The sequence below is a fragment of the Adiantum capillus-veneris genome, chromosome 8 (genome assembly GCF_014529385.1).
Source record: "Adiantum capillus-veneris isolate H3 chromosome 8, ASM1452938v2, whole genome shotgun sequence".
Taxonomy (NCBI): domain Eukaryota; kingdom Viridiplantae; phylum Streptophyta; class Polypodiopsida; order Polypodiales; family Pteridaceae; genus Adiantum; species Adiantum capillus-veneris.
Genome location: NC_140938.1, coordinates 137,490,097 through 137,634,275, shown reverse-complemented (window position 1 = coordinate 137,634,275; position 144,179 = coordinate 137,490,097).

The following is a 144,179-nucleotide window of genomic DNA, read 5'->3' as shown; positions in this document are numbered from 1 at the left end:
AAAAAAGAGGGATGGTGGGTCCAGGTGTTCCAAGTGGTGAATCAATGCTCTAGGATGTAGTGTTGAAGGTTCTCTAAAAGCTAGTCTAGATGGCTCATCCAATGGAGCTATAGTTTGCAAGTTATGGTTGTCTAAATATGAAGTACATTGCAGATATAAGATGGACATGTAGGTGATGAAAGGTATCTGATGCAAAAGCTATTGTGGAGCTTGTTGCAAAGAAATTGAATTTGCAAAGAAACCTACCATCATTTCAGAGATACCATCGCAGAGCATATATATGTGGACTTTGTGTTGGGGATCACCCAACAAATTCATACACAACATATCTTTTGTGGGGTTACTAAGCCCAACAAGGCCAACGTAAGTGGTGTGGAATAGAAAACTGTTAACCCTCACGGCTCACGGACACCCCATCACCTACGATGGACGTGTATTATGTATTCGATAGAGTCAGGTACCGGGCTTGTCGGTCCAATAGGGAAAGGTAGAGTGATCGCCGATGAGAGGCGCACTTTAACTTGGACATTCAAGGGATTAGTTGGTTAAGCATGGGCGCCCAAGTGTGAATGGGGTGAGCTCCTATAAAAGCCAACTAAACCTAATTTTTACTCATTCTCTCATTTGTGCAATTGAAGAGTGCTCTTGCTCCATCTCCATCTTCTTCTTCTTCACCTCCTTGTGTGTGTGTGTGAGAGAGAGAGAGAGAGAGGGAGAGTGTGTGTGCGATCGAGCATTACGAAGGCACGACGGCGGCGAAGCGGTTGAGCGCGGCACGACTGCAGCTTCTTCTTCATCGCGGCGAGGAATCCACCACGAAGGCGAGCGTAGAGCGATGAGTGACACACCCTTTGTTTTCTTGAGCTTGCTAGTTTAGGCTTGTTGTGTGCTTGGAGCCGTTTGTGGCTCGGACACGGTGTATTGGCAAGTCCCTTGCTTCGACAGTGCGGCAAGGAGCGCACATTTTTGGGGCCGCTGCCGGGGATATGCGCTACACTAAGCTCGGTTAGCACTTTACGCTTCCTTGTGGTGCAATTTGTATCATAGGAAAGGCAGGGAAGGAGTGTGTGGAGATTTCTGTTTTTTGCGTTTTCTGCATTTGCTGTCAAGTTTCAATTTCTGTTATTGTCTGCGTTTTTTCAATTTCTGCAATTTCTGCGTTTTCAATTTCTGCAATTTTCTGCATTTCTGTCAATTTGCTGCAATTTCTGCGTTTTTTCTGCATTTTCTGCAATTTCTGCGTTTTTCTACATTTTTGTCAATTTCTGTATTTTCTGCGTTTGTCAAAATAATAAAAAAAAAAATTTGGAAAAAAAAAAAAGTTTTCTGGAAAAAAAAAAAATAAATTGAAAAAAAAAATTATCAAGAGGAAAAAAAATCGAAAATTAAAAATGCGAGCGAGCGGGCGGCTAAATTTTTCGAAAATAAAAAACGTGACTCTTAAAACGGACGGGTTGGTTTGTATAAAAGATAGATCGGGATCATTTTCCCAAGCCCAAGCCCAAGCCCAAGCCCAAGCCCAGGCCCAGGCCTCAGTCCTCAGTTTTATGATATATACTAGACTCACTCTTATATATATACCCTACTCCCTCAAGAGAGAATGAGAGCATGTGGGACAAGTCCTCCACTCTCCTCCTTTCTCTTCCCACTTGCACCCTTAGACTTTCTAGTTTGGGCCTAGTTCCCTACTGGAAATTGACAGTTTTAGGGATTCCGAGGGCATAGAGTGACCAAACGGAGGGCTGTAAAGCACGGCACGACCCTCTGACCGATACGCTCGTTTCGAGCTATCACACGGCCCATTCCATGACACGCTCTAAAAAATCTAGCAAAAAAACAAACAAAAAACACGCTAAAAACTAGTCACAAGGCCTCCTAGAGCAGCTTTTTGACACCTTAGGGTATCAAAAGCACATGCACTTACGCTCTGGGCGGGTGCTAGAACACTAGCATATTGAGAGTGCCTCTGTTCATACGGACACCCATTACCCATCCACGATAAGCTCTAGACCCTCAGCGGGGACACAAGGTAGCACCACCCAAGACCCTAAACTAGCCGCTAGTGATTCCTCCTCCGACTCAGAAATCATGGAAGCATACCCTACCCAAAACACTGAGAGAGAAGGCCATGCACCTCCCGAAGCTCCACAGCCTAGTACTAGTATGTTTAGCCGTTTCATGGAAACATTAGGTAGAGCTACTCGCTCGGAACCTGAGGCAAATGATGCACACGAAGGGGGTGGGGAAGTGGACTCTCCTTTCACATCACACGTGGACCCCACACCCCCAACGAGTGTCCATGTGGATATCCTACCAACTTCTTACCAAGAAGGCCCTGTTGAGCTGCCTCCTTTAGAAGTTCCCTCTAGAGTACCGTTGGTGACAAGTAAAACCACGGGGAGCAACATTGCTTCTACCTCAAAAGAAACCGTTAACACGTCGACTCTAGAAGGATGGTTCATTAATGATCATTGGACATACGACCTCCACACTGAGGTGTTGACGGATCTACACTCTGGCCACGCCTACCATGTAGGATGGATAGAGATTGTACAATCCACCTCTAGTGCCACGAGCATCGAAGATCAACAGAAAATGATCTGTAATGTTATCCATGGCATTATTCAATCAGAAAGGCAAAACCGAGGGGTAAATATACTCTCAACTGGCCCCATGAGATTTCTGGATACGAGCAAGGCTCAACAGCCTACTCTATCTCAAATGGAGACTCCTCTAATGAGCCCCATGGACCCATCTTACGTCATGTCACCTGGGGTCTCTATGCAATCTGAGCCTCCGAGCGAAAACTTTAGCTTCCCTAACTTGGCTCAACCCTCTATCAAGGAAAACACAGTGCTCACTCCAGGGATAAGCCTGACAGAGAATGTACCGATGACATCTACGGTTAGCGCAGTGCCACTACCTAGTGTCGTAGTACCTAATATGGGGCCTCGACCATATGTGCTTCTAGCCCCTTATGCACACATGGCCCCCACACCTCCAATTGTACCACTTGCTTATGCTCCTCGAGTGCCGCTCCCTAGCTCTTATCCGAGCGGACCTATGCCCGGTTATGTTCCATATCCTGCATCATCCACACATATGCCAAGACCGGTACCCGTCCCTCAACCACGATGATTCCAAGAGTACCTCCACCGGCCCTGCCTCCTCACATAGGTGACTTGGCAGCGTTTGCTCAAACCATAGGTCGATCTATCGCGGAAAATATGCGTCACGCATCTGATAGAGAGCCTAGAAGTAAGGCAGTACAAATTGCCAAACTCACGCAAAAATTCAATGGGGACGAAGATGCTAGGAAACACATTGAAGTGTTTGAACAAGTATGTGATTCCTTAGGGGAACGCAACGAACTACATAAGTGCAATGCCTTAAGCTTGACATTAAGTGGGAAGGCTGGAGATTGGTATAGGACCCTAAGGGTGGACGAGAAAACAATCTACCCTACCCTTCGAAGGTTGTTTCTAAAGGAGTACATACGAGAAGGTGTGCTTTGGGGTGTAGCATCTCAGCTACAGAAGGCCGAACGTAAGGAAGGAGAGTCAGTAAGGGACTTCATTAGTCGTCTAAAGCACTTAAACTCTCGCTGCCCTGTAAATGAGCGCTTCAACAATAACCAACTGCTTGATCGATTCATTCGAGGGTTGAGGAATGAAGGAATCTATAATGGACTAGTGATTAGAGGTATCACAACCTGGGAAGATGTCACTGCCAATGCAATCCAATTAGAGGACAACTTGATGATAGCAGGCATGAGGGTGTCTACTGACACGAGATCCACTAGCTCACAAGCCATTGAGTATGAACCCATGACTGCAAAGCCCATTGCCAATGAGCCAAAGGTATTTGAGACATTCTTGACAGACCTCACCAAGGCAATCCAAGAGTCTCTTAAGGATAATCGACCCCCTCAAAATAGTCACATGTATCCAAGAAGGGAGCAACAATGGTGTTCCATTTGCTTAGGTCCACATAGCACTAGTGAGTGCCCTACGTTTAGAGTAAAATTTAATGGAACTTGCAACGCATGTGGTAGGTATGGTCACCAAGCTAAGGATTGTTTAATGATCAAACGTATGATGGCAAATAGACCACCTGTAGCCTGGACAGATGCTCCTCGAGCTCCTGTATTGATGCCTGCTCCACCTGTTGAGCAACTACCGCAACACATGGTCCCTAGATCTCAAAATGTTGTACAAGCTACACCGTTACCACCTCCTGTGCTGGGACCGCAGCCCCCGCATCCAAGAGTCGCCCCTATGAACCAAGTGGGTTGCGAGCCATCTAATGCTTATGCAGATGGTTGTGAGGAGGAAATAGACACTAGTATTGCCTACGGACTTGATACATTGGAAGAATGTCCTATATACTACATGGAAGATTGTTGGGGACAAGTCAAGCCGGTTTATCAAGCTGCTGCTCTCGCATCCAGAGGTCAAAATATCAACACCCAGGCTAGGAGGCCACCTCTTCAATGCTACGAGTGTGGTGGACCACATCGAGTAGCGGAGTGCCCTATTAGGCTGCAAAAGAATGCTGCACAGATGCAAGTGAATCAAGGGAGCACGTCTGCAATGCCAATACTCACATGTAATCGTTGTGGCATAGATCACTTGATTGCCCAATGCCCCTATAACCCAAATGTGCCTAAAATCACACCCCTGAATTTGGTCGAAATTGCTAGTGTGACATCGCCAATACCACCCGTCGCATCTGCTTATGCGATTACACGGTCCATGCTTCAAGGGCCAGGACATATCCTCGAAGAGAGAGATACCGCGTCAGTTATCCAAGCAAAGAAAAAGAAGACACGAAGGAAGAAGTCGCAGAATACGGAAAATTCAAAGCCAAGTTCCAAAACAAACATAGGAACAGGAGATGACCCCGTGTATATGAATGACCTCGAGGATGATTCAGATTCAGTCGAGACAATGGAGACTAGAACAAATACCACAAAGGGAAAGACCGACAAAGAAAACCGTAACATGGAACCAAATGAAAACCGAATGAGAGAAAACCATAAAGAGCCTCTGAAAACACCACAAGTGTTTCCAAATCCAATCCAAGACCCCCAAGATAAACCGCAGGGGCAAAAAGGGAAGAATCGTAAAAAGAAGATTGGGACGTACCCAAACCCTGTAGACGAGATTAAGCAGGTGAAACATCTAAGAGGTTTACTGGAGGAGACTCAAAGGAAACTAGAACCAGAACCCATGCAGGTCAAAATTCATGACACAGTGTTTCCCACGCAAGTTCATCCACCCCACATGAGCCATAGACCGTTAGCCATATCTAGTATCATCCAAGAAGGGAGTGAGGACAGGACATCAGAAAGTGAGCATACACCCTTCTTGTTGGAAAGGATGTTTAACGAAGGAATACCTGATCCCATTGAGGAATATGAGATTCCATCCTCACCAGTTCCTAGTCAAGGACCTACACCCTGCAAAACGCCAATGAATGTTGCCAAACTAGTGGACTTCATGTCTTCTGAGGTCCGAACCACGATCATAGCAAAGTTGTATGGAGATCCTGAGTTATTCCTTGCACTTCGAGCATTCCTTAACGGAGAGCTACGAACGGGATTACCGCAGTTTGCGCAACCAAATAGGCCTGACTCGATTATGATTGATGAGGAAAATCATGTGCAATCACTTGACTTAGATGGACACGAGTCTGTGATCGAGGTACCCATTAACGAATTAGGCCAGTATTTTGAAGGCGACGAGTCTAATGCGACCCTACCCATCACTACCAAGGGATTAACTATAAAGGGAATTCTTGATGGTGGTGCGGGAGTTAGCATCGTTACAAAAGATTGTTGGGAATCCATGGGAAAACCCCGCCTCAGTGTTACTAACATTGTGGTAAAGATGGCAAATGGTACCATAGCCAAACCTATGGGGATGCTCAAGGATCTTAAGATCAAAGTTCTAGGACACAAGGTACGACATACGTTCATTGTAATGGATTTCTCTAAACACCTTATGTCATATGAAATGATTTTAGGACGACCATTCATGAGGGAAGCACAAATGGTTCACGATTGGTCTAAAAATCATGTCTATTTGCAATTCCAAGACTCTGTCCTTAGAGTGGATTTGGTGACTGGTAAGGTACACCCCTTAGGGAGTAAAACCATTATTGATCATCGTTCTGACACCACAGTTCACTCGGCCCCACTACAATATTGTTACACTTGTAAGAAGGATACAGACATTGGCCAAGATTCTCCTTACATGGATGTGTTACCGGGTATGACGGAATCAGACAATGTAGACTGGGTCCACCTAGCATCAACCATAGACACTTGGGGAAATAGAGGGACGACCTGGGTAACACCTGAGGGGGATGAAATTCCTGTACCCTTAAATATGCTACAAGCAATGCATATCGCTTCCGACAAGACTCATCCTAAGGTAACGAAGAAAACATACAAGTGGGTCCCTAAAGCTTCTTTAGTGACCATAGCTAGTGCTAAAAAACAGAAGCCTTGTAAGAAACGTACCACTCACTCCAAGAAAAGTAAGAAAATGTTGCGATGGATCCCTAAACGACTATTGGAAGCTCAAGGCTACTATCAAGGAAATGATCAAATCTGGGTGCCAAAACGTAGATTGTGCTCTTACCTATCACCTGACCCAAGTGAGCCCAATCCCGTAGTTCCAAAACGAATCAATGATCGTGGAAAGAAAAAAATCACAGAATGCTACACACCTAGTCCAGAGCTAGTTTGGGTACCAAAGAAAGAACGATTTGTTCCACCTAGCTCAGGAAGGGGGGAGTCCCATGAAGATTCTAGCTCATCATGTAATACATCCATAGAGGTAAAAGCTTCTGCACAACCATCTATAGTAGTGGACCTCCATGAAGCTACAAAAGAATCCACACCTCCCAGTGTTCAAGAATCACCTAATGAACCACTTCAAGTTCGATCCTGGGAGAGTACCTTACCACCCTTGCAACTTGACGAGGCACCTAGGGTAATAGCAAACTACTGGCAAAAATCCTCACCTATTACCAACTGGAACAATTGGTTTCAAAGGGTGACAAGCTCATTTCAAACGGTATGATCTACCCAAGGAAGGGGGGAGTGTTTGCTGACATCCATTATTCATTTGTTTCCCTCTCAACCTTTTTCCCTGACCTCTCAATTCCAATCTTAGGGAATGTACATATAGCTTTATACTCACAAAAAAAAAAAAAAGAGCAAGAGCAATTAGCAAACGAGTATGCACATTAAAAGTCAAAACATTGACTCAGACCTACACATGTCACATCTGGTACAGTGAAACAGAAACCTACGCCATAAAACACCTTCGATCCTCATCACTTGAGTGATGGAGGGTAGGTAAGATTAATACGATAGGAGTGTTTCTGTTTTAAAGTTGAGTGATTAGCGAAGTTCTCTTTTTCCACTAATGTGCCTCCTGGAGTATTCCTTTTGTTTCCTAGTGTGTACAGGAGCGTGTTGCTATTGATAGGATTTGGACCTTCATGGAACCTTCAAATCAAGTGCGACCATCAACACAAACAGGTGTTTCTTATCCATTAGCATTGCCCTTATCTTTTTTGCATCCATGTTTGTCTGCTTTGATTGTGATTGGTAGCATAATATTCAGCGCATTGGCTTAGTATCAAACATTTAATTCAATGTAATGTTTTGTCGTAATCACTTGTTTAGGTGTAAAAATCAAGCAGTCCGACTAAGCTAGTTTGACCAAGCTAGGTATTAGAAATCTTCTCTTAATACCATGGGGAATGCCTTCCTAATAAGCAATGGTTACTTAGGTTCTTAATCCGATTTAGGCAGCATTGTATGAAATGTACTAGGGATTTCTAGTGGGCTTAAACCTATTGACCTTTAGCTTAAGTATTATAAAGGGAGTTTACTAATGTGATGAGCCTGGGGAATGTAACAGTGTTATATGACCCCCCAAAGTTACAAAATTAAAATGCTGAAAATGAACAAACAAAAAATCAAAGTGCCACAATGTAAAATTTTAAGCTGGAAGAGAAATCTCAGCTTGATTTGGTACTTCACTCACATGTATCGCCTATGGTACTAGAGCCCTAGAGGTTCCCAGCGTGGGCGCTTTTCCTTGAAAAGCAAAAAACCCAAGGCATACAAAATAAGCACACACATCATAATTGAATCAATGTGAAAAGACCTTGGGGGGTCAAAGAAAAAGTAATCAGTCAGGCGATGATTTCATGAGAAATTCCTTTTATGGTAGCTTAACTACAAGGTTTTCTAGATATAGCCTCTAGTCAGCCCTTGAACATGAATACTTGGCTCTCGCGATTAAACAACTTAATTGACCACAGAAAATTAAGAAGCTTACCCATGGTATTAATATTCGATCTCTAGTGCTTTTCGACCGTCAAATTAGCGACCCCAGACTTGTTTAATTTTTTGCCTTTACATCTGTTTATGCATTTGATTACATTGCAATTTAATGTTCATTGCTATCAACTTGTTTGAAATTCTTTGACCAATCAATTTTTCTATCTAAAACTGCATATGCTTTTTAAGAGAATGCAATTACTGTGCCAATGTTGTTTGATTTTGCAGTGACTAAAGAAGGCTAAGGACATTCATCTCAAATGCTCTTCCACCTCGACGATCCAGCTTCAACTCAATAGCTTCCGAGGACGGAATCTACATCAGGAAGGGGGGCATGTTAACCCTCACGGCTCACGGACACCCCATCACCTACGATGGATGTGTATTATGTATTCGATAGAGTCAGGTATCGGGCTTGTCGGTCCAATAGGGAAAGGTAGAGTGATCGTCGATGAGAGGCGCACTTTTGTTGGAATTAGGGTTGCAGAGAAACACACACAGCTTGGAGAAGACGAAGGAAGCTCAAGGCACACAATAGAGAGTGTGTTACTTCGTGTGCAATGGAAAGATAGATAGCCCTAGAGTGATGGGCGTATATACAATGCACGGGGGAAAAAAACCTCCTAAAGAGGGAAAAAATGCCCCGGCGGTCCTAGTGTGTTCACACACATCACTACCACATGTATATGGTAACAAATCCCCCCTGGAGTGATGCGGTGAACGAGAGCTGGCACATGAGTAAAGGAAAGTGCCATGCCCTGAGGACAGGATCAGTCCACAAAGGGGAGTAAGCCCAAAGCTTTGCGGAAAGCTTCAAGCTTCTCACGAGACAATGCCTTTGTGAAAAGATCTGCAAGGTTGTCCTGTGTTGGCACATAAGCCAAGCTGATCTCTCCTGCTGAGAGCCTCTCCCTGACATAGTGGTAATGCACCTCAATGTGCTTTGTGCGAGCATGAAAAACTGGGTTCCTCGCAACTGCCAATGCGCTCTGACTGTCAGTGTAGATAGTGTTGGCAGTGTCCTGTCCAACACCCAAGTCAGCCATAAGGCGTCTGAGCCATACACACTCAACCGTAGCTGTGAAGACTGCCCTGTACTCAGCCTCACAACTCGAAGTGGCCACAGTAGGTTGCTTCTTGCTCAACCATGATATACATGAACTGCCAAGCATGAAACAAAAACCACTTGTGGACACTCTCGTGTCAAAACAACCAGCCCAATCTGAGTCCGAAAAAGCATGTAAGTCTGGCGGCAATGATCCCCCCTTGGGATAAAACAAACCAAGATGTAAAGTGCCACTAAGGTAGCGGAAAATCCTCTTGACAGCCTGCCAATGCTTAGACCCTGGGCTATGCATAAATCTGCTGACCTGCGAGACTGCAAACTGAATATCTGGCCTCGTGTTGCATACATAAATGAGGCAGCCAACAGCAGTTTGGTAAAGAGTGACATCAGCAGGATCGCCAGCATCATGTAGACTCAACTTCAAACCTGTTTCCATGGGAGTGGCAATAGGTTTGCAATCCTCAAGTCCAAACTTACATAGCAATGTCTCTATGTAACTTTTCTGACACAAGGCAATACCACCATCACACTGCTTAAACTGTATACCCAAGTAATGATGCAACAGCCCCAAATCTTTCATCTTGAAAGTAGCATTCAAATCAGCCTTAAATTCAGCAATATGTCTCTCATTTGGTCTAGTGATCAGCAAATCATCAACATAAAGAACCACAATGAGAAATACATCATCCTCACGCTTTACATACAATGTGCTTTCTGTTGGACTGTTACGAAAGCCTCGTTTAACCAAATGAGTGTCAGCTTTCTCATACCAAGCACGAGGAGATTGCTTCAACCCATACAAAGCCTTCTTACATTTGCACACTTTGTCCTCTTGTCCTTTTATGACAAAACCGCGAGGCTGCGTTACATAAACTTCCTCAAATATGTCACCATTCAAGAAAGCAGTAACAATGTCTGATTGATGTACATCCCAACCAAAATGAGCTGCCAATGCACATAGAAAACGCACAGTAGTCATACGACAAGTGGGAGCAAAAGTCTCTTCATAATCTATGCCTTTTTGTTGTGCATAACCCTTTGCAACAAGTCGAGCCTTATGGCGATCGATCTCACCATCCGGCTTGCGTTTCAACTTGTAAACCCACTTCGTACCAATGGCCTTTTTGCCAGGAGGCAAATCACATAAAGTCCATGTGTCATTCTCTATAAGTGCATCATATTCTGATTTCATGGCAGCAATCCAATTTTCTGAATTCTGTGCTTCATCAAAAGACAGAGGCTCCTCAACATCATGTAAACTAGACACAGCCAAAGCATAACAATCTGATGCATAAGATGCATGGCGAGAGCCTGAACGAGTACGACTAGATAAAGGTGCATCCAATTTACTGTCACGCAAAGTGTGCACCAGCCATTTTGGCATACCTCTAGCCTGCTCATTTTCAGCCCTTTCTTCATCAAGTACATCATGTACATCTGCATCAGTAATAGGGTGTTCTAAAACATTTTCAGAAACCCCCATAGGCTGTACATTTGCCTCATTGGAACTTACATTCGTATTTCCACCACTGAAAAGAGGCAACAAAGTGTCATAAATGTCCTGTGAGCTTACATTACTGTCTCTAGTACATGACAGCAAGGGTTGAACAGAATCTTCCACAAACACTACATCCCGTGAAACCAAAATATGTTTTGTTTGCGGATGATACAACCTGTAACCTTTGCTTTCAGCACTATAACCAACAAAAATACATTTGACAGCCTTATCATCCAATTTTCTGCGCTGCACTTGTGGCACCAAAGCATATGCCAAACAGCCAAAAACACGCATGTGCTCAATAGAAGGTTTTCTATCATGCCATGCTTCATATGGAGTAATAGACTGCAAAGCTTTCGTAGGACACCTGTTAAGTACATAAGTGGCACACATGATGGCCTCAAGCCAAAAAGAATGCGGCAAAGCTTGACTTTTGACCATACATCGTGCCATTTCCGTTAGTGACCTGTTTTTCCTCTCAGCAATACCATTTTGCTGAGGTGTATAAGGCACTGTACATTGGTGTTTTATCCCACGACTAGCCAGAAATGCATTAAATTCATGAGACATATACTCCCCCCCTCGATCGGAACGGAGGGTGCCCATAGTACATTTTGAGACATTTTCAGCCATAGCCAAAAATTGTTTGAAGCACATAAAAACTTCGGACTTCGCTTTAAGCGGAAATACCCACGCATGCCTGGAGTAATCATCAATGAAAGTCACGAAGTACAGGTAATTGCCCAAGGACGGAGTTTGCATGGGCCCACAAACGCCACTATGCACAAGCTGCAACCTGCATGTGGCCCTAACTGAACCATCCTTTGGAAACTTAGAACGCTGCATTTTACCCAGAATACAGCCTTCACAAACATGTTTGATAGGTGCTTCAAGAGGCGGCAAAGAAGCAACCATATCAGATTTCTGCAAACGCAGCAGACTGGCAAAATTCAGATGACCAAAACGTGCATGCCAAAGTTTTGCATCTGAAATAGCCCTTGAATCTGCAACAACATTTGCAAAATTTTGTCCACACTTGTCATACAAAGTGAGCTTATACAGCCCACGGCACAAAAGCCCAGATGCAACAATTTCATCACCAAAACTGAGATCATGAACTGTACATCTGTCATCCACAAATTTGACTACAAGTCCAAGTCTAGCAAGTGCGGATACAGACAAGAGATTCTTCTTGATCCCAGGTACATAAAGTGCATCAACAAGTGTGAAGGAACTGCCATTAGCAGCAGTGAGCACAATCTTTCCAACTCCCTGAACTGGATAAGAGGCGTTGTTGGCACAAGTGACTGAATTCCCATGAGGGACAGACTCGAGAGAGGTAAACAATTCACGATGTGAGGTAATGTGCTTTGTAGCACCACTGTCAAAATACCACACATGTGAATCTGCAGCAACTGACAAGCATGCATCATGGACAGCAGGATTGTAAGTGCACTCTGCGCTAAAAGCCCATTCTGCATCAACATCAGCATCACAATCTCCTTTCACAGAAGACTCAACAATGGCTGCATTTGTAGTGGAACCAGCATTTGCAGTGGAACCACCCTCTTTCTTCTTAGCCTCTTTGGCCTTCAACTTAGGACACGACTTGATCAAGTGATCATTGGCTTTACAATAATGGCAACGCATCTTCTTTTTGCCCTTATCACCAGAATTGCCAGACGAAGTGCTGCCAGCAGAAGCATTAGGAACAGAAATTTTGCCACTCGCAGCAGAACCATAAGAAGTGGCTGCATTACTGTTACCACCCTTTCTTTGAGAAGCAATAAAAGCCTGTTCAACTGCACGCTGCCTAGTCCTGTTTTTTCTAGAAAGTGACTCTTGCAACAGCAATGTGCATAATGCATCAAACTTGACAACTTCAGGATTTCCTTGGGTCATCAGTCTCCAAGTACTAGCAAAAGTCTGGTAGGAATCTGGTAAGGCATCAAGAACAGTCTGCACAAGGGAACTGTCAGAAATGACTTCACCTGCAGAAATGAGTTGCTCATTGATATCCTTGACACTAGCAAGGAAAGTGTCCATATCATCTTCCTCATGCATAATCTTCGACTCTAGCTCTTTACGCAGCAAAGCAATTTTAGCCTCATTGCGGCTTGCATAAAGACCTGCTAGAATATCCCAAGCCTGTTTTGCAGATTTTGCTGAACGGATGTGAGGAATAATGGTGCGCTTCACAGACAATGCAATCAATGCATGAGCCTGCGCATCCTTAACATCCCAACGAGCTTGTTCTGCTGTAGGCAAAACAACTCTAACAGCTGTAATCCTTGCAGCAAGACCTGCAACATCCTCAATATCGCCTACATCTTCAGAACCAGGACGTACATCAATGCCCTGCACAATGTTCCAGACACCTTTTGACACAAGAACGTGTTGCATCATATAAGCCCACATAGGGTAGTTGTCCCCATCCAACCTGTCCTCAACAGCAAACATCTTGAACACATCTGTGTTGTTGTTGTCAGCCATGGTAAATGCTGCACCTGATGTGAAAACTGCCCGAAAATAGGAGAAATGGAGCGGGAACAACTTGTGCTATATAGCACAAACCGTAGAAGACTATAAGGCACCTGTTATGCAGAAAACGGCACAGACAGAAAATCTGCACAAAATGACGAAATAGCCTGTGCAGTACTGCCCGTAGTGGAAACGGAGGCCGAAATGAGCCCAAATCAAAATTCTGAGCAGACCTAGCTTTTCGACCTGCGAACGCTTGCCAAAGCTCACTAAAATCGGAGAGAGTGAGCAGGCGTGTGCTGGAGCAGCTGGCGACTAAGCCCGGGAGGACGTGACCTGCTCTGATACCAATTGTTGGAATTAGGGTTGCAGAGAAACACACACAGCTTGGAGAAGACGAAGGAAGCTCAAGGCACACAATAGAGAGTGTGTTACTTAGTGTGCAATGGAAAGATAGATAGCCCTAGAGTGATGGGCGTATATACAATGCACGGGGGAAAAAAACCTCCTAAAGAGGGAAAAAATGCCCCGGCGGTCCTAGTGTGTTCACACACATCACTACCACATGTATATGGTAACAACTTTAACTTGGACATTCAAGGGATTAGTTGGTTAAGCATGGGCGCCCAAGTGTGAATGGGGTGAGCTCCTATAAAAGCCAACTAAACCTAATTTTTACTCATTCTCTCATTTGTGCAATTGAAGAGTGCTCTTGCTCCATCTCCATCTTCTTCTTCTTCACCTCCTTGTGTGTGTGTGTGTGTGTGAGAGAGAGGGAGAGTGTGTGTGCGATCGAGCATTACGAAGGCACGACGGCGGCGAAGCGGTTGAGCGCGGCACGACTGCAGCTTCTTCTTCATCGCGGCGAGGAATCCACCACGAAGGCGAGCGTAGAGCGGTGAGTGACACACCCTTTGTTTTCTTGAGCTTGCTAGTTTAGGCTTGTTGTGTGCTTGGAGCCGTTTGTGGCTCGGACACGGTGTATTGGCAAGTCCCTTGCTTCGACAGTGCGGCAAGGAGCGCACAAAAACAAACCGAAAAAATATGAAACTACAAAATGTTACTATAACCATTAGGAAGGGAATGGGGTATAGGAGGGCCTCTTTCTTTGGCTGTTTAAAGAAATGCTTAAAGATTAAGCGAAGTTTGACCAAGCCTAAAAGAGAGGGCAAAAAGACCTATGCTGAGATTTTTAAAAATACCATTTATATATTTTGTATTTGAAAATAGGCTATTTTAACCCAAAAGAGAGGTGGGTAACTAAATTTTAAAATGTCTTTTTCCCATCCTCTCCTCTCTTTCTCTAACATATAAAACACTCTCCCTCACTTAGTTCTCATTAAAAGAAGCACTTTTTCCATGCAAAAAGAAAAGATTATGCATATTCTCTCACTGTATTCTCTCTCTAAAATGTGAGCCAACTCTTTTTCTTCCCCCTTTTCTCTCTTGTCACTTCCACCTCCCAATCATTAAGAGGGAATTCTATGCTACCTACATCTGACAGAAAGTGCAAATCCTCCAAGGTTGCAGAACTAATCTCTCTGCCACTCTTTTCCTTTAATGTCTTTTTCTCTCTCTCCAACTCCCACTCTCTCTCTCTCTCTCTCTCTCTCTCTCTCTCTCTCTCTCTCTCTCACTCACACACACACACACACACACACATGCTTCTCCCACTCCAGCTCTAGGTGAGAGTAATGGAAAACTCCATTACCTCTGTGTGAAATAGCATTTCTCTCTCTAAAGCTCTCATCATCAACATTTTGATTTCAAAGGAGATTGAGATACACTCCCTCTCTTTCTTCTATCCACAACATAATCCTTTTCTACTATCTCTGAGTACTCTCCACTTTTCCCTCCATAGCCAACTTTCCTTGCTTGTAGAAGACACCATTACACATTCTCTCTCTAATTTTCTTGATTAGCCAACAAACATGTCATTCAATCTCCCTCCACTATAAGACATATCTAATAAGTCAAAACGATATCGATTAAATGTTGATTTGGAGCAGGAGTATGCTATTGTGTGACTTGGCACATCAAATCCCAATGCTACAAATCAACTACAAAGCATTGGGTGCAAGGCAATCAACTTATGGGTTGATGGCAACATTTACCGTGGTGATCCAATAGATCACCAAGAACTCTTGTACCATGTCAACAAACCATGCAATATAGGGTCAAATTGTAAGATGTTTTCTCATCTTATTGGAGATTGACCTCACTATTGTAGTGAAGAAAGGAACAATACACCAAAGGGATGATGACTTCTTTCGTTTGGTTCATGGTGAAGATCCTATTGGTGTGGATGATGATTCACTAGATGCCTATCTTTCAACATTGAATGAAATCCTAGATGGTCTTCAGATATAGTTGCTCTTCTTACCAACGGAGAAAGAAATTCCAAAATTTCCCTAGCAAAGTGCTAGAATTGGATGACAAAATTTCAATAAGATTTACAAAGATATAGCAGCAATAACATAGTTTCATCCATGCCCCAATTTTCTTGGACCTTCATTTTGTCTTCCATTCTCTTTCCAATCTGCACACATTCTTAACAATTAGACAATGATCATCAAACTTTGATGAAGTGAAAGTTTGGTGGAAGGATTCTCACCTTGTGACCTTGTAGATGCATTTGTGCTCGTTGAAGGTCCTCAAAACCCATAATATCCAAAGGTTCTCGCACATTACTGGGACTCCAATGCTTGTTCACTTGGATAGCCTCCAAAGCATCATTGAGCAGCCTCATTGCAATGTCAAAGATTGCAATAACACCATCTACACTCTATAAGGAAGTACACACTCCAAGATTTCACATCCAACAATTGTAGTGGAATTGTATGTGCAAGGAGGCGTGGGATTTTAAATAGCACATCCCAATACCTGATGCTACAACCTTACAATGGTACCTATCCCCATTGTGCATGCCCTCCGCAAAACTCCAGTTCTCTTCTAAAAGCCTCCCTAAATCCTCATAATGCACATCTTTACATACAAGCATTGTGGATGTCTCCACAAATCCAAACTCTTTGAAGATATGCATGAAACAATGAATAAACAAACACCAATTCAAGCCCACAAACCTAGAATCTTTGGAATATTTCAAGGATTTTTGGACATCTATTATCATTTTTTACTCGAAAGATGCTACCGACCACAAATCTAGTTGTGACCACTCCATACTTAATAAGGAAGATACTTTGATGGGTTCAAGTTTTCCATACCCTTGTGTATAAGTAGGCACAATGTAGGAGTGAGAATAGAAGAAAATTCTTCATTGAACCAGTTTGGTTGGGCAAAGATGTGCAAAAATTGTTGCTACAATATCCGCATGTATAGCATTAAATGTGTCAGAGAGGCTATGTAGTGGCTGCTCCTCCACCAACGTGGATGGAAATATTACTGTAAAATTATGGCAAATCATAATTATAAATCCATAAGAACATTTCACTTTGATCTCACACCATCTTTGTATTCTCAAAACATGTAATTACAATGTGTTGGAAATCGAGCTTGTTGTTGCAATCGCATGCTTGACATTGAGAAACATGTTTCATAATGGATACAGTCCCCTTATCTTTTTTATTCTTGAAGCCAAGGAGATTTCCTTTCCAATGATGATCCAAGTTTGCACAATTTTGCACACGATGAGGACCAATAGCAGATGGCTGCATGTATACCCAAGCAAGTTTGGTGAGCTCTTGTGGCACCCACTCACCATCTATACCTCGCATGTTGTGGCATGAAGGTGTTGTGACCTCATTCTTTGGCCGCCTTTGCGGAGTAGAGCTATCCATGGGTGAACAAAGAAAATCAGGAGGAGGAGGAGGAGGAGGACCTTGCTTGTTGCTACAATCTAGGTGCGAGAAAGTGAATGAGTTTGCTTCGTGTGCCAATGAGAGGTGGTAGTGGCAGAGGGGGGGAGGAGTGTGGTGTCAATGGAGATAGGAGAAGGTTGTAAGGTTTCTAGTTTCTGAAACCTTAAAGATTGTATAAATCTTAATCAAACTGATATGATTATGGAAAAAGAAATGTAGAATTGTCCGACCATGGAAAATATTGGGCTAGAATTTTTCAGAACCGAATTTCGATAAAATCTGGAAAAGTTACGGGCTTTGAAAGATTACACTATGAATTTAATTAGTTAAGTAAAATTAGATGGTATGAGTAATTATTATTAACAAAGACTTTTTTATCCTAAGGTTCTAGAAATTACTGATATTTCCAATTTTCATCATTAAAAATCAGTGAAAATAGTAAAAATCGATTCTAGAAGCTGAGACGGGGTGTATGGGGTAATGATGAACTCTCCCAAACTAGATTTAGCAGTAGGGGGCATTTTTTGACCTGTAGGGCTGCTTGGGATGCAAGTTATTGCCACTTTTTAGCTCGTGAGTGCCCAGAAACCTATAAATATCACCCTTGCTTCACATTTTGGACAGACTCGGAGCCTTGACACACTCTCTTTCATCTAGAGAGGCCGCTATGCAGAAATCACTAGAGATTAAGCTCTAGTTGATTAACTTAAATGGTAATTAGCCTAATCCTTCTTAATTAGCAAGGCTAGATTAATCGATTTTCTTAATAAATTAAAGATTAGGTCTATGTATACTCATAAATCCTCTCTTAATTAAATATTCTCTATTGATTGTTGTAATTAAAGCTTGGGATAATAAGATAATTAATTATCCTATCATATTAGGACTGAAATTATCCAAATTAATCATAAATTAATGGGAAATATATTAATTAAGATTAGATTAGGTTGAGGTAACTATCAGAGCTGCATTAGATAGTAATTAAGCTAGGAAAATTATCTTATAATTTTCTGTATAATTTTCATAATTAATTAGGCAATATTACACTATTGTTTAGAGAAACTTAAAGGGAAAAAAAATAAAATTGATTCAAAAGGATTTGAGTTATTTATCAGAGATTAATTATATGTTAGGGAACCCATGATAATTATGTTAAGCTCAGATAATTAATTCACCTAATTACTTTAGCAAAATACTCTGTTTTTAGGACAAATTGAATAGAAGAGAGTAGTAAATTGATTCCAACTGCTTTGAGTTATTTATAAGAGGTTAATTATATGTTGGGGAACCAATGATAATTTTTTCAAACTCAAATAATTACTTTAGAAAAAATACTCTGTTTTTAGGACAAATTAAAAGTAGGAAAGTAATAAATTGATTCCAATTGCTTTGAGTTATTTATCAGAGATTAATAGGAAACCCATGATAATTATGTCAAGCTCAGATAATTAATTTACCTAATTACTTTAGCAGAAATACTTTGTTTTTATGATGAATTAAAAGTGGAAAATTAGTAAATTGATTCAAATTGCCTTGAGTTATTTATCAAAGGTTAGTTACACCTTAGAAAAATCGTGATAATTATGTTATCCGTAGATAATTAGTTTACCTAATTATCTCAATAAAATTACACATTTTTTTGGGAAAAATAAAAGGGGGAATATAGTAAATTAATCCAAAATATTTTGGTATAAATACCAGAGGTAGAACACACCTTGAGTAATCCATAGTAAGTACGCCAACCTTAGATAAATAGTTTACGTACTTATCTTCAATAAAAGTAACCAATTTTGTGAATAGAATAATGAAAAGAAATTAGTATATGAATTGATTTAACTACCAAATAAATATCTAAGGTCCAAAATCACTATTAAAGGGTGGAAAAATTACCTCAGCATAAATGGTTAGTGTAACAAATTACTATCAGTAAAATGTTTCTTAAATTAGACCATAAGTATAGGAGGGAAAGGTTACAAATAAAATTTATGAAAATTCCTAAAGATAGAACATATCCAATTACAATTTAGGGTGAGTAATCCATTAGCCGATAAAAATTTATAATTTACTAAGGATAAAATGGAATATAGACTAAGGATAAACCTAGTTAAAGGGCTTCCCAAATTAAATGGTAATTATAGGAAATTACTTATAGCATAAATAAGTTACAGGAGGATATCTCATCAACTTGACTATTAAAGATACCTACTTACTCCAAAAATCCTTATTTTTGGATTTAAAAAAAGGAAAAAGAAGATTAACCTTCTAATGGATTAAGTCTTTTTATAAGACGGCCGACATGGCTCCAAAGAGAACTAGGGAAAATCCTCTTATCGAGGAAGAGGATGTTAGCAACAAAAGAAACAAGGCCACTAATGACCATGAGGTTGGGCCTAGCCATAGGGCAACGGAGAAAAGTCTACGGGCTCTCGCCCCACAGCACATGGACGAGCAGTCCCAGGTGGATTTCTATTTTGTTCATATAAAATCTTTTAGAGTTCATTTTTAAGTTAGCATTGCATACGTAAGGTTCGGAAGGATAAACTAGCTGAAAATGGAAGGTAACTTCCAACGTGCATTTGTTTATAATGTAGGAAAGAATTGTTTGGGTTAAAACTGGTTGAAATAGGAAAGATATGATTGATAATCCTTAAGATAGCTTGTCTCAAGACACCTCCGACTCCTTATTATTTTGATGATAATGATTGGCTTTCTAGCCATGGATAAGTCGGTTACCCCCATGAACAATGTTTCTACATAAGTTAGGATACCATTTTTATCCTACGGTAGCCGCCTGGTTGTATGGGCAACTGGTTTGCTGTATGGGCACCCGGAACCTTGGGTGGGGGTTTATCCACTCCGGAATATGAATAAGGAATGGGTGTCGTTTTTTCACCCTTAGGTGGTCTTGAGACAAGAAGAGTACTGGTCATGGTTATTATGGACAATGTTTTGATTGACAGTACCTTGTCTTAAGTTTAAAGATGTCTATTTGCTAAAAAAATGTTTTCAATACTGTTTTTAAGGGCTATTTTAATAAAATACTGCTATGAAGGATAAAAGGAATCGTTATTTTAATTGTGATAAGAACGTGGTAGTGATTAAATAATAAAAGAATCATGTGTGAGTGCGGGGTGGTAAGTGGGGATTGACTAAGGTTGTCAATCATGGATGGGTGGACCTAATTAGTTAGGTAACTATCCATCCCTATGCACTAAAACGCTTAGAAAACTTCTTCACTTGGAAGAGGAGTCCACCAACGGCTGTGCCATCACATTTGTTAGGGGGAAAAAAGCGTTGGTTGAGGAGACCTTAGCCCAATTGTGGCAGTTATAGGGCCGAAATAGTTTTTTGGACTTTTAATACGTTGTCTCATTTTCGCTGCGAGAAAGGACTAGGTCTTCTTCTAAAGCTATAGACCCAAACCGTTGTCAATGATAAAGGTCTATTCCTTGGATTTTTCTTGTTTAGAGACTCTGATTTTTATCAGACCTAGAGACCTGTCAAGGATCCCATCCCGATCTTGGTATTGGCGGGATGGGGACCTTACAAGTGGTATCAGAGCCTGTGTTAACTAAGGTCTTGGACCTAGCGAAAAGTTAAGGTGTTAGGTTGAAATAAGAGATCTTTGACAAATTCAATTAAAGGGGTAATTAATTGAAAAGAGAGAGAGAAAGAAAGAGAGAGAATTATCCCCAGCTTTGCAGGTAGAATTCCATCAGGCCTACCGCAAATCTATAGATTTCAACATTAGGTTTATGAGAGCTTGCCTATCCCGACACTATTCACTGCGAAAAAGCAGGATGAAATGGCTAGACAATAGATTTTCTCCTTCCACTTGGAGAATCAAGTGGTCAGGATCTTGCGGATTTTTCTTCATTGATGCGGGAGAGTTAGAAGGTTTAGAACTAAATATGAAGAGACTCAAATGGGCCGAAGATATTCAAGTGATTGAAGTATACTTTTTCATTGGGACGGAGAATCCAGAAGAAACTCTTGTAATAGATGATGTCCAAGTATCACAAAATCAGTCGGTATCACAAAATGATGTCCAAGTATCACAAAATCAGTCGGTATCACAAAATGATGTCCAAGTATCACAAAATCAGTCGGTATTTGATCAGGTGTCTAAAGTAATCTACCGAGGTAGAATTAGGCCCATAGGAGTTGGCTTTAGTTTTAATGGACCAAAAGATGCTGTATATTTTGATCCTATATCCGATCCACCCAAAGTCCGCAAGATTCTAGTATAAAATTGTCGTCACCCTTGTCCATAGTAGGACCTTCATGGATGGTATTAACTCTTGTACATATTATGGTTCTCACGGGTATGCTATAATCAGTTTTGTTTATGGCTTGGTGATTGTCTTCATTTTGTGTGCAAAATTTTTGAGTATGAGATAGGTTAAAAGAATAAGTAAGAGAGACTTCATTTGGTAGTAAATTCCACTAATTCAATCTCAGAGAAATACTCGTGTAAATAGCCTTTACATTGTTGCTCAAGAGAAAAAATTACTACTAAAGCAAGTTCAACTCCCTACTTTCAAAGGAGAGGGACCCAATTTAGAGCGAGATGTCGAAGCATGGTTAGATGCTATGGACGACTATTTTTAAAACTGCAGGAACTGCTTAGGAAAACCAAACAATGTTAGGTATGTTCTGTCTCACAGCGGAAATGCCAAACTTTGGTGGAAGCAACACTACAGAGATAATCCCACGAGTAGTCCATCTTGGGAGAATCAACCTTAATGAACGAGGAAGATGAAAGGGCCACTTGCTTGGCTACAGTTAGTAATCCTAGAGCTCAACAACAATAGGCAGTTTTGTAAACCATTATAAGTCGATAATGTAAAACTTTGAGTTACTTATATAAGAGCATACATTATTTTCTTTCCCAAATTACTTAAGGAATCTAAAGTTAAGTTAGTATTCAATCAAGAAATCAAGGGTTGATCTAGCAAATGAGATAGAGGTTCTCGATGGTATGAAAAGAATTTGAATTTTGAGAATGAGATAGTTATCAAGAAACCAACTCACATTCTTTGTGCACACGATAGCCTTCCTTGGAAAATGACCTAGATATGAAAGTATTAAGGTACGAAACTAATAGGAAGCCGAAAAGAACTCTTGGTATGATACTTCTAAAAACCCTTTACATATTGTTGGTCAACCAGGTTAGAGCACAGAGGGGGTACCTCTGGTGCAATGGTGGAAGCTTGTGCCGAACGCAGACGGCTCAGAATGGCAAGAACACGCTGAGCGCGTTCAGATTGGCAAAGCTGAAATACATGATACTTGTCGAATGCGGATTGCTTTGAACGGTCAGTTAGACCGAGCGCGTTCATGACGACAAGGTGGATACATGGATCTTTTATGGAATTGATTTAACCTAGTTTTTGAGATGATACAAACGGCTTGTAAAGGTTTTTAAGATGGGATCAACACTAAGAGTTTCTTGAGGAAAAATTGACTAGGAAGTAACTCCAACCAAAAACCAGAAAGAACTCTTAGAGTAATCAATATCATTTGGTAAAGTGGAAAGGTTATTCCTTCGAAGATGCCACTTGGGAGGATGAATTTATCTTCTCAAAATTTTTCCCAATTTCGGTTGAGATGAGGACATCTCAAATTCTTAAGTTGGGGTCATTGTAAGGTTTCCAGTTTTTGAAACCTTAAAGATTGTATAAAGCTTAATCAAACTGATATGATTATGGAAAAAGCAATGTAGAATCGTCCGACCATGGCAAATATTGGTATTTTTGGAATCTTAAGCACAACAAATCCCGGGCTAGAATTTTTCAGAACCGAATTCTGATAAAATCTGAAAAAGTTACGGGCTTTGAAAGATTACACTATGAATTTAATTAGTTAAGTAAAATTGGATGGTTTCAGTAATTATTATTAACACTAGGTTGGTAATGGGACACTTTTATGTCCTGGGACACTTTTATGTCCTATTAAGTGACCATTTTCCTTGAATTATGTCAAGAGTTTCAAAATGGATTTCGAGGTGCTATCTATCTAGAAAGTTGTCTCATGAGCTGAAAAAAACTCGACATTTTTTTGGAATATCAATTACATCTTTAACCTTGTCCTTGCACAATATTTCACAACCTAAACTGTGTGAAAAAACGGGTCCTATTTTTGTTTTTTTTCAACTTTTTGCAACTATACCACTCTAGAATTCATGTTTGTGAGGTCTATAATGCTAGAGAACTATCTTTAGTAGTCCTCAACATGTCTTGATGCTTCTAGGGAGAAATAAATGTTAAAGTTGTAAGTTATGACCAAATTACAAAAATTGTCAAATCCTGTTTTTAAACCAATTTTAGCTCTTCTATGATTTTTTTGGTGGCTTTCATGATATCCAAATGCAGTTCTGATTTTCTATGTTTCATATTGTAACATAAAGCTAATATTCCTTGAGTTTTGGGACACCTAATACCCTATTTTGCATAGTAGACAACGATGGTTGATTTTTTCAATTATAGAAGAAAACGAAACATTCTAGTATATCAAGTATAGCTTTTTCAATATTGTTAGTTTCTTGTGACAACTACATGCATTTTGTAGATAGTAACCATATCTAGTCATAAGGATCAAATTTGGCTAGATATTGAATAGTTTCTATGGGATTCTACAACTCATAATGTTGAGCCCAGTTTTTTCATGTTTGCTATATTTAGCACTTCATCTTTGTCCCCAAGATTCCCCTTGGTAAGAGATGTATTATTATTTTGACATGCTCCATGGCTCCTTATGAACCTAAAGGACAATAGGGAACTAAGAAAACATGCATATATTATTTGTATTGAGCATGGCTATAGAAACTTTGATGATAGGTTTGCAGAATGGTAAAAATTCAACCTTTTTTGTAACTATTTCTTTTGGCAAAACAAAAAATAGTGAGTGAGAAGCAATCATATGTTCTGATCACCAACCCATTGAAGTTAACTAGGGAATTTATCTCAAATCCTACAAAAATCCCTAATCTTATTTTTATGTAGAAAAACGTAAGAAATGATTGTTTTGATGAAAATGTACTAGTCCATCAACTTTGGAGGCTTGGTGTGACCAAAAGATGAGAAATTTTACAAGTTTCTTATTTTTTCCATGTGTAGTAGACCTTGAACTATAACCTCATGAAAGGATTTTACAAAATGAGTGGATCTACTATGGTTTTGGAGGTTTTTTTCAAAACCATGAAAGGACACTTTTATGTCCCGTTAGGTTACCAACCTAGTGTTAACAAAGACTTTTTTATCCTAAGGTTCTAGAAATGACTGATATTTTCAATTTTCATCATTAAAAATCAGTGAAAATGGTAAAAATCGATTTTTGGAAGCTGAAGAGACTGTGTGTGGTAATGATGAACTCTCTCAGACTAGATTTAGCAGTAGGGGGCGGTTTTTGACTTGTAGGGATGCTTGGGATGCAAGTTATTGCCATTTTCCAGCCCGTGAGTGCCCAGAAACCTATAAAGATGACCCTTGCTTCACATTTTGGACAGACTCGGAGCCTAAACATACTCTCTCTCATCTAGAGAGACCGTTATGCAGAAATCACTAGAGATTAAGCTCTAGTTGATTAACTTAAACGGTAATTAGCCTAATCCTTCTTAATTAGCAAGGCTAGATTAATCTATTTTCTTAATAAATTAAAGATTAGGCCTATGTATACTCATAAATCCTCTCTTAAATAAATATTCTATGTTGATTGTTGTAGTTAAAGCCTGGGAATACTAAGCTAATAATTATCATATCATATTAGGACTGAAATTATCCAAATTAACCATAAATTAATGGGAAATATATTAATTAAGATTATATTAGGTTGAGGTAACTATTAGAGCTGCATTAGACAGTCATTAAGCTAGGAAAATTATCTTAGAGTTTTTTGAGTAATTTTCATACTTAATTAGACAGAATTATACTATTTTTTAGAGAAACTTAAAGCAGAAAATAATCAAATTGATTCAAAATGATTTGAGTTATTTATCAGAGGTTAATTATATGTTAAGAAACCCATGATAATTATGTCAAGCTTAGATAATTAATTTACCTAATTACTTTAGAAAAAATACTCTATTTTTATGACACATTAAATAGGAGAAATTAGTAAATTGATTCCAAATGCTTTGAGTTATTTATCAAAGACTAATTATATATTAAGAAACCAATAATAAATTTTTCAAACTCAGATAATTAATTTACCTAATTACTTTAGCAAAAATACTCTATTTTTGGGACAAATTAAAAGGGGGAAATTAGTAAATTGATTCCAATTGTGTTGAGTTATTTATTAGAGGATAATTACATGTTATGAAACTTGTGATAATTATGTCAAGCTCAGATAATTAATTTACCTAATTACTTTAGCAAAAATACTCTCTTTTTATGGCAAATGAAAAGAGAAAAATTAGTAAATTAATTCAAATTTCTTTGAGTAATTTATCAGAGATTAGTTACACCTTAGGGAAAAAGTGATAATTATGTTATCCTCAGATAATTAGTTTATCTAATTATCCCAGTAAAATTATTTTATTTTTTGGGAAAAATAAAGGGGGAATATAGTAAATTAATGAAAAACATTTCTGGTATAAATACCAGAGATAGAATACACTTTGAGGAGCCCATAGTAAATACTCCAACCTCAGATAAATAGTTTAGGTATTTATCTTAAATAAAAGTAATCAATTTTTTGAATAGAATAATGAAAGGAAATAAGTAAATGAATTTATTTAATTACCAAATAAATATCTAAGGTCCAAAATCACTATTAAAGGGTGGGAAAATTACCTCAGCATAAATGGTTAGTATAACAAATTACTATCAGTAAAATTTTGCATAAATTAGACCGTAAGTCTAGGAGGGAAAGTTTATAAATCAAATTTATGAAAATTCCTAAAGATAGAACATATTCAATTACAATTTAGGGTGAGTAATCCATTAGCCGATAGAAATTTATAATTTAGTAAGGCTAAAATGGAATATAGACTAAGGATAAACCTAGTTAAAGGGCTTCCCAAATTAAATGGTAATTATGGGAAATTACTTATAGCATAAATAAGTTACAGGAGGAATATCTCATAACATTGACTATTAAAGATACCTACTTACTCCAAAAATCCTTATTTATGGGTTTAAAAAAAAGGAAAAAAAAGATTATTCAATTAAACTTCTAATAGATTAAGTCTTTTTATAAGGCGTCCGACATGGCTCCAAAGAGAACCAAGGGAAATCCTCTTATCGAGGAAGAGGATGCTAGCAACAAAAGAAACAAGCCCACTAATTACAATGATGTTGGGCCTAGCCATAGGCCAACGGAGGAAACTCTACGAGCTCCCGCCCCACTGCACATGGACGAGTAGTCTTTGGTGGATTTCTATTTTGTTCATTTAAAATCTTTTAAAGTTCATTTTTAAGTTAGCATTGCATACGTAAAGTTAGAAAGGATAAACTAGCTGAAAACGAAAGGTAACTTCCAACGTGCATTTGTTTATAATGTAGGAAAGAATTGTTTGGATTAAAACTGGTTGAAATAGGAAAGATATGATTGATCATCCTTAAGACAGCTTGTCTCAAGACACCTCCGACTCCTTAGTATTTTGATGATAATGATTGGCTTTCTAGCCACGGATAAGTCGGTTACCTCCATGAACGATGATTTTCTACTCCGTGTCATGTCTTGATGTTTCTACATAAGTTAGGATACCGTTTTTTATCGTAGGGGAGCCGTCCGGTTGTATGGGCAACTGGTTTGGTGTATGGGCACCCGGAACCTTGGGTGGGGGTTTATCCACTCTGGATTATGAATAAGGAATGGATTATGAATAAGGAATGGGTGCCGTTTTTTCACCCTTAGGTGGTCTTGAGATAAGAAGAGTACTGTTCATGGTTATTATGGACAATGTTTTGATTGACAATACCCTGTCTTAAGTTTAAAGATGTCTGTTTGCTAAAAGAATGTTCTTCAAGGACTGTTTTAATAAAATACTGTTATGAAGGATAAAAGGAATCATTATTTTAGTTATGATAAGAACGTGGTAGTAATTAAATTGTGATAAGAACATGGTAGTAATTAAATAATAAAAGAATCATGTGTGAGTGCGGGGTGGTAAGTGGGATTGACTAAGGTTGTCAATCATGGACGGGTGGACCTGATTAGTCGGGTAACTATCCATCCCTGTGCAGTAAAACATTTAGAAAACTTCTTCACTTGGAAGAGGAGTCCACCAGCGGCTGTGCCCTCACATGTGTTAGGGGAAAAAATCGTTGGTTGAGGATACCTTAGCCCAATTGTGGCATTTATAGGGCCGAAATAGTTTTTTGGACTTTTGATACGTTATCCCGTTTCTGCTACGAGATAGGACGAGGTCTTCTTCTAAGACTATAGACCCAAACCATTGTCAATGGTAAAGGTCTATTCCTTGGATTTTTCTTGTTTAGAGACTCTGATTTTTATCAGACCTAGAGACCTGTCAAGGATCCCATCCCGATCTTGGTATTGGCGAGATGGGGACCTTACAAAGGTGGATGACCCTTGCTTGGTGTGGGAGGTGGAGGGGAGAAGAGAGGAGCTTTCTTGTTGCATCAATTGAGATGGTGTAGAGAGAGAGTGTTAGAGTAGAGGGTGAGTGTGATGGTTGCACAAGGAGGTGTTGAAAAAGGAGTTCTAGAGAGAGAAAGTCACTTTTTAATTGAGGAATAGTTTTGGGGGAGCCTTGGATAGTAAAAAATGATGTCTCAAAATTTTTTGAAAAAAATTGAATTTTAGGGGGGTGTGGTGCATGTTTTGACTGTTGGAGTTCAAAATATGTTTTTTTGATCATAAAATAGGTTTAGGGGGGGTTTAAGAAGATAAGATTTGATTTAATTTTCAAAATTTTGGGGTTTTTTCAAAACTGGGTCAAAAAGAAGGGAAACTTGGAGGTTATAGGTGCCCCCCCCCCCCCCCCCCCCCCCCCCCCCCCCCACCCCAACACCCGACCCCCCACCTTCTCACTAGGTAAAAGTCCATTAAAAAGTGTAAGACTACTTTGTCCCCCTATTTTTTTGAGGGCATAGAGTGTGTCCACCACCCTCTTCTCATTGGCCGGCCTCTAACTAACCTGAATCCCAAAGGGCCCCTAGAGGGTTCATATTTTTTTAATGAGCTCTGGCAGTAGAAACCAAAACCTGCAATATCCTTAGCATTGCCCACATCCTCAGAACTAGGACGTACATCAATGCCCTACACAATGTTCCAAATGCCCTTTGACACAAGGACATGTTGCATCATGTAAGCCCATATAGGGTAATTGTCCCTATCCAACCTATCCTCACAGCAGCAAACATCTTGAACACATCTATGTTGTTGTCAGCCATGGTGAATGTTGCACTTGATGTGAAAATTGCCCAAAAAGAGGAGAAACAGAGTGGGAACAACACATGCTATATAACACAAACTGTAGAAGACTGTATGGGACATGTTATGCAAAAAACAATACTAACAGAAATTCTACACAAAATGACAAAATAGCCTACGTAGTACTGCCTATAGTGGAAACATAGGCCAAAATGAGCCAAAATAAAAAAGCTTAGCAAACTGAGCTCTATCAGCCATGCCATAAGATTTGTTGACCTGTACAAATGCTAGCCAAAGCTCACAAAAATCAAAGAAAGTGAGCAAGCATGTGCTAGAGATGTTTGCGACTAAGGGAGGATGCAACTTGCTCTGATACCAATTGTTGGAATGTAATGGAATTAGCCTTTTTACTTGAGTTGGAGCGGAAAGTAAATAACATATTGAGCATTTCCTTGAGTATTCTTTAGTGTGTAGATGTATAGTGAGAAAGAAAGTGCTTGGATAGAGAGAGCAACACTTAACACATTACTTCATTAACATGGCATGATCAATACTTGTAAAAGAGAGTGAGAGTTTAGAGAAATTGACACCAATAGAGGACCAAATTAGTTGGAGCCGGTCCCCCCTCCAATAGGCATTTGTATTATAGATTCTTCCATGACGGAAGACTTGTTTACAATACAACTGTTTGTGTTCCTTGAGACCTTCTTGATGAGATGAAGATGGAAAGCTTCACTCACCAAGCATTAGCATAACTACAACAATAAACATGATTAGCATGAACTTGAAAAATGCCCAGCCTCAATCCCAAGACCCCAAACACCATGAAAGGTGAGGAGAGCTAGCAGGGAGTGAGGAAGAAGAGAGAAGTAGAAGTAGCTCTACTAGAAAGAAATAACCCCTTGCACATAATCACTCATAGCTCTTGTAGCATAACTTAGCATAGAGTTAATGGAGATTAGAGAGATTGATAAGCAAGCATAAGCATTCTCTTGTGTGGATTTGCATCCATAGCCATGAGCTTGTGGTAGTAGGCACTTCAACTTCTCAAGCTTGGAGAAGGAGATGGCACCCTTGATTCACAAGAGTGTGTGAAGGGAAGAATGAATGAGAGAGAGCTCGTGGGAGGCTAAAATGAGAGAGAGAGAGAGAGAGCGCTAGCTAGGTCGACCCCCTTTCCTAGGGTTCCTTTAAAGCTGATTGGGCCATGTAGCCCTCTAGCCAATGAGAGCTGGGCTCCCTTTGGGGCAAGGTGTGTAGCCTCTTGACAAGTGTCCTTCTTTCCCTTTGTGAGGCTAAGCTAGCACCCCCCTTGCTTAAGCACAGCCTCTGCTTAAGCACAACCCCTACTTTCTTGAGTAGTGTGTCTCTACACTTGACAAGTGGCCCCTTTCCTTTCATAAGGGTATGGGTCCTTGGTGAGGTGCTCACTTACTATCTACCCCCCCCCTTTGTAGGGCTCACCCCCTCTTTAGTAGCAAGTATTTTGAACTTGGTAAGCAGGCAGCCCCCCTGTTTAAGCACAGCCCTAGCTTATGTTGGGGTATAGGCGTCTGTGCCTTGCCCGGCCGCCCAGAGTCTGGGCGCCCACTGACTTCTATACCTTATACATAGCATAAGTGTATAGGGGGCTGCTCACTCTTTGGAGTCTCCCCACCCATATCTGTGTGTCGTGTGTCTCCTTGTCTCTCTCACTCTCCGTCTGTGGTGCTCCCCGATCCCCTTCAATTCGTATCAGAGCTAGGGACGACGGTGTGTGCGTGGTTACGCGCGCGGTCTTAACGGGAGCGATACGAGTGTGCTTGCAGTGTGCGAGCATGCGGATCTTGGCTATGGTAGCCTCGACCTCGTAGAGAGGTGAGCTTGCTTTGGGGCTTGGTGAGTCGGGCATGAGATATTCTGCATATAGCAAATTGAAAGCTTGAGAGTGGAGCTCGTTAGAGAAGTGTTCGGCGGAGGAGAGCTTGACATTCGAGTGCTTGGATGCTATTGTGGCAGAGCTCTTGTGTTGGAGCTTGCATTGAGAGGACATTGCATCACGCAGAGTGGAGCAGGAGCAGGTTCAAGACTGTGTGCAACTCGTTTTTGTCATTTTCGGGCTCTAAAACGCAGTTTTTTGCGTAGCTCCGTCATACAGAGTCAGATCTACATGATCCAAAAGTCTAGGTCAGGGTTTTGGCACGCTCCGGATGCAATGGTGATGTCTATTTGCTGAAATTATGCTTTGAATTACAGCAGGTACAGCAGCAGGTTTATTTGTGCACTTTCGGGTCCCAAAAACACTGTTTTTGGTATATCTCACACACACGGAGTATTTTCTGCAGCAATCAGCAAATTCATAGGTGTACACAGGTTTTTGGATATGCATTTGTCCACAGAGCCACTCATGCGAGAGTGAGCTATGTTTCCATGGTCTTGGCGGTTTATGTATGCCATATATGGATTTGTGTATTGTTTGTGGCTGAGATTATTTGAGATTTGGCTCAATTTGTAGAAGAAATCTGTTGGATTTTATCCAAGTTCTTGCCATAGATTCTACGTATCCGTAGGTTGCTCTTTGACAGTTTAGTGGTTGAGTTTAGTCTCACTTTGACAGGTGATTTTCAGTCATCATTTGGTTGGAGTTTGGAGTCACTTGTGTATGCCCTTGTGTGCCGTATTTCGTATTGCGCATAGCGACAGATCTTGCAAGGTTTTGCGAAATGTTGCTATAGTTATCTGGCAGACATTTGGTCATCGATTGAAAGGTATTTTGGCAACAATCATCACTCACATGTATGTCATTTGAGGTGCCGTTGAGTGGTACTCCGGCAAGAGCGGGTATGCTCATATGTATGACTTTGTGAGGTGATTCCGGTCGAGTTTATTCCCGGATTGGCCATTGTGGCATATATTATTGTCTCTTTGAGGTTTACTGTTGAGATTTTGCTCCAGTTACAAAGGAGACTCTGCCAAAATTTTGTCAGATATTTATGCGCGATTGAGTCATATTGACTTGTGATTTTGTGCAAGGTTTTGCATGGTTATTGGTGCAACTTTGCATCAGGTTTTGAGCCATATTTTGCAGACTTTGTTGATGCGATTCGAGCCAGTTTAGGGCTGATTTGGTTGACATTTTCTACTCATTGTTGGTTGCTCTTTTGCGAGCATTATGGCTGATTTTTCATTTGACTTCCAGCGTTATGGTCTGACACAGCTTGATGGTGTAGATTTTGTTGCTTGGAAGGAACATATGCTTGTTGCATTGAAGGATTTGGGGCAGGATAAACCCTTGCGTGGTTTATCGGCGAAGCCCAAGTCTATGCGTGATGATGATTCGCAGGATCTTGATGAGTTGGCAATGTCTACGATTCGTTTGCATCTGGTTGAGTCTATTGACTGGCAGGTCTCGAGGGAGACTACAACTCATGCTTTATGGCAGAGTTTACATGCTATGTACGCGACATCCATGTCTATAGGGGAGTCTAGTCCCACTTCTATGTCCATGGGAGAGATTGGTCCCACACGCAAGTCTCGACGGCATAGAGACTTGACATGTTGGCATTGTGGACATAGAGGGCACATTAGGCGTCGATGTTTCAGGCGTTTGAGACAACGGAGGCGACAGATGCGTGATGCAGATTTGGGCACGACAGATGCTAGTGAGATCAGTACGGTGGTTACTGAGTATGCTTGTGACGGCAATGTCACATTTACATCTAGCTTGTCTTCAGACGATCTTATGTCTACGGATTGCACATTGTCTTCACATTGGTTACTAGATTCAGATGCTACTTTTCATGCCACGTCGCATCGTGAGTGGTTTAGCACGTTTTCTAGTGGGAGACTTAGTTGTGTGCACATGGTTGATGGTGCTGTGTATGACATTGAGGGTACAAGAGACGTATGTTTGTCCTTGCCCAGTGGTATGAGATTTACCCTGCATCATGTGCGTTATGTGCCAGATCTGAGACGAGATTTGATCTCAGTCAGACAGTTACGGGATAGTGGATGCCGGGTATCACTGCTTGAGCGATCTTTTGCGTTGCATGTGGATCACGAGAGAGACGGTGTTGTCTCTGTGATCATGCAGCCAGGTAGACAGCGAGAGAGCAGGCGAGTCTCTTTTGCTTGTGGGTTGCAGGATGCTTTGCATGGAGTGCAGAGTAGTGAGCTCGTTGTGCACACAGTTGGGGCACGACTTGAGCAGTCACACAGAGAGGTGACAGAGTCATACATGCATGCTTTGCTAGTGACTGAGCAAAGCAGAGAGTCAATTGTGCGAGATACTTCTATGCAGGATAGACAGGTAGAGCGGTCTTGCTGTCGTGAGTCACGACAGGAGGACGTTGTGCAAGAGTCTACGCATATGGAGTTAGAGCATGAGAGCTCTAGTGAGTCACAGCATATTGAGTGGTCATGTTTGCAGTGGATGATTGCAGAGGAGACTGAGATGTGAGAGATAATGCAGTCATTCCTTTCTATGCTCGACAGTGAGCATGGGGATATAGTTGTGCAGGATATGTCTTCCAGCAGACACCTAGAGCAGCTGGTGTGCTATGAGGTTGCACGACAGGTTGATGCGTCTTTTGTGGACAGTCAGGAGATGTATGTGGCTGACACGCCTTGTCAGTCAGAGATGCCTATGGCCAGGGATATATATGTTGATGCATGCTCCGTAGAGCTAGCAGGGCCCGCTAGCATTGCATTGGCATTCGGTGGTCTCATGTATGAGATGCTGATCTTGAGACCGGATATCGCAGCTGTAGTGGAAGCATTTGCAGTTGGGGTTGTCAGTCATTTGTTGACTGATGATGGCATAGTGCACGAGGGAGATATGCAGGTATTGTGTACATACTTGCAGTACGTGTGCGGTACGTCTGGTGGTGTATGGACTTACACGGGAGCAGGATAGCCGGATGCACACGATCACAGCCAGCCAGTGGGCATCGGTTGAGAGTGGTTTTCTCTTGCCTTTTGTAGTCTTTAGACTAGGCTCCCTTGCTTAAAGGCACAATCGCCTTTAAGTGGGAGGTTGTTGGGGTATAGGCGTCCGTGCCTTGCCCGGCCGCCCAGAGTCTGGGCACCCATTGACTTCTATACCTTATACATAGCATAAGTGTATAGGGGGCTGCTCACTCTTTGGAGTCTCCCCACCCATATATGTGTGTCGTGTGTCTCCTTGTCTCTCTCACTCTCCGTCTGTGGTGCTCCCCTATCCCCTTCAGCTTAAGCAAGCTGCCCCCTTGCCTGCTTGGACTTTAGTGATAAAGAGTAAAATTTTAAAGACTATGTCTTAAAGCTTTTAACACTTACCTTTGGAGGCTTTAATAAAGACAACCGTAAGGTCTTTTGCTCCATTAGTTAACCTTTCTCTTTGATAGACCTTTTCTCATTTCGGCCCCTTTACCACTGGACCCGTGCTTAAATAGATCTATAGGAACATCTATATCTTAACCCTTGTTCCCGTTTATTCTCCCACATTAAATGATCAGTTTAATATGAGAAAATCATTTGGGTTGGTCAGATATTAGATTTTATGACATTACCTCTCTCTTGAAATCATAGTCGTCCTCGACTATGAGGTAGAAGAGATAAAGCCTTAGTCATTAGTCAATTTTACTTAGCGGGTAGAGGATCCCTTTTTACCCTATGACATCTTTCCAAGATGGATGCCTAATCAATTTGGTGCTTGGGAGACGTAGCTACCACAAGCATGTTTTCTCTTTAGTCCATTTCATTCTCCCAAAGTAGAGTGACAAATTCTACTTGGTGTTTGAGAGACGTCGTCATCACAAAAATGATTCTAAGCATGAATACTAGTTAATTTTGTGCACAATTAAAAAGAGGACTAGTCTTATAAGACAAAAACATGAGTCATTTAAAAGAAATTTGTACATTTTCTTACTCTAATGTAGCATTGTAAGCATTGACAGAGTTCATACTATCCTTAAGCTGTATTCCTTGCATCCATCTAGCATCTTCAAAAGGATAATTTTTGAACTTAATAAGATACCATTGGATAATCTTACCATGTCGTAGTACCTTGTCTTCATGCCGAAGAACAGCTTCGGGTTGTAGCACCTCTTCTTGGTCTTCAACTTCGGGAGGGTCTTCAATAATTGGTTCAGTTGGTGGCTCTCCTTTGTAGAGCTTAAGTAGGCTTACATGAAAGACATTGTGTATGAGCCAATGGTTTGGCAATTTGAGTTGATAAACCGTCTCATTGATGGGCTTCAAAATTTGGAAAGGACCATAGTATCTTTTTGCTAGTTTAGCATAATACTTTTGATGGCCCGTAGGATTTTTGCCTGTCGTTTGCCTTAATCGAGCCTTAGGAAACTTGAGTAAGACCCAATCATTTTCTTTGAACATTAAGGCTCTTCTGTGCTTATCAGCAGCAGCTTTTTGCCTTTTTTGAGAGATGGATATAGTCTCCTTAATCTTTTGAAAAGATTCTTGTAGGTCACGGCTATACTCATCAGCGGCGAAGATCTTTCCATGTACTTTGAGTAGCAAGGGACTTTTAGGTCTTCCCTCAATGATCTCAAAAGGTGCTTTTCCTGTAGAAGTATGTACAGTATTATTGTAGGCATACTCTACAAGAGGTAAGTACTTTTCCCATTGTGAGCGTTGATCTACTTCTGTAACATAAGTCTTTAGTAGATCGAGTATCGTAAGATTGGCTATCTCACTTTGGCCATCCATTTGTGGGTGATAGGCCGAAGATAAATTCAATCTTGTTCCTAGATTTTCAAAGAGACCTTTCTAGAAATTACTGGTCATTCTAGGATCTCTATCTGACATGATGGATGTGGGTAATCCATGGTGCTTGAAAATCTGAGATATGAAGAGAGTTGCCATTTGATGTGCCTTAATAGTCTTTTTGACAGGAATAAAATGTGCTTGCTTGCTAAACCTGTCGACTATTGTCCATATTCCTATATTCCCATGGATAGACTTGGGTAATCCAAAGATGAAATCCATGGATATACTCTCCCATGGTGAATTTGGAATAGGCAATGGCTGGAGTAATCCAGGTTGCTTCCCTCTATCATACTTGGTCTTTTGGCATACTACACATTTTGAAACATACTCTTGTATGTCCACTTTCATGGTAGTCCAATGGAAGTACGTCTCTACTCCTCGGAGAGTAGGTTGAATACCTCTATGCCCCCATATGGAGGAGCATGGGATTCATACATAACTTTATCACGAAGGGAATGGGTAACACATAGCCTATTGCCGTGGAGAAGATAACCATCCTGCAAGGTGAATGGTTCCTCTTTCTTGCCCAAAGAAAGGGCTGACATTATGTCTCTAAAGTCAGGGTCAGTAGCATACTCATCTATCATAGTGGATAGATCAGTGTGAGTAGCTATAGACACCGCATTAACTTTGGGTCGTCGTGAAAGTGCATCGGCCACTTGATTGTGCTTACCATCTATGTTCCATCCCGATTTCTTTGTATAGCCTTCTAGCTAGTATTTGATACATAATCAATTATCTAGTTAATTTGGGTGTAATAGGAAGTGGTATTTGAGGATCCACTTGAGCTATAGTCATCAATGAAGCCATATCTTTTGACCAACGGGGTATCATTTCTACGGAGAATAGATATGCATCTGGTAGATCATCGTCTACCCCTTTTGGTGTTCTCTTGAAATAATCCTTGATAAATTATCTGCTCTTTGGCGTGTGGTGCCCTTTTTTAGAACTACAATAAGATCAAATTCCAAAAGAATGATGAATCATCTCACTATTCTTCCTGTGTTGCACTTGTTGACCAAGTACAATAAAGCTTGGTGGTCCACAAAGAACAAAAATTTGTTGGCTAGTAGGTAATGTCTATAATTTTTTACAGCATTGATCATCCCTAATCCTTCCCTTTTAGTGGTTGTATAATTCTTCTCTGCCACATTCAACTGTCTACTAGCATAGGAAATAGAAAAATCAATTTTTCTGTCTCCTGGTTGAGCTAATATACATCCAATGGCAAAACTGGAAGCATCCACATATATATGGAATATTTTATTCCAATCTAGCTCCTTCAATATTGGGGCTGAATTGAGAGTTTGTTTAAGCTTCATGAAGGATTCTTTACATTCATCAGTCCATATAAAGAGTGTAATCAGGCTATACATGGGTTTTGCAATTATAGCATACATGTAAATGAATTGTCTCTAATATACACAATGATCAATGAAAGCTTGAACCCCTTTGGCATTGGTTGGTCTAGGAAATTTAGTAATAATATGAATTTTATCCATATTGGTCGCTATGCCATTTTTAGACACTATATGTCCAAGAAATTTTCCTTGTCTGCCCATAAATGTGTACTTTTCAACATTTAAGGAAATCCTATAAAGGCTACATTTCTCGAAAAACGTTTTGAGCTGTTCAAAATGATCAGCTCAGATTAACAAATGTACACATAGATCATCCATATATCCTTCCAAGAAATTCTTGAGATATTCTTTGAAAACATGGCTCGTCAATCTTTGAAAGGTGGTAGGAGCATTAGTTAACCCAAAAGGCATAACCCTATAGGCAAAAATACCCCATTCAATTGCAAAGGCAGTTTTACGTTGATCTTTGGAATCAACCAAAAGCTGATTGTACCCTGAAAATCCATCTAAAAAGCTGTAAGCTTCTTTTCTTGCACCTTGCTCTAAAACATGCTCGGTGATTGGAAGAGTGTAGTTATCTCTAATGGTGGTTGCATTCACTTTTTTGAGATTGACACACACTCTGAATTTCCCATTTTTCTTGGGTACCACCACAATCAGAGACATCCAATCTGTGTGTTCAATTTCATAGATGAATTCAGCTTCCTTGAGGTTTTCTATCTCTTCTTTGATCTTCCTGAAAAAGGTTTCATTCTAAGTATATGGCCTTTGTCTACTTGGTTTCGCATCATCTCTCATAGGTATAATCATCTCTCATAGGTATAATATGTTGACATATTTCTAGATCAACACCCTTGAGATCTTTATAAGACCTAGCAAAGATATCTTGGTATTCTTTCAGTAAGCTTAGCAAAAGCTCTTCTTCTTCTTCTATTAAGTTTTTGGCAATGTAGTAAGGTCTAGGTTCTTCTCTTGGTTTGGATAGATCTATCTTCTTTGCATTTTCAGGTCCTTCATAGGACTCACCCTGTTTTCTTAGTTCCCTAATAGGTTCTTCGACTATGATCTTTCGCTCTTGGAGAGTATATTTATTGCAATGGGATGGAACACTCATTACATCTTTACTCTCTTCCTCAGTTGTTTCCATTTTAGTGGTATACATCTCCTTTAGAACTTCCTTCAACTCTTCATATTTCTTCTTTCGTTCAACGCGTGTCGTGGATGAATCATCATCCTGGTGTTTAAGTTTTGATTGAGTTTCCTTTCTCATTTTGCGTGATTTCTTTGACGTTCCTTGTTTGTTGTCTGAAGGATATCTACCGTGATTTTTTCTTTGACACAATCATGTGCATCTATCTGCATCAAAAACTGTGTTCTGCTAGAAACTAATGGCATAGATCTAGATTTCAAGTTTTTTGTGTCCCTTTTTCTTCTATACCATTTTTGTCTTCTTATTTTTTGGCTTGGAAGTCAAAAAACTTTCTCTCCCCTCCTTTTAAGAGTAGTTATGCTCTAGCATGTTCTTTTTCTGACCTAAAATCATCAGATGTAGCTAAATGTTCTTCAAACTCATCAGTAGCATCATAATAGAGGTCTAAAAAGACTTGTTGAGCTTTCAGTAAGTCCTTGGGGTTCCTACACTTCATCTTTAATGTAAATGCTTGAGATCATTTGTATGGGAATTATGTCATAACCATCCTCATTGCAAAATTGAGTAGGCATAGACATATTCACACACATCCATTATTGCCAAAATTTGAGTCCATTCAAATGGCTCAAACAAATGCTCCTGAGAGGGTTTAGGTATATATGCTTCCTTTGTGCAATCTATTTCTAAGATACATTCTTTTCATTTTAAACCCCCGTTTTTTGAGGCTCCACACATCCAAATAGGTGCATCTTTGTTTAACCAAGACAGAAGCTTTGATTCAGCTGAAGAGACTGAGTCAAATTCTTGAATGGGTGTTTTCATTACATCTCTATAAGTGTGATATTTCAAATTAACCCTTGGGATTGATCCCACTTGCTTCAAGTACAGGTAATTGTTTCGCCGATCCTGAATGAGTTGTACTTACTGCATGAATGGTCTTCCCAAGATGATTTTATAGTTAAGTTTCTTTCCAAAGTCCACTATCGCAAAAGTATGTTGATAATCCATTCCACAAGAATTAACTATCACTTTTTTGAGCAGTCCTAGGGGGTTTTCTATGTGTCCATCCACCAGTTGTAATTTCATTCGAGTTTGTCTAATGGCTAGTTTTCCCCCTGATTCCCATACTGCTTTTGTGGCTATGGCTATGCCAGCTCCATTGTCCAATATTTCCATGGATTCCACATCATTATATCTCATAGGAAGGGTTGTGTTTACTTCTTCCCCCTCGTAGTATTCTCCAACTTTGTTCATAGGGATGGATCTAATCTCCTTGTTATCCAACTCGTGTTTCAATTTTCCCAATTTTTTTGTGATTAGCCATGTTCTCCCCACCTTCTCTAGAGTTTTTTGTAAATCATTCCATAAGTATGGTCTAATTTTTAACAGTTCACCTGAAGTGAGAGTGCATTGAATGTTTGTTCACATGATTGAATGGACCTCCAGGGTTTGTTCCACTCTTTTTATCTGAGTGGTTTTACACACTATAAATTCATCTTCGTTGTGTCCTAAGTAAGAGGGTAGTATTTTTAGAGTCATTGGTTTAGACATTCTTGATGCTTCAAAGATGCAATCCCCATACAAGGATTGGATATTATTGTCCATACTAGGAGGTAAATGGTCTAACCAAACTTCCTCTATAGGAGATGAATTCAAAGTTATGCTCCCATCATGAATCTCCCTTAGTTTTTTCCATAAATGTCCCGGCCGGTCTTCTTCCACAAACATAATTCCATCTAAAGCGTCTTCACTGTCAGGTGCTATGAGTTCTGGATCTTTAGTTTCAAGGTAGGGTTCTACCACCACTTGGGGTTTCTCTTTATTGGCTTCTACCACAATCTCCTTAGGTTTGGCTATGCTCTCAAGTTGGGTTTTTATTTTTTCATCATTTCTTGAGTAATTACTACCAAATTTTGATAAGCTTCAAGCTTAGCTACTTCCATATCTGCAGAAGGATAGTTTTTCCATTTGTTTTCCATGTTTTGGCCTACTTTAAGTCCCACTTGGAAAGCTTCCAAGGCTGCATTGATTGGCTCAAAAATTGTGTATACCAAGATTGATCCTCCAGATTTCATTGTGGTTTCTTTGATTTCACTCCCAGTTTCTTTCACTCTTTCATGGAATAGTTTATTGTCTTTTTCCTCAATTTTGTCCTTTTGTTTCTATTTTCTCATCTCATACTTTTGACTTCTTTTTTCCTTGGTCTTTTGAGAGGAAATTTTAGTATTCTATGACTCCTCTAAGGAGTTATGTTTCTTTTTCTTATCTTGGGCTCTAGTGATTACCTTGGTTGGAACAATAGATTCACTCTCTAAAGAGCTAATAGGCATCACTTGGATGACATTCACCACTACTTTTCCCTTGTTTAACGGATTTTTTGGACTGTCTTCAGGGAAGTGTCCACCCTTTTTGCAACATTGTGTACAAAAGCGTCAATTCGCTTAATTTCTTGTCAGGTTCTGGACATTCATTTTTCCAATGATCATTTGCACCACAATTATGGATATTTTGAGTCCTTGTCTTAATCATGGGTCTTACCATAGGAGGTCTAACACCTTAATTAGCTACATAGTACATCGGTGTAAACTCTAGTGTAGTATAAGTCACAGGTTCTTCCATTGGAGGTGGATGTGAATTATGCCACTTCCCTTCTATCATTATTGTAGATGGGTTAGGCTCTACATAAGGTGTAACAAGCACAGTGCTTGTTCATCTATGACTCCTTCTAAATGCATGTACTTTACAGGCACTACATTATGTCTAGAATATGGGGGTTGTTGACCCAACACTGGTTGTGTTCTTTCTATACCCATCGGTGGTCTTTGTGTTGGGGACATATTAGGCTGATATCTATACATGGGTTGTCCTTGTGGCCTGATGGGCACATATTGAACATTTTCATTGTACTTTGTTCGGTAATAACACAATTAGAGTATGATCCAGGTAGTTTCATATAGAGAAGATTTAGACAATACCTATGAGAGAGGGTTTGACGGGAATGCATATGCTTAGGAAGGACAAATTCCATGCATGGTTCCTAAAGAGATGCCATATCCCTCATACATAGCACAACCAACAAAAAACCATTACTTGGTCGATGAAAATATGCTCATGTTCATGGCAAACCAGAACTACAAACCTAGGGGATATCTCCTAGAATAGGACAACCGATGGGGGCTCCACAAGCTTCTCCACCACCTATAGGACCATGCTATGAATGTGTGGTGATCATTAGGCAAGGATTTGTCCACACAAAGGAGAACACATCAAACTTTTTGGGTTCTATGAGGGGTGTGCGAATGACCATCTCATTCCACATTATCCAAAAAACCCTGATAACAAAAGGAAAGCAACCATAAACAAAATTGGAATCATGTCAAGCTCAAGTGGATCAAGAATAGAACCAACCATTGCGATAAATGGAATAACGAGAGCCCAAGCACATGAGGCTGCAAGGAATGCCCCAGCTAGCAACATATATAGAAAATTTGTCTGTCAAAACCCCTAGGAAATCCTGAAGCCAAAATGAGACAAGATAAAAGACAAAATACAGAAAGAAAAAAAAGCTTTGGAAACTAAATTACTGCAAACAAAGGAAAAGTTGAGGATGGAAAGAGATCTTAAGGAAAAAGGCAATGTAGCAAAGCCATCAGTAATGCCGAAGTGGGAAAATAGGGCTGCTAATTCTGCCACTAAATGCTTCTCCAAAAACACTAAATACTGTTAGGAAATAAGACGTAGCTAAATAGATAATTGAGTAGATTAATTAATGGAGAGAGACAGATTTATATACACGAGATTATAGAGTAGAGAGAGAGAGAGAGAGAGAGAGAGTACACACGATATACGTGGTTCACCCAATGTGGGCTATGTCCACGGGAAAGCAGCCACTCAATGGCTTTAGTACTTCAAAACAAGAAGTAGTTTACAAAGAGATTATACCCTTAATGGAGCTCCCGCCTTGCTTCACTCTCACCACCTCACACTCACCTTGTTGCATCAACTTCACACTATGAAATGTGTGTAGAAATGGCCTCCTTTTATAGGCCAAAAGGGCTGCCCTCTCTTATGAGAGACAGCCATGTGTAGCCGCCCTTGTGCGAATAAGTCCAAATCGGACCCTCCAATCCTCCCATGTGTGGCCGCCCTTGAGAAGACAAGTCCGCTTTTGAATTTGGCCACCGGCCACCGGCCATTGAATTCCGACCACCGGCCATCGGCCATTGACTTCCGACCACCGGCCATCGGCCACCGGCCAACCGACCGGTTGTCTTCCGACCACTTTCCGGCCGCCGTCCGGCCATAATATTCTGGCGAAAGAAAAAAAAAGTCTCAGGGGCCTCCGCCCCCGAGGCCATGGTTCTCCTCATAATGGGGCCCTTACAAATGTGCGCTTTTACCACAGAAAATTACAAGGGTAAATCAGGCTCCATACTTAACAATCTCCCACTTGGAGACTGATCTCCAAACCAAACTGTTGACTGCTTTCCATTCTGGCTTCTTATCCTTGAATGCCGATTGAAGATAAGCAAAAGCTCAACTTCTCCTTGTTGACCACCTTTGTAAACATGTAATAGGATTTTCACTTGTATGCACCTTTCCTAGCTTTAGTTGTCCCTCTTCCAAAAGAGTGCATATGAAGTGATATCTCACCTCAATGTGCTTTGTCCTTGAATGAAAGGCTGAGTTCTTTGCAAGATGGATAGCGCTTTGGCTATCACTGTACAAGACACAATTGTCTTGTTTGAATCCAAGCTCTTCTAAGAATCTGTGAAGCCATAGAATTTCTTTGCTTGCCTCCGTCATTGCTACATACTCTTCTTCCGTGGTAGAAAGTGAAACCACTTTCTGCAGCTTTGAAGCCCAGCTTACTGCTGTGCCTCCAACCGTGAACACATAGCCAGTAGTGCTCCTTCGAGTATCTTTGTCACCTGCCATATCTGCATCAGCATACCCTTCTAGAAAAATATCAGTTCCTCCAAAATACAAAGCATTTGTTGTTGTCCCTTTTAGATACCTAAGTATCCACTTCACAGCTTGCCAATGCTCTTTACCTGGGTTGTCCATGAACCTACTCACAACTCCCACTGCATGTGCAATGTCTGGCCTTGTCCAGACCATAGCATACATTAGAGAACCTACCGCTACAGCATATGGAACTTTAGACATATAGGCTATCTCCTCTTGTGTCTTTGGACACATATCCTTCGTTAGTTTAAAATGCCCAGCCAAAGGTGTAGAAACTGGTTTTGCATTTTGCATTGCAAACCTTTCTAGTAACTTCTTGATGTAATTCTCTTGAGATAGCTTTATTGTCTTCTTCGTCCTGTCCCTTGATATTTTCATACCAAGTATCCTCTTTGCAACACCTAAATCTTTCATTGAAAAAGATTTGGACAGCTCCTCTTTTAGGTCTTTGATGTCCTGCATGTTAGCACTTGCAATCAACATGTCATCAACATACAACATTAGGATGATGAATTTTCCATCTCCCAAATTCTCCGTGTAGACACAGTGATCTGAGTTGCATCTTGTGAATCCATGATCCAACATCCATCGATCAAACTTCAAGTACCATTGTCTTGATGCTTGCTTTAAATCATACAAGCTCTTCTTTAATCTGCAAACCATTTTCTCCTTACCTTTTACTTCATACCCCTTTGGTTGAAGCATGTAGTTTTCCTCCTCTAAGTCACCGTGAGGGAATGCCGTATTTACATCCATTTGCTCGAGATTTAGATCATGAGCAGCCACAAGGCTTAAGATAAGCCTAATTGAGTTCATTTTTACAACATGAGAAAATATTTCATTGAAGTCAATACCTTTCTTTTGAGAAAAACCTTTTACCACAAGCCTAGGCTTGTACCTTTTCTTCCCACCTTCTTCTTCCTTTAGCTTGTACACCCATTTGTTTTGAAGTGCCCGCTTACCTTTAGGCAACTCAACCAACTCCCATGTTTGGTTGCGATGTAGTGAGTCCATCTCCACTTGCATGCTCTTCGTCCATTCTTCTTTGGATTCATGTTGCATAGCTTCTTCATATGATTCCGGCTCTCCAGAATCTGAGATCAAGAGATGGTTGAAGGAAGGAACAAACCTTTCTGGAGGTCTACTTGCTCTTGTAGATCTTCGGGGAATAGGTTGAGGCTCCTCATTCGGTTGACGTTGTTGCACATTGTCACCGTTTGCAGTAGTGTTCACCGTCCTCAAGCTCCATGTACTCATCACCTGTTTCTTTTGTTTGTTTTCTTTCCAAGTAATCTTTGTACATATTTTGTTCGTTAAAAATTACATCCCTACTCCTTAAGATTTTACCATCTTCAGGATTCCATAGGCGATACCCAAAGTCTCCTTCTCCATAGCCAATGAAGAAACACTTTTTGGACTTTGCATCTAGCTTTGATCTTAGGCTTCTATCTATGTGCATGAAAGCCTCACACCCAAACACTTTGAAAAATGCATAATTCACCGGTTTACCTGTCCATGCCTCTTCTGGAACTCCCCCATCCAATGTCGTTGAGGGTGACCAATTGATTAAGTATACAGACGTACTTACAGCTTCCGCCCAAAGCTCAAGCGGTAGGCCTGCATGTAGCCGCATGCTTCGTGCTCGTTCCATGATTGTCCTATTCATCCTTTCCGAAATCCCATTTTGTTGAGGTGTCCTTGGGGTTGTCCTTTGCCTCCGAATGCCATTGCTAGCACAAAAGCTTTCAAAAGCTTGGCTGCAATATTCGCCTCCATTGTCGGATCCGAGGCATTTAACCTTGGTACCTGTTTCATTCTCCACAAAGGCTTTCCACCTTTGAAATATGGAAAATACATCGGATTTATTCTTCATGACATAAACCCATGTTTTTCTAGTCGCATCGTCTATGAATGTTACATAGTACAATGAGCCACCAAGTGATGGTGTACTTGCAGGACCCCAAACATCAGAATGAACCAACTCAAGTTTTTTATTTTTTCTTTCATTTCCTGATTTTTGAAATTTTACCCTCTTTTGTTTACCATAAACACAATCTTCACAGAACTCTAAGTCCACTTCTTTCAAACCTGGTAGAAGCTTCTTTGTTTGAAGGATTTGCATTCCTTTGGCTCTCATATGCCCAAGTCGGTAGTGCCACACCGCACTGTCAACTTCTGTAGTTGCTGCACAAGCTGAAGGTTGCGTGCTAACAGTACACAAGTAAAGTGTACCGACTTTTTCACCCTTGGCAACCACCAAAGATCCCTTTGAGATCTTCCACCGTTTGTTTCCGAATGCAATGTTGTGACCTTCATCGTCCAATTGTCCTGTAGAGATCAAATTTTTGCGAAGAGAAGGAACATGTCTATCTTTAAGCTTCCAATCATTTCCGTTAGCAGTTTTGACAGAAACTGTACCTTTGCCGACAATCTCACAAGCTTCATCATCTCCCAAGTATACATACCCAAAATTACCTTTGGTGTAGTCTTGGAAATGTTTCTTGTGTGGTGTCGCATGGAATGAAGCCCCGGAATCTACTATCCAAGAATTAGACACATTGTCTAATGAGAGAATTAGAGCATCTTGCTCTACTTTACCTGCCACATTGGCCTCCGATGTTGGCTTGTTGTCTTGAGACTCTGTATCCTTCTTCTTCTTGGACCAGCAATCCTTCTTGACGTGGCCCTTCTTACCGCAGTTCCAACATTCAAGAACTGACTTTGTGCGTGACTTGCTCCGCCTTGAGCGATCACGACCCTTTTGGTTTTTGAACCTCTCCTTAAGCCTTCCTCTTGTTTCCACTGATAGTGCAGCACTTGATGATTCTCCTGTGATTCTCCTTCGCATTTCCTCGCTTAGGAGAACACCCACAACATCATCAAACTTAAGAGTATTTGTGCCAGAGATAGAATTACTTACAGCCATCACAAGGATGTCCCAACTATCCGGTAGAGATGATAGTGTAAGGAGAGCTCGCACTTCGTCATCGAAATTGATTTTCACTGATCGAAGTTGACTTATGTTTGTGTTAAAGTCATTTAGGTGTTCTGCAACTGAACCATTCTCTGTCATCTTTAGATTGAACAAGCGCTTCATAAGAAATACCTTATTGGATGCCGATGGTTTCTCGCAGAAGTCGTCCAAGTGACTTCATCAAGTCCTCCGTCGTCTTCATCTCCGAAACATTGAAGGCCACCGTTGACGCCAAGCTTAACCGGATTGTTCCCAGGGCCTTTCGATCAAGGACAATCCATGCTTCATCTGCCATTGTTGCGGGCTTCTTTGCAAGACCGCCTAGTGGCAAATAGAGGTCCTTCTGGTAGAGATAGTCTTCAATCTGCATCTTCCAATGTTGGTAGTTTTTGCCGTTGAACTTCTCAATCTTGAGCTTCCCTTCCTCCGCCATAACTCCCACTCAATTCAAGGAATCCTTTCCTTGAGATAATTTAGCTACGAGCAAACCTTGCTCTGATACCAGTTGTTAGGAAATAAGACATAGCTAAATAGATAATTGAGTAGATTACTTAATGGAGAGAGACAGATTTATATACACGAGATTATAGAGTAGAGAGAGAGAGAGAGAGAGAGAGAGAGAGTACACACGATATACGTGGTTCACCCAATGTGGGCTACGTCCACGGGAAAGCAGTCACTCAATGGCTTTAGTACTTCAAAACAAGAAGTAGTTTACAATGGGATTATACCCTTAATGGAGCTCTCGCCTTGCTTCACTCTCACCACCTCACACTCACCTTGTTGCATCAACTTCACACTATGAAATGTGTGTAGAAATGGCCTCCTTTTATAGGCCAAAAGGGCTGCCCTCTCTTATGAGAGACAGCCATGTGTAGCCGCCCTTGTGCGAAGAAGTCTAAATTGGACCCTCCAATCCGCCCATGTGTGGCCGCGCTTGAGAAGACAAGTCCGCTTTTGAATTCGGCCACCGGCCATTGACTTCCGCCACCGGCCACCGGCCATTTACTTCCGACCACCGGCCACCGGCCATTGACTTCCGACCACCGGCCATCGGCCATTGACTATCGGCCACTGGCCAACCGACCTGTTGTTTACCGACCACTTTCCGGCCGCCGTCCAGCCATAATATTCCGGCGAAAGAAAAAAAAAGTCTCAGGGGGCCTCCGCCCCCGAGGCCTTTAAAGTTGCCCCTGATTCTTGTCTGTGAAAATTTTGGTTTCCGATGAGTGATTTTCCTTCACGCACGATGGCTTCTCCTCATAATGGGGGCCTTACAAATGTGCGCTTTTACCACAGAAAATTACAGTGGTAAATCAGGCTCCATACTTAACAAATACCCAGATCTCAAAAGAGGCTAAACATGAGCAAGTGCCAGTGAAAAAGGTAGGAGATTATAGTGAAGGAGAAGAAGAAAATATTATTTTGCCAATGGAGTACAAAGACGTGAAGTCAATAGCAATATCGGATAGTGGAGCTAGAATAACCATAGCCCATAGAGCAATGTGGAAAAAATGGGAAAAACTTTCTCTTTAGCAAACTAGAATGAAAATTCAATTAGCAGATGGGTATCTACAGAGACCTTTTGGCATTTTGGAGAAAATCATAGTAACCTCTTGCGGAATTGTATATAAACACATGTTTGCCATTATGAACTTCGATGAGAGCAGCAATTTTGATATCATATTAGGTAGACTATTTATGTGTCAGCTCAAAATTGTACAAGATTGGGGTTATGACTACATCTACATAAGAAACAAGGATACCACTACGAAGATCAGTTTCATGGACCATAGCTATAGAGATGTGGAACAAACCCTAGGAAAGGAACTAAACTCCACAACTGACCAAGAAGGAGAAATACCGGCTTGGCTACAAAACAAAGCTCACAATTGGACATATTAAAAAAGAGGATTGCATTTGTGATAGGTCAACACAAGACGAGGCATATGTACCAGAGCCCTTTTGAATGGTAGCAGATATACTGGCCACTCTTGATGTATGCGTGAATGAGGTGACCCTGAACAAATTTTGTGGCAAGGAAGGATATGATATCATTCCATTCTAGATGATGAGTGTCAGCCTAAATCCAAAATCAAAATTGAAAGTCCTTGATAGAGAAGAAGTTGCAGATTGTCGATGCGTAGTGGATGAGATCTCAGTAAGGGACCTTGACCAAACGGATGGAGAAGCATTCTAGGACTCCACAGATAAGCTGTTAGAGAACAACATAGACGACGAACTTTTTAGTAGCTCAAATCAAAACATTAAACGGAAGAATCGACAAGTGATCTACTATGATTTTCCGAACCTAAATCCTTGAAGACAACATAGATATTGGAATAAACGCACGAACAACTGAAACAAGACGGAAGAATATCGATGCATAGTGGATGAGATCTCAATAAGGGACCTTGACCAAATGGACGAAGAAGCATTCCAGCACTCCACGGATAAGCTGTTAGAGGACAACATAGACGACGAGATTTTTAGTAGCTCAAATCAGAACATTAAATGGAAGAATCGACAAGTGATCTACTATGATTTTCCGAACTAAAATCCTTGAAGATAACATAGATATTGGAATAAACGCACGAACAAATGAAACAAGACGAAAGAATACTCAGTACCTCTGTTAATCGACAAAACACAATACTTAAGGTTGGTTGAAGCAACCAATTTCCTTAAAGATGGGATATTGAAGAGGTACATGAAACCTGACTCAAACAAAACAAAAATGAAAAAGAAGAACAAAGAAAAACCATTGACGGAGAGCATTTTTGAAAAAGAAATGAAGTTGTCCAAAACCGAGCACAAAAACAAGTATAATGAATTGAAACGAGCTTTGGAGGAAGTTTGATCGTGGATTGTGGTAGTACCCAAAAAGAATGACAAATTGCATGTATGTGTAAACCTCAAATAGGTAAATACTACCACCATCAGGGACAACTATCCACTATGTTATTGAGAGAGTTGCAGGGAAGGAGGCCTATACTTTCCTAGATGGTTTCTAAGGTTACAACCAGTTAACCATCAAAGCAGAAGATCAACATAAGACAGATTTTCCAACAGAGTGGGGCATATTTACATACAAGGTAATGCCTTTCCGCTTGACCAATGCACCTGCCACTTTTCAAAGACTAACGAGTCATCCATTCAAGGAATATCTCAGACAATTTTTAAGATATACATGGATGATCTTTGTGTTCATTCTCACCTGAGAAGTGATCACATAATGAATCTAGGGAAAGTCTTGGAAAAGTGAAGAACTTATCGTATTTTCTCAAACCCTAAGAAATGTGTCTTCATGGTAAGACAAGGTAAACTTTTGGGCCACATCATGTCCAAAAAAAGGATTTTCACTAATCAAGAAAAGATACAAATAATTGCCGCACTACCAAGACCAACAAAAATAAAGAAGTGCAGGCATCTATGGACATCATGAAACAGACCAAAACCTTGAGAAAAACTAAATATGTACTAATTGTTAAGAACTTGAGTGTGACTTGATAAATCTTGCTCAAACTTAGTGAAACTTGACTCAGAGGCTTATATTTTATTGTAAAACAAGTGTATATGCTCAGATGACCAAAAATATGTAAAAATTTGCCAGAAGTAAATAATCGTGATTATTTACTTACTTTTGTCCTAATTTTCAACTTTTTTGACCAACTAAGCATACCACAAGTTTTATCATGTTGTATTGAGCACATATATCAAATTTGGTAAGCTTTGGATCATTAAAGTGGAAATTGTGTCCAAATTTGAAAAGTCACCTTCAGACACAAAACTACTGACAAATTGAGCATAATTTATCCAAACTTAATGAAACTTGGCTAGGGAGATTAAGTTGAGTTGCTTAATCAGTTTGTATCAACATTTTGGCAAAAAGTTGAAAAAAAAAGCCAGAAGTAAATAATCACGATTATTTACATCTGCTTTAGAATTGAACATTTTTGCACAATTGAGTATACCACAAGGTCAAGCATATCAAGTAGACTCCACACATCAAATTTGGATCACAAAAGTGAAACTTAAGCTAGATTTTTGAAAATTGAGTCTGCGTACACTAAACAGTTGATAACTTGGAGAAATCTTGTTCAAACTCAATGAAACTTGTCCTGAGACCACAATAAGGTGATTAATTGGTAAAACAAGCCGAGAAAGTGTAAAAAACTGAGAAAAGTAAATAATCATGATTATTTATTGCTGAGACTCAGAGACTAGATTTTTTACTTTTGAGCTTGTACAGTGTTAGAACAACATAATACAAGGCCACTTGTCAAGTTTGGGCTCCATCGGGTCCAAATTAGTACATGTTAACTTAGTTTCCAGATTGCAGACCATTCCTTTAGCTCTTTGCAGGGGTAAAATTATAGATAACATGGTCTTCTAAATTAGGTTTCTACTTTTCTATATCCTACCTGATCTCAAATACATTAAAAAAAGAGAACTCTTGCAAAACCTTCACCTGTTACCTCTTTGGTTGCTTCCAAATCCTTGGCATGTAATCACTTAAAGCAACAAGGCTCTAGCCCTTGTATCCTATACAGCAGACACTTGGTGGCTATGAGTTTACAGCCGCTTTGTTATAGTCAAAATGGAAATGACCAAAACAACTGTGCTTTTCGCACAAAATCCAATTTTGCTCGTGAATAGTCAAATGAAGTCCAAATTCAATTTTGAAAACACCATTAGGATCCTTAAGACTAGCTCTAGCTATAGTACAAATTTGGTTTCAATAACATGGATCATGATCCATGTACCTCAGTAGTAGAATGTGATAAAAATTGACACACAAATTGCTATTGATACCCTGATCCTAGCTAGATTATTTTTGTGTGATTTGTACTTGATTAGGTCAATCAAAAGTCAAACCCTAGGTTTGTCTTGGTAGTTTTTATCTTAGAAGAGTTTTTGGTCCTTTTGACCCATTTTTGGATTCTTTTGGTAATCTTGCTTTGGGAAGTATTTCTCATAATGGTCTTTGCTACAAGCTGATACATCTCTGCCGAAAACTCACATGGATACACGGATTGGGATCCGTGTTTCATCACTTTTGGACTTGAAATTGGGCATGCTAATGCCTACGCCCAAAATCTTTTTGGATTTGGATCACTTTTTGGCAATCTTTGAGTCTGCTTTGGCGATTTTTACTATTTTGTGAATTTGGCTATTTTGACTAGTGTTTTCAACTTTATTGCCAATGTGCCTTTTGAGAAAAGTGTTTCAAAAATTCTCAGCTATCTATTGCTCAAATTTCAACCAAAATTATGATGATGTACACGGATTGTGATCCATGTTTGACCTCATTTTGACCAAAAGCTTGGTTGTTAGTGTTATTTTGATGCTAATCCCCAAAATGTTTTGATTTGGATCAATAAAAGTTGAAAAACCCCAAATGCTTTTGGTGATTATTTCCAATCTCTTTGATTTGAGTGTCTTTTTGGTTTCAATATGACCCCAAATTTGGGCTTTTGTTACCTGGAAGCAGTATTTATTAGATGGTCTCAATTCTTGCTCAAACTATCTTTAGGGTACATGGATCACAGTCCATGTTCGACCACAAAACTCGGTGAAACTTATCGGGTTGCTTCTAGTGAGTTTTTTGATATCCTTGACACGAACTTTTTGAGGTTTGATCAGATTTTAGGCTCTTACCATCTAGTTTTCCAATTTTTAGAGTTATGGTCTTTCTTACCCAAATATGGCTTTGAGCAAATTTTTCCCTACTCTTTTAGCCCAATTTTTATGGTGGTAGTTTCTACTTACCCTATGTAAAGAAAGAGGATGCAAGAGAGCTACACAAGACAAGCACAAAGCACACAGAGATGGAAAGCTTCTTCTTCTTCTCACAGAAAAGAGAGTACAAAAGGACTAAGTGCTAAAACTGAAAAGTAGCACATATGTACATGCGGTCACTAAGTGTGAACTCACTAGAAGCATACTAGGCTGGAACCATAAGTGTAGTCCAGCTGTAGAATCACTGGCAGAGATCCTCCGTGTCGGTCACCTAACGCGCCAGTGAGTAAATGTCGTAAGCGGTCAAGACCCGTAGTGGATGCCAGCTCAAGATGTAGAGCTCGACATCTCAACACTCCCCCTCGAGCTCTGCATGGCGCAGAGTCCAAGCATAGTCCGAAAACGTCGAAGCTTCTCAGCTCCGAGGGCCTCGGTAAAGATATCCGCTTTCTGCTCCTCTGTGCTGACGTAGACCAAGTCGATGTCGCCTGCCAACACTCGCTCTCGAACGTAGTGGTAATGGACCTCTACGTGCTTGGTCCTGGCATAGAACACTAGGTTCCTAGCCAACTGCATGCTGCTAAGGTTGTCACAATGGATGACAATCTGCTGGTCCACCTGCACTCCCAAGTCCTCAAGTAATGTGCGTATCCAAGCTACCTCGCACGCCGCAACTACTGCACCTCTGTACTTGGCCTCTCTCCTCTATAAAGCAACCGTAGGCTGCTTTTTGCTGCTCAAAGTAAGAGCAACAATCCCAAAAGAGAACATGAAGCCACTCGTAGATCTCCTATCAACAATGCTACCTGCCCAATCTGCATATGTATACCCATACAATGCTAATGGCGCATCTGCTGCATAGAAAAATGCGTAGTCAAGAGTCCCTTGCACATACCGAAGTGTGCGTCGTACTCCATCCGAATGTGGGTTCCTCGAAAGCTGCATGAACTGACTCTCCAAGCCTACTGTGTAGCTCAAGTCTGGCCTCGTGATAGTCAAGTAGATTAGACTACCCACAATCTTCCTGTACATCTTGACATCCTCAACAACATCACCCTTTTCTGCACTCAGCTTTGCATTCACATCAAAGGGAATAGAAATTGGCTTACAATCAGCCATACCATACTTTGACAACATGTCCAAAGCATATTGTCTCTGTGACAGCCATACACCCTCTGGAGTCCTGATCACCTCAATGCCAAGAAAGTAGCGCAACTCGCCCAAATCTTTCATTTCAAACTCCTGTTTGAGAAGACCCTTCACATGGTCAATCTCCATAGCATTGTCACCCACAATAATAAGGTCATCTACATATATGGTAATGACCACAATCCCCACATCACTCTCAAGTACATAGAGTGAATGATCAGCATGAGCTCTCCTAAACCCAATACTGACAAGATACTTGGCAATCCTGTCATACCATGCTCTAGAGCCCTGCTTCAAACCATACAAAGCTTTGAGAAGTCTGCATACATAATCTGGGTAACCTGGATCGACATAACCAGGTGGCTGATCCATATACACTTCCTCTTGCAACTCACCATTCAAGAAGGCATTCTTTACATCCATTTGATGCATAATCCATCCTCTAGATGCAGCCACTGCTATGACAGCAGCTCTCACAGTCGTCATCTTTGCCACTGGAGCAAAGGTCTCCTCATAGTCTATGACATACGTCTGTGCATAACCCTTTGCGACCAGCCTTGCCTTGTGATGCTCAATGTTACCATCAGCCTTATGCTTAGTTTTATACACCCATTTACAGCCAATAGCTTTCTTGCCACTTGGCAATGGCACCAACTCCCATGTGTCATTTGCTTCCAATGCAACCATCTCTTCATTCATTGCATCATCCCAATGCACATTTCCAACTGCATCCTCAAAACATGTGGGCTCCACATCCTATATCACCTTAGCCATGTAGGCTTGGTGATGCGCTAGATACCCATCATAAGTCAATTTTTGAACTGGATTTCTGACTCTGTTAGATCTGCGCGGTCGTGGGTCACTCCTTTGCCCTCTAGCATCTTCTTGTACTTTCCTTACACCAGGTGTCCTGACAGCCGGAATTCCAAATTCCTCATCAAGACTTTGTTCAGAACCATCTAAATCCATGTCTACATGTGAAAACCATGATGATGCATCAGCAATAAAGGGAGGTTCATCAACCTTTTCCTTTCCTTTTTGTGATACATTCCCTATACCTACTGGTGGAGTAACCTGCGTACGTAGTCTACCATTCCATGTCTTCTCAACAGAGCCACGAGAAGAGGACTCTTGTGGTCCACTCAAAACCTGTGATTGTGGCCTCACATTTTGTACAACCACATCATCTTTCACATCAGCCCCAATAGTGCCATGTGAATTACTGTAGCAGCTGCTCATCTCATCAAAGACTACATCTCTGCTCACTCATAATTCTCGTGTAGTAGGATTGTAGCACCTATACCCCTTTTGTTCAAGGGAATATCCCACAAGAATACATTTCTCTGCTTTAGGATCCAATTTCCTACGCAACTCATCTGGTACATGCACGTAAGCTATGAAGCCAAACACTTTCAAGTGTGCCAAAACAGGCTTTGTACCTGTAAACTTTTCCTCAGGCGTTACATCATGCACCACAGCTGTAGGTGTCCTGTTCATAATGTACACAACTGTATTTACAGCTTCAGCCCAGAAATGATGAGGCATGTTCTTCTCATTCATCAATGCACGTGCAACCTCTGCAATGTGCCTGTTTTTCCTTTCTGCGACCGCATTCTGTTGTGGAGTATATCTGCATGTAAATTGCCTGTGTATACCATGCATTCGCAGAAAATCTGAAAAATCATTGGAGAAGTACTCTCCTCCTCCATTTGACCTCAATGTCTTGATTTTCATATCTGTCTCCTTCTCAATCATGACTTTGAAGTCATGAAAGTGACCAAACACTTCACTTTTGTTACGCATGAAGTAGACCAATACTTTCCTTGTATGGTCATCAATGAAAGAGACATAATACCTACAACCATGTATACTTGTAGTATTGGTTGGATCCCAAATATCTGTGTGCATCACCTCAAGTGGCTTTTTACATACATTGCGCTCATGTGGAAATGAGCCCTTTGACTGTTTTCCAAACTGGCATGCTGCACACACTTTATGCATACCATCCACCTTGAATTTGGGCAAACCTTTTACAATCTGTTTTGATTGCATGCTGCGCAATCTCTGCTCATTGACATGGCCAATGCGTTTGTGCCAATGTCAACATCAGCCACAACACCTGTGCCCTGTGAAAATAATGTAGCTTTTACCTCAGGCATGTCTACATTCAGCGTAAACATTCTGCCCACACATTTGCCCTCTGTGATCAACTTACAGCCATTCTGGAAATCTTCTACATAACAGCCATTTGGATTGAAGAGAACCTGCAAACCCTGCTCAACCATTTGTCCAACAGAAACAAGATTCTTTGTAATGTTTGGGACATGAAGTACATCTGCTAAGTACTTTGATTTCCCACTCTTCGTATTTAGAGGTATGTCCCCTACATGAGCAATGGGGTGAGCTGTGTCATCTCCTGTCTGCACATAGCCTGACACATCTGGTTTGCGCATATCTCTAAACCACTCTCCACAAGACGTCATGTGATTAGAGGCACCTGAATCCACATACCAAACATCATCTTAGGCGGAATTATCTGCAGTCATTGTATTCATTACATGCTGCATAACAAACATGCGCTCGTTTTTGCTGTCATCTGCATCTTTGCTAGTAGATGCATAGTTGCCCTGTTCTCTCTTTCCACTTTCTTTTCCCTTTGGAAAGTCACGTAACATGTGACCTCTTTCACCACAAGTCCAACATTCTCTGCTATCTACAGTATGTTGCTGCCTGCTTGATCCTCCACCACGACCTCTTTGACTCCCCCTGCCTTGAGACTGGTTTCCCCTGCCACCTGTATTGTTTTGATTTGATTGACCTTCTTAAAATTGGCCCCTGTAACCCCTTGGGCCTCGACCACGACCTCTACCTCTACCTCTGTTGGAGTTAGAATAGAAGGACTGTTTAGAATTATTTCTTCCATGAGAAGAAGATGTGTCAAGGTTCTTCTCCTCAAGAATAAGCATAGAAATCAAATCTTGGAACACGGGGATGTCGTCTCTTGTATTCATGGAAGACCTGAAATGTACATACTCATCTCCTAGACCATCCAAGCATGCACGGACAATGTCATCGTCTTCCACTGAAACTTTAATAGATCCAAGAGCCTCAATGATACTCTTGATCTTCAAGGCATAATCATTGATTGAGAGGTTGTTCCTCTTAACCTGATTTAGCTCCGACTTTAGTTGAATCTTCCTGGCCTTGGTGTTCTCCTCGAACACTCTGCCTAAGTTTCTCCATGCAATGGCGGGGGTTTCAGCATCCTGTAGATAGCCCATCATGCCATCTGTGATGCTCATAGAAAGCCAATACATCACTTTGATGTGGCCTTGTTGCCAGTCCCTCAAAGCTTTCCTTTGTTTTGTTGTAGCCTCGGGAATCTCTAGTTCCTTTTCATTGTCTCCTTCTACATAGTCCCAATAACCTTTTCATTTTAGGAAATTTGTTATTCTGAACTTCCATGCACGGTAGTTATTTTTCTCAAGATTCTCAGTGACAATCTGGCTGAAAACCATCAGACATCTTGAAGCACTAAGACAAAATAGCTGCAATCTGCAAAAACCTGCAAATCTGCTGAACCTGCTATCGTGGTACCTGTAACGCTTTCTACACTCAACGAGTGTCCACAATCAAGCGTACATACAACCACTATAATTGTACAGTAAATCTCTGTATACTGCACTTTGGAGACCTGTTCAGAAACTTGTACGAAAAACCCCTAAAATTGTATGGCATCTGGTCGTGGATTGCGAACAAAGGGATTGTGATGCTCTTGCTCTGATACCATGTAAAGAAAGAGGATGCAAGAGAGCTACACAAGACAAGCACAAAGCACACAGAGATGGAAAGCTTCTTCTTCTTCTCACAGAAAAGAGAGTACAAAAGGACTAAGTGCTAAAACTGAAAAGTAGCACATATGTACATGCGGTCACTAAGTGTGAACTCGCTAGAAGCATACTAGGCTGGCACTATAAGTGTAGTCCAGTTGTAGAATCACTGGTAGAGATCCTCCGTGTCGGTCACCTAACACGCCAGTGAGTAAATGTCGTAAGCGGTTAAGACCCGTAGTGGATGCCAGCTCAAATGTAGAGCTCGACATCTCAACACCCTAGTCCTATGTACTGGAAAGAAACTAGGAACAAGAACAAACAAAACTATACAAACTAAAAGTAGAATGCAATATGGAACAATACTTTCAAAGCATAAAGAAATTTTGAAGAATAAAATGCCTTTTATATCTCACTCACAACTCTCTTTGTCCCTCAAAGATAGATCTAATCAGTCCCTTGACTCTAGACTCTATCAAAAGCACTCAACTCCCTGTCTAGTTGCTTTACTAATAAAGTTTAAATGGAATGGATAAAAAAATGTTTGAGAAAGAAGGCTCTGAATACAACTAGGTCACTCACCACCTAACAATAATTCCTCAACAATGGCACCAATGTTAGTGGATCACCATGGTGGACGTCTGTACCATAGCTATCTGGCATTAGCATAATATGTCAATACTCAAGGGAGTGACTCGGGTGGGGCATGATGTAAGGCCAAGATAAACCCAGGGGGTCATGGACCTAGGCCAAGGTCCTGGACTACTCATGAGGACTGGGGATCCGAAAGAAGGCTAATAGGATCCTTTATATATAGTGGTACAGGGAGGTGGATCTCAAAGGGAGTCTCCCTACCACCCTATATATATGCTCCTACTAGCCTTCTTTAGGATCTGTAGTTTTCATGATAGTCAAGGTCCTTAGCCTAGGTGGATGCCCCCCCTGAACTGCCCTTGGCCCTACACACAAAGACTCTTTGATGTTGTCAGCCCTCAAGAAATGATCCTACTAGTAAGCTAACCTATCAACACAACAAGCAAACCACCACTATCAGATCTAGAAATCTACCTATATCCTATCTCATTGCTCTTTCAGTATTCCATTTCATCAATTAAATGGACTTGAATTGTCCCAAAACTTTAGGAAAAGCTATATTAGGCCTGGAGGAACATGTCTACAAAGTTCGGAGGTCATCCGATGGGGTATCAAAATCTCGATCCATCATGGTCTAGGTCAAAAAATTTGCAACAAAGTAGTCTTGATAGGTCCTCCTAAGGTCTAATAACACTCTTCTATGGTCAAAAGTTCAAAAAATAGTGATTAAAGGACTCAAATTTGTAGATTAGACTCACAGACACATAGATGAAAACCACAACGAAACTAAAACTTTTTATACTTAACTGAAAGAGCTTGAGAGACAAGGAGCACAATGCACTTCATTAATTTAAATTTGGATTACCACATCATGAGAAAAATTGATTACAAGTTGAAACTAAGTATCCACCCATAGTCTCAAGGCTAGCTCGTTTTTCCATTGCACACTAAGTAATACTACTCTTTGTTGTGTGCCTTGAGCTTCTTTGTCTTCTCCAAGTTGTGTGTGTTTCCCTGCAACCCTATTTACAACAATAGGATGGTCCACGCTATGAATATGGAGGTAATCATTGGGCAAGATTTTGTCCACATAAGGGGGAATGCAAGAAGATTTTTGAGTTTTATGATGGTTGTGGAATAGATCACTTGCTTCTAACTATCCCATGAATCCTAAAAACAAGGGGATAGAAATGATGAATGTCATTGGGGTTTTACCATGCTTAAGTGGATAAAAAATTGAGCCAACAATTCCAATCAATGTGATGACTAGAGATGAAGCTCAAGAAGATGCAAAAAACATGTCGGTTAAGGATGAAAACAAACTGCCAGTTCAAACACAATTCGAGATTTTAATGGACTGAAAGAAGATCATGGAAAGAAAAAAGAGAGAAAATAAAAGAAAAAATGATAAATGAGAAATTTGTCTTAGAGACACAACTAAAACAAACAAGGAAGCATCTTAAAAATGAACGAGAAAACAAGGAATGAGTGAAAGAAACAGTTTCTTCTAAAATATTACTGGGTGGTTCAATGGGGGTTTAGTCTTGGTAGACAAAGTTCTAGAACCTCTATATGGAGGCTTATGATTCTAGATTGAAATCCAACCAAGCCTTGGAACAAAGATGGCTGACATATCGCATATCTTGAGGTTAAAAATAAGAGATTAGAAATGTGCAAATGGATCATAGAGATTGTTCAAGCATTAATGGACCCAGAAAACCAAACATTCTTAGACAGGAAGTATGAATCCATCAAATGGATATGGAAATTGAGCACAAAGGAAACAAAAAAATTGATCAAATGAAAAGTAACATTGAATCTCCATTGGATTAAGTCTCTGTGCCCCATCCCGAGTCGCTTCCTTGCATATCGACACTTTGTTAGTACCAAAAATCTATGTTGTAGACGTCAATCACCCCAACCTGCTAACAGAAAAGTCTTAACCATTGGTGGGCCAATAAGCTCCTTTACCTCAAGAGAGTCAAAAAATTGGCAGATACATGTAGCCTGTAGAAACACTCATGAGTCAAAGAATGTTTCCACCGACTTCATATTATGAAGAACCAGCATAGACATACGAGAGAGAATCTGAGAGTGTTGCATATGTAGAAAAAGGATATCTTTTTTGGGTAAGCATAGACAAGGTTGCAAAGACATCATACATTGCTCACCCAATGAAAATTTATTACAAGACGGACAAGAACACACTCTTGTTCATAGCAAACTAGAGCTACAAACCTAGAGGATATCCTCCTAGGACAAGACAACCAATGGGGGCTCCACAAGTCACTCAATAGGTGTTATCATATGTGTGTGGTATTGATGTGTGTTAACACACTTAGGACTGTTGGGGTAGACATTTTTTTTCTCACTAGGAAGTTTTTCCCCCCGTGCATTGTATATACGACCATCACTTTAGGGGTAACTCATCTTTCCATTGCACACTAAGTAATACTTTTCTCTGTTGTGTTCCTTGAGCTTCTTTGTCTTCTCCACGATGTGTGTGTTTCCCTACAACCCTAATTCCAACAATTGGTCTCAAAGTCGGTTGTGTCCTCCCGGGCTTAGTTGTTGTCAGCATCACCAGCACATGCCTAGGCACTCACTTTATCTTATTTGGGCGAGATTTGGTGAGTGTCACTAGATTGACAAATACATTGGGTAGTATGCTCAAAGAGATCGGTGTGCTCAAAATTTTGTTTCGGGCTTATTTTGGCCTCCGTTTTCTCTACAAGTAGTATTGTGCAAGCAATTTCTTCCTTTTGTGCAAAATTACTATCAGCACCTTTTTTTGCATAACAGGTCCCTTACAGTCTTCTAGGGGTTGTGCTACATAGAACATGTTGGTCCCTCTTGTTTTCTCCTCTTTTTGGGTAGTTTTCTAGACAGGTGCAAGCACTCACCCTAGCTAACAACAGCATAGATGTGTTCAAGATGTTTACTGTGCTGAGGATAAATTGGAAGGGGACAATTACCCAATGTGGGATTTACATGATGCAACATGTCCTTGTATCAAAGGGTGTTTGGAATGTTGTATAGGGGATTTATGTATGTCCTAGTTCTATGGATACAAGCGAGAATGTTAAAGGTTCTGGTGGTAGGATTGATGTACATCCTAGGTCTATGCATACATGCAAGAATGTTAAAGGTTCTTGTGGCAGGATTGATGTACATCCTAGTTCTATGCATACACACGAGAATGTTAAAGGTTCTAGTGGCAAGATTGCTGCTGCTAGAGTTGTTTTGCCTACAATTGAGCAAGCTCGTTTTTGGGATGTTAGAGATGTGTTAGCTCATGCATTAATTTCATTTTTTGTGAATCACACTATTACTCCTCATATTTACTCGGCTAAATCAACTAAACAGGCTTGGGATATATTCTGGTTAGTATTTATACAAGTCGCAATCAGGCTAACTTGCATTGCTACGTAAAGAGCTAGAATCAAAGATTATGCATGAGGAAGATGACATGGACACTTTCAATTTGCTGGTATCAAGGATATTAATGAGCAACTTATTTTTGCCGACGAAGTCATTTCTGACAATTCCCTTGAGCAGACTATTCTTGATGCTTTTCTAGATTCTTACCAAACTTTTGCTACTACTTGGAGACTTATGACCCAAGTAAATCTCGATGTTGTCAAGTTTGATGCATTATGCACATTTCTATTGCAAGAGTCACTTTCAAAAAAGAAAATGGCTAAATAGCATGCACTTGATCATGCTTTTGTTTCTACTCAAAGAAAAAGAGGTAACAACAATGTAACCACTGAGGAGGTCCGGGGCGGGCAACAAGAAGAGCAACCTCTAGACACCCTTCAAGGCTCCCGTGCTGCTCAATTGGGTTGGGGTTGGAAAAACAACAAAAACACACACAAACCCGCAACCTAACCCTACACAAATTTGGGGCACCACCTAGTTTTGGATGCGAACTAGGACGCGTAGAGAGAGAGAGAGAGAGAGAGAGAGAGAGAGAGAGAGAGAGAGAGAGATAGTGCTCGGGCTGCTTTGAAACGTATCGGCAATGATCAAGCAAACACAATTATATATGTAAGAAAGAGAGAGAAGGGGGAGGGGGTGTTTGTTGCACTAATACCTTCTTACAAATCTGTCATGACCAATCAAAGTGATATTAGTATTTGTTCAACATAGCTTGAGTAAATTACACCACTACACATCACAAGAAAAGCCACCCCACTCACTGTCTTAAGGCCAGGGGAGTCCTCTCCACCCTGTCACCCTCTTACAGTATGTGGGATTTATGGCTAAATTGATGACAACAATAGAGACAAGCTATCAAGAACTTAACAAAAAAAACACCAAGACACTTACACATCATTGTTGTCCATTACTTCACATGGGAAGAGAGACAAAGTATCCAAGCTTAGTCCAAATCCACCCTCCTTGATTCAGCAAATGTTGGGTTTACACTAGTAGGAGAAATGATAGATTTCCTACTCTCAATTGAGTGATCACTCTCTCTCTTACAATGGCATAGAGTTCCCTTGCTAATCTCCTATTACAACACATGCACATGCATAAGACAATGAGCTTCCACTCAAGAGCTCCTTCTAGAGAGGTTGAGCTTGGCTTCTCAAGCTATAGCATAGTGCTCTTGCTTATGGCTCCCCCTTTTGTGCTAGCTACACCCTCCTTTTATAGCAATTTTGAAGGCTAGGGTTACTCCTCTAACCATGGTTGGGTTAGATTTTCAGCACTTTATCTAATTTCTTTTGCTTGGAATTATCAAGAAGTTGGTGGGGAAAGAGAGAGGAGAGAAATGGAGGTGATAGGACTTTTCATAGTGGGTTAGTGTTAGTAGAGTTAGTATTAATTTACAAATGGAATTGGATATTTACAATGGGAGTATCCATGTAGGATACAAATAAAGAAGAAAAACTCTTAAGAGGTAAGAAAAGGTGGATTTCTTACAAGGTTGATGCTCCAAGTGTCTTGAGTAGGGCCAATTTTGACGCTTGTTGACGGTCCACTAGCTTTGACGGTACATTTTTTCTCCACTCTTGACCTTCCTTGAGAGACAAGGTAATTGAAGCTGAGTAATCAACCACCATGATGCTGTCTTTTAAGAGAAGAGGCTGAATTTTGTGGTTTTTTTTATAGATATGGGTAATTTGGAGGAGGAAAAATGAGACTAGGTGGTCAATTTTGGAATGGAATTGTGTGTGGGAGGTATGAATTCACCATGGTTTCTCTTATTCTTCAAGGTTGAGGAGAAGGTGAGTAGGGTGCAGAGAGGAGTGGTGAGAGAGGTGGGGATGATGAGTGGAGAAGTGTGTGTGAAAGAGGAAAATGATAAAGTGGAAGAGAGAGTGTGTGCATAGCATGGGAAAACTGGGGTCCACTAATAAAATCATAGCTCACAGTTCGTAGCTCAAAAAAATATGAAAAAATTTGAGGCAAAAGTTCAGCGCACGAGCTACAACTTTTGTATGTATCACCTTTTCAAATTTGGAGTGCAAGTGAACTTTAAAAATTCAGCAAAACCGATCGTTTTTTTCCACTGCACAAGGTCCTTGTGGGGTCCTTCTTTGGATGATTCTTTTGAATACCTCCAAGAGTGAGCCCTCCATAGTGCATGTATGCATGCCACCTACCCTTGACCTTATTTGGTAGTTCTATAATTGAAGATATTGTTGAGATTATGATATCAGTGAATAGTACAACTAAGAAAATCAAATATTGAGGGGTCTAAAAAATATGTACATGTCAAATATAAATAATATAAGTGGAAAAAATATAAAGGGGTCAAAAGAAATCTCTCTCATTATGAGGCTACCATAAAAAGATAAATATTTTTGGTGTTCTAATTTTTTAGAAAAAAAAACAAAATAGATGTAGGAAGGGAAAAATCACAATAGTAGAAAAATATACACATAAATAAAACTAGTTTTTTTGGATTTTTGTTGGGGTGGAGTTACACCAAATATAAGAGAAGCTTACATGAAAATATTTCTATATGGAATAAAGAGTATGAAAAATGGTAAGAAAAAATTGTGGTAATGATGAGGCAATGTACAGAGAATAAATAACACACACCTAGGTAGAAATATTTAAATAAATACCAAAATAATTATGAAAAAATCTTTTATTTAGGCCCTATATACAAAGAAATATTTACATACGCATGGGCCATAATATACTTATATTTTCTATTTTTTTGGCTCAACTAGCACAATGACTAGCTAATTGAGGGTTTTTTAAGAAGATATGGGAAAAGTCCCGTGACTCACGCACGCCTATGTACAGTGAAATGGTAGGGATAGCCACAGTGTTTGGGTGATTTTGGTAGGGTGAGGTAACTCACTGTGGCAATTTCAAAGAGCCGAAAAACGGCTATCATTAGCCCTCCCCCTGGATGATGGTATATTCATGTACCATCATAGAGCATCTTTTCCAAAGAGAGTGCTTCAGAGTCCTTGACGAGATTTTTATTGTTTGGCCAATGTCTCATGTAAGCATGTAACAGAGGTAAGAAAAGGTGGATTTCTTACAAGGTTGATGCTCCAAGTGTCTTGAGTAGGGCCAATTTTGACGCTTGTTGACGGTCCACTAGCTGTGACGGTACATTTTTTCTCCACTCTTGACCTTCCTTGAGAGACAAGGTAATTGAAGCTGAGTAATCAACCACCATGATGCTGTCTTTTAAGAGAAGAGGCTGAATTTTGTGGTTTTTTTTATAGATATGGGTAATTTGGAGGAGGAAAAATGAGACTAGGTGGTCAATTTTGGAATGGAATTGTGTGTGGGAGGTATGAATTCACCATGGTTTCTCTTATTCTTCAAGGTTGAGGAGAAGGTGAGTAGGGTGCAGAGAGGAGTGTTGAGAGAGGTGGGGATGATGAGTGGAGAAGTGTGTGTGAAAGAGGAAAATGATAAAGTGGAAGAGAGAGTGTGGTTGCATAGCATGGGAAAACTGGGGTCCACTAATAAAATCATAGCTCACAGTTCGTAGCTCAAAAAAATATGAAAAACTTTGAGGCAAAAGTTCAGCGCACGAGCTACAACTTTTGTTTGTATCACCTTTTAAAATTTGGAGAGCAAGTGAACTTTAAAAATTCAGCAAAACCGACCGTTGTTTTCCACTGCACAAGGTCCTTGTGGGGTCCTTCTTTGGATGATTCTTTTGAATACCTCCAAGAGTGAGCCCTCCATAGTGCATGTATGCATGCCACCTACCCTTGACCTTATTTGGTAAGTCTATAATTGAAGATATTGTTGAGATTATGATATAAGTGAATAGTACAACTAAGAAAATCAAATATTGAGGGGTCTAAAAAATATGTACATGTCAAATATAAATAATTTAAGTTGAAAAAATATAAAGGGGTCAAAAGAAATCTCTCTCATTATGAGGCTACCATAAAAAGATAAATATTTTTGGTGTTCTAATTTTTTAGAAAAAAAAACAAAATAGATGTAGGAAGGGAAAAATCACAATAGTGGAAAAATATACACATAAATAAAACTAGCTTTTTTGGATTTTTGTTGGGGTGGAGTTACACCAAATATAAGAGAAGCTTACATGAAAATATTTCTATATGGAATAAAGAGTATGAAAAATGGTAAGAAAAAATTGTGGTGATGGTGAGGCAATGTACAGAGAATAAATAACACACACCTAGGTAGAAATATTTAAATAAATACCAAAATAATTATGAAAAAATCTTTTATTTAAGCCCTATATACAAAGAAATATTTACATACGCATGGGCCATAATATACATATATTTTTTATTTTCTTGGCTCAACTAGCCCAATGACTAGCTAATTGAGGGTTTTTTAAGAAGATATGGGAAAAGTCCCGTGACTCACGCACGCCTATGTAAGGTGAAATGGTAGGGATAGCCACAGTGTTTGGGTGATTTTGGTAGGGTGAGGTAACTCACTGTGGCAATTACAAAGAGCCGAAAAACGGCTATCATTAGCCCTCCCCCTGGATGATGGTATATTCATGTACCATCATAGAGCATCTTTTCCAAAGAGAGTGCTTCAGAGTCGTTGACGAGATTTTTATTGTTTGACCCCTCAGAATTTTGGCTAGAGTTACAATCATGTTTCATGTAACAATACTTACATGAGACAGTGGCCTTTTGACAGATCTTTGGTAGATCCTCTGGTAGAAGGCGACTCAAATAGGGCTTCAAGCGATACCCGTTTACTTTCCTGGAGTGCTCTTTACTATTCAAGTCCATAAGCTGATACTAACTTGAATTGAAAGCCTTATTGACTATGTATGGCCCTTGCCATCTTGTTTCAAATTTGGCATCAAAACGATTATCGAGTCGATTGTCATACCTTAGCACAAGATCTCCTTCATTGATGCCTTTGTCCTTCAGTTTCTTGTCAAGCTTCTCCTTTGTCTGTGTGGCTTTCCTCTTATAGCACTCGTATGCTGCTTCTCTTTTCCACTCAAGCTCAGCTAAGGTAAGAAGTCGATCCATCCATGCTTCTTGATCATCTTGTGCTGATTTGCCATGAAGTCGCATTGTTGGAATGTTTAGCTCAATTGGCTGTAAAGCCTCTTGACCATAGACCAAGTGAAACGGTGTGAACTCCGTGGCTTCCCTATATGTGGTTCGATACGCCCACAAGGCACCATCCAAGAAGTCATCCCACAACTTTGTCTTGTTTTTCACCATCTTTCTAATGATGCCTGCAATGACACCATTAGCTTTTTCTACCAAACCATTTGATTGGGGATAGTAGGGTGTACTGTGCCGATATAGAATGTGAAGTTCTTCACAGACTTCTGTGAGCAATCCCTTTCTAAACCCTGGACCATTATCAGAAACAATCTCCAAAGGTGTGCCAAATCTACAACAAATGTGAGTGTAGACGAATTTGCTCACTGTCTTCTCATTTACCTTTGCCACACTCTGTGCTTCCACCCACCTAGTCATATAGTCTACAGCCACTAGAATGTAGAGTTTATCATTTTTTGTCCTAGGTAGAGGACCCATAGCATCAATGCCCCACTTTTCAAACGGTCCATTTGCAAGCACGATTTGCCTTAGACCATAAACCAATCTTCTATTCCCATTTACCTGACAATTGTGACAACTTTTACACCAATGTTGGACATCCACATGCAGACTTGGCGAAACATACCCCGCAAGCAAAATCTTCTTCACAGTTAATTCTTGGGCAAAATGACCACCACATGCTTCTTCATGCAAACCTTTTAGAATGGCTGGAATTTCCTCAATAGTTGGTACTCTTCTGCATACTTGATCCCTCCCTCTTTGATAGAGGGAGCCTTCTAGGAAGAGATATGCGCTTGCCTTCTTCATGAGTCTCCTCTTCTGAGCCTTCGTGAAGTCTTGTGGAAACTCGCCCTCCAAAATGTAGCTAATAATGGGAGTCAATGACTCCAATCCCTAGTATCTCGGTTGCTTGACAGTTGCTGCCACCATGATGACCTGCACTTCTTTCTCAACACATGTAACTACTTGCTGTGCAAGTAAATCGGCATCTTCATTCTGTTTCCTAGGAATATGATATAGTTACACTTCTTCAAATTGATTAAACAGCCTACCGATGGTATGAACTTTGGCCCTTAGTCTTTCATTTTTGCATGCCCAGATGCCTAAAATCTGCTTCACAATGAGAAGTGCATCCCCTTTTACCATGAGACGTTGTATACCATGGCCAATACATATTTTTAAACCATGAAGTAGTGTGTCATATTCTGCTTCATTGTTGCTAGTTGAACCTGGAAGATTGACCTTCTCTTTCATGACCACCTCTCCACTTGGGTTGAGCAATACTAGCCCTCCCCCTGCTTTCCCTGTGGCTCGACGAAAAGCTCCATCAAAGAACAAGGTAAAAGCATTAGGAATACTTTTTGGTGGTGGCAATGGTAGGGTCTTTACTTGAGGCACCTTAATTTCCTTCTCATGTACCCTATAAGTGAGAATCCCTGCCAATTGTGCACGCACACTATCTTCTACCTTGAAAGAGTATTGGAACTCTTGCAACTCCATAATCCACTTTGAGATCCTAGTACTAAGATTCATTTGAGATGACACCCAAGGGAACAAATTTTCTGCAGTGAGAATTACAAAAGGTTTTGGTAGCAGGTAGGATCTAAAATTTCTCACCACAAACATGAGAGAAAGCATCATGAGTTCTGCTTCTGTGTAGTCTCTCTCCAAAGTATTCATGACCCTACTAGCAAAGTAGATGGGTCGCATCCCTGTACTGTGGGGATCTTGTTGTAGCAACACAGCACCAATTGTTTCCCTTCCAACACTAGAGCTAACAAAGAATGTGTACTCCCAACAAGGAGGCATGAGTGTTGGTAGCTCTGACAAAATGACTTTAATGTTACAAAAATACTCTTCAAGCTCATCAGACCATGCAAATTCTACTTGTTGTGTCAACTTTTGCAAAGGATGAAGCAACTCCGAGGCTAAGTGAATGAAGCGTGACATATACTTCACCTTCTGAATGAAAGAGATGACCTCCTTAAGACTCTTCGGTGATGGGAGCTCAATAAGAGCCTTTGCCTTTGAAGGATCCACCTCAATGCCTTTATAGGAAACCTTGTGACCGAGCAAGATCACTTCATCCTCACCTATGTGGCACTTGTCGGGGTTGAGTTGACCTCCCATGTCGTAGAGCTTCTTTAAACCTTCTTCTACCCTTTGTAGATGCAATGATTTTGAGCTATAAATACAAAAATCATCAATGAACACCCTAATTGACTTTCCAAAGAATGCTTGAAACACCATGTTCATGAAACATTGGAATGTTGCAGGAGCATTTGTCAGGACAAATGGCATGACTCTAAAAGCATAACAACCCCAAGGAGTGATAAAGGTTGTTTTCAATTGATCCTCCAATGCGATACCTATTTGAAAGTAACCCGAGTAGCCATCACACACAGTGTACTTCTCATGACCAGCTACTTCATTTAGTATCTCATCCTGAAATGGGAGGGGAAAGTGATCTCCTTTTGTTGCCCCATTAAGTGGACGATAATCCACACACACCCTCCACTTGCCGTTTTTCTTAGGAGTGACAACAACGGGAGAGACCCACTCTGAATTCTCCACTAGATAAATAAAACCTGCTGCTAGAAGCTTTCTTACCTCCTTGAGTAGAGCCTGCTCCTTAATGACTCCTAGCCTTCGTAGCTTTTGAGCCTTAGGTGTGGCCTCTGGCTTCAACTCAATCTTGTGTTGAACAACATCTACTCCACGCACATCGGTGTAGTCTTTAGCAAAAAGCCTCGAAAATTTCCTTAGCACACATTTGAACTCCTCTCTTTCATCCTTTGTAAGTGTTGTAGACAACATACCTTCTAACATTCCTTCATCTTCCACCTTTTGGTTCTCTTGGGAACCTACCTCTTCCAAACCTTGACAAGAGGTCTCTTGGTTGCTTGGCTTAAACCTTACCCCCATGACTTCGATGGAAGACTCCTCTTCAGTGATGCTGCTGCTACTTTCTTCTTCTGAAGTGCTATCGGTCCAACCTTCTTCCGTCTCACTTTGAGATGATTCTTCATGGAGCTCCTCTTGGCGTTGCTCCTTCATGTCAAAGACAACCTTCTTATGATTGTCGTTCCTGCAAATTAATTTCCCACTCTCCCAATCCTGCAAAGCTCGCATTTTCATTAGCCATGGTCTTCCTAGGATAAATGGATAACCACTTCCCTTGGTCGACATAACATAAAAATCCACTGCCTACTTAATGCCAAAGGCCTCCACAAAAACATTTTTACAAATGCCTACACACCTAGCCTTGCTATTGTTTGCCATCTTGACCTTAATTTCAGGTGTCTCATGGATGTGCATGCCTAGTTTTTGCATGAGTCCCTCTGTCATGATACAAATTTGTGCACCCCCATCCACTAGACCTTTCCTAACCAATCTCCCTTTTATGTAACAATCTAGCACAGGTGTAATGTCCTCATTCATTTTAGCTTGTGCAATTTTTACAACAGGCACACTCTATTTTACCTTTCTCCTAGTACTAACTGCCTTTGTTAAATCCCTCCTAACTTGTGGGCATAATGCAAGAAACTGAGGCCATGAGATATCAGGACCCTTACCTCGCATGTCTTCCAACAGGTTGTATGGAGCCATACCATGTCCAAGAGGGAAGTCTTGGAGATTGATACGACGTCGAGTCCTCTTAGCTTCCTTGGTCTCCTTTGCCTTCTTGCCTTGTCCATGGTCACTCTGTGATGGAACACCCTCTTTCTCTTTACCTTTTCCTCGGCCACGCTTAATGCCATTTGCCATGTCAACCTCATTTGAGTTTGTCACCTCTACCACATGCACATTTGGATCTGGCAAAGGTGGAACTCCTTCTACCCCTTGTGGAGGTGGTCTTGGTCCATTTGGTCTTTGTAGAAGCCTTGGTTGTTGACCAGTTCCTTCACCTGCATTCATACTGGGTAATTCAAGTTAGGTCTCCCTGGCTCCCCACGGGGCCAAGGACAATTATACATCCCATGTCCAGACTCTCCACAATTCCAACATTGCAAGACTCTCCTAGGTCGTGGATCTCGCTCTTCAGACTTCTTTGCTTGTCCCTTTGGACCTACAGCTTATGCAAGGTGAATTGACAGGCTGCTTAAAGATTCGTTTAACTTCTCAATTACTTCCGCCGTTACCTCAGGAATCTCCCTCGATGTTGATGCTTGTGACTTACCTTTGGGTCTAAGACTTTCTATTGGAACCTCTCCCCTTAAGCACTTGAGTTTCCTATATTTCTCAGCAGCCCTAGTTTCAGCTGCATCAAAGGTAGCAGGTGCACCCGTCTCAACTTTTACCTTAAGGTCAGGAAAGAGTCCGGCTATGAACCTCTCCTTCTTTAAAAATTCTGCACCATCACCAGGGTTAGCAACATTTCGTATCCATAGAGCCCAAAGACGTAGAAACTCTTGCTTGTACAAGTAGTAGTCATCTAAGTCTTTTTGCTTATGAGAAACAATGTCTTGCCATAATTTTTGAGTGTTTTGGGAATCAAAGAAGTATTTCTTGAAACGATTCAAAACTTCTGTGTAATTCCCCTTAACTTCCTCAGGCAAAGAGTCAAACCAAGTACTAGCATCTTTCCTAAGGACCACCTCAAACATTTCTACACGTTCTTGATCAGTTATTATACTCTTGATACGGCAAGACATCTTGAAATTTGCTAAAAATAATTCTGCATCCTCTCCAGGCTCTCCAAAGAAAAGAGGATACCCAGACATTTGGCATTGGCTTTCCATTGAATTGATTTCAAAGTGACACCCGTTTTTGTTTTTCTTTCTTAAAAAGATTTATGTTTTCTAGCTTGCAATCTATTCTACAACAAAATAAAGATATTCACATCAAACGACCTATGATAATCAATAAGAGGTAGGATGACAGGGTTTGGTGATGCGAGAATTTCTCCTACTCTTTGGGCACCAAACATGAACACCATACGTTGTTGAAAATGGATTTTCCTACTAATTGCAATGTTTATTCTAATGTGTGAAGTGAAATGGAAGGGGAAAACCTCTATTCCTGGGCCATTATCCATGGTCAATGCATGACCTAATGCTTAAAACAAAACAAAAATATAGACGTCCAAACTAAGGTCGTACCTAATGAGAGGCAAAATAAAAGGATTTATTGAAGCGTTTATCTCGGCCAACCTAAGAGGACCCAAAATTCTACGAATGACACGTTGAAATTGCAACTTAGTACTAACAATTATGTGTACCTTTTGCCTTGCAATGGGAATGAAGGGATCATACAAATTTTCGTGATTCATGCAAACTATTTGACTATGCTAGAGGTTGATTCTACACAAAAATACAAAAGCCGTTCTCCGTGGGGGCACCAATTTGAGGCGATCTGGGGCGGGCAACAAGAAGAGCAACCTCTAGACACCCTTCAAGGCTCCCGTGCTGCTCAATTGGGTTAGGGTTGGAAAAACAACAAACACACACACAAACCTGCAACCTAACCCTACACAAATTTGGGGCACCACCTAGTTTTGGATGCGAACTAGGACACGTAAAGAGAGAGAGAGAGAGAGAGAGAGAGAGAGAGAGAGAGAGAGAGAGAGAGAGAGAGATAGTGCTCGGGCTGCTTTGAAACGTATCGGCAATGATCAAGCAAACACAATTATATATGTAAGAAAGAGAGAGAAGGGGGAGGGGGTGTTTGTTGCACTAATACCTTCTTATAAATCTGTCATGACCAATCAAAGTGATATTAATATTTGTTCAACATAGCTTGAGTAAATTACACCACTACACATCACAAGAAAAGCCACCCCACTCACTGTCTTAAGGCCAGGGGAGTCCTCTCCACCCTGTCGCCCTCTTACAGTATGTGGGATTTATGGCTAAATTGATGACAACACTAGAGACAAGCTATCAAGAACTTAACAAAAAAAACACCAAGACACTTACACATCATTGTTGTCCATTACTTCACATGGGAAGAGAGACAAAGTATCCAAGCTTAGTCTAAATCCACCCTCCTTGATTCAGCAAATGTTGGGCTTACACTAGTAGGAGAAATGATAGATTTCCTACTCTCAATTGAGTGATCACTCTCTCTCTTACAATGGCATAGAGTTCCCTTGCTAATCTCCTATTACAACACATGCACATGCATAAGACAATGAGCTTCCACTCAAGAGCTCCTTCTAGAGAGGTTGAGCTTGGCTTCTCAAGCTATAGCATAGTGCTCTTGCTTATGGCTCCCCCTTTTGTGCTAGCTACACCCTCCTTTTATAGCAATTTTGAAGGCTAGGGTTACTCCTCTAACCATGGTTGGGTTAGATTTTCAGCACTTTATCTAATTTCTTTTGCTTGGAATTATCAAGAAGTTGGTGGGAAAAGAGAGAGGAGAGAAATGGAGGTGATAGGACTTTTCATAGTGGGTTAGTGTTAGTAGAGTTAGTATTAATTTACAAATGGAATTGGATATTTACAATGGGAGTATCCATGTAGGATACAAATAAGGAAGAAAAACTCTTAAGAGGTAAGAAAAGGTGGATTTCTTACAAGGTTGATGCTCCAAGTGACTTGAGTAGGGCCAATTTTGACGCTTGTTGACGGTCCACTAGCTTTGACGGTACATTTTTTCTCCACTCTTGACCTTCCTTGAGAGACAAGGTAATTGAAGCTGAGTAATCAACCACCATGATGCTGTCTTTTAAGAGAAGAGGCTGAATTTTGTGGTTTTTTTGATAGATATGGGTAATTTGGAGGAGGAAAAATGAGACTAGGTGGTCAATTTTGGAATGGAATTGTGTGTGGGAGGTATGAGTTCACCATGGTTTCTCTTATTCTTCAAGGTTGAGGAGAAGGTGAGTAGGGTGCAGAGAGGAGTGGTGAGAGAGGTGGGGATGATGAGTGGAGAAGTGTGTGTGAAAGAGGAAAATGATAAAGTGGAAGAGAGAGTGTGGCTGCATAGCATGGGAAACCTGGGGTCCACTAATAAAATCATAGCTCACAATTCGTAGCTCAAAAAAATATGAAAAAATTGGAGGCAAAAGTTCAGCGCACGAGCTACAACTTTTGTTTGTATGACCTTTTCAAATTCGGAGGGCAAGTGAACTTTAAAAATTCAGCAAAACCGACCGTTTTTTTCCACTGCACAAGGTCCTTGTGGGGTCCTTCTTTGGATGATTCTTTTGAATACCTCCAAGAGTGAGCCCTCCATAGTGCATGTATGCATGCCACCTACCCTTGACTTTATTTGGTAGGTCTATAATTGAAGATATTGTTGAGATTATGATATAAGTGAATAGTACAACTAAGAAAATCAAATATTGAGGGGTCTAAAACATATGTACATGTCAAATATAAATAATATAAGTGGAAAAAATATAAAGGGGTCAAAAGAAATCTCTCTCATTATGAGGCTACCATAAAAAGATAAATATTTTTGGTGTTCTAATTTTTTAGAAAAAAAAACAAAATAGATGTAGGAAGGGAAAAATCACAATAGTGAAAAATATACACATAAATAAAACTAGCTTTTTTGGATTTTTGTTGGGGTGGAGTTACACCAAATATAAGAGAAGCTTACATGAAAATATTTCTATATGGAATAAAGAGTATGAAAAATGGTAAGAAAAAATTGTGCTAATGGTGAGGCAATGTACAGAGAATAAATAACACACACCTAGGTAGAAATATTTAAATAAATACCAAAATAATTATGAAAAAATCTTTTATTTAGGCCCTATATACAAAGAAATATTTACATACGCATGGGCCATAATATACTTATATTTTTTATTTTCTTGGCTCAACTAGCCCAATGACTAGCTAATTGAGGGTTTTTTAAGAAGATATGGGAAAAGTCCCGTGACTCACGCACGCCTATGTAAGGTGAAATGGTAGGGATAGCCACAGTGTTTGGGTGATTTTGGTAGGGTGAGGTAACTCACTGTGGCAATTACAAAGAGCCGAAAAACGGCTATCATTAGCCCTCCCCCTGGATGATGGTATATTCATGTACTATCATAGAGCATCTTTTCCAAAGAGAGTGCTTCAGAGTCCTTGACAAGATTTTTATTATTTGGCCACTGTCTCATGTAAGCTTGTAACAGAGGTAAGAAAAGGTGGATTTCTTACAAGGTTGATGCTCCAAGTGTCTTGAGTAGGGCCAATTTTGACGCTTGTTGACGGTCCACTAGCTTTGACGGTACATTTTTTCTCCACTCTTGACCTTCCTTGAGAGACAAGGTAATTGAAGATGAGTAATCAACCACCATGATGCTGTCTTTTAAGAGAAGAGGCTGAATTTTGTGGTTTTTTTGATATATATGGGTAATTTGGAGGAGGAAAAATGAGACTAGGTGGTCAATTTTGGAATGGAATTGTGTGTGGGAGGTATGAGTTCACCATGGTTTCTCTTATTCTTCAAGGTTGAGGAGAAGGTGAGTAGGGTGCAGAGAGGAGTGGTGAGAGAGGTGGGGATGATGAGTGGAGAAGTGTGTGTGAAAGAGGAAAATGATAAAGTGGAAGAGAGAGTGTGTCTGCATAGCATGGGAAAACTGGGGTCCACTAATAAAATCATAGCTCACAGTTCGTAGCTCAAAAAAATATGAAAAAATTGGAGGCAAAAGTTCAGCGCACGAGCTACAACTTTTGTTTGTATGACCTTTTCAAATTCGGAGGGCAAGTGAACTTTAAAAATTCAGCAAAACCAACCGTTTTTTTCCACTGCACAAGGTCCTTGTGGGGTCCTTCTTTGGATGATTCTTTTGAATACCTCCAAGAGTGAGCCCTCCATAGTGCATGTATGCATGCCACCTACCCTTGACCTTATTTGGTAGGTCTATAATTGAAGATATTGTTGAGATTATGATATAAGTGAATAGTACAACTAAGAAAATCAAATATTGAGGGGTCTAAAAAATATGTACATGTCAAATATAAATAATATAAGTGGAAAAATATAAAGGGGTCAAAAGAAATCTCTCTCATTATGAGGCTACCATAAAAAGATAAATATTTTTGGTGTTCTAATTTTTTAGAAAAAAAAACAAAATAGATCTAGGAAGGGAAAAATCACAATAGTGAAAAATATACACATAAATAAAACTAGTTTTTTTGGATTTTTGTTGGGGTGGAGTTACACCAAATATAAGAGAAGCTTACATGAAAATATTTCTATATGGAATAAAGAGTATGAAAAATGGTAAGAAAAAATTGTGGTAATGGTGAGGCAATGTACAGAGCATAAATAACACACACCTAGGTAGAAATATTTAAATAAATACCAAAATAATTATGAAAAAATCTTTTATTTAGGCCCTATATACAAAGAAATATTTACATACGCATGGGCCATAATATACTTATATTTTTTATTTTTTTTGGCTCAACTAGCCCAATGACTAGCTAATTGAGGGTTTTTTAAGAAGATATGGGAAAAGTCCCGTGACTCACGCACGCCTATGTACAGTGAAATGGTAGGGATAGCCACAGTGTTTGGGTGATTTTGGTAGGGTGAGGTAACTCACTGTGGCAATTACAAAGAGCCGAAAAACGGCTATCACCACTTCTCATGGTTCTTCCACAAGTGGAAATTCACATGTTCCTAATGTTTCTGATGGTATCACTTTGTCTTGGATCTGTAGCAAAAAGAGCAAAAAGAATATGTGTTGCCATTATTGTAAAGCGCATGATCACTTGATCAAGAGCTGTCTAAAATTGAAGACAAAAGCAAGTAGGAATAAAGACGCTCATTCCACTACAAGTGCAAAAATTGTAGAATCTTCTGTGAAAGGAGATTGTGATATTGATGTAGATGCAAAATGGGCTTTTAGTGTAGAATGCACTTATGATCCTTCTATCCATTATGCATTGGAATTAGAGCTTGTCTCTTCAGATAGCTGATTCTAGTGTTAGAATTTAAAGCTACTAGTTATGTCATCAGTTCAATTAGTGAGTCTGGGACAGAGTATTGTCTGGACTGAAATAAATAACTGAACTAGAATGGTATACTAAAACGAGATACATAACTAAAAGACTAGACAGAGTATTTGTAGATTCAGATTAATAGCTCAAGGACAACCAACACAGTGTATAATGGGTTTAAGATCAGATGATTACAAAAGCAAATATTACAAGGTGAAACTAGAGGCAAAGATCTCGTAAACCCAAAAGTGCTTACAAAGCTAAAGCCGAAAGACAAGCAGCTAAGAAGCCTGATTACAATGTAGTGGGTCCTATTTATAGCTCTCAAGAGTTACTGCAATAATTGCATGCGGTAATTACTACCAGTGTGATTGCCTCTCACTGGTCGGCCTTCTAAGGGACAATCTTGCCTGTTGGGACTGTCCTTGCCTTCTACATCCTTCCCTCCTTTGTTGAATTTTGGTATAACTCCAAAAAATTTGAAAAGAAATCCACTCTAATTTGGTGTTTCTGAGTTGGACAATGTTCCTCATGAGTTGGCCGATGTTTTTCATGATAGTATTCTTTTGGTATGGCTAGCTTTATGCCATATTTCATGCTTGTTGAGTGCTTGACACCCCTATAGTTGTAATTCCAAGGGTGCCCAACCAAGGAGATTCTAGTGCCTTACTGGGAGAATCCACCGTCTGATTCTGAGATGGAACTACCCAGTATCCTTCCACTAAACTTGCTTCCTCTTGCCCTTCTTCTGTGTTGGCACCTCAGAATTCCCAGTTCCAGCATTCTCCTTTTGGATAAGTCTATAAATGGCCTCCTACTCAAGCTGATCTTGCCTTTCAGTGGACATCTCAAATTCATAAGGCGTGAGAGGATTGTAGGTTTTGGTGGCGGGATCATACAGAGTGCGTTTTCCCATTATTAGATGGGTTCTAGCCAATTTATGACAATGCAAGGCTGAGTGGATCCATCCCTGTGGAAGAGGTTGATTTGTCTTAATTCTAGTTTCAAAGAGAATCTCAGTCATCTCTCTGTATTGTGGTCCCAGTCCTGGTTTAGTAGTGATATCCTTTTTTTTTCAGGGATCTTGGAAGACTCCACACTCAGTTGAAGCAATTGATTTGTGATCTTCGTTAAGCCCCAAAGATGGATCTTTCACTGTCCCATATAGAGTTTGACCCTCTACATTTCTCCTTATAGTTCCATTACATCATCCAATTTGAGAGCTTCATTGATCAGTGATTTCCAGGCTTTCCATTCCACAGTGGCTCGCTCATACCAGTCCTGGAGTTCATTAGTGATACTAAAGTAGGTGAGCCGATCCACTACTTCTAGATGCTGAGGATACAAAGCACAGAAAAATCTAGGCAGTTCAGCCTCTTTAGTAGGTAATGCATACAAAAGAATTGGAGAGTTAGGCAAAAACTCCAAAAAATTGAGAACAGCTTGATTCTCCTGTTGGATCATCTTCCTAGTAACTCGGATGCGTTGGAAGAGTCTTTGAAGAATAGTTGCCTGCTCTCCTACTGTCATTTGAGTTCAAGGTCCCTTACTGCTAGAAGATTGGTCTTAAATGATAGCCTGCACCCTCTAGTCCAAAACTCCTCTAGCAATTTACATCTGAAGGAAAACTTCTCTCAGTTGAGTTATAATTTCCTTCATACACTTGTACGTAATCATGTTTCCAAGCAGTAGATCTAGTTCAAGAGCTAGAGCGTGTCAGTCTGCAGTGGACTTTTGTTGCCAGTGTGGATTGACTATCATATCAGCAGAAGTCAGTGCCCACTCAGGTACCCCTTTCCAGCAGTTGTATTTTGCTTGTATGCTTAGGTAATTGACACAGCTCTTGATCATGAAAGGCAACCGATTTCTAGTGCTAAATCATTTTCTTGGCTCCAACATACAGCCTTATGAAATCATTCCAGATCAAAGATCAAAGTATCATCCTCCAAATACATCCTAGTAATAGGAGCTTGTTGATGTCTTAATCTCTTGTTTAGTCTGATGAGTTGTAATGAGTGTTGCTCATCACCCTTTAATGACTTAGTCACAGCTTTGGATTTTCCTTTGCTATTTGGATTGTGTCGTGGCTGGTGTATTGGAGAATTTCCAGTGTTTCCTTTCTCTCAACTACCTTGCTACTAGTAAATCATCAGACCGCTTGTCCCTCGACTGATAATCCTTGTGCGAGTCTGGCTGGTCTTTGTTGGGTTGACTGCCCCCTGTGGCAGCTGATCCACCAAGTCCAGAGCGTGAAGGTGGGAAAGGAGGAAATTCATCATTATCATGTCATCAGGTTTGTCGGTCGGGTTGTCCTCCCCTTCCTCATCCTTCTCTTCTTCCCTCTCAGAATCCTCATCGGGATTATTTTTCTTTTCAATATAATCCATGTTGGCTTGACTTGCTAATGTCGTGTTGTATTCAGAGAGCTTGTCTTGCAGATCACTTTGCATGGTCTCCATAAGTACCTTCAAATTGTCCATATTCAGAGCGACGTTGCCTTCTGGACTCAAAATGTCAGCAAGATTATTATAAATATATCTCTCTTTAAGAGAAGCCTTTACTGCAGTGTGGATTGTCATCAGTTCTTTGAAGTCTATTCGATTCATTCATAGCATAGTCTAAAATCTATTCGCATCTCTTAAAGTTGCTGCCTTGTCTTCCTTTAATTGCCGATTTTCTATTTCTATCTTCAACAACTTTATTTGCAACTCATTAACTGTCCTTACTGACAGATTTTCAGCAATAGTATGCCTAAGTCTTTGTGCATCCACATCCTTCTAAAGTTTTTGAACCTGCTGCTAGCTGTTTTTTAGTTCTTGTTTTAGATTAGTCATTTGCTCATTGGGGACTGATGTAACCATCATCTGTCCTAAGGTGTTGACAATGGTGTTCCATGATGATTGGATAAGCATTGAGTAGCCATCAGCTATTGTTGCCTGGTCAGATTGGACTCGGTCAAAAACCATAATGCGAGCCATGTATGGTAAGTGTGTCAAATCAGATGTTTGAAAAATTAGTCAGACTTTGAGAGGGTTATGTTGTAACATTGTAACTGCTGTAGTTTATCCTTATTGGCTATGGATAAAGCCAATTCACTGAAAGAAATTCTCTTGGATAGACTGTCAGGTAATGACCCCTTTCCCTTGTCTTTGACCGTCACCTGTTCAGCACTTGACGTTTCTTTTTGGCCCTTTCCAGTGATGCTGTCTGCTGGAGTTTGCTCTTCTTGCTGGCCCTTTCCAGCACTGGTCTAAGATGGAGTTTTTTCTTCATGTGTGGCTGAAGTCTGGGGTTGAAGGTTTTCTAATAGGCAAATACTTGGCTTGACTCTCCAATTGCTTTAGTAAAGCCGTGCTTTTGGCTAACGTAATCCTTGGTTTTTTTGAACCACTGGCTTCTCCCTCTGTGGCCTTCCTCTTTTGTCTAGTTAAGGCTAATTGATTGCCTGGATATTCTTCGTCTAAAGACAACTCTACATTGTTAGTCTCTAAAATAGGCTTCAAACTTCAATCCATCCGTACCTGGTCATTAGCTTCTAGAGCATCTGCCCAATACAAAAATTGCCAAACATACCAAGCTTTGAATACATTCTGCAATTGCAGCTTGGCAGTCTGCTAGAGCACATTGTAAGATAAGATCTGAAAAAATTTGATTTTAGCTGTAGCATTTAATATTTTTGCAAGCAGAATGGCAAACAACTTTTTTGACACATTTGTGGGACTATTCTTGAGGCTAATAGCCTCAACAACAAACTTGTAGGCTGAGGGGACATCCAGACCTATTAATGGAACCCTTTGTGCACTAGCCTTTGGTTTCTTCTTGGTTGCTTCCTCCTCTTTCAGAGCCGAACTTATCTGCTCTGCAGACGTTGTGGTCGGCTTTGGCTCATTGGGAATTTTGAAAGCATAAGCAATGTTGTCAGGCGTTGTTGTTACTTTTACACCATTGACAACATCACTGTCATCCTCGGCATTGAAAGAATCAAGAACCTACTTGTTTATGGCCATGTCAAAATATATCCTTGTAGATTGTACCACCACATGAAAGTCCCATAACTGCAGCAGCACTTTGGCATGCTCAGTGAACACATACCGTTGTATCTTGCTATGTGGGATAAGTGTTAGAGAATCTTGAAGAGAGGTGATGATTGCCGAAGTTTCATCTATGGTATCCTACATCTTCTCTGACATTTTCCTTCTACCCATACACTGTGAGGACGGTAAGTCTGTAGAGGAAGAAAACTTACTTGGATATTCAAAGCCGCAACCAGGTGTGTCGGGTAGGGATAGACAGTGATGAACAGATTCTTTTGACAATGAGGTTTGTGGTTGTAGTGAAGAATCCTTAGAGATTGGCAATGGCGAATGTGTAATAGCATGTAGGCATCGTGCAAGAGATTTGTGAGGAAGAATGCCCACTTGCCTTACTGTTATACGCGTTCGCTCCATAAAAGATCCACTACTTACTGTTCCTAGAGTTTTGTGCACCGTCGGCAATGTGGCATACATGCATTGGCTAATACTTACCATGTTCCCTTTAATGATTATCACATGCATTCCCACTAGCCCTTGTCCCCATAAAAACTGGTACTAACTCTGACACTTTACTGACTCTGCCACTAGCATTGTTTTATCACGCTGAAACTTTCCTGACACCGTGACTGGTTCTGGTACTGGTTGTACATGGAAGAGGTTTAGAATGGCTATTTCTAAAATTTCATGGCCATCAGTTCCGAGAATGTCACTATCTTCTTCTCTGGAAGTCGCTTTCTCATTAGAATAATATAGCTTTATCTTGGTCCCATTATAAACACTTGGCAACAGTAATGCATATAAATCCTCCAACCTTACTATGCCATTGGAAAACACCCAATCGACTTCATATGGACCAGCCCAGTCTATCTTTAAATTTGGTTTCTTAGGTCCCAGTTTGGATTGATAGAGCAAAACCAAGTCGCCCTTCTGGAACTCCCTAACTTTGATTATTCTATCATGCCAGTGCTTTCTTCTTTTCTGAACAATCTCTTGTTCTAGAAGAGCACATTGTCTTAACTCATCCAGCTGCGCTAGTTTCTCCACTCTATGTTTAAGAGTGTGATTAAAATCCAATCCATACTCAACCACCATCCTTAGACTGGGAATCACAAATTTCGTAGGCACTACAGCTTCAGTACCATACACCATTCTGAAAGGTGTCATTCCAGTGGTGACTTTATAAGTTGTCTTGTAGGCCCATAGAGCAATCTGGAGCTTAAGATCCCACTGATGTGCCTCCTTCTGCACAATCTTTGTGAGAATGTGCTTGATGGGTTTGTTACTTCTCTCTGCTTGCCCATTGCACCTGGGATAATATGTGTTGACTTCATGTGCTTCACTAAGAGAATTTCCATCAAAATATCCATAGTATCATTAATAAAATGTGTCCCTTGATCAGACACAATCTCCACAGGGCATCCATAATAGCAGACAATATTTACAAATAGGAATACAGTAGTGGGCTTTGTGGTGTTATCTGTAAGAGCCTTGGCCTCTACCCATTTGGTGACATAACAAGTGTCCATCAATATACATATTCTTCCTTAGAGTAATCTTCTTGAATGGCACCATGAAGTCCAGAACCCATTTCATAAATACTCCTAGTGGTTGAACTGGAGTAAGTGGAGTCATATCGGCTGTTGTTGGCCTACCCATCCTCTGACATATATCACATGTTTTGCAGAAACTTCTAACATTAGATATTAGAGTTTGCCACCACAATGAAGCCTGCAAAATCTTCTTGTAAGTAATATCAATGGAGAAATGTCCTCCAGAATCCCCATCGTGTGCTTCAAAAATAGCTTGCATTCTTCCTTCCATTGGCACGCACCTTAGAAGAACCCCATCTACTCATAGTCTATAGAGCAATCCTCCTATGATGATGAACTTCAAACTCTTAATAATAAGAGTGTTCTTCTAATTTTGAGTCCAATTTTTGGCAATCCTCCTTTGGAAAGGAACTGATATACATCATACCATTATGGATCTGTCTTTTCCTCAGCTATCACGTGAAATAGCTCTGCATCCATTGGCTCATCTCTCAAGGATAATTTTGATTAGTCATCAGTACTTCTAGATAGGAAATCAGCACCACAATGGGCTTTGCCAGGTTTGTGAAATATGCGGAATTCAAACTCCATTAGGAACATCATCCATCTAATCAATCTCCCTTGAATAATAACTTTGTTAATCAAAAAACAATAATGCTTGATGATCCACATAGAAATGAAATAGATTGCCCATTAAATAATGTCGACACTTAGTGGCACTGAAAACCATTCCTAAGGCTTCTCTCTCTCTGTAGTAGTATATCTTTGTTCAGCCTGACTAAATCTCCGACTGGCAAAATACACTGGATAATCAGTCCTCCCTTCTGATTGAGCCAAGATTTCTCCCATTGCCAGTCGTGAAGCATCGACATACACATGGAAAATAACATCCCAGTCAAGTTGTCGGAGTACTGGCTTACTGATAATGGAATTCTTCAGGAATTGAAAACTCTCCTCACATTCAGCAATCCAAATGAACTTGTTGGTTTTGTTTGTGAGCTCATACAAGGGTAATGCCTTGGAAGCAAACATATGAATGATATTATATAAAATTGATATATCCCAAGAATAAACTTAAAGACCTTAGGGTTAGGTTCATTAAACACCTCCAATGGTTGATGTTAAAATTCATTTGACCTAAGGCAAGCTAGGGTTGTGCTTGAGGTGGGAGCCCGGAGGTGGGAGCCTGGCCCAAGCTTGAGGTGCTTTTCGTGTTCGTGGCTAAGGTGATTGAGTTGATTGTCATGCTTGCTGACTAAGGTTCTTGAGGTGATTGTCGTGCTTGCTAACTAAGGTGCTTGACATGCTTGAGGTGCTTAATGACTAAGGTGCTCAGGTGCTCCATGACTAACGTGCTTGAGGGGGTAAGGTGTTCAAAAAGTCAAATCATACCCCTACTCATCTGGGGGCGAGCCCTCTTTGTAGGAGCTAGAGAGAGAACACATACACCCTCACACAAGGCAAGCTTGGTACAAAGAAAGTAAATAGGACACTTGTCAAGCTCCTCTTCATGTTTCCTTCATAGTGTGCCTAAAGCCTATTGGTTGGCCTCCCAAGGGTCCAATAATAACTTATTGATTTTAATTAATTTGTTATGCATTTAACAAGTCCTATCTCTCAAAGGGGAAAGGGGGACACTTGTCCCAAGGATACCCTTGTTGCTTGATATGCACTAAGCATGTGATTGGCTAGGCTTGAGGAGGTCCAATCAAGTGCAAGCTAGTGCTAAAGAGGGGGTCGACCAAAGCAAGGAGGGGGCTAGCTTGGGGGGTATACTCTCTCTCTCTCTCTCTCTCTCTCTCTCTCTCTCTCTCTCTCTCTCTCTCTCTCTCTCTCTCTCTCTCTCATGGTGTGAGTTACAAAGTGCAAAATCTCCATCTCCTTCTCGAAGCTTGTAGAGAAATTGAGAGCCTACACCAACACTCTTGGCTATGGAATGCAAATCCAACCAAGAGCCATGCTCCAATGCTTAAGCTTTCCATCTTGATTAATATGCTAAGCAAGAAGAGTGATGATAAGTGAGGAACTATTTCTTTCTCCTATGAATGTTCCTTCTTCCTCTTCCCTATCCTTATTCCCCGCTAGCTATCTCCACCTTTGAAGGTATTTGAGGCCTTGGGACTGAGGCTTCCAAATTCTATGTTATGCTCGTGATGCGTGAAGCTTTCCATCTTCATTGCATCACTTAGGTCACAAGGAACACAAATATTGTATTGTACCAAGTCTCTCTTGATGGGAGAATCTATAATACAAAAGCCTATTGGAGGGGGGACCGGCTCCACAAATCCGGTCCTCAATTGTTGTTAGGTTCTATAAACTCTTTCTCTTGCAAAATTATTGTTCATGCCAAGTTAATTAAGTACTATTTTACTATTACTGATTAAGTTCACCCTCTATGTTCTCAAATTAGTCTCTTAAAAATTCTCACTATTATTCTCTTAATTCAGCTATTCTCAAAGTTCATAGTCCATTTCCATTACATGAAATGCTTTTCGAAATCCTTGTACACAGAATTGCTTGTAGTTGTGTAACACAAAGGCTCTGACAACACAGTATGCATTAGCAGGCGAGCATGAACTATGTGTTCTAATATCAGTGCGCAATTTTATATGCTATTGTACAATCAAAAAGCCTTGTAATTCCAATGTGATTTAGCCTTGTAGTTCCTTTTGGAACTGAATAGAACGACTACTTTTTGTCCATTTCCTTTCTTTGACTCAAGTGTTGTTAAATTGGTTTGAGAAATTAATTTTGAACAGATGGGCATTTTGAATGTTCATAACATGTACATATTGTGCTTATTCAGGTTTTCATGATCCTCAAGGTGTAAACTCCAATGCAAGAAATGATGCCATTATAAAGGAGGAGAAACTTGCATAGTTTCCCTTGCATGATGTGAATTATGTCATTGCATGGGAAATGGCCCAAACATGGAAAATCAAAAAGGCCAATCCGCTCAAAAGAGAGAGAATTGAGTCCAAGAAGTGCATGGAGTGCAACATTATGCACAGGAGGAAAATTGAAGAGTACTCCAATTACGTACATCCTCTGGCAATTTTGTTTTTTATGAGTGGTATCCTCTTCTGAATCCAATATGGGTGCCAAAGCTAAAGGAATATGATACGTGGATCCTCATGATTGATTTGAATGGCCTATCTAGTTACCATTGTAGAGACTTGCTTTGGTGAAAAGCCTCCTGTATATGTAGGATGAATGACAAAGTACACATGCAGTCTACACTCTTGAGAAGTCTATTATTGCAAAGACAACCACAGGTTCTTGGATTTTTCCATCATATTTTTCAATGTGTTTATATGGAGCAGTTGCATCATGCCTAAAGTGGAGGGAATTCTAGACAGTGTCTTCAAATGTAGCGGCCTTTGCTAGCAAGTGTTATGTCATAGCAAAAATTTAGAAGGGAGTCTTGGCTGATTCACAATAAGCATGTATTCTTCAAAGACTTGAAGTTAGTTTGGAGAAAAACCCACAGTTTAGGCACAAAAAACTCTTATCATTGATGATAGCAGATACAAATGTTGCCAGAACAATGAAGGAACTTGGCTTCTTGCTCCCAAGTTGGAGCACAAGACTGAAAAGCAATGACAAGACGGAATTCTTCGTAGACACTTTAAAAGACTGGCTATTTCTATGGTTACAATAGGAGGATTGTAATGCTTATACAACTAACTATGTTTTTGATACCAACAAGGATGCATTTTTTGATGCATTCATAAACCAATTGGAAATCGACCAGAGAACTCACGTGACAAAGCCCAATGGAGGGAAGAAATCTGGCAGTGACAAATGGAGGCCAACCTAGAAGCTCAAAGGCATGAGAAGGAACGGCTAGAGAGGGAAAGAGTGGAGAGAGAAATATTAGAGTGTCTCAGGCAAGAGGAAGAAGCAAAGAAACCAATGGTCAATTACAAATGCACGTGGCAAAGTAAACAATCAAACCCCATCAAAAATAGAAAACCTTTTGTAAACTCTCTTAATAGCCCCTACAAAAAACCTATTGTAAACTCGATTGATTAGTTAATGTAATGATGGGAATCACCCTTTTGATATACAAAATATTTCATTAGTTTGTGATATTTTTTAGGAAAAACCTGTGTGTGGCTAATAGCAAGTTTGATGCTTTGTTCCTTTTGTTAGTGTTTTTTAATAGAAATCACCTTTTTAATGGTAGAAACCACTCATGGAGTTGTAGAAAGCATTCTACCATTGGTTCAAGCCTGGTAGAAACTAGTCTAGGAACCATAATAGACTATGGTAGAAACCATTTCCTAGTAGAAACCATTTAGAAATCTAATTGCTGGAAGACCTCATATTGAGCTGCTTGAAAGAAAATAGACAAGAAACAACGTACATTTTTTAGAAACAATGAGATGGTTTGAGAGGAGAAGAGGCAACAATCAAATGTAGTACATTCTTATGAGCGGATTTGAGAAGACAAGAGGCACAAAGAAAAATGTAGTACATATTTATGAACAAATTTTATTACATTGTCCATATTTTTCAACATTCATCCTCCTCAACTCCTGTTCTATTGTCTACCTCGAGATCTATCAACATGTTGTTATATACCGCCTCATAAACTTCAAGTGATATTTTATATAGACTATTGAAACTCTCCACTTCTTCAAGGCAATTGTGATGGATCTCACAAGGTGTGAGTACAAAAAAGCAAGTGGATTTTGTTGGAGGATGGTGTACGTTCTTCCATCAACTACTTTGTAGAACATAACAGGTTGTGGTAGAAATCATGTCCTAGTAGAAACCAATGGTAGAAACCAATAGAAACCATTTAGAAACCTAATTATTAGAAGACCTTGCACTGAGCTACTTGAAAGAAACTGGACAAGAAACAATGTACATTTTTTAGAGAAAGTGGGATGGTTTGAGAGGAGAAGAGGCAACATCCAAATGCAGTACATTCTTATGAGCGGATTTGAGAAGAGAAGAGGCAACAACCAAATGTAGTACATTCTTATGAATGGATTTGAATACATTGTCCATATTTTTCAAAACTCATTCTCCTTAATAGATACTCTATTTTCTACCTCGAGATCTATCGGCATGCTGTTATATATCGCCTCGTAAACTTCTAATGACATTCTATATAGACTATTGCAACTCTCCACTTCTTCCATTGAAATTTTGATGGCTCTTACAAGGTGTGAGTACAAAAGAGCAGGTAACACAAATTTAGGAACTTTGAGAAAAAGTCACAAATTTGGGACAACGTTTGATTTTGGATTCACTTGAAGTGTTTGCTACATTAGACCCAAATACAAGTGTTAGTTGAGTTTGAATTCAATTGAGTTCTTGCTAGGTTAGACCCCAATATAGTCCCAAAAGCACATAGTGTGCTTTATTGCTCACGGTTACAATCTGCTTGCTAAAAAAGGCCCTTTTCTTGTGAATAAGTATTGCAATGCAAGATTTTCACAATGTGCTTTATTTCTCATGCTTACAATCTGCTTGCTGAAAAAAATCATTTTATTGTCACAATAAGTTTTTCAACGCAAGATTTGTCCACATTCAATCTAAGCTCAAAAAAAATTGAAGCTACTTCATTCACGAGAGCAGGCTCAGATAGCCCACTACATGAACAGGAAGATAAATTTCTCTATCTCTCACAGGGATTCAAACAAGGCCTAATGACATTGGGCATCCAAGTAGAAAACCCAATTAGGAAAATGACAAGGTGACAAAGGAGACTCAAATTTGGATGTTTCTTTCAGAATGTTTTAACATTCTTTGTTCGGGTGGCCTTACTGCATGAGTACCTTGTCGTAAACAAAGAGTTGTAAAGCAAGAGAGCTGAAAACTGGAGCATATGTGAGTCTAGCAAAGAAAGAGTTGTAAAGCAAGAGAGCTCAAAATAGGAGCATATGTGAGACCAGTAGAGAAAGAGACAAGTTTTCTTTCACAAAGAAATGCATCTCAAACTAAGATCTTATGTGGAACTAGAGAATAAGAGGCAATTTTTGTATAGTGCAAACATGAAAGGTGTTTTGTTCTAGATTTTGTCATGCTTATACTCAGCTTGAGAAAAATTCAAACTTGCTTGAGCTTGAGGTTTTTCTCATCCTGAGTCTACTTTTAAGAAACAAGTGACTCCCTTGTTATGGTAGCTATTGTTTTGTACAAACATGGGAGATGTTTTGATCTAGAAGTTCTAAAACGTATTCTCAACATAAGAGCAGATTTGAGCTTGATGTTTACCTCTGCATGAGCTTGCATTTAGAACAAGGACGCCATTTCAATAGCTTATCTGGAAGACATGAGTATTCATGGCAAGTTTGTATAGTTGAAGGGGGGTCTTGACTTGAAAGTTAGAGCCTTGAGGTTCACCACACACCTTTGTAATTTGTTTGAGTTGCACTACACATGGCTCGAACTTGGAATGGAGCCCCCTTTTGTAAGTTCCTCTTCATAAGAAAAGAAAAAAAGACTATTATAAAATTCCCTAGAAAAGATTAAGAATCTATAAACCATCCAATTCAAATTTAAAATTGACGGAGCTAGACGAAGAATTCAAAACTAACGTCAAAATTCAACTTTGTCGTCCAGATTCATACCTGTAGCACTAGAGCGGTGATGGTGATTGGAGAGAAGGTTAGGTCATGGTGACATTAGCAAGGGAACATATTTATCATGATGAAGCACAAGAGCATGCTAGACTAGCTTTGTCATCAAGAGCTCACACAAACAATATCAAGAGGCATTGGAGACTAGAGTTGGCAGAGAGCAATACAAGGTTGTGGCACATGTTAATTGGAGTTGTGATGCTTCAAATCCTTAGACGGCCTACAATGCTTCAAATCATCTGATAGTCTCAAGCAAGTACATCTTGGTACCCCTTTGCAAAGAGCCACAAGACGGTCCGAGTAAGAAAAACTTCAATCATCGGTGGAGAGATTCTCTCCATGTGCATAATTGTCGAAAAATCTCAAGTTTGTAGTGCTTGCCCTGCTCTGAGAGATGATAATGGCTTTCAATGATCAATGCCCCTCTGGCAGCCAAACATACTTTGAAGCTTGCATTGCTAGCGCTTATGTGGGGATGCCTCACCCACCTTGCCATGCTTTATTTTTTTCTTGTAGCTCTTGCTTCCCTTTCGTTACTATTAATTTCCAATACATTACATCCATCAACGGCTGAAGTGTGCTCTTCATACCCAGAAAAAAGAGGAGTCGGCCTCTGTTCGGATTTCCCTAGTATCATGTTAGCAACAAGCAAAATAATCAGCAAACATCTTTTGTTTTTCTCTCTCTATCGGTACCTCCATGATCATGAGCCAACACACATTTTTCTCAAAGTTGGTCTAATGCCTCTAGCATGTGTATTGTGTGGCTACTAGCATGTAGTCAGATTCATGATTAACGTCTACTTTGATAGCTATGAGGAAAAAAATGCTTCATTCAAATGTTTTGGCGTATTTGCATCCATACTCTATTGATTTATATCAATCTTGAATTATAATTTCTATCCATGAGTTTGATTGAAAGTTGGTGGGGTTGGGTTTGCTAGGCTAACCCCTCATTCACTTTTCTATTTTGTGCAGGGAAATATATGAGCCTTTTGTGTGGTAGTGTTTGATGTTAAGGATCAGCTTTGTATGCCTCCATGTATATCTATGCTATTGAAGGAAAAAGTTGGTTTAGGTGTGATGTGGACATGATACAACTTGCAGCTAGGTATGAACATGCAGATCCAAGAAATGCACCAACCACCATTGGCAAATCTAGGTTAGAAAAATTTTAAGGAGAGGACGCTCAAACTTAAGTTTGAGCCCGATCTCTTGCAAATCTTGTAAAGTGGTTCTTAGAGGATCATTCTGGGTGAGGCTCAACTTCAATCTTCACCAAGAAATGTCTTGTAAAACACTAGGTTATAACTCTTGGACCATATGAGCTTTGAACTTAAGTTTGATCCTCACTAAGAAAGAGTCTTGGGAACACCAAGTCACAAGACAAGGAGGAGAGGAGGCTCAAACTTAAGTTTGCGAGCTTCGTATCCTTCAAATATTGTGACTTGGGGTTTCTACGACTAGCCCTCTCCAACAAGAGTCCTAAATATTACAAATGTAATTCTTAGAGGAGACAAGATAGAACTTAAGTTCGAGTCTTTGCAAGACTATTTATAAGTCTAATCCTCACCAAGAAAGAGTCCTAGAAATAACAAGTTAAGAGATTTGGTGAAGACAATTCTCAACAAGGCTCAAGCTAAAGTTTGACCCTCTTCTAGACTTGGAAGAGACGAGGCTCAAACTTCAATTGTAGCCTCGTCTACCCCAGTCTTGCTACTTTTTGTTTCTAAGATTATTTCTTGGTGATATTCAAGAGTTTTTATTGGTGATGTTCAAGTCTTCTACCCAGATTTGAAGTATGCATGCTAGTCCTTCTAGCATTTACCCAGAGCTTTAAAGCTTGAACTCAAATCTACCTTGTTCAATGATGATGTTATGTCCTCTAAAGAATATGGGATTTTTCAAACCTCATAGAATATTCTAGAAAAATTTGAGCGAAGTATCCTTTAAAAAATATACTTTGACTAAAAGGAACAACACTTCATCTTTTAGATCCCAAAAGATCCAAGACTCATGATAACAAGCTTACAGCTATAGTATGCAAGTTTCCATTGAAGTGGATTCTATATGCATGAATAGTTCAAGCATGGAACTTAAAAGGTAGTCCTCCTATCAATTTTGTCTCTAGATTTTCACTAGATCACTTTGTTGAGTGGATCAAAGAAATTCTTGAAATGGATTTATTTTTTCAATCAAAAAAACTAATTACATTGATATCCAATACATTGGACATGCAAAATCCCTTGACAAAGTGCCAATTTTCAAATTCTAATTTAAAAATGGGACTTGAATAAGTCCCAAAATTCCTAAATTGGTCCTGGTGTTTTTTGTTGGATGATGGTGTGCGTATGGTGTACGTTCTTCCATCAAATACTCCATAGAACATCCTTGTTACAAAAAAGGACCCCTTATCAATAGTATTTCCCCATCCATCTTGCATGTGCCTTTTGGTCCTCTGCTTTGAGTCAATACACTTGACAAGGTTTTGTATGGACTGCAAATTTGTCTCCAATTGTGAGAGCCTCACTTAAAATCATCATGATCGCCTGCGTACAAGGGGTCATCAACATCCTCTTCATTATGCATGTTGATGCCTCTATAGCTTGGCTACTTGGCTTAAACTTGTATCCCAAGGTAGGGCCAAATAATGTCCACCAGGCTGTTGCACCCCAAGTAAATTCATTGTCACCAATATAAAGGTAGACATGGCCTCAAATTCAAAAGCCAAATCTATTGGGTTTGAGGGCACTCCTAGAACAATGTCATTGTGACTTGATAGGGTGGCTGCATCCCAGCCACCCTATCAAGTCACAATGACGTCCCAGCCATGCTGGGGAGTGTCCACTGTATAATAGCAAAGGACCCACTACAATCCCTTCGTGAGCAACGAGCCAATGGAAGATAGACAACATATGAGTTTATTGGCTTGCAATACCCATGTTTAAAAATCCATAAACACTATTGAGAGCCTCTATCATCTCCAATGCTATGCTAGGAATGGTTGTCCTCTTGGCTATCAAGATGTGGTGGTGAAGCCTCTTTGTGTATTTGAAAAATTGTCTTCCCCAAGAATTTGGAGGGTCAAAAAGATCATGCCAAAGCCACTCCCTTGGATCCCATTGGAATTGTGCTAGTGATCACACTCCAAAGGCCCAAAGTCCTCAATCATGTTAAAAATCTGTTGAGTTGAGATCAATATGCCTCTATCAAGAAGGAGCTACTACTACTTGACTCAGCTGAGAAATACACTTTGCCACCATTGGATCATTGGCCTCTACTCTTGTAAGTCTGCCTTTAACCTAAATCTCAAAGAATAGACCACATCTCTTCTCCATTCTTGGTCTAATTGGAATCAATACATCTAGTTGTGTATATGCAACTAGGTGCTTCTAGCTATAAAGTTATTTGTTGGGCCTCATGGAGTGCTCCTTGAATGTTTTGGCTCATGATCAAGCCTCCTTTAAATTGTCTCAGTCTGTTCTATTGCACCTCCTCCAACATGATAGAAAATTGAAAACAATCCCCATAGTTGCATGTTTGACCATCAACCAGGGGGATTCACTCTAAATAGGGAAAGCTATCGAGCATGTGACCCTACTCAATACATAGCACGATGTTCCACATAACTAGTTGGTGATGCAGATTCTCTTCAAGCCATGTAGCTTAGCTTGGTCACAACAACTTCTAAGCATGAAAAATATGGAATGCAAAGGCGCCCTCTCAGCCTTTGCTAAGGCCAATCTTCCTCATCTCCGTGAAGATCCACCAAATCTCTGTGGGCTAGGGTCTACTAGTAGGGGAAGCCCTAACCTGGATTGGATGTAGAATGAGCTTCTTTCAAGGGGCAACCCCTCAAAGAAGTCCTCAAACTGGGCCAACTAACAACCATACCTAGACCATATAAAATTCTTGACCAACGATTGAACCTGGCTAATGCAAGAACTTGAGAAAATCCAGTAGGAGGTGATGTACCACTTAGTTGCTAGGAGGACCTGATTTGTCACACAACAATCCTTCCTGTTAGAGATAAGCGTACAGAGCTCTAGTGAAGCAACTTACTCCTAAGGCTTTGGAGGAGGGGTGTAATCTGCTACGTGAATGACAAATAGAAGCATATCTTGCAACCCAAATATCACACATTGTGCGGAGAGGAATTCATATAAAACTTGGGTTGGGCATCCACTAAGGCATGGGGAGCAACCGATCATGGAGGCCATTGACTTGCATCAATCAATAGTCAGCGCCCTAAAGCACCACAAAAGATTTACAAAGCATGTTGAGCGTGAGTCAAGTTGGCCTCTTAGCCATGTAATTATAAATCTATAAACCTTGACTCCAAAAGATCTCCCTAAATAAGAAGCTATAAAACTTGCAACCAAATTCTTGTGATGATGGATACATACTCAAAACCTTTGCAAAGACTAGGAAGAGCAAGGGAGGAACCATGCAACCCCCTTTCAAGTCAAAGAAAACTGTGGGCCTCTACCGCCCATCAAGTAGTACCTAGCTATGTGTCATAATGTATAGGGCTTCTATCCTTGAAATCCAGTCTCCTCAAAGCACAGACGCATTACACATCACCATTCAAAACTATTGGTGAGATACAAGGCTTTAAGTAGAGTCATAGGGGCTTTACAAGAGGGCCATGGCCTCCAATGTCTGGCATGGAGGCTCAAACTTGTGTTGAACTCGAGTTTGAGGCTCGAACTTCAGTTTGAAGCAATACGTTTGAGAGCTCACCAGTTTGAAGCAATATGTAGGAGAGCTCACATTGTATTGCCATTGGGAAAATCATGTTTTGAAACATCCAAAAATCTGTTTGGACATAACCTAGGAGAAATATGAGCAGATTAAGCCAAAAAATTTGCAAATTTACACTAATTTTCTATCATTTTAAGCAAATTTATCTCATTTATATAGGAGATATTTAGACCAAAATCTATACTTTGATTATCCAAGAATGAGGATTTCTTAGAATAAATCTTTTAAATTGGAAGGTTAGGATAATTACTAGAACTTGATAGCACTCACGTTCAGGAAAAGTGTGTCTCAATTCATCCTCGAGCTGGCCTCGTTTATAAATCACACGAGGTTTGTGGGGGGGGGGGGGGGGGGGGGGGGGGGGGGGGGGGGGGGGGGGGGGGGGGGGGGGGGGATCTACATCGGAGAAGCACGATAGTCGGGGGGAGTGTGTGGCAGTTGTAGAATCAACAATCCTGCTACAGGGAAACCTTTTCCCCCTAGCCGTGTAATGTCTCCAACAAGACTCACGCGTGCATGTGGATAGAGCAGGAGAGTGGGAAGCAAGATGGTGTGGGTTCGAGCTTCATCGGACGCACTGTGGGGCCCTGTCAATTTTACCCCTACCCCATCCATTGACACGTGGCAAGATGGGGGTGGTCGATCCTCTCATCTTTCTCGTGTTACTTATGGATGTGGTTGAGCCGGTTCAAAGGTTGACATAGCCAGTTGAGAGGAGGGGGAAAAGGTGAAAATTCCACTTAAAATATTAAAAAATTGTGTAAATTTGCAAAATTACCTATTAAATTTGCTCAAATTCCTTTTAAGAATATCTCCAAATGGATTTTTGGATGGTTTGAAAAATCATTTGTTCCAAATTCTGGCAGCACTAGCTTTTAAATTTAAAAGCTTTAAAGCTCAAAACAAAGTTAGAACGTGGCAGCCAATTTCGAGCCTTATTAATAATTATGGTAAGAATAACATGGCAGCGTGCGCCAGGTCAGGAAACAATGAATATCATCACAGTACCCTGGAAGGTAGGGCCCGTAGGGGGACTCTCACTGTCGCGCTGGCCTGGCAGCTTGCAGGTATGGGTTTCGGGTGCAGCCAACTTCCAGAATTCATGGTGCGCACAACACGATAAGGCCTTGAGTCTCTCTCCTCTTTCTCTCTCTACCGTAGGATAGTACACAGTGCACACACACACTGGCCCACATGTTTTAACGTAGAGTGCCTTCTCTTTCTCTCTCTCCACTGCGTACCAGTATGCACACACAAAAATTCTCTCTCTCTCTCTCTCTCTCTCTCTCTCTCTCTCTCTCTCTCTCTCTCTCTCTCTAGATTCTAGAAATTGGACTTTAATGAAGTATTTAATAATTTTTCAAATTTCAAATTGAGCAGGCCGCTCCAACCTCAGTTATATCTAACACGGGCATGGGAGATGGGATCAAAGGCTCCCATCACTTTTGGGCCCTGACATTAGGCACGCCTCGTAGATCTTGTCGCAAAAGTAAACTCGGGTATTTTTGTAAACTCCGGTACTCGAGTTTACAAAAATACCCGAGTTTACTTTTGCTCGCCCCGATACGTTTGCATGTCAAAACTCCATGGAAACGTGTACATTCCACAGTGACGTGCGCGGGCGTGGTGGATAGGGCACATGGCCCTCAAACCCTAGGTTGTGGGCTCAATCTCGGGGGACGGGGGGGGGGGGGGGGGGGGGAGGAGGGGTCGAGTAAACTCGGGTACTTGAGTTTACATTGTACCCGAGTTTACATTTTTCCCGAGTTTACATTGTCCATGGAAGCCCGAGATCTACGGTCCTCAATCATCCCACCGTAGATCCCATCTCCTCCCATGCCCGTGTGAGATACAGGACATGCCGCTCCAATACAAGGAATCTGCATTGATAACGCAGCTAGGGACATAAGGAGCGGCTAGTTCAATTTTTTTATCAAACTAGGATGGTGGAGCTCTCTCTCTCTCTCTCTCTCTCTCTCTCTCTCTCTCTCTCTCACACACACACACACACACACACACACACACACACATTATTGTGTGCTAATCACTCCCCAAGCCTCTAATTATCAACATTTTTCATGTTTAATCTAACATGAGGGTTAATGAACTCTCTATTCTCTCAAGTATCTCTAATTCGAAATATGTAGTTTGTGTGATTGTTTTTTGAGCCCTCTAATCTCTTTGCAATTGATCTTCAATCTTGGTTAAACTCTCACGTGTCTCTCTAATCACCCAAATCTCTCTATAATGTCTTACCAATCTCTCTATCTTTCCTTTCTAATCACTTTCTACACTATCTAATCGCTCTCTAACCGATTTTAAAAATTACTAATCTCTCAAATCACTACAGTCTCTCTTTCTCTAATCTCTCTATCTATTCTCTATAACTGCTATCCCTCTCTCTAATGTGATATCTAAGTGTTATATCTATCTAATGTCTCTAATCTAAAACTTAATTCTTCAAATTTATTCTCCTTGGCCGCTTTGTGGTTTGTACCTAATTGATGTGCGATTACCCAAATATTTTCATCGAGAACTGAAAGAGAAGTGCACTTACCATTACTTGAATGCAGATTTCATCTTTGATCTTGTTGTTTCCCTTTGTTTTGCTTCTTACTTAGAATGTACTAGGATAATGGGCTATGGATATAATGCCTATTTTGTGCGAATGCTAATCAGATATGAAACTTCAAGAACACTTATATTTAGGCTTGAATATATCTCAAGTCTTCTGTACTCAAATTTGTATACATGCATCTCGTACATATATTATTGCCCGACCTTTCACTAAATTATATGCCAAAGATGGGAGCGAGGCGGCTTGAACTTGTGAAACTACACATGCGAATCAAGCAACTTGCATATGAGGTTCAAACTTAAGTTTGAGCCTCCTGTGCTAAAATCTGTAAGCTCGCAAGTGATCTATGGCCTCTTTTAAACTAACATGGGTCAACCACCTTGAAACGTCAAAGGGCACAACTTGTAGGCACTTTTGTTGGTGCAATTTTATTTGAGGCTCAAACTTTAGTTTGAGCCTCATTTATTGAAACTTGAAAATATTTCGTTTACAAACATACTATTTTCTTACCAAAACTAACTTCAATATGGGCGAGAAGAGGTTGAGGTCCAAAATTAAGCTGGAGCTCAGTCTACACATGCCACTTGGGATGCTTGCATGTGAGACTTAAACTCTTCAAAGTTCGCTCCAAATGGTTTCTCATAAAAGTTCAAGTATAACCTATAGTCACTCTTGTTGTTGGTGCAATTCTATTTGAGGTACAAGTTTAAGTTTGAGCCTCATGTGCTAAAACCAGCAAGCTCACAAGTGATCTATGGCCTCTTTTAAAGTAACATGGGTCAACCACCTTGAAAACTTGAAGGACACAACTTGTAGGCACTTTTGTTGGTGCAATTTTATTTGAGGCTCGAACTTTAGTTCGAGCCTCATTTATTGAAACTTGTAAATATGTCATTCACACATACTATTTTCTTACCAAAACTAACTTCAATATGGGAGAGAAGTGGTTGAGGCTCGAGCCTAGTCTACACATGCCACTTGGGATGCTTGCATGAGGAGAGACAAACTCTTCAAATTTCACTCCAAATGGTTCTCATAAAAAGTTCAAGTAGATTCTATAGGCACTCTTGTTGTTGGTGCAATTCTATTTGAGGTTCGAGCTTAAGTTTGAGGCTCATGTGCTAAAACCTGTAAGTTCACAAGTGATGTATGGCATCTTTCAAACTAACATGGGGCAACCACCTTGAAAACTTGAAGGGCACAACTTGTAGGTACTTTTGTTGGTGCAATTTTATTCGAGGTTTGAACTTTAGTTCAAGCCTCATTTATTGAAACTTGTAAATATGTCATTCACAAACATACTCTTTTCTTACCAAAACTAACTTCAATATGCGAGAGAAGGGGTTGAGGCTCGAACTTAAGATTGAGCCCGGTCTACACATGCCACTTCGGATGCTTGCATGTGAGACTTAAACTCTTCAAAGTTCACTCCAAATGGTTTCTCATAAAAGTTCAATTACAAACTATAAGCAGTCTTGTTGTTGGTGCAATTCTATTTGAGGTTCGAACTTAAGTTTGAGCCTCATGTGCTAAAACCTGTAAGCTCACACGTAATCTATGGCCTCTTTTAAACTAACCTGGGTTAACCACCTTGAAAACTTGAAGGGCATAACTTGTAGGTACTTTTGTTTGTGCAATTTTATTTGAGGCTCGAACTTTAGTTGGAGCCTCATTTACTGAAACTTTTAAATATGTCATTCACAAACATACTATTTTCAGACCAAAACTAACTTCAATATGGGAGAGAAGGGGTTGAGGCTCGAACTTAAGATTGATACTAAGCTACACATGCCACTTGGGATGCTTGCATGTGACACTTAGACTCTTCAAGTTTCACTCCAAATGGTTCTCATAAAAGCTCAAGTATAACCTATAGGCACTCTTGTTGTTGGTGCAATTTTATTTGAGGTTCTAGCTTAAGTTTGAGCTTCATGTGCTAAAACATGTAAGCTCACAAGGGATCTATGGTCTCTTTTAAACTAACATGGGTCAACCACCTTGAAACGTTGAAGGGCACAACTTGTAGGTCCTTTTGTTGGTGCAATTGTATTTGAGGCTCGAACTTTGTTCGAGCCTCATTTATTGAAACTTGTAAATATGTCCTTCACAAACATACTATTTTCTTACCAAAACTAACTTCAATATGGGAGAGAAGGGTTTGAGGCTCAAACTTAAGCTTGAGCTCACTCTACACATGCCCTTTTGATGCTTGAATGCGAGACTTAAACCCTTCAAAGTTCCCTCCAAATGGTTTCTCATAAAAGTTCAATTACAATCTATAAGCAGTGTTGTTATTGGTGCAATTCTATTTGAGGTTTGAACTTAAGTTTGAGCCTCATGTGCTAAAATCTGTAAGCTCGCAAGTGATCTATGGCCTCTTTTAAACTAACATGGGTCAACCACCTTGAAACGTCAAAGGGCACAACTTGTAGGCACTTTTGTTGGTGCAATTTTATTTGAGGCTCAAACTTTAGTTTGAGCCTCATTTATTGAAACTTGAAAATATTTCGTTCACAAACATACTATTTTCTTACCAAAACTAACTTCAATATGGGCGAGAAGAGGTTGAGGTCCAAAATTAAGCTGGAGCTCAGTCTACACATGCCACTTGGGATGCTTGCATGTGAGACTTAAACTCTTCAAAGTTCGCTCCAAATGGTTTCTCATAAAAGTTCAAGTATAACCTATAGTCACTCTTGTTGTTGGTGCAATTCTATTTGAGGTTCGAGCTTAAGTTTAAGCCTCATGTGCTAAAACCTGTAAGCTCACAAGTGATCTATGGCCTCTTTTAAACTAACATGGATCAACCACCTTGAAAACTTGAAGGGCACAACTTGTAGGACCTTTTGTTGTTGCAATTTTATTTGAGGCTCAAACTTTAGTACACAAGGTATCTAACATTGTCCATGGCATGCCTTGATAGCAATGATTGGTGGGAATAGTTGGAATACACCCTTGGAAAAGCTCATTGAAGAGGATGTTCACAAGAACCCTTTTTATTCATCTTTGGTTAACACAGTTTGGAATCCATTGAAGGAAGTTTAGAAAACTTATCCAATGAGATTTATGATAGTACTTTTCATCATTGTGCATTGAACTATTACTAAAAAGATTTTAAAGAATGTTCAGGCTTTTGAAGAGGCTATAGAGCACACATTGTAGAAAGGATTTGTCTAAATTACTTGCATTATCTTATTTGGGATGACATTCTATGAGGATTTGAGTTCAGATTATGAAGCAATATGCACATGGTAACTTGCCAAATAGAACGTAGAAACCAATCAAAGAGCTTTAGTGAAAAAAATCCAAACACAATGATGATAACAATGCTTGCAAAGATGCAAAGGATACTAAAAATGCAAATGACACAAAAAAAGATGATGAAAATGCTAGAGATATTACACACGCTATGGTTATTAATGATAACAAGAATGGGGATGGGTATGTTGACAATGTGGAGGACATTGTGGGAGAGGTTGCTAGCAGTCTATGCATGTTGTGGCTACTCAGATTGTTGGGGACTCTAGAGCTGGTGTGGCTATCATAAATCAAGGGATATGGGAAATGCAAAATCAAGTAAGATGCTTTGGACACTTACAATCCAAGCAACTCCCAAAGTAAAGCAAGGTAAGAAAGTGCAATGAAATGATGTTGTTATATGTGATGAAACAACTATTTAATTTAGCTTTGATTCTTGTGAAATTAATTTGACCATGTTATCTTGAAGCTTCTACAAAGTGTGTGATCATCATGTTTGATGCTTGTGTAGAGATGTCAATGTTAACAACCTGTTAAATTGCACTGGAAACTCTCTCTCTCTCTCTCTCTCTCAATTTATTGTTGCTAAGATTTTGATTGTTACTAGTACACTTTATTGTTATAATAGTAACTTATTAGATTACACTAGCAACTCTCTCTCTCAAATTTTTGCTAGGATTTTGATTGTTACAAGTACACTTTATTATTACAACTTATGTTGCAAATCCAATCAGTTAAGAAGCAAAGGGGAGGAGAAGATATTAAGCTCCATATGGTGGCATACAAGTTTGGTGTGCCACTACTATCTACAAACCAACCAAGCTTGTATAAAATGAGAAACTTGAGTAATGGCATGATAATTCTTATGCTAGTCGCTTGGGATATGATCCCAGTGGGCTTTTCAAAATTGGTGTTGTAGTAATAGGCCACATGTAAAGGCTACAAAAGGTTATTAGCTTATGGGTGGGACAATCTATTTGTTATGAGATATCAGGTGATAATATGTCTAGAAAACATTATAATACTCAAAGTACGCTCTAATCTATGTATTACTTGGTGTTGTAAGTCAAAGAAACCATCAACAAGGTGTAAACATGCACTTTGAATTCTAGAAATTTCCACAACCTTTGGCTACTAAGTCATATAGCAATTTGGGCTAGTTTGTGTTGATCGGCTTATCACCCAGGCTTATCACCCAAATTTGATTCATGTCAAGACATTGTGGTTAGGCACAGTGTGCTTTGGCGGGTTCAATTTTTGTTTGAACATAAAGGAAACTTGCATACCTATACTTTTATTTATTGGGATCAAAGTAAAGTTCAACGTTAGTATTAGTCTCTCAATTCTTTATGTGTATGTAATCTACTATTTTTTGGACTTCTTTTGTTAAGGTACCACGTAATAAAAACTTTAAAACGATCCATTGACCATGAATTTTCTATGGAACAGAGAAATTTGGAGCCTTCTTTTTGGAATTCAAGTGACATAAACTTTTTACTATTAACAATGGCACCTATCCTTGGGGATTGAAAAACTTCTAGAAGGAAAAAAGACTCCACCATCATTATATACTGAAATTGCAAAAGAGTATTGGTCTTGCTAAAATGAATTTATTTTTCTTAAGACCAACGAGATCCAACATGGTGATTTATCTCCAAATTGAGGGAAGCATATCCATCATCTGCTTGTGGAGACTAGAAGTTCCTAACTATTTGGGTTTTGCAATGATGTATTATTTGTTTTTGATTTGCATGCAAAAAAGTTTCAAATGTTGAACTAGATCACTAATTGGTTGTAGAGCATGTGTTGTATTTTATTTGTGTACCAAGAATGTAAAGCAAGTGTTGGAAATCTTTGATGACTTGGTTGAAAAGCTTCCCTAATCTAAAGGATATCTTCTATAGCATAATGTGAAATATTTCAAAAAAATCCTTGATTTTCCTATAAATATGGATTCAACAAAGCTCTAATCTAGAAGCATTTTTAAGAGGAGCAATCACTACATGGTTACTTGGCTGCATATATATTAAAGATAAGTGAAAATATACATGCAGCACTCTCATAAGTGAATTTACTTGCAATAGAGAAAGAGAGTATATATTGGAGTAGTACAGAAGGCATCATATTGTTTAAGGATGTACATGTATGCATTGATTAAACCAAATTTTGAGAATGTATTCAAGGAAAGATTTTGTTTTTGTATAAATGGTATGTTATCACAACAAAGCTAGCTTGGAAATTAATTGTTTTTTGTGTGTTATCTTGTCATTTCTAAACACCACACTCTTTTAAGATCGTCTCATTTTTTATTATGTTCTTTAAAATGCTTTCAATTACGAAATGAAGAACTAGTCCCTAATAAGAACTTGCAGGTTTGGCTTAGAGTATGTCGAAGCCGCTTGCTCACTTGCTAGTTAGGATATTTTGATCCTCTTTTCAATATCCTACCTAGCACCAACAAGTGAGATTTAAACATAAGCTTCATGCTCATGTCAATTTCGTAGATACTTGATGTTATATAGCACAAAGGTCACCTGCAAATAATCTTGAGGTCAAACTACAATAACATATTAAGATTGCAAGTCCCATGTATACTAAGCACAAGTGAGAATACACTTATAGCACGCTTTTCAATGAAGCGACTTGTGGTAGAGAGACAAAGTACATACTTGAACAAAGTCCAATGATTAAGAGCTTGTGCATTGAAGCCCTTGATTGTGTCTTCAAACATGCATTTTGTCTCTTGTGTGGATGGAATACAATTAAAATTTACATTGTAAGGTTTCCATTTTGCAAAAACTCATTTTTTTTCATTTGTTATCTTGATGTCGCACTGGACTCATTTAAGATCACATGAATTTCAAGAATCTTGTCTTAGATGTCTTGTGCTTTGCAAAATTTTCTATGTTGATCAATGCAACATATAAAAGTAATATACTAGAAACAATTAGGTATTGTTATTGTCTTTTTTCTATTTTCCAAATCTTAATGCGATGTTTCTTAACACCACATTCTTGTGAGATCTTCTCAATTGCACACATCTATGTATGACGCCCCGGCAAACTTTCTCTAATAGGCATGATTGCAATCAGTGCCATGTGTAATGGAAGTGCCAATATTTAAGAACATGTTCTCACATATGAATAATCATAACCCCATTCTCCCAATGTGTCTCCCATGTATACAGACATAAAAATGTAGTTGTATGCTTTGCCTACATTATACAATGATGAAAGAGTCACTAAAAGAGACTCATGGATCAAACTAAGTAATCACGCATGCCCATGTTCTAGGTCACATGATGTAAAAGAAGTTCAAACTCAGTTTTGATAAAGCTAGAAAAAAATGGTGACTTGCATGTTCGGACTAGAACCTCATGCACACTTACTGGCTCAAGTGAAACTAGTAAGTCTGAAATGTTAGTATGAATCTCATGTAAATATTGTACACATCCGCCACATAAGAAAAAAAATAAGTATGAGACTCACATCCATGTGCAAGTGGCTCATTTGTACATGGGACAACTAGTGAATGGGCCCATGATCTTGAGTTCTTGGACAAAGAGTAGTAACATGGCAAGTCACGTGGAGCAAGAAATTCTCAATTTCTCTAGGAAATACTTGGGATGCCTCTCTCTCTCTCTCTCTCTCTCTCTCTCTCTCTCTCTCTCTCTCTCTCTCTCTCTCTCTCTCTCTCTCCAAATAGTATATGTAGTCACTTGCTAAGTCATGTGGAGCAAGAGAGGCTCAATTCTAAGCTTTGTTGCCCATGAAAACCATTGTAACATGCATGTATGTGTGAATACATATTCAAGTTGTACCACCATTTTAACGCTAATGTAAGGTGGTTGAGCATCAAACTTCAATATGACCTATGCTTAGTATGCTCAATTGTGATAAGAAACATGTATCCTAGCCACATTCTAGTACCTTAAGGCTACATGGAACAAGCTCTATCTACCCCCAATCTAGAGGTGAAAAGACAAAAAAACATGAAATTACAAGTGAGCCTCAGAAAAATGGGACTTGAATAATTCCCAAAATTCCTAAATATTTCTTCTTTGATGAAAACTTGCAAATCCTTCTTGGCAAGCTCTATTGGACACAAGGCCATTTTTTGGTGCCACAAGCATCACAATTGCCCACTAAACAATTGTACTTGTGAAAAGCTGGATCCGTGGGCTTGGGGCACAAAACAAACTGAAATAAAGCTTTAGTACTCCTGTATGCATGGTAGGAAGCATTGCAAGAAGTAGTCTATAAGTCATGGGCACACATTGAGCATGTGCAACCACACAACTCCATGTAGTCCAAAACACTTTTGTCGCATGTGATTTATTGCTTCCCTTAAATAGGTCATTTGCACATACACAATGCAGCAACATGTAATTCTTTCCTTGAGTTTGTGCACAAAATATGGCTTTAGATACTCAAAACATCGTTGTTGAATTTGAATGTCTAGATAATCATCCTTGAATCTTTCAATCAGCTCCACCTAAAAAACAACAAAATGATCAAAGCTAGAAACCAGGTAGTCCAATCACCAAAGCACAGTAGTGCTATAGAACACTACACAATTGCTAGAAACCTCCCAAGAACTGCTAGAAACCTCCCTATCCGTGCTGGAAACCTTTGAAGCACTATTGATAACCATTTAATTGTCACCCAAGAGCTACTAGAAAGCACTTACTTAGTGCTATAAACCAGAAACAAGTCAAGCACTATCTGAAAATACTCATACAAACACTAATTCAAAGCTAGAAATCAAGAATTTCAATCACCAAAGCACAACAGTGCTACAAACCTCCAGAGAATTGCTAGAAACCTCCCTAGAACTGCTAGAAATTAGAAACAAGTCAAGAACTACAAGAAAACACTCGTACAAACTTGTCAAGGATTACTAAGAAGCACCTACTTAGTGCAAGACACCCAGTAGTCCAATCACCAAAGCACAACAGTTCTACAAAGCACTAGAGAACTGCTAGAAACCAAACAAGAAAAGCTAGAAACCTTCCAAGCAGTGCTAGAAAACAAGTTTCTACAATTGGAAACCCCCCAAGTACTATTGATAACCATTTGATTGCTACTTGAAACCACCTAAGTCAAAGCTAGAAACCACATATCACATTGCTATAAGCCACACTTGTCATAGTTGCAGCTAGAAACCTGTCACAAGCAGTACAAACATCCCAGTAACTACTAGAAAGCACCTACTTAGTGCTAGAAACCAAAAACAATTCAAGCACTACCAAAAAACACTCATATAAATATGTCAATGATTACTAAGAAACACCTACTCAGTGCTAGAAACCCGGTAGTCGAATCACCAAAGCACATCAATGCTACAAATCACTAGAGAATTGCTAGAAACCTAACAAGAAAAGCCATAAACCTAACAAGAAAATTTAGAAACCTCTCAAGAACTGCTAATAACCTTCCAAGCAGTGCTAAAAAACCAAAATCTACTACTAGAAACCTCTCAAGAATTATTGATAACCATTTAATTACTACTTGAAACCACCTAGTCAAAGCTAGAAACCATATGTCACATTGCTAGAAACTAGAAACAAGTCAAGCACTACCAAAAAAACACCTGTACAAACATGTCAAGGATTACTAAGAAACAGCTACTCATTGCTAGAAACCCGGTAGTCCAATCACCAAAGCACAACAATGCTACAAAGAACTAGAGAATTGCTACCTAGAAACCTCACAGGGAAAGCTAGAAACCTCTCAAGAACTGCTAATAACCTTCCAAGTAGTGCTAAAAAACAATAATCTATCGCCAAAACCTCCCAAGAACTATTCATAACCATTTAATTGCTACTTGAAACCACCTAATCAAAGTTAGAAACCACACATTGTTAGAAACCACCTAATCAAAGTTAGAAACCACACATTGTTAGAAACCACCTTGTCATAGAACTACCAATTATCTACTCAGTGCAAAAAACCACATAGTCACAGCTAGAAACCTATCAACAAGCAGTACAAACCTCCCAATAACTACTAGAAAGCACCTACTTAGTGCTAGAAACTAGAAACAAGTCAAGAACTACAAGAAAACACTTGTACCGTAGCCTATCATGTAAAACTGAGAAACACTCAGTGTTAGAAACCCGGTAGTCCAATCACCAACATGCACAATAGTGCTATAAAGCATTAAAGAACTGCTAGATACATTGACAAGGAAAGCTGGAAACCTCCCAAGTTTTGATGATTGGAATCATTATTAGAAACATTATTAAAAAACATTACTAAGAAACACCTATTTAGTTCTAGAATACAAACCAATCAAATTGGAAGAAAAGTGGTGTACAGTTATAGTACTAAGAACTAATCTTGCACTTATACAAATCTCCAAACAATGTTAGAAAGAACTTGATCCATGCTATATACAATTAGGCATGGTATGAAAGCATCACAACAGTAGATCAACACCATAGTGGTGTGCAAGACAACCAACACAAAGATAGTAATAGTAATTTTATAAATTGTATTAAAGAGAGAGGATAATCTACTAAATTTGTGGTATGTCCAACATATGAGTAGGATGTTTGACGTAAGTGTTTCCTTCTACGTGTTACCATATACATGTTGTAGTGATGTCTGTGAACACACTAGGACCGCCGGGGCATTTTTTCCCTCTTTAGGAGGTTTTTCCCCCTGAGCATTGTATATACGCACATCACTCTAGGGCTACCTATCTTTCCATTTCACACTAAGTAACACACTCTCTATTGTGTGCCTTGACCTTCCTTCGTCTTCTCCAAGCTATGTGTGTTTCTCTGCAACCCTAATTCCAACAATTGGTATCAGAGCAGGTCACGTCCTCTCGGGCTTAGTCGCCAGCTGCTCCAGCACACGCCTGCTCACTTTCTCTGATTTCAGTGAGCTTTGGCAAGCATTCGTAGGTCGACAAATATTTTGGGTAAATTCGTAGAGCTTGGTCTACTCAGAATTTTGATTTGGGCTCATTTTGGCCTCCGTTTCCACTACAGGCAGTATTGCACAGGCTATTTCATCATTTTGTGCAAAATTTTTGTCAGTGCCGATTTCTGCATAACAGGTGCCTTATAGTCTTCTACGGTTTGTGCTATATAGCACAAGTTGTTCCCGCTCCATTTCTCCTATTTTCGGGCTGTTTTCACATCACGCGTAGCATTTACCATGGCTGACAACAACAACACAGATGTGTTCAAGATGTTTGCTGTCGAGGACAGGTTGGATGGGGACAAATACCCTATGTGGGCTTATATGATGCAACATGTTCTTGTGTCAAAGGGCGTCTGGAACATTGTGCAGGGCATTGATGTACGTCCTGGTTCTGAGGATGTAGGCGATGTTGAGGATGTTGCAGGTCTTGCTACAAGGATTGCTGCTATTAGAGTTGTTTTGCCTACGGCAGAACAAGCTCGTTGGGATGTTAAGGATGCACAGGCTCATGCATTGATTGAGTTATCTGTGAAGCGCACCATTGTTCCTCACATCCGTTCAGCAAAATTTGCAAAACAGGCTTGGGATATTCTAGCAGGTCTTTATGTAAGCCGCAATGAGGCTAAAATTGCTTTGCTGCGTAAAGAGCTGGAGTCGAATATTATGCATGAGGAAGATGATATGGACACTTTCCTTGCTAGTGCAAGGATATCAATGAGCAACTTATTTCTGCAGGTGAAGTTATTTCAGACAGTTCCCTTGTGCAGACTGTTCTTGATGCCTTACCAGATTCTTACCAGACTTTTGCTAGTACTTGGAGACTTATGAAACAAGGAAATACAAAAGTTGTCAAGTTTGATGCATTATGCACATTGCTGTTGCAAGAGTCACTTTCCAGAAAAAATAGGACTAGACAACGTGCAGTTGAACAGGCTTTTATTGCTTCTCAAAGAAAGGGTGGTAGCAGCAATGCAGCCACTTCTTATGGTTCTGCTGCGAGTGGGAAAAAAAAATTCCTAATGCTTTTGCTGGCAGAAATTCATCTAGAAATTCTGGTGATAAGGGAAAAAATAAGATGCGTTGACATTATTGTAAAGCCAATGATCACTTGATCAAGTCGTGTCCTAAGTTGAAGGCCAAAGAGGCTAAGAAGAAAGAGGGCGGTTCCACTGCAAATGCTGGTTCCACTACAAATGCAGCCATTGTTGAGTCTTCTGTGTTGCTGATGTTGATGCAGAATGGGCTTTTATTGCAGAGTGCACTTATAATCTTGTTTTCCATGATGCATGCTTGTTAGTTGCTGCAGATTCACATGTGTGGTATTTCGACAGTGGTGCTACAAAGCACATTACCTCACATCGTGAATTGTTTACCTCTCTCGAACCTGTCCCTCATGGTAATTCAGTCACTTGTGCCAACAACGCCTCTTATCCACTTCAGGGAGTTGGAAAGATTGTGCTCACTGCTGCTAATGGCAGTTCCTTCACACTTGTTGATGTACTTTATGTACCTGGGATCAAGAAGAATCTCTTGTCTGTATCCGCAGTTGCTAGACTTGGACTTGTAGTCAAATTTGTGGATGATAGATGTATAGTTCATGATCTCAGTTTTGGTGATGAAATTGTTGCATCTAGCCTTTTGTGTCGTGGGCTGTATAAGGTCACTTTGTATGACAAGTGTGGACAAAATTTTGCAAATGCTATTGCAGATTCAAGGGATATTTCAGATGCAAGACTTTGACATGCACGTTTTGGTCATCTGAATTTTGCCAGTTTGCTGCGTTTGCAGAAAACGGATATGGTTGCTTCTTTACCGCCTCTTGAAGCACCTGTCAAACATGTTTGTGAAGGCTGTATTTTGGGTAAGATGCAGCGTTCTAAGTTTCCAAAGGATGGTTCAGTTCGGGCCACATGCACGTTGCAGCTTGTGCATAGTGATGTTTGTGGGCCCATGCAGACTCCGTCCTTGGGCAATTACCTGTATTTCATGACTTTCATTGATGATTACTCCAGGCATGCATGGGTATTTCCGCTTAAAGCAAAGTCCAAAGTTTTTATGTGCTTCAAACAATTTCTGGCTATGGTTGAAAATGTCTCGAAATGTACTATGGGCACCCTCCGTTCATATCGAGGGGGGGAGTATATGTCTCATGAATTTAATGCATTTTTGGCTAGTCGTGGAATAAAACACCAATGTACAGTGCCTTATACACCTTAGCAAAATGGTGTTTTTGAGAGGAAAAACAAGTGACTGACGGAAATGGCACGATGTATGGTCAAAAGTCAAGCTTTGTCGCATTCTTTTTGGCTTGAGGCCATCATGTGTGCCACTTATGTACTTAACAGGTGTCCTACGAAAGCTTTGCATTCTATTACTCTATATGAAGCATGGCATGAGAAAGCCTTCTATTGAGCACATGCGTGTTTTTGGTTGTTTGGCATATGGTTTGGTGCCACAAGTGCAACAAAGAAAATTGGATTATAAGGCTGTCAAATGTATTTTTGTTGGTTATAGTGCTGAAAGCAAAGGTTACAGGTTGTATCATCCGCAAAAAAAACGTATTCTGGTTTCTCGGGATGTAGTATTTGTGGAAGATTTTGTTCAGCCCTTGCTATCATGTACTAGAGATAGTAATGTAAGCTCACACGACATTTATGACACTTTGTTGCCTCTTTTCACTGGTGGAAATACGAATGTAAGTTCCAATGAGGCAAATGTACACCCTATGGGGGTTTCTGAAAATGTTCTAGATCAACCTATTACTGATACAGATGTACATGATGTACTTGATGAGGAAAGGGCTGAAAATGAGCAGGCTAGAGGTATGCCAAAATGGCTGGTGCACACTTTGTGTGACAGTAAATTGGATGCACCTTTGTCTAGTCGTACTCGTTCAGGCTCTCGCCATGCATCTTATGCATCAGATTGTTATGCTTTGGCTGTGTCTAGCTTGCATGATGTTGAGGAGCCTTTGTCTTTTGATGAAGCACAAAATTCAAAAAATTGGATGGCTGCCATGCAATCAGAATATAATGCACTCGTAGAAAATGACACATGGACTTTATGTGATTTGCCTCCTGGCAACATTGGTATGAAGTGGGTTTACAAGTTGAAATGCAAGCCAGATGGTGAGATTGATCGCCATAAGGCTCGACTTGTTGCAAAGGGTTATGCACATAAAAAAGGCATAGATTATGAAGAGACTTTTGCTCCCACTTGTCATATGACTACTGTGCATTTTCTATGTGCATTGGCAGATCATTTTGGTTGGGATGTACATCAATCAGACATTGTTACTACTTTCTTGAATAGTGACATATTTGAGGAAGTTTATGTAACGCAACCTCGCGGTTTTGTCATAAACGGACAAGAGGACAAAGTGTGCAAATGTAACAAGGCTTTGTATGGGTTGAAGCAATCTCCTCGTGCTTGGTATGAGAAATCTGACACTCATTTGATCAAACAAGGCTTTCGTAATAGTCCAACAGAAAGCACATCGTATGTAAAGCGTGAGGGTGATGTACTTCTCATTGTGGTTCTTTATGTTGATGATTTGCTGATCATTGGACCAAATGAGAGACATATTGCTGAATTTAAGGCTGATTTGAATGCTACTTTCAAGATGAAAGATTTGGGGATGTTGCATCATTACTTGGGTATACAGTTTAAGCAGTGTGATGGTGGTATTGCCTTGTGTCAGAAAATTACATAGAGACATTGCTATGTAAGTTTGGACTTGAGGATTGCAAACCTATTGCCACTCCCATGGAAACAGGCTTGAAGTTGAGTCTACATGATGTTGGCGATCCTACTGATGTCACTCTTTATAAAACTGTTGTTGGCGGCCTCATTTATGTATGCAACACGAGGTCGGATATTCTATTTACAGCCTCACAGGTCAGCAGATTTATGCATAGCCCAGGTTCTAAGCATAGGCAGGCTATCAAGAGGATTTTCCTCTACCTTAGTGGCACTTTACATCTTGGCTTGTTTTATCCCAAGGGGGGATCATTGCCGCCAGACTTACATGCTTTTTCGGACTCATATTGGGCTGGTTGTTTTGACACGCTAGTGTCCACAAGTGGTTTTTCATGCTTGGCAGTTCATGTATATCATGGTTGAGCAAGAAGCAACCTACTGTGGCCACTTCGAGTTGTGAGGCTGAGTACAGGGAAGTCTTCACAGCTACGGTTGAGTGTGTATGGCTCAGACGCCTTATGGCTGATTTGGGTGTTGGATAGGACACTGCCAACACTATCTACACTGACAGTCAGAGCGCATTGGCAATTGCGAGGAACCCAGTTTTTCATGCTCGCACAAAGCACATTGAGGTGCATTACCATTATGTCAGGGAGAGGCTCTCAGCAGTAGAGATCAGCTTGGCTTATGTGCCAACACAGGACAACCTTGCAGATCTTTTCACAAAGGCATTGTCTCGTGAGAAGCTTGAAGCTTTCCACAAAGCTTTGTGCTTACTCCCCTTTGTGGTCTGATCATGTCCTCAGGGCATGGCACTTCCCTTTACTCATGTGCCAGCTCTCGTTCACCGCATCACTCTAGGGGGATTTGTTACCATATACATGTGGTAGTGATGTGTGTGAACACACTAGGACCGCCGGGGTATTTTTTCCCTCTTTAGGAGGTTTTTTCCCCCGAGCATTGTATATACGCCCATCACTCTAGGGCTATCTATCTTTCCATTGCACACTAAGTAACACACTCTCTATTGTGTGCCTTGAGCTTCCTTCGTCTTCTCCAAGCTGTGTGTGTTTCTCTGCAACCCTAATTCCAACACTACGCGCTTACGACAAACGCCTTTTTTGCACTGAGAGACCCTTGTTTCAGTAGTTCAAAAGTCAAAAACAATATCTTTTACTTCATGGGTAAGGGTGCTCCTACGCTGCTGTCTTTGGCATGTTTCCAATGGCAATGATCCATCCTCTTCTTCCAACCTCATGCAATGTTTACCTGAGTAGAAACTCCTCCTGAGGACTCCCAAAACTCTAGAATCTCTTGCAATGTTTAGCACCGTTGATTTAGAAGACCCATTTTTGTTTACTAGCATCAACATAGCTGATCGTTTCAAGGAAAGTTCATCTGAGGATCTTGGTTGCTTCGCAAATTTCAGGGTGTTTCAATATTTAAGACAAGCACTTCTTGGACAGCTTGCACCACCCTTGAATCTGTAATGTCCTTCAAACAAGGATGTAGGAGGAGTTGATCAAACACTTCATTTTTAATTGTGGAGTTTAGGCCCCTCATGCATGTATCAAAACAATGCGCCACTTCATTGCAATCTTGCATCTTTTTTGTGCATTGATATCATTTTTTATGTAGAACAAAGTGGTTCGTTTAGTTTGGCCCACTCTTGTTGTTTTTGTTTATGCTCAACCTCGTACTACCTTATGATGGCCCTTGTTTGATCTTTGCGTGAGTTGCATGGTAGTTCTTGTGATGGCTTCACACGAGATTCTTCAGATTGCATTGTACCAGCTGTGCACATAGTTCTAGATGGTTGTCAACTATGTAGACACTTGTAGATGGTGACAAAAGCTTCTGCATCACCAGCCTCAAGCTATACAGACACTTGAAAATGGTTGTTAGCAGCTTCTTCAACACCTGCCTCCACCTATGCACACAATTGCAGATGAAGAGCAACATCTTCTTTAGCACCTGCCTCTAGAGAAATGATTCTTTACCAAAGCTAAAGGATAAGGAGCTAAGTTCAAGGCACTCTCTTGCAATGCTCTGTCTCTAACAAAACAAAGCAAGAAAGGCATTATGCACACACACACACACACACACACACATACATAAGGAGAGGGATACTCGTTGTCACTCTATGAGCTCCAATCACTTTGCGGATCACTACCCATGTTCCTAGGTTGTTACACGCTCATAAATTTTTTTAACCCATTTTTTTTAAAGAAAATGTTCTCCCAACAAATGTAGTTTTTCAGTGCTAGAAATCAACGTCCGGGACAGTGCTTTTTAGCTTTCCCTACCATGCATCCACCCTCTAACCCTAACCTTCTATGAAACATCGAAAGCACCTTACCAACGGAGTACAAGCCTTGATCATAGACTTCCACAACATATTTAAGCCTTGAAACGCTTCCACAACTATTTACCTTGTAAGAATACCACAACAAAATTTGTACACGGTACAATCCTTTTTCAACTTTAGAAAACCATCTTTGACAATGCTTCCCACCCTCACCTTCCATGAAACATTGAAAGCACCTTAGCAATGGAATACAATCCTTCATAGACTTCCATAATATCTATAACCATTAAACCACTTTTCATTAATGTTTCATCATTCAAAACACGAAGTTCACTCAAAAATAAAAACCTCCAGGTTATACACATTTGATCCACTACTTCACCGTTATGATTATGTTTTACGTAGTGATGCATCATGATATCGAGCACACAACTTGCACACAAATTAGTAGATGGGAAAATACCACAACATTAACATTTTATTAACAAGAAAAACCCAAACTTAATGGTAGGTTCTTGATTTTATTAGTTAGAATCAGGTTAGATTCCCTGCAGTGTGCAAAGAAGCATCTCAATCACATCAAAGCAGTAGTGTTGATGGAGAGAATCTAACCCGTACACATGGGGCATACTATACATAGATTTTTGATGCTAGCCAACATGTCGTGTTACTTATCGTGCCAAATATTTTCCCCTTTAAATTTAAAAAAAAAATCATTCATGGCTCCTCCTATGCCACCCAGGTCCCAAGTTTAGTCGTGTGCCATGAGGAGCACCATGTTGTCCCTTCTCCTTCACATCATCTTGCCCCACTGCTCTTATTCTTGACACCATACATCCCCTCCTCCGTTGGCAAGTGAGACCATAGTACTTACCTTTCAAACTCAATTTCCCTTCAAAATCAAAGGGAATCGGTTGTGATTCCCTCTAAGAATTTTTTTTTTAAAAGTGTACATACATACTTACCTAAGATGCAAATGCCACAACAATATATTTGGCTGATAATCAAAATCCGTACCCACTTCCTTGTTGTGAGGGATGTAGAGCCTACCACATAGCTATTCACATCTTGTTGTGGCCAAAATTACCCACAATTTAACCTTGTTTTTGTTTGATGACATTTCAGTATCGATGCTTCTTCAACTTCAAGGAAACACAAGCCAAAGACACCTCATAATTCAATGCAAGCTACATTTCTACAAATTTAAAACTTTCTTAAACGATACATTCTTTCACATTATCTTATGCAAGACCCACAATTCGAAGCATAAAACTCACATGATGAAAAGATATCAGCAGTATATAGCAAGAAACCCACCCAAAAAAATTGGAAAACTAGAGCTATCTGATATGAAGAAGCACCACAACAAGAGCCTGACAATGTGTGGTTAAACTCTCCCAAGCTCGCTTCAGAGAGGAGGTGCAACTCCCATGGTTGAAGCTGGAAGACATCCACCTTTGTAGCATCATTGTCAATTTTATGGTAATTTGACCTTATTGTTTCTTGATTACATTTCATTAATAAAGTTCAAGGAAACAAGGCACAAAGACACCGCACGATATCATTGAATGTAGGCTACAATTCCACAAATTTGAAAGTTCCCTAGAATATACATTCTTTAACATTATCTCATGCAGGACCACAATTCAAAGCACAGAAACTCATATTTTTCAAAGATATCAAACCTATATCACAAGAGACTCACCATCAAAAACAGTAGCCACTTAATACGTATAAGCCACAACAAGGGCCCAACATAGAGCTCTCGGTTTAGACCTTGTAGTAAATAGAAACCAAAAAATACCATCATAAGTACAATCCCAAGATACCTCGTTATCCATATACAAACGTTATATTACTATATACCAAAAAGACACCTCCATTGGAGACCCATTACTAGCTAGTTACCTATCGTCGTGCAAACCCATTGTATAGAGATATGGAGTAATCAAACCATGCAAAACAAAGAAAGGCCCCTACTAATTAGTGACAAGAAAATGAAGGTGCACTACACAAATCCCTTCAAAGCCAACTACATGGAACCTAATACTTCAAAGCCAACTACATGGGACCCAAGATCGTCCCATGGTGTAGACCAAATGAGGCAAAACCATCGAGCAAAAAGTACAAGAATTTGGTTGTTGTTGAGAGAACACCACTAGCCTCATGTTCAGATTTATCCCTGCTATGCATTAAGCTCCTAATCTCTTGGAACATTAAAAAAGAAACAATATTATAAAGTTAATTGCAAATTCAAAATATCAGCCAAGGAAGAAAAAATACATACATTGAAAAGTACCTCGATAGAAGATCTCAAAAGCACATAGACAATCAGATTCCAATCCAGCCATAAAGCACTTGCATGGTGATCATGAGCCCAAAAGAGCATAGCTTTTCTCATATGGTTGTCCCCTTCTATGATAAAAGTTTCTTGCATCTTAGAATTGGTATAGAATGACAGTACAAGATCCCCCGGCTCTAGCCATGGTGGAACACAACCTGGCTACCTTGATCACACCAATCTCCTGCAATCCTAATGCCCACTCAGCTCATACATAATATCCATTTCAAAGATGGTAGATCTTAGCCAAAAAAACTCATGCTTTATACAAGCAAATGGCCTTATGATAAGCGTGGTTTTATTATGATCTAAAGGCATCCTTGTCACCTCATCCATGGCTCTCCATACGACCTCTTCTGATCTACTTGGTTGAGATGGTTGGTCTTCCAAAAACACATAATCACCTATTGCATACCTACATGCAAAACACATCCCAAGTAGGCCTACAAAGATCTGTCAAAAAAACCTATAGAACGTGTAAAGCTTGTGACTATCTATTTGTAGACATACAAGCATATGCAACTCTCACTCTTGTGAGAGTGCAGTGCATGGAATGTGTGCGTGTAGTGCGGTGTGTGCATGCAAGAAGGGGGGAAGGAGAGAGTGCAAGGTGTTGTGTGGGTGGAGCAAGTCTCAAAGTGAGCTCTCCCTTATTCTCTATATATGATAAAGAATAAGGTTAGTGGGCGATCAAACACTGGTCATCCACTCTCGGGTAAACGCACTACGCCTTTACCCCAACACTTTTAAAACGAGGGTCTTTAAAAAGGTGATACCCTATTGTGAGTAGCTTCTTAGTTCCTTGGGGCAATGGCTTTCTCCTATGCTTTTCTTTTTCTTTTTCATGCTTAGTGGCATGTGATCTAACGGGTAGTGTGAGGTATCTACCTTCATTTCAAACCATGAAGGCAACCAGTCATCTTGATGAGAATATTAGCAACAATCCAGTCGAGATGAAGTGCTGACATATTGCATATTTGTGTATGTGAACCCTGGCATGCTATTCTAAGGGCCTACTTCCTACATGACCAAAAGAATGCACTTCTCACACACGCTCAACCATTTGAATCTTTTGGATCCAACTCACATATTTGATGATCCTCTTTTATCCTTTCTCTTCTCCACCATATTAAAGTCTCCCACCAATAACCATCCCCCTTCAACTGGGATGCCTCGCAGGTGTTCCCATGTTTGTTTTATATTTTCTTCTCTGAGCATGGTCCATATATGTTGTTGATGGTTGTCATAATAACTAATATCTAATTCTTGTATATGATTTTCTCATGTTAAACTAATCATTTAATATGGGGAAGTGCCAGGGGAGTAAAAGTTAGAATATTGGTTAAGCTGGAAAATCGACCACAGTAGGGATCCAAAGTGGGGGCCATCTGCAAAAGAGCAAGGTGCAACAATGGTCTTTAAAGACCCTAAGGTTCAACCCATTAAGACTTCCAAAATGCTAAGGTTTCAAAATTCAAAGGTTGTGTCCAAAAGTTCAAAGCTTAGGAAAATTGGATGCTTGTGTGTATATCAAAAAAGTCTTGACAACTCCTACAAAGGAGGGGGCAAGCCTTGCAAGTAGGGGATGAGAGAGAAACACACACACACACACACACACTCACAAGCCTCCTTTACACAAATCGAAAGAGGGACACATGTCAACTCCCTAGCCTAGAGACACACAAGGTGTACTCAAATCCTATTAGATGGCCTTGGAGGTGGAACAATGAGAATTAGGCTAGAGTAAATCTAGTTTAATTAATTAAAAAACACTTAACAAAAGAACCAATAAGAAAAGGGGTCTAGTGAGCATTAAGTAGCCTAATGTCTTTCCTGAATACTATTGGCCAAGAGACAAAGAGGTCCAATGAGAGTTTAGTTACATTAATTAATTACCTAAATCTCTCACAAAAGGGGAAAGGGGGACACATGTCACATATGCTCCTCAAATTCCATTGGCTAAGCCTGGGGAGGTCTAATGGGGTCTCAGCCTGAGTAAATAGCATGAGGGGTCGACCAAGAGAGAGAGGGGACTGATTTTCTCAAGTCATTATCACACACGATCACACACAAGTCTATGTGTGAAGCAAGAAGACTCTCTCTCTCCTTTTCAAGCTTTAATGGAAAGCTTATCACCTACTCCAAGCTTGTGAGAAGGGAGGCCTACACGAACAACTCTTGGATTTGTGATGAAAATCCAACCAAGAGCCAAGCTTCAATGCATGCTCATCTCCTCTACCATGCTAATTACTAAGCTATGCTATGCTGATAAGAGTGATTATGTGAGGAGATGTACATCTTTCTCGTAAGACTACTCCTTCTTCCTCTCAATCTACTCTCATACCCCGCAAGCTCTCACCATCTTCGAAGGTGTGTGAGGTCTTGGGTCTGAGACGTGAGGGAATTGATGTTCTATTTTATAAGTGTTTTACTTAGTGCTTGAAGTTTCCATCTTCATTGCACTAGCTAGTATTGAAGGAACACAGAGTATTGTATTGTAAAAATGTCTTTATTGATGGGAGAAACCTATAATACAAAGCCTTTTGGAGGGGGGACCGGCTCCATATAAATCCAGCCCTCAATTGTTGTCAATAGCTTAATTTCTCTCTTTTTTGAAGTATTGTTCATGCTATCTAACTAAACTTTTATGCTTTTTGTTGTTGTCTCCACCCAAGAACTCTTGTTATTCTCATTAGGAATCTATTCTAATGAAATGCTCACTATGTTCATGCTATTTTCCGCTACACACAAGTTACTAGGCCATTAAATGTTACAATGGTAATAAGTTGACCAGCCCATTTAATATTTACTCCAAGAGCTCTCCTGGATGAATGATTCAAAACCACCTTTTGCTCAAGTTCCCTGTCCACTACAAAGAGGATGCCACTATACCCATCATCCCCTTCTTCATAGAAGATAAGCTTCTTCCTAGATCCTTGTTTTCTTTTACTAGAAGCATCAAGGTGATGCTCTTAAATAGCCCAAAAAATAATTTCCTTGTTTTTCCTGATTACCTCCTAGAAGAGGGAGCTCTTCTTTGGAGGTTTTGATCCCCTTCACATTTCAAGATTCTAGAATATACTCTTCCATTATTGAGAGAGTAGTACAAATTTCTCCACCTCAACGAACTCTTCTTTCATGCCCTCTTTTATGTTTCCCTCCTCCATTGGTCCTTTTCCCTTCCGCTCAGTTACCTGAGGTTTTCCAAACTGATATCCCAAAGAACCTCAAAGTTATTTTCATACAAAAAGAAGGTTGTGGGAATATCTAAGGGGACTCCATTCGTCCAAGCCACCCACACGTGAAATTTAAACCGCTTGCATGAGACGTGGCAGATTTTCTACCAAACTCTGTCTTTCTTACAAAAAGTGGTGACAAGATGATCTCTTGAAATTCTAGGGAGGTTTTTTTTCTTGGTGGTAGATGTGAAGCGGTATCTCGGAGATCTATATCTTCTTATTTATACTCTTTTTTTTCATAATGAGATTGAAATTGACAATGCCTTGATTCACCGTGATCACTATTTTGTGTTTGGAAGGTCTCCTGCCAAGAAATATAGCACCTTTAACCTTTGAGGCATGAGTTGTGCTCTTTTGATTTTCAATTTCATATGTTGACCGCTGGGTCAACAACACAACATAACTCAAGTTTCATACCAAAGTCTTATCTTTTGCGAGTTATGAAATGTTGCGGACTATGGCTATAAACGTCATTTGTAATGAGTAGTTATTCTAGTTTCAGAAGCCGGGGTGCAATGGCACTTCCAGATTGTAAATACAAAGCCATTTGACCCTTTCAACCCCATTTTTGGTTAAACCTAAGGTAGCCTTAGTATATAAGGTACCTAGGTCATTTTGTAAGGGAGACTTTAATCATAATCAAAACTTTAGCGCTGCCGTCTACTGTGTGTGAGAGAGAAAGAGAGTGAGCCTGAGGTTTATCCTCTTGCTACGCCCAGCTCGCTCAACACATTGGAGATCCGACTGCACCATTGTTGTAGGCTCGAGGAGAGCTACGCGACAACGCCAAGCATTCCACGCGAGACAAAGCACACACGCTGACGCATCTACGAGCTATTTGTGGCCATAAGTGTATCAAACGATGTCTGTTTTCTGCGTGCTAGTAGTCTATAGAATCTTGGCGACATAAGCTACGCATAGGTACTCATAAATTTCCGTTTCGGACACTTTCAAAATTCTGATCTATCATCTTACGCGTTTTCCACATATGGGTTTAGAGTGAGGGTTTTGAGTGTAGAAGCTTAGGGACAGGTGTATCCTAGTGAGGGGATGGTGTTCGTTAAGTTTCGTACGAATCTGGCATGATTAATTGAGTTACCTTCCGTATGTGTGTATGCAGCTAGGTGGTGTAGTTGAGAGCAGTGAGGTTCTTGATTGTGGTTTAGTTGGCCTTCCAGAGTGTTGTATGTGTAGGATGGTCTCAGCTTGACAAGATAAAGAGATTTCCTCCGTGTGCCTATCGTGTCATCTGTGTCCTCGATTGACATTATGTTGATTTAGGTCGTGTTTGTATGCACTTCATGGGTGTGTGAGTCGCTCGTCCAACATTGGCGCCGCTGCCGGGGACACAAGGACCTAAGTAGGCTTCCTACTAACATTCGTGTGATGGTTGCTTGATTTAGTTCGGCTAAAGAAAGAGTTTTTCTTAAGTGGATCTGAAAGAGGATATTCCGCGATCAAGTGGATAGCCAGGAAGCGTGTGTCTTGCCGAGGGTCTGCGACTAGATAGGTTTAGTTAGGATCTGTGGATTAGAGTAGTTGTTGGTGGTCGAGTGATTTGTGAGGTGATAAAAGTGTTTACTAGTCCGTGTGTGGCAGTGAAGCGTTTTTCTACTCATAGATGCAAAACCCCATATGATTTGTAGGAGTAGCTTTAGGTAAGTGATCCGATTATGATCTAGAGCTATTCAACACTGAATTATTTGCTAAAGTGCTTGATTGTATTTGAAATCACGGAAAAGTGTGCTTTTGAGGGTAAAAATGCATTAAAGAAGCTTTTGTGGATATTTTTGTATGACTGACTGATGCTATGCATATAAAAGAGCATTTGCAAGCGTTCTATGAAGAAAACCTGCAATTCTGTAATCATAGACATCCTACACGTAGGATGTCTCAAGGGGGTTCTGGAGACCAAATTTGAAAATTCTGACTGCACCAGTGGGTTCAGAGGATAGGTTTTACCCTAGTAACATATTGACTTGGGTGTTTTTCCCTATTTTTGTTGACCAAAAGCCAAAAGGCGGAGTCAGAAAACGTAAAATTTCATAAAAGGCTTAAATTGAGTAATTTTTGCATGTTTTTCCAATTGTGAAGCATACTTGCACTTGCTGAGAGAATAAGGAAGCATCAAGGATACTTCAGTCTCAAAAAATCAGCAATAGACATCCTACGCGTAGGATGTCTACAAGGTGATCTGGTGGAAATTTTGAAATTTTGAGTTGACCAATGTGTTCAGAAGGTAGGTTTTACCCTATTTTCACCTGGAAAGTGGAAATTTGACCAAATTTTGGCAGATCGAAGCCAAAAGACGAGAATTGCCAAACATCCTACCCAAATTGTGCCCAAGGCATAATTTTTGAGACCAAACCATAGGGTGACTTCATGTGCATGTTATACATGATGTTTTGAGTGCATGTGATAAATTTCATCTCATTTGGGTCAGTGAAAGTGAAGATTGAACAGACTTTAGCATTTTTGGACAGACAAAAGGCAAGAACAGCTAAAATTTGGGACTTTTGAAATCCAAACCAAAATCTAAGCAGTCCACTGGGTTACTGACATCAAGGGGAAGCTGTGGGACAAGTCTGGGGTCAAACAGGCCAAAAAGACATCCTACGCGTAGGATGTCTTCTGTGTGATTTTGGACTCTAAACAAAATTCTGAGCATACCAGAGTGATCAGCACCTTAAGGAGAGTCTGTGGTTTAAATTTGGGGCAATTCTGAGCAGTTAGACATCCTACGCGTAGGATGTCTAAAGCATGATCTAGAGGCCAAATTCTCATGTGGACATAGCAGGGTGTTGTATAGACTTAGGTAAGCCTCCTAGGCAAATTGGGTCCAATTTGGAGTTGATTTGACTCAGGAATTCATCAGAATAGACATCAGGATTTTGGAACAGATTCTTGATCATTTGACCAACCTATAGGTGTCAAAATCAAAAGTAAAAATAGCTGTGAGCTTAGCACATCAAGGGGAAGCTACAGTGCAAGTTTGAGCTGAAACAGAGCAAAAAGACATCCTATGCGTAGGATGTCTCCAGGGTCATAAAGTGGTCAAAATTCTACTTTGGCCATATAGGGAGGTTCTAAGTGTCTCAAGGATTCCAGATCTTTTTTCAAAAGTGAATTTGGACCTTGTTTGGCCTATTTACCAAGCAAAGACAAGAATTGTCAGACATCCTACTCTTGGAGTGCACTAGAAGCTTATGCAGCCCAAATCTTAACCTATTGGCATCCAAATTCAATTTGGAGCATACCATTGGGTTGCTGAGCACTAGAAGAATCTTGGGATCAAGTTTGGACAAAATCTGATCAGTTAGACATCCTACGCGTAGGATGTCTCCAGCTTGATTTAGGACTCCAAACCAACCTATGAGCACACCACTGTGATCAGCACATCAAGGAGAAGCTGGTTTGAAAATTTCAAGTCATTCTGAGCAAAAATACATCCTACGCGTAGGATGTCTCAAGGCCATTTTTAGGTCCAAATGAAATTCTGAGCATACCATTGTGTTGTTGGACTTAAGGGGAGTCTCTGGACCAACTTTTGTTAAATTCTGAGCAAAAAGACACCCTACGTGTAGGATGTCTCTAGGCCAGTTTTAGTGTCCAACTGTACTTTTGACCATACAGAAGTGTTCACAGTGTTACAAAGATCCCAAATCTTCTTTTAAAATTGAATTTGGACTCATTTTGACCATTCTAAACTACATTTCACTGTTTTGGCCACAACTTTCACAAACGGTATCTGATCGGAAAAGTTTTTATATCAAAACATAGACTGAGAGCGACTCTACAGATCTTAGAGCATTTAGTTCAACTTTGAAAAAAACATCGTTTGAGGCCTCAAAATTCATCCGGAAGTCAAGGGTGTCTAAAAGCGACAATTTGCAAGAATTGTGACGAAACGGTTGCGATTTTGGACATAGTTTCGACTTTTCCCTAACCAAAGCACTTGAACACAGTGGATTAAGTCTACTTGAACCAAGCAAAAGCTCTTAAGCCCATAAATCATGTCTACCCTAGATTCAAACGTAGCTTACACAAGCTTGGAGATCCCGACGATAGAGGAATATCCTCCCACAATGGATCTTCCAAACTTGCAAGTGATAAAGATCCATCATGTTGAGAGAGTTTGGATGATTGGTCATGAGAGTGAAGGACTATATAGATACATTGACGACAATGAGGTCAATCTTTATAGGTGCTCAGATCCATACCTAGAAGAGATAACGGATTACAAGCTCTTATATGTCTACACATACGGAGTCAACTATCAATGGAGATCTATAGTTGTCGATAAGTATGGACGTGAATACAGAGTTGTAGAAAGCACAAACCCACAGACTGTACTAGAAAGAGGTGGATATTTGGTCAATGAAGGATCACAAATGCCTCCACCAAACACGAGAATTCCTATAGGAATTCCAAGAAGAGAGCCACAAGGATTCCCTTCAAGAGCGATAACGAAAGAAGAGATCACGTAATGGCTTTTAGAAGAGTGATTAGAGCAGAGGAAGTTTCAGATTTTGCAACACAGTTTGCGGGATTTGGATTGACTCTAGAAGATGATGCAGCTACATGGTTCGACTCGGTGGAAAAATGGGATTTTGAGACCCTAGATGAGCTGTTTGAAGAGTTTATTGAATAATTCTCTCCAAAAGGCATTGCTCACAACACAGTCTCGCAAATCCATAGATTGAAACAGAAAGAGGATGAATCAATACACAAAGCATCATTACTGCTCAAGAGATATGTTAAGCTCTGTCTGAGAGCGGAATTACCTACGCAAGCACGAATAATGCTGATCTTTATCCAGGGGATGAGAGATGCGGGCCTTCAGAAGGATCTGCATATGATAAGGAGGATGACGCTAAACAAGTTGATCAAAGAAGCTCTTTATCTAGTGGATAACCGTGAGCCATACAAAGAAACGGACTTAACCAGTCAAGGAGATGACACATCCTCTCAGCACAGTGTTTCACAGATAAGTGAGTCCATTGCCAAGCCAACGGCACCTATTGATCAAGAAAAGTTTATCGACGACTTGGTCAAGAGGTTGATTCCTCTTGTAAGGTCTGATTCGGGAGAGCCGAAGTGGTGTGAAATTGAGAGAAAATGGACGAACCATACGGGGGAAGAGTGCTATCATAGCATGGAAAATGCTAGGGAGAGGTATGTACAACCTATTCCAGAAGCACCTACTCCACCTAGATACATTACGGGGAATGCGCCAAGACCAGTAGGAGTCTTAGGACAACAACATCCGCTGCCAGGTGTTAGAATGCCGGTAGACATGAGATACATGCCAATGATGGAAGCATCAAATAAACCAACGCCAGTACCACCTACAATGTGGTATAGCAACCAAAGTGAGTACTACCCTTCGGAGCAACAAAATGTGAGAGAAACACATGGAGTGGTGAGGCCGGTACAACCTCCACCTCCTGGGTTTCAGTCGAAAGACAGAAGGTATGAAATGGATGAAAGGACATTGCGATTCATTGAAAATAGCAGCTTATCTAGGTCAAAGCTTGCTTATAGCAAAGAGGAAATGCTAAAAGAATTTCCTCAACCAGAGACAGATTGTCACAAAAGTCGTGACAACCACTTGGTCAAACAATGTCCTCATACGGAGATTACTAAAGTAAATGCCTATTGTCTTGAGTGTGGCATCACTCACTTGATCCCCGATTGCCTGAAAAACCCAAACCAAATCAGGAAAAGCACGACAAATGTGTTAGGGATTGTTCAGCTACCTAGTAGCTCAGAAAATGAAAATGTTGTACCAGTTCAAGTAGTTACGAGAGCACAAGCTCAAAAGAAATCTGATGAGAATCCAGAGACAAAGAACACGGCAAGTGACATGAGTCCAAAAACAGATGATGGACCAAAGACAGACGCACCTAGTCATAAAACCAAGAGCAAACGAAATAGTTGGAAAGCTAGAAAGACTAGGATGAAAGCACGCAGGGAACGAGAGAGAAAAATCCGTAGCTAAGAAGCTTACCAAAGCTGAGGAGAAGATAAAACAACATGAGGAAAAGGAGGCACCTTCTCTTACACAGATGGTTAAACCTCTAGAAGAACCATCCACGGATGAGAAACCGAGAAGTGTTAGTTCAGGAGGATTTGTGTTGGCAGAGAAGGTTAATGAGATATTAGATTCCCTCTTGAAAGACTATGATGTGAGGCTCAAAAACAACCAAACCCAAGAACACAAGTGGATGACATATCCCTATGCGGAACTAGAAAAGCCAAGGTTTGAAATGTGCCAGAAAATGATTCAAACAGCCCAAGCTTTACTAGAACCACCAGTTGCAAAACCTGAGGATGTGATCCGTGTCATGCCTACACAAGTAATCCCACCAAACCAGGAACTAAAAGAGCCAGATTCTAGTCATAAGCACAGACCAAACCTCAAAGACCCAGCATTAGAACCAAGGATAGTACTGAATACCACGGATAACTCTTCCGAGGGATTTCACCAAGCTATACTTGAGGATTGTAAAGAGATAGATGGTCTTGACGAATTGTGGAAACAAGTCAGAGAAGCCAATGAAGCCGATGACCTAAGAATACTAGTAGACAAGACTGGTGATGAACGAGGAGTGTTTCTACCACCAATAGAGGAATTTGAGACTGGATCTCAAATGAATCTAGACGTGCAATCGTGTTGGGGCGACAAAGGATTTGTACAATCTATGGATAGTCAACCCCATTCCCTAAGAAAACTACCGTCCTACATGGGAGAGTACGAGACCAAGTCAAATGTGGTTGCAGTCCCATCAAAGAAATTGTCTCCCAACAAGGCCATCTATTCAAAGGGGCTAGTAGATATTCTATCTACCCTAGTCACCTGTACAATAATGTTAGCCGAGTTGCTCAGAATAAGACCAAACATGTGGGCTAATGTGGGTAAATGTCTAGAGAAATTTGGTGTAAAAACCCCAATGACTCAAATCGAGGAAGGCATCAAAGAGCTTGAAATGCCTCAACTAAATACTAGGCCAGTGCCATTAAACAAGGTAGGCGAGTATTACGAGGGAGAAGAGGGGAACACCACCCTTCCTGTGGAATTCAATGGTGTAAAAACCATGGCAATCCTTGACAGTGGAGCTGGTGTGGCCATTGCAACCAAAGAGGTTTGGAAAAAATGGGGAAAACCTGCCTTGATATCCACACGAATGACCCTGCAGCTTGCAGACGGACACAAGGAAAAGCCCCTAGGACTGCTAGAAAAAGTACTTGTTACTTCTTGTGGCATTGAATATGAACACACTTTTGTTGTTGTTGACTTTGGCAAGAAGAACAACTATGATATCATTCTGGGAAGACCATTCATGCGACAATTGAAAATGGTCCAAGATTGGGTTATGACCATATATACCTGAGACATATGGAAACCATAACAAAGATAAACTTGAGGGACCATAGCTATAGGGATGTGACGAGACCACCGGTTGAGGAGTTTGATTCCGCCACAATAGCAGGATCAGAACTTCTAGCTTGATTAGGTAAGCCTAAAGAACTGTGGATGTGTGGAGCTTCACAATGTGGTAACTTAAAACGTGAGGAATGTATCCTAGAGTGGGTTATAGAGGATAGGGACTATATCCCAGAACCATTTCCCGAAGAAGAGTTAGATCTTTTTGGATGGGAACACATCTTGGCTACTCTGAACGTGTGCGCCGTGGAGGATGCTCCCACAACAAAGTTTTGTGATGAAAATGGCTATGATGTCGTTCCTTATTTTGCAGTAAGTGTAATCCAGGGAAACGAAGAAATCCAAACATCAACAAGCTCTCGAAATAAGGAGCAAACAAAGAAATGTGGAGAATCAAAAGATGAAGAAGACGACGAGTTCTATGACTCTGTAGAACACTTCGAGCTTCAAGAAGCACTCACACTGCCCACTGAAGGGATGACCATGCGGGCAAGAGGCACTCAGACTGCCCACTGAAGGGATGACCATGCGGGCAAGAGACAGGAAGACTGCAGACACATTTACCAAGGAGACAGCCGTGGCTACATTCTCCGATCTCATCCACAAACAGGTGGAAGAGCCAGCCCGTATGTACCATCAACACTTCCATTTCCTGGCAAAAAGGCCACCAAGGTACACGACACCAAATCACGTCGTGGCCACCACCTTTACACAAGTTCTGAAGTCAACAACAAGGCAGCCTGTGGACCACGCGCAGTATGTCTTGACAACATTGAAGGCCACCAAGAAGGAGGGTAAAATAACATACTTGGGTGCACCAGAAGTATTAACAAGAATAGCCTACCATGCCATCCGCATGGCCGACAACGTACCCCTTGTCCCGGATCAGAATACATGGATCTTGGAAGCACAACCCTCTCCAAGAGCTACAAGATTCGGGAAAAGATCATTTAAATCAGGTGATGAATTAGATGACAGCTCATCAGAGCGGCACATTAGCAAAAGCCCTGACAACGAAGAAAAAAGAGCTAGGAGAAAAGAGATGAAGAGGAAAGCTGTGGCTTCCCACCAAGAGGAGCTAGCTCAAAAACAAGCAAGATTTGAAAGAGAAAAACGGGCTTACCAGCGCACTAGGCAAGCACAAGGAAAGGACCCATAAAAGTGGGTACCCACAGGCCTGAAAGGACTTCGAACAAAGCATCATACCAGAAAAGAGGCCGAGGATCCAAAAGATTATTTAGAAAGAATGTACCGAGAGGCCAAAGCCTTAAAGATGTAAGAGGTAGAAGAAGCGGCAAAGAAAGCTGAGGAAGCGGCTTCCCAAGAGCAAAGCCAGGCATCTCCCCGACCCACCTCACCGCCGTCGGATCAACAGGACCAACCCATGCCTAGTCCACCACCATCACCGCCAGGCCAAGAGACCAATGAAGAAGCCGAGACCAAAAAGGAAAAAGATTCTGAATTCACCCACAAAACAGATGCTACACAAAAAGCTGACCACACCGAACGACATGAGGAAAAATAAGCTGAGCCAGAACTAGAGCAGGCAGCCAAAGAAACTCACAAGCCGGCGGATGACACTGATAAAGCAGTAGATACTGAAAAAGAACATACCACTATACATGAGAGAGAGCCCGAGACGGAGAAGGCAGAAAGGCCTGCAACTGAAGAGACGATGAGGGTTGAAACCACACCACCTATTTCCACTCAGCCAAAAACTGCTGAGGCATCAAAGCCTAAGGATGGCCATGGAGAAGAACAACCATCCACCTTTACAGTGCCACCAGCACTTACAACACAACAAGAAGCAACACAGGAGGATGCAGGCACATCCCAACTCGCAAGACAGGAGGAGTGGCAGTCTAATGACGAAGTGATTTTACAAGTAAATGAGTATGCAAGGCAGCTGCAATTCATGACGGAGAAACTCTGCTCAGCGGCCTTCAACCATAGCACTAAAGCCAACGAATTAGAAATGGTCATCGATTCTCTTCAAGGAGAGCTTGATGACAGGATGCGTACTATCAATGATCTCCAAAGGCAAGTACAAGAGCTAAAGATAGAAGCATAACAGCATCAGATAGCCAGGGACAAACAACAGAAGGAAATATAGGAGTTAGGTGACCTCCTCACTAAATTATCTGATGCCTGCAAAGTGAAAGATGAGCAGCTGATAGAAGTGACAAACGAACTTGTTACCACCTCTCTGTCAGTTCAAAAAATTCAAGTGCAGTTAGATGTAGCCAACGCTTCTCTCCAATATTATGAACAGAGAATCAATGATCAGGCCACTTTCTTGCTGCAAATAAGAGAAAATCCAGCTGTGGCCTCGATCAAGGGAACAGATGAAGTGTACAAGGCACTTGAAAAGAAAAATAGAGATTTAGAACTGGAGTTGAAGCTTGAATAGTCACAACACAGAGACCTAGCACTGATGCGGGTCCAGAGAGAGGAGGAGCTCCTAAAGGAGATTGCAAGAACTGAAGCGAATGAATCAACTCCTCAGAGATGGAAAGCCCGATACACAAGAAGAGGCAGGCACTTCAGAGCCACCACAAATTGACATCCCCTTGGTCTCGTTTGTTGAATTTGAGACGCAGTCTACAACAGAGCCAAGTGGTGACGAAGACTTTCAGTTCTAAATTACAGACAAAGATACAGTGCCAATGGTCCAGCTGTCAAAAGATGAAGAAGACGCATTGAAGGAGAAGATCACCTTAGAGGTGGATGAGCAGTGGAAGGGCGCTATGGATTTGGAGTTGAGAGTTTTACACTCTGTCAACGTCACTCAACTCACTCCCAATCAAATCAACACTCAATGGCACAAACAATCCCTGCCATACCCTCTCATCAAGGTAGAAATCTTATAGGTAAAAGAAAGGTTATACAAGGATATGCAAGAAGATGGTGCAGATAAAGACCACCCAAAGTGTAGGTTAAGCTGGATGAAAAAGAATCCAAGATACCTGATTCTATTCACAAGAGCACTTGCGTCTTATAGAAAGATTCAACATTTTGTCTTGTACCTAGAGTAAGGACATGGCAAGCGCATGAAGCACTCCAAAAGAAGAGGCCAACTTGGCTCAATTTTCCCAGGCTGCCAGCTCCAGAGAGAGGCCAAGCGATGGAAGAATACATGGTGAAAACCCTAACGGGCACCATGACATTCTTCAAGAGTCTGCCAGATCTCTCCTGTGCAATGGTATACAAGATCGATCTGTAGGATGCTACTCACATGCATACAGATTTTCAATGAGCCTGAGCAGACATGAGCCCCATGGCTCTCATTCTTGGAAGGGAACAAAGGCCTATGCTACGATCTGAGTGGGCAACCTTCAGAAGAAATCCTTTATGGATTCTATGCCAGATGCATGTTCCTGCCCTCGCATAATATGCTAACCTTTGAAGAGGCATTCTACACTGGCTTCTTCACTTGGCTAACGAAGATATTTACGCCCGTGATAAGCAACCTCACATCAAGATTTGTAGGATACTAAGGGGTGGAACTAAAAAACCGAGTCACCATGCAATTTTTCCAAGTGCCAGAAAAAGAACGCAAAATCAGATACCAAAAAGCACTTGAAGCACTAAAAGACCGCCTCGCCCGCCGTCAACCCGAAGACTACTTCAGCCCATAAAGCTGTCGTCCCTTAAAGCTGTGTCAAGGGACGACACAGGCGAGGAGGGGGGGAATGTTAGTAGCAAGCTAGCGCGGACACCATTTTTTGGAGTTCTCCTTGTAAAACAATTATTATTTTGATAAATCGACAATATTGCAACTCCTATTTTCTTGATAAACTTTGTAATTAATGAGCCGAGGCTACAAGCTTCTAGATTGTATCAGCCAGTCAGTTCCCAACTTTGGTAGAACTCCAGATTATTACTTTTAACCACTCAAAAACCTTGACTAAGGTATAAAAGCCAATTTTTGTAAGTTTTTTATAAGTTTTTGGATAAGAAATACACAGCGTGAGCTAACACCGCTCACTTCTCTCCTTCTTGCACTTCCTACTCCCTCCCTGGTTGTCACATTGCAAATGCGTTTGTTGAATTGCAACCACAAGTAAGAGCTCTACGCATTGACGTAAGCCATTCACAGTATTTTGTAGCTTTTGGCGTCGCCGACCCGCAGTCTAATTTCATCATAACTAGGAGTTTACACTTTTAAAACGAGAACTAAGCATAGGCGGGGTATTGGGGCACCATTGCTAAGCATTTACATGCATTCTGGGTCGAAAACAACTAGGTCAAAAATCCACTGCTGTTAATAATCGCGATTTTGGATCTTGAGGCCATAGGCATGTGTGCTTAGGTCTTATAAACTTTTCCTAGAAGTTGCGTTATGTTTGGATGTCATTTGATGCTGTAACGGATGTGATTTGCTTGCCGATGAGCGATTGGATTTTGGTGATTTCAGTCACTTGAGTGTAGCTTGAGTTAGATGCAAGTTGTTAGTTGTTTTCTGAGAGATTGACAACCTCTTGTAGCCTCTAAGCACTAGTCAAGTCATCTTCTTCACATGGTTTGACAATTTAATCGTGGTTCTCGCTAATACTGCAATAAGATAGGATGGTGAGGTTAGACATGCGTTCCACATAGGCTTTACCGAGGTCCAATTGCAGCAATATACACTCTTGCTTAATGAAAGAAGCATATTCAATGCCAACCATTGCTGCCAAGATGTTGTCCTAAATTGACATTCCCTTGATGAATCCATGTTGGTAAGGAGTGAAGGCTTTGCCGCACGGGCGGGCGGTGGGTGGGGGGGGGGGGGGGGGGGGGGGGGGGGGGGGGGGGGGGGGGGGGAGCCTGAGAGCTACAAATTTGGTGATAATTTTATACGCTACAGACATCATCGTTATGGGGAATCAATGCTTTAGTTGGGAGTAGCAGACTTGTTTGGGGATATGCTTAATGAGGCCTCTTTTGATTCTTGCACCCATGACTCCATGAATCAAAGCTTGGTTAAAAATTCTGGAATCCATTGTGGCCTCTGTTTACGAAGATATTTCTGTGGAAGGTACTTTGGGGGGCCTTTCCGATAGGCACCAAGATTCAAGTGCATGGTATCAAACCCGATAGATGTTTAGGGTGCGGATTGGCTAGCAAAGACCTTGCCACCTCTTCACGGAATGCCTGGCTATTAGAGGCCTTGCAGGAAAGATGTCAAAATCGATACAAAGGACATGGAAGACATGGTTTTTCAAGAGAAATCTGTGCCTTCGTGGTAAGAATTTTGAAGTTCTGCACTGTTAGTTTGTACTCAAATTATCAGATATTGTTTCTTAAGTAATATTTGGAAGGCCAGGACTATTGTGTCTTCAATAAAGACCTCTCTGGGGCTAGCTTCTCAGAGATTGTACAAGAAAGCAAGGAAATAATATTTGTGGTCAGTAAAAGGAATAGCTCGGATGATTGGCATAGGCCAACCTGTTGCTAAATTGGCTTTATTTGACAGAAAAATAATTCTAAATGAATTATTGGATTTATAAGTGAGAGGGTTTTCTCGCTTGGAACACCAAGAAAATAATTCTAAATGAATTATTGGAATTTTAAGTGAGAGGGTTTTTCTCACTGGAGACATCCGATTACAGAGTATTCCTAATGCATCATTCAAAGTAATGACAGGAGCACTATGAAAGGGAATATCTATAAGGCCACCAAGAACGGGTACTTCTGATGCGTCAAAACGGATGGGTGATAGGGAGCATCAGTAAGAAGTATCCGACCATCCGGGAACGGACATCTCTGATGCGTCATGGGATGGGTGACATAGAGCATCATGAAGTGGATTGTACCGTAAGTTTAGTAGGAAAGGACTAGGTGATGGGTTTTCTTGATGCGTCACAAGGTGGGTGACGGGTGCATCGAAAAGGGGATATCCATAGTCGAGAGGAAATCCGAACTGGAAAGAGGAATACGCGTGAAGACGCAAGCACAAGAATAAATATGGGTTTTGAGAAGCTTTTCTTAAAAAGCGTAATATTTTAACAAGTTTTCCGGGAAGAGTAGACACTTTCCCGCAAGAAATCTATGTTTGCATTGCATTTGTGCATGTGGTTGCATCTAGGGACGCCTGGGAAGTGTTGTGAAAAGCATTGTTTTAAACTTATAAGGTTTTATTGAGTTTTTGGGCAGGTTCAGACCAATTTTAAAATATGCCGGCCTCCCACTTAATAAGAGGGCAACCACTTAGAAAATAAAGCAACAAAACCAGCCAACGAATTCTCTCTCCCTATTTTGGGGAGAACATCCCAAAAAAAAACGGCCACGATCTCTATGCGAGCAGCTATATGTGCCATGGGCAAGCAGCTATAAAAGCACCACATGCCCTCACTAAAAAGGAGTTACCAACTTCAGGAAGAGAAGACTCTGCCGCCAGATAACACAAGAGATCGCGAGACTACGAAGCACGAAAGTCGCTTTTCCCGCACAAGAGCGACAGGTTTCTATTGTGGATTTTCCATACGAATTGTTGTCATGTGTTTGCGTGTGTGTTTGCAGGTACTTCATTCCGATGGAGAAGCGAGAAGGCTTCAGACTACGCTTGGGAGTTTCGGGAGCGAAATTCGGAAATTGTCTGTGGAGTCTTGACTTTGAGTACAGACGGAAAAAGGATTGAGAGCTCGTCTCTCGGATTTCCCTTATGGGAAGGAACAACCATCAAGTTAGAGAATTAGAACGGAGGGGTTATCTCCGATTCTTGTGCTTGTAAAAAGACTCTCCCTAATAAAGGATTCTCTTTAAGGGGGGGGGACCAGCCCATCTTCTGGTCCCCAGTACTGTGTCGATCTTCTCTCTCTCTCTCTCTATCTATTTCTCTCTATATCCTCTGGCTTCAGTAATAAGTGATAAATCCTATTTATCCAAATGTATTTTATATTGTTATGCGCTCCCGTTTGTGATAGTGGTATCAGAGCATGGTCTCCTCTCTTTCTCTGTAAAGGAGGACGACTCTGGGAAGATATAGGAAGAAGCCATGACAAGCCAAGAGAGAAGTAAGCAGGCGGAAACCTAAGTCTTGCAGGAAAAGATCGCAGAGTTGGATTTTTTTTTTCTCTCTGCAAGAAGTCGCCACCACGACTTGGGATTCTTTGAGAAGGTGACAAGAGCATGATGCTCAATAACCTAGAGAATCCAAGGAGCAAAATTCTCAAGATCGTTCAGAACCCAGAAGATATCCATGAACGTCAATCCAAAACCATAGCCAAGAAATCCCGTCATCTCGGAAAGGATATGAAGAAGGTCTCTAGACCTAGGAACACTCTAGTCAAGTTTGATACTTTTGAGGAAAGGGAAGATGTCTTGAAAGCTACTGCTTTCATTCGACAGTTTGAAGTTGCCTTTGCAAACGAAAATTTCTGAGAAGTATCGAAGGTGAGGCATGTGACCAAACACCTCAAGGGGGATTGCAAGTACTTGGTGGTATACCAAAGCTCTGCAAGGAACTTACAACAACAATTCAAGGCTGAATTTTCTGACAAATTTTAATCCCCTACACTTTGAGGAAGGCATTCAAGAAGATTGGGATCGGTTTGCCCGATAGGAGCACGAGCGAGTCATGGATTATGTGAATGATATTTGTTGACTCTTTCCAAGGTGGCTCCATTCTTGAACCTCTTTGAGGAAGAAATGATAAAGAAGTTTAACGAAGGACTTGTGTCCGAATTTTTTTAAACGCATCTGCAAGATACTTTGTAGCGGATGGTGGATTCAGCAGTACAAGCTGAAAGTGTACACCTCAATGTACATAGAATCTAATCCCCACAGTGGGACGGGAACCATTGAGCACAGGAACAACGAGTTTTTGTTACCTCTCCTCGAAGGATACATTGCTATCCGGAGAAAGTTTGGAGTAAGGGAATTCAGTTTAACTCCTGAGTTTTTGAATGAAGACCCTCAAACTTCTCTCAATCACTTTCGAGTGTTTATGAGAGTAAGGTTGAGTTAGAAAATTGTTTTATACGATGAACTACTTTGCTTAACCATCCGGAAGGTCCATGATTCTCTTTAAGCCCACACCCCCTACTCGGTAAGCGAAGATATGGTAGTGCTTTTCGCACAAGTGAATGAACACTCTCTTTACGAGGGAAGGAACAAGCGTTGACTACATCCTGTGCTCGAGGAATCCAAGGATTGAAATCCTAGATTATTTGATGAGTGGGTTTTGCTCTAAGATCGAGCCAAGGGATCGTCAGGTTAGCATCTTCTCTCTAAGGATCTTACGAAGGGAAGGTAATTTCCCATGCTCACCAAAACTCTTAACACAACTTAACACTTTTGGATACATGGATAACACATGAAAACAGAGACTTATGCCAAGGTAGTCATCTATTAGTCAAATTTCTTTTCTGCTGAACGGAATGAGATGGACCAACTTCCTTTTCAGGAATTGGATGGGAGTTTGTTATACTCTCTTGAGCGCCTTTTTGCGCGCAAGGATATTGCGACACAAGAATCTCTATTTCAGATGTGTTCGGTAGAAGAAATTTAAGTTTCTCTACGGAGAATAGGTTTTCTGATGGTCGTTGATCATTGAGTACGCTATGTGCTTTTACCATTACAGTAGCAACTTTTGGTTGCAGTATATGTTTCTCCATGAGCAGGCCAAGTAGCATTTACACGCTGCTGGACAAATACCTAGATTGATTTCTAGGAGGATTATTCTTCTCGGATTAAGAAGGTAGACTTGAGTTAATAGATTCTCGGATGAGGAAATTTTCGATCTGTTGGAAAGACGCGAATGATGAGTTATTACATGGCTCGTAAGTTTGATGATTGGTAAAGGATATCCTCGAGGTACTAGAGAAATGAAATGAACCGGTAAGGTAAGTATTGAATTATTGAATTTTTGAACTTTTGTTTAATTTAATTTTTAAGTTTTCTTTTGAGAAAGGACCAGCTCAACTCACCATTGAGCAAGATTTGAAATCTTTCCGGTTTCTTCCCGGCAGTTCAGTTCAACCTCTACAGTTGAGGACAACTGTTTATAAGTGAGAGGGATGTTGTTGAATTGGCTTTATTTGACAGAAAAATAATTCTAAATGAATTATTGGATTTATAAGCGAGAGGGTTTTCTCGCTTGGAACAACAAGAAAATAATTCTAAATGAATTATTGGAATTTTAAGTGAGAGGGTTTTTCTCACTGGAGACATCTGAGTACAGAGTATCCCTAGCGTGTCATTCAAAGTAATGACAAGAGCACTGTGAAAGGGAATATTTGTAAGGCCACCAGGAATGAGTACTTCTGATACGTCACAATGGATGGGTGACAGGGAGCGTCAGTAAGAAGTATCCGACCATCCGGGAACGGACAACTCTGACATTAGGAGATTTCGGAGGTCTTTTGGAGGGCCTTTTGGAAGAGAGAGGAAAATAAGCTCCTCCAATGAGAGAAGAGCCTACGTTACGTAGAAAAATAGACTGATATTAACAAAAATATAAAAGGTGTCCCTCTCCTCATTTAATAATCTAGTGGTCCTTGAAGACGATCACTCTCTTTCATTTAATGCGAGCACCTTTTTCAGAAGGTAGACACGGTGCATTTAATACGGCTTACGTCATCACTTGAACTCAAAAAGTCACAAAACTATCAAGTGGTGGAAGATTTTTAAACTTTGATACTGTCAATGCGTCTGGAACGCCCAAATATCCTAAAAATGAATGTCTAATTGCTTCGCTCCGACATCCAAAGAGGCAAAAAATGTCAAAAACCCCTAAAAGAACATTTTACTAACGGCGCGCGAGGGGGCATTCCAAAATTTTGGAATGCCTTCTCACGCACCGTTAGTAAAAAGCCCCTTTTTTCCTCTTTTTAGGGAGCTTCTTGAGAGGAAAATGTCAAAAAACTTCTAAAAAAGGGCTTTCTTGAAAGATAAGTGTCCAAAAACCACTAAAAGAAGCTTTGTACTAACGGCGTGCGGGGGGCCATTCTAGAATTTTAGAATGCCTCCTCGCGCGCCTTAAGTAACAAGCCCATTTTTTGAGGTTTTTTGACATTTTTTGCCTCTCCGGATGTCGGAATGAGACAAGTAGACATTCATTTTTAGGGTATTGTGGCGTTTCGGACGCATTGGTGGTGTCAAAAGCCTCAAAATCTATCACTATTTGACAGTTTGTGACATTTCAAGTTCCAGTGATGACATAAGCTGCATTGAATGCGCCGCACCTGCCTCCTGAAAAAGACGCTCGCATTAAATAAAAAAGTGACCGTTTTCAAGGATGATTGAGAATATAAATCTACTTTTTAGAGTGTCTGGTTGTCCTTTTGGACGTACTCACAAGGTGCAAGTGCATTTTAAAAAAAGTTTCTAGAGAGAGAAATACAATTTCTTACAAGGCCCTCCAAATGGTCTCTGAAATTTTCTAATGTGCGTCATAGGATGGGTGACATAGAGCATCGTGAAGCGGATTGTATCATAAGTTCGGTAGGAAAGGACTAGGTGATGGGTATTCCTGATGTGTTACAAGGTGGGTGACAGGTGCATCGGAAAGGGGATATCCATAGTCGAGAGAAAATCCAAACTGGAAAGAGGAATACGCTTAAAGATGCAAGCACAAGAATAAAGATGGGTTCTGAGAAGCTTTTCTTAAAAAGCGAAATATTCTAATGATTTTTCCGGGAAGAGCAGACGCTTTTCCGCGAGGAATCTATGTTTGCATTGCATTTGTGCATGTGGTTGCATCCAGGGACGCCTGGGAAGTGTTGTGAAAAGCATTGTTATAAATTTATAAGGTTTTATTGAGTTTTTGGACAGGTTCAGACCAATTTTAAAATATGCCGGCCGCCCACTTAGTAAGTGGGCAGCCACTTAGAAAATAAAGCAAGAAAACCAACCAATAAATTCTCTCTCCCTACTTTGGGTAGAGCAGCCAAAAAGAAAAAAAAAAGACAGCCGCAACCTCTACGCCAGCAGCTATTCGTGTCGTGGGCAATGAGCTATAAAAGCACCAGATACCCTCACTAAAAAAGAGTTACCAACGTCAGCAAGAGAAGACTCTACCGCAAGATAACACAAGAGGCGCGAGACTACGAAGCATGGAAGTCGCTTTTCCTGCACAAGAGCGACAGGTATCTATTGTGGATTCACCAGACGAATTGTTGTTGCATGTTTGCGTGTGTGTTTGCAGGTACTTCATTGCGAAGTAGAAGCGAGAAGGCTTCACCCTACTCTTGGGAGTTTCGGAAACAGAATTCAGAAGTTGTCTGCGGAGTCTCGACTCCGAGTACAGATGGAAAAAGGATTGAGAGCGCGTCTCTCGGATTTCCCTTTACGGGAAGGAACGACCATTGAGTCAGAAAATTAGAACGGAGGGTTTTTCTCCAGTTCTTGTGCTTGTAAAAAGATTCTCCCTAATAAAGGATTCTCTTTAAGGGGGGAGACCAGCCCATCTTCTGGTCCCCAGTACTGTGTCGATCTTCTCTCTCTCTCTCTCTCTATTTCTCTCTATATCCTCTGGCTTCAGTAATAAGTGATAAATCCTATTTATCCAAATGTATTTTATATTGTTATGCGCTTTCGTTTGTGACACAACCCTACTATCAGATCGAGCCCTGCACAATAGTAAGCTACTAGTTTCTTGTGACTAAGTTTAGTTGTAACCCTCTATCCCTCAAGGCTCGCCCTCAGCTTGAGATTGATTTGTATATATGTTGGTGACTATATAATACAACCACTCACAATTATGAGTTTTGCAAAAAAAAAAAAAAACCATCCCAAAAGAACTTGATGTAATTCTTTCTGGATACTTCTTGATCCTCTTGCATAGCTATGGTGAGGATCTACAAGTTTTACTAATGTAATTTTCACCTCTCACATTTGATGATTTGTGAGTATGGCAGAAAAAAAAACACAGAGTGATGATGTTGGAGGAGCGACTCACACACCAATGAAGTGCATGCAAACACTACCTAGATCAACATAATGTCAATCGAGGACACAGATGACACGATAGGCACACGGAGGAAATCTCTTTAGCTTGTCAAGCTGAGACCATCCTACACATACAACACTTTGGAAGGCCAACTAAACCACAATCAAGAACCTCACTGCTCTCAACTACACCACCTAGCCGCATACACACATACGGAAGGTAACTCACCTAATCATGCTAGATTCGTACGAAACTTAACAAACACCATCCCCTCACTAGGATACACCTGTCCCTAAGCTTCTACACTCAAAACCCTCACTCTAAACCCATCTGCGGAAAACACGTAGGATGACAGAGCAGAATTTTGAAACTGCCCGAAACTAAAATTTATGAGTACCTATGCGTAGCTTATGTCACCACGATTCTATAGACTACTAGCACGCAGAAAACAGACATCATTTGATACACTTACGACCACAAATAGCTCGTAGATGCGTCGGCGTGTGTGCTTCGTCTCGCGTGGAATGCTTGGCGTTGTCGCGTAGCTCTCCTCGAGCCTACAATAATGGTGCAGTCGGATCTCCAATGTGTTGAGCGAGCCGGATGTAGCAAGAGGATAAACCTCACGCTCACTCTCTTTCTCTCTCACACACAGTAGACGGCAGCGCTTAAGTTTTTATTATGATTAAAGTCTCCCTTACAAAATGACCTAGGTACCTTATATACTAAGGCTACCTTAGGTTTAACCAAAAATGGGGTTGAAAGGGTCAAAAGGCTTTGTATTTACAATCTGGAAGTGCCATTGCACCCCGACTTCTGAAACTAGAATAACTACTCATTACAAATGACGTTTATAGCCATAGTCCGCAGCATTTCATAACTCACAAAAGATAAGACTTTGGTACAAAACTTGAGTTATGTTGTGTTGTTGACCCAGCGGTCAACCTCCCCCCTTCCGCGTTCATGTCGTCCCCGACATGACCTGATTGTCGATGGCGATGTGGTCTTTGCTGTCTTTTTGTTGTTGGAAAGAAAGTATAGACTATAGCTTTTGCAGTAGCTTGTCTTGTTCGTCCAATCCGATGTACCTAGTCGTCACATGATTCAGGAAAATCACAATTCATGGCGAAATTTATGTCTTTCACACCCACGCTCCGAGCTGCAGCATCTGTTTCTGTCATTATAGGTCTACTGCCAGATCTAAATTCAAAAAGAACCCAATGTCGTTTAACTTGACTCTTATCATCATGGATAGAGAAAGCTCCATCCATCACTTGCTCCAGCAAATCTGTCAATTCGGAGTATTTGTGATTCTCTGTAACAACTTCTACAATCTGTAGAATTGAGTGATTGGCTTTCTGATCTTGTGAGCCAATGACAAATTTGTAAGGATTTTGTAGAAATTGTATGGCTAAACCCTTAACTTCTTTAGGCCAAGTTGCACTCCAATGCAAAGTCTGTCTGTGAGGCCGAATCCAGGACTTAATTATTCTAATTTGAGGTTCCAAACCCTGCCGAGCATTCGATGCGCATTATCAAGGACAAGCTTTTGAGATCCTCTGATTACCCTTATGTCTGCTCTTTGTCATTGAGGACGTCTTTGTTCCTGTGTTATGTTGTGTTGTTGTCTGCAACTTTTTCATTGTAGGGCAGTCTTCGACTCACCATTGAGGAGAAGTATGCTATGATCTGAAATTGGTGCTCCAATTCATTTTTCAATTGATTTGAGTAGCATTTCCTTATTGTTGATGTAGAAGGAATATGTACAAGAGGATGGTGATAGGTGTCTTTAGATTAGGGTCTAAAACCTGGATGACCAAAGGGAAAAAACCCAGTGGGAAAAAAATGCCTTTGGTATACGCTCTTATTCGAGTTGAGCAGTTGAACGTGAAGTACATGTTCATGAAAGGTGAGTGCTTGGGTGAAAGGAAAGAGTGCCTGATGCAAGTGCCAATTATGGGACACTCTATATGCATATGAGAAATTTGTCAACAAAAGCATGCAATGTGAAAGAAGGAGATGATGGGTGCTTCGAGGAATAAATGTAGCACATGTGACATCAAAAGATGTCTCAATAGCTCTCACCTTTCCAAGAAGGGTTGTCGATGTAGAAGTTTCTCCACTCGTATCTCACTGTGCTCAGTACGTGAGTGGCTTTTGGACTTTCTCCTTCACTTCACCAGACTTAAGTACTTAGACTTCGACTCTTTTGCTCACCTATACCAGCATGAGCGACACAACGTAAATATGCTCAACTCTTCCAGCTTGAGCAGTACCTAGAATAGCTAAGACGCTTAGATCACAGAGAATATTACTTGAAGCTTTGGGACTAACACCTCACTCATTTTGTGGCTTAGCTACTCGACTCTGACTTGTATGACTTGTCGGTTGCATGTTCACACTGCTTTGTGACAAGTTCTTCGGCTGTTGTAGTGGCTGCTGAGACATACTTCGTGAAGTTTCATCGTTTTCCTGTACCTTCTTCTCTTTGTAGTCCTCAGGCCTCTCGTCAGTCTTTTCTTCATGTGGAGTATGGATTTTTTTATTTTTTTCTTAATAATAAACAAAGAAAATCTTAAAACAACTCAACAAAAGAAAAATCATTCAAATAGAAATCTAAATGCTATGTACACTATACACATGTCCCTAGGGGCTCATATATGGATTTTGTTCCCATACTCCTCTGTAACACTACTATGATGGTATATACTCTAAATTTCGTCAAAAAATTATCACAATAAAACACAAAAATTCAATGCATCTCACAAAACATTGCCCTCTAATAGTCATAATGTTAGGTCCGCATTCAGAATGCCTCCCCCCTTCCTATTTGGAGTCATCCTTCACGACAGGGTATCGCAAAGGGTATGTGTTGTGCTTGGGCAATTAAAAGTTGTGCGTATGCAGGCCTTGTAATGTAGCCCTATTATGCATACACAGTCAATGCATGGAAAATATTTATGTTGTGTAAGATGTGGGTATAAGCAATTCGCTTATTGGCATTTGTTGGCGAGGCTTCCTATTCTAAGCAATGTAATGGTCTTTGAAGCTCCTGTATCATTGCTTGATTGAAGCGACTTTATCTCTTCTAACTGTATTGTAATCGTAGGAAGAATTGTAATAATTCAAGCAGTGATGCACTGAAAACAGTTTTGTTGTTCTTCTTTGGGACCCATTTCTTTGCGATTATTGGCTGTTTTGTTGCTGGCTCTCGTTTGGGAACCCATACTTGCCCGTGCTTCGTTTGTGTTTGAAGAGACTTCTTTGGGATCCACCTTTTTGTTGTGTGAGTCGACAGTGGTCTTTGCTTCAGCCCTTGTACGCTTGGTTGGGGACGGGATTTAGGCTTTGAAAGTTGATACTGTGGTTGTTTTGGAATCCAAGTAAATTTCTGATTTTTTGTGCTTGAATCAACTGTCTTTGGAGCCCAAACCTGAGTTGTGAAAGCTTGTGACTTTGTGATATTCTTACCTGTTCGTGCACGCTTTCCTTGTTTTTGTTTTGGTGTTGGATCTTGTGATTTGTCATTAGAGATCTTTGTCTTCTTGATCCATATCTGTATTTGGCCGATCTGGCTTTTTGGTATCCAGATTTGTTGAGTTGTTTGGCTTTGACTTGTTGTCCTGTTCTTTTGACCTGTCATGGTTGTTGCTGAAGGGGTTGGTGATAGTGATGGCTTGAGTTGATGATAGGGGATGTCGCAAGATTCATCACTATCGCTACTATCCTCAGCAAGGTTGACTTCTTGTATTTTCCCTTGATTTTTTGGATGGTAGTGGAAAGTTACTGTCTGTTTGCTCGTGGGTGGTAGTTTCTTGGAGGACTTTTCTAGCCCATTGATTAGAGCATTGTTAGCTTGTTGCTCTGGTCGTATTCCTCCTAGCTGAGTCTTTGCATCCTTATTAGGAGCCATGTATGAGGATGATTCTGGTGGCTGTGTCTTCATGGAGGACTTTGGAATCCACTTTTGATGCACTTTATTCTTGTAGCGATGACATTGATTCCCGGGTCGTTGATCCACTATTTCTTTTGTAATTACAACCTCAACCTTGTTTCCTTGGTTGTCTGATATTTGGGCACTTCCGTCTTCTTTGATTGTGGACAGGAGCTCGTAAGCTTTCTGAAAGTCCACTCCGTAAGGCTGTTGTTCGTAGAAATGTCGGAGCCCCAACCTACCGTTAGCCTCTTTGGTTTCTAGCTTTGAAGCTACATCATAGATCTCTTTAGGCAAGAGCTGCAACTCCACCTGATGCCCTTCTTCACTCTTAAACCTACTAGTGAAGACCGTGGTGTGGTGTTGTTCCAACTATTCTTTAGAAAGGTAGGATGCTTTTTCTGCTTTGACCGACTCGGGGTCTAGTTGAGATGAGGATAGTTCTTGCAGTTTCTCCTTTTGGTTTAATTTGTTCTTGGCCTTCTCCGAGGCTTGCATTGCTCCTGTTCAGTGAATAGAGTGCAAAATTAGCAAATTTTTCGGGCTTTTCTCTGGAATGTCCTTTTAGACTGAAATGTTGATAATCTGGTCCAAATTGCTTCAAATCAATTTTTGAACAAGCAGAGATGCATAAAATCATGCAAGGAACAAAACTGTATGGTCAAAACAAAAATTTGCAACCAAAGTAAATAATCGCGATTATTTACAGCTGGAAAAAAATTTCAACTTTTTGCAAACTTAGCTTTATAGGCTTGAAGTACATGCCAATTACATGCTCTGAGGGAAATATGGGCTCATTTGGATGTACAGGGTGAAAATGGTACCAGATTTTGATTTTAGGACTCTAAAACAGTAGATATAAAGGAAGTTTGAGATTTTTAAATCCAAATTGACTCAAAATTGGCTAGTGGGCTTATCACAACATGTACTTTGGATGTATGATGACAAAATATCCAAATTCTCCAATTTTGATCAAAAAGTAAATAATCGTGATTATTAACTTTTCTTCCAGAATTGATAATTTTTGGCATAGATTGGTTCTAAGCATGGTATAGACCTTGGGTATGAAATATGAGGTGATTTGGATCAAGAAAAGTTGTTCATAACCCAGATTTTGGCTTGCAAGGACTTCTTTGCGTTTTTCTGGCAATTTTGCAAGTAATGGGTGGTCATTTTGGCTCATACTTGATTTTTGGCATGTAATAGGTGTGTACACATGATAAAGTGAGTTGAATTGACAATTTCCAAGAAAAAATGATGCAAAAGTAAGTAATCACGATTATTTACAACAGTGACAAAAACTTTGCAAATCTCACAAATTTTGACCTAAACATGTTTCATACACCTAATACAAGTCCTAAATTGAATTTGGTCAAGTTTGGTCATGCCGACATCACTTTGTACTCTGTCGACTCTGAGATCACCGTTTTTTGTGATTACTCTGTCTGTTGGGTTGGACGGTCACCTTTGAGGCTTTGGACTTGTCAGTAACATAGTCGTGAAGCTGCCTGTCCAATTTTGGCTCATTTGGAGTCAGTTTGGCATAGTATGTCGAATTTGACGCTTTGTAACCTTCGAGCCGTTTTCTGCTTTTCAAGGGCTTTGCTTGATGGATTTCACCAAACCAATCATATACATCATATATAGACCTCATTAGCAAGCCATCTGTGGAGTCAGGTCGAAATTCTGGCATTTGCCAAAAACCCTAACTTTTCTACTGGGGACCCCCTTGACCCCAGTTGAATGGTCATCTGATGTTATAGAAAGGTTCTATTATGTTAGGGCATGCTATGGTTCAAATCCCGTCCGATTTGGTCAAGTTGGCAGGCCGCTATGGTCAGTTTTATGCCGTAGGTCTTCGTGCACTGCTTGGTTTCTAGGGTTTTTTCTAAGGCTTTAGACTAGCTACCGACCGTACAAAATGGATCATTGATGAATAAATAACTTACCCCTCATGTCTCGTGTGCAACAGCGCTGAAAAAGGTCACCTGTGGGCTCCAGAAATGTCGCGCGAAAGAGGCCGAAATGCTCTTTCTACAAAGGCTCCAAGTGGAAATGAGGTGGTTTTAGCCTACCCTGGATATCTATACCTGTACTTCCTAAACCAATTTTCCCCAAATTCTCCCATTAGTCCTATTAGGCCGTGAAATCTTTTTTAGGCTCAAAAATTTCCAAAATCGGATTCTTGTAGCTCATTCTGCAAGAATTTTGCAGAAGTAGGCCTGCCCCCTAATTTAGGCTTCCCGCTTCCATCTTCTGATGTCATTGAAAATTTTTGTGCTTGTCCACCTTGTCTTTCTAATCATCATCGTGTCTTCCGTTTTTCCATTTGAGCCTCCCTGTTATTTATTATTAATTTTTGACCTTTTTATTCAAAAAAATCAAAGAAAATAGCAAAATGCTCTAAAAAAGTAAAGTAAAAATCCAATAATTAATAAAATCCCTTGAAAAACATAGTTTTAATTTTTTTGTTGGATTTCTCCATTTTGAATCCTCCTTATCAACAAAAATGATGAAAAATACCCAAAAAGGGACTATTTTTTATGATTTTTTGATAGTATATACACTATTTACACTCATCGGGAAGATATTATCAATGAAATTTTCCTTGTCGATGAATTATAAGGGCATTATTAGGTAATTTTGCAAAAAATCACACGTTAACATGGAACTTTTTCCTCCCTCTTCAAACATTGCCCTTAATTACTTAGTACTTAGTGCCCTTCACTTAGTGCCCTTCCACCCCTCCTAGATGGCGTTCTCCGGGACGACTGCGTGTATGGGTTGACCAATTTTTTCTATGCATCACCGTGATTGTCTCTACCATGATATGAAGATCAATGCAATTTAACTCAATATGATGTGCAAGAGTTGGGTCTTGAGTAAATAACTCAAGGGTTTTCAATCTCGAGGTTTGTTGCTGATGTCTTCCAAAGAGAAAATCTTGTAGCTTATGTGCTCTCTCTTTGATAGTACCATCAGGGTGTTTTAGCACGTTGATTGCTTGAGATGTTGGTAGCACGCTAGACGGTTGTCGAGCTTTTTCTCGCCATTGGTAGCTCGGTCGGCTTGGTGCTGTATAGTGTTTTAGAGCCTGTTGAGACTTAACTCTCCACTATTTGTTTGGTTTCATGGTGTGTGGAGAAGATAAGTGCTACTTTTTCTTCCAAACCTTTTTCATGTTAGGTTCCTTGTTCATAGATGCTCGATTTGTGCTCGAATACTTGGAACCGTCTTCTGTTTCTTTGGTGAAGTTTTAGGCACCCAGATCTGATTTGGTTTATCCACAAGTTGTGCTTTTGGTACCCAAATTTTCCTGACTCCTTGCATGCTACTTGTAGCATTTGTTTTTCGAGGAGATGGAGAAGATTTGCTTCGTGGAATGGTCTTTTGATTGCATCTTTTCCATTCTGCTTGCTTGGTGCAATAGGAACAATGAGTTGCCGTCCTTTAAATGATAGCTTTAGCTGATTCGTATTCGAATCTGGTACTGCTTTGTATGTACGCATCCAAGGAATGCCAAGAATCATCGTCTCATTCATGTGTTCATCTGGCAAGCATACAAACTAATGTGGACATGAACATCCATGTACTATCAAGTTCAAATTGACTACTCCCAATGTTGGAGTTGGATTCTTATTGCATCATTTGATTGTCGTTATTCCTACGGTCAATGCTTGACTTGTTGCCTTCCTATATGTGGAATAACTGACTGCATTTACTCTAGCTCCTGTGTCTACCAAAGCATCGGTGCTATGATTGTTGAGCTGTACTTTGATGGGCAGATACATTCCATCTAACCAATTTTCATCTGTTGAAATTGTGTCTTTAGGTAATTCCCATTGTCGATCATCTAGTTCCAAAGTGTTGATGGGAATCGGTATCTATTGATTCTTCAGAGCGGCTTTACGCTTGAGTACCCAAAGTCTAGCCTCCTCTTGGGCTTCATCAATAATCTGATGTCGCTTCATCTTCCTTTGTTTGGCTGCATGCATTCTCTCTAGCAATTCATTGGTTAGTGGTAAATTGTATTTCTTTAAACGACATCCACTTATCCAATTAGCCATTGGTTCACCATCTAGGGTGGACAATTTTACTGCTCCACTTGGAGATACATCTTCAATCATAAATGGTCCATTTCC